The 117,668-nt window shown below is 45.1% G+C and overlaps 1 protein-coding gene, 1 long non-coding RNA gene and 1 other non-coding gene across 3 annotated transcripts; 1 reads left to right on the top strand and 2 right to left on the bottom strand.

The window, feature by feature from the left end:
• Positions 1-19,937: 19,937 nt before the first annotated feature.
• On the bottom strand, positions 19,938-30,653 carry LOC140640195 (uncharacterized). The gene is made up of 5 exons (XR_012036869.1): positions 30,540-30,653; positions 27,870-28,164; positions 24,832-24,941; positions 23,526-23,599; positions 19,938-20,116 (listed from the first exon to the last, which is right to left on the bottom strand). It is a non-coding gene; the product is annotated as an uncharacterized lncRNA (long non-coding RNA).
• Positions 26,762-26,868, bottom strand: LOC140640821 (U6 spliceosomal RNA). Its single transcript, XR_012037440.1, has one exon. It is a non-coding gene; the product is annotated as a U6 spliceosomal RNA (small nuclear RNA).
• An 11,434-nt stretch (positions 30,654-42,087) lies between the features above and the next one.
• On the top strand, positions 42,088-116,864 carry MAP3K9 (mitogen-activated protein kinase kinase kinase 9). Its single transcript, XM_072839122.1, has 12 exons — positions 42,088-42,658; positions 49,274-49,687; positions 86,058-86,238; positions 95,286-95,434; positions 96,356-96,531; positions 100,205-100,445; positions 101,826-101,948; positions 103,301-103,454; positions 105,884-105,952; positions 107,366-107,478; positions 108,451-109,254; positions 110,616-116,864. Exons 1-12 carry the CDS (start codon positions 42,253-42,255, stop codon positions 111,098-111,100), a joined length of 3,315 nt encoding a protein of 1,104 aa, XP_072695223.1. The 5' UTR covers positions 42,088-42,252; the 3' UTR covers positions 111,101-116,864.
• The last annotated feature ends 804 nt before the right edge of the window (positions 116,865-117,668 follow it).

The following is a 117,668-nucleotide window of genomic DNA, read 5'->3' as shown; positions in this document are numbered from 1 at the left end:
TTTTTTTTTACAGTAAAAGTCCCAAAGATAGACAAATATGCTGAGTTGACTCATATCCCTCAATATAGAGGAGTCATCTTGATGGTGACACTCATCCTGACGATACTAAGCAGGTGGCCTATTCAGTCAGCCCTGGGATTCAGAGCCAGTGGAACACAGTGTGTCTTATTATGTCATCTATGCAGGGAAAAAGTGGATGGAGGCTCCAAGATCCCCAGGGTTTTAGTTAAAAGGAAAATGTGATTCTACAGTAGTCACTAAACCAATAGAAGGGAAATAAGGAGTGGGCATGATAAGGGCAGGGAGCAGGTGCAAGTCAAGTCTCTGTTAGCTTGGAGTCTGAAATAGACTCTCAGCCCCAGACACAGAATCTGGGAGCTATCTCCACTGTCATTCTGATCATCCTGTCTTGTCAGGCAAACTCCAGTTCCGTTCTCTATGTTCTACTTTCTAAGTGCCCACTGGCTCTTCGCCTTGTGGCTTAGCCATTTCTGCCCGGGTGGGAACAGGATGAGGAAGTATCTCAGGATATTTCTTACCCTCTTCTCTCTACCCCCCATAAACATTTACCCCTCCCCCCCATGCCCAGAATCTGTTCTTCCTTGCTTAAAAAAATTCAAGCCATCCCTGAAAGCTCGCTTCTCCCATGAAAGCTTCTTTGACGTTTCTTTTTTCCTAACACATGCAACTTGTACACCTAGAGCTAATGGGCACACAGACATATTCTTTTCTATCTAATGTGCGCTCACCTTTTATCCCCAAATAGATTAGAAACTCCTGGAGGACAGAACCATATCTTAAACTTCTTGAAATCACATGTCTGATTCTTCTTCTTCTTCTTTTTTTTTTTTTTAAGATTTTATTTATTCATGAATGACACAGAGAGAGGCAGAGACACAGGCAGAGGGAGAAGCAGGCTTCATGCAGGGAGCCTGACGTGGGACTCAATCCCGTGTCTCTAGGATCAGGCCCTGGGCTGAAGGTGGCGCTAAACCGCTGAGCCACCCAGGCTGCCCTCCCCCCCCTTTTTTAAAGATTTTATTTATTTATTCATGAGAGAGACAGAGAGAGAGAGGCAGAGACATAGGCAGAGGGAGAAGCAGGGTCCCTACGGGACCCCGATGTGGGACTCTAGGATCATGCCCTGAGCTGAAGGATGCTCAACCGCTGAGCCACCCAAGCATCCCCTCACATACCAGATTCTATGACCTAGCAGTTAGTGCAGCTGGGTACAGCTGGGGTACTCAGTGTCTCTGCAGCCTGGGGAATTAAGGAGCCCAAAGCTGGTTTCTCAAGAGGATGGCATCAAATCAGCCTTGCTGTTGGGCCTCTACCAACCTTTCTGCTGATTCTAAGAGCCGACTGCATGCTTAGAAATCAAGTCCCTTTCCCGCAACCCATGCTGTATCCTATTTGTTCTGGATTGAGTGTGTGCTCTTCATCTGTCCATCCTCCCCCCACCCTCCCTGCCCAAGAACGCAAATCCCATCTCTGAACCACACATTCTGAGACTCAGTCCCTGCTACCCACTACCCAGAGCAACTAATTAGAATTTCAGACTGCCCAGACCTCTCTACCATGTGGGGTGTGCTCCACCCACCTGTAGCTCATCTCTCACCCTCCCTGGCATTAACCAGCTAGCCCGTCTCTCCATCTGACTCTTTCTGCCAAGACCTTCTGGAAACGCCGGTCTTGCTCCAGGGCTTCTGGCTGGTCTCTGAGTCCTTTCCACTCTGCCCTCAACTGAGCCATCATTCCGAGACTAAAAAAATACCTCAAAGTTTGAACCAAACACACATACACACCCATATTCACAAATTCATTTATCAGTTGAAAAGATTTCCACTACCTTCCTAAATTAATACTCTCCCTCTTCTGACATTTCTCATCACTGCTAAGTCTTCCAACATCCAGCTTGGAATTCTCTTTAAATCAAAGGAGATCATTCACTCCAACCCTCTTATTTTATCCACTGTCTCTATTTTACAACCCTACATTTATGCTTATTTAGAAGCCAGTGGCACAAGATTTTTGCTAATGATGACTTTAGGAAGGAATTCTCTTTGTCTGTTAGTAAATTACTATGGTACTAGAAGACTTTATAGTAGGTCTCAACTTGGTAATCAGTTACCACCAAAATGCATTGATTGCTAAAATGAGATAATTTCCTTCTCGGCCCCTGAAAGGAGACACATACAAATTCTTTCTCCCTCCCTCCCCCTCCCTTTACTCTCTCTCTCTCTCTCTCTCTCTCTCTCTCTTTCTTCCTCAATGAGATCAGCCAGCTTTCCGTCTGGAACAATCAAAATACCTCCCAGCTGGAATGACAGCATCATTTTATTGACACTGAAATAGGAGAGTGATAAAGCAAGTCGCAGCAGGCACAGCAGAAATGCACTGCTTTTATGATTCACATTTCAGAAATGATGCCATGAGACCCAAAATGCAAATCAGAGTTTGTTATGTGTTGTCAAAAATGTAGTTAAGGGCAGTCACCTCAACTGAACCTTTCACCCTCTGGAGGAAGCAATACCACTCCCGATCCCTGCCTCACTGCAAGTGGACAACAGATTTCCTACAACCATTCCCTCACTATTCTCTCTATGCTGGGATCTGGCTAAGAAAATTGCAGTTTTTCCTAGGTGATCTGGTGACAGCTTTGGAGGTACTAAGGAGAATTGCAGTGGAAGCAGCATCTTTAGGATTAGGTCTCATCCAGCCCCACGCCTTGACAAGGGGTTGCCTTTGTCCACATTCTCCAAACCCAGAATCCATGGGGGTAGGGGGTATTGCAGCTCTCCCTGCTTTCCCCACTGTAGGAAACCCTTATGAATTGCCTCCCCCTGCAGGTTCCTATAGCTTTCCCCCTCACTTCTTCCTTTGATTTGTCTTCTCTTAGACCCATGTAAGGAAAATGATGCTGGGTGAACATTTTATGAGCCCTGTAACTATAGGATAGTGCCATTGGCAGGGAAACAGGATAGACTCACAAAAGATGGGCAGGAGTCCTGGAACCTCAGTGAGATCTTTGCTGTCAGGGTGTTATAAACTCTCCTTAAAAATGTTTTTCAGCTCACGGCATCTACAGAGCAACTTAGACTTCCTTGGTGAGAAGCTGCTGCTTGCATGTAAACATCACCACATCTGAAGTCTTATTCCTGGACATCGGTTATGAGTCAGTGAAAAGCCCCAAATGATCTATGTATCACTTGCTCTCCTGCACTTTCAGTTTATGTCACAAACTAGAAAAAGGACTGAGCTCAATTTGCTGGAATCTCCCTCATGACAGTTCATTTTTATTTTGAAACAAGTGTTGGTAAATGTTAATGCTAGAGAAGAGGCTTACAATAAATAAGTAGAAATGAAAGCAGAAATAAGGCAGTTCACACAAGCTCAATTTCCATGACTCTAAAAATGTTGCTCAATCAACAGCACAGCCCGACCAGGAAAACCAGAACACTTTGTTATGGGCAGAATTCTAACATGGATGCCAAGATGTCTGGCCCCTGGCATGCTCAAGCCTTCTCCGAGCTGGTTGGTCAAACACTAACCTCACTCCTGCTGTGAAGAAATTTTGCAGATGTAATTAAGTTCCCAAATCAGTTGACCTTATGATAGGGAGTTTGGCTGGCTGGTCTTGACCTAATCACATGGCCCTTTATATCTGGATCTAGATGTCAGAGACAGAAAAAGTCCAAGATATTTGAAGTCTGAGAAGGATTCAACAAAAGGGAGACACTCCATTGTTGGCTTTGAAGATGGAAGGGCCAGGGAGCAAGAAGTGCAACAGCCTCTAGGACTGCTGAGAGCACATCCCCCCAGGTGACAGCCAGTCAGGAAACACAGACCTCAGTCCTCTAGCTGCAAGACACTGAATTTCATGACAACACAAATGTACTTGGACAAGAGCCCTGAGTTCAGATGAGAACACAGCCTGGATGACTCCTTGATCCAGCCTTGTGAGAATCTGAATGGAGAATCGTGCTTTTCCCAGACACCTGACCCATGGAATCTGTGAGGCAATACTGTCTGTTGTTTTAAGGTGTTGAATTTGTCATAATATGTTACTCAGTATAGAAAACAAATGCATACTCACAAATGGTTTTAAAGCTTTTTATCCAAGACCAAAATTAAACCTCCCCTGGCGAGAGACCTATCAGCCTGTCAACTACTGTGAATGACATCCATCATGCAAGCCCCTCGCTACTCAAAGTGTGATTCATGGACCAACAGCATACACATGGCCTGGGAGCTGATTACAAATGCAACATCTCAGGCTCCATCCAGATTTTCTGAGTCAATCTTCATTTTAACAAATCCCCTATGAGTCATATGCATTTTAAAGTGTGAGGCACTGGTTAGCATCCTAATTCAGAGCTGAAAACCTGGAATCAGCAAAACTTCGATTCTCCACATGGCCCCATAGTTTTACTGACTGTGGCCTTGAACAAGTTTCTTAACCTCTCTGAGTCTCTATTAATCTATAAAATGGAGCAAACAATAGTACCAACTTCACAGGGTCATGGTGCAGATTAAATGGAACAGTATGTAAAACACATTAGCCCAGTGCCTCCTGCCACACAATAAGGGCTTGATAAATGTTGGTCGTTATAGGATTGAGTGCCAAGAGTGGAGTGAGTTGAGTCTAAAGGGGCAAACCCTTTCAATTAGAAACATGCAGGATCACTGTGACGAACGTCCTCCTCTGAGGAAATATATTGTCACAGACTCCTCAGAGGCTGCAGAAGGTCATGACCTTGCTTTTCTACCTCAGTAAGCATCCCCTGACCCCAGGCAGAATCAGTCATGCCCTCCCATCACAAGCACTGACTCCTGTAACCACCTGTGTCTCCCAGCCTCCCACCCACCCCCCCACCCCTGAGAGGTCTCCCCTACCAGCATTAACCTATTAACCCCATTGGGCTCCACCTCACTTAGCTAATGATATCTGGCCAGAAACCATGGAGACGGGTGTTGGAAACCCCCGAGCAGGTGGTGTCCCTGGATATCAGTGACAGCTCACCCCACAGAAGAGATGAATGGATATGCCAGCAGCAGAGCTGCTGTGGCTGGTTTAAAAGAAATCTAAGGTTCTTTTCCTTTCTGCCGGAGGGAATGGTGACAATGACCTCAGCAGCGAGTATAAGGACAAATGAACATACTGGCAATTACAAATGGCCAGAACAGGAGAGAAGTCATCTGCCCTAGGCTCTGAGAGGTCCGAGAAGTCTGGCTCCTCCTCCTGGTTTCTCTGTTCTTGGCAAACACTCCTCTCCCTTGCTTTATCCTCTGAGCCTGAGCTGAAGAAATCTCTATGGTTCAATATAAATAATGAGGATGGTATTGATAATAATAATAGCCCTCATTTGTTGAGTGCTCCAAGTGCCAAGCACTTCTCATGAATTATTTATACTCCTTATAACAACTCTGTGGAGAAGACATTATTATGTTTCTTTCTAGTCAAGGAAATAGACTCAGAGAGGTTAAGTTGCTTGCCTAAGTTTACATAGCAGGTAAATGCTTGCCCTTGGATTGAAACCTGGGCATGCTTGGCTCAGAAGCCTATGGTCTCTTCACTTTGTCCACAACATAGCTGTTGTCCTGACTCCTTTAATAAGCTCCTGACCTTCTTCCTGAACCCCATCCTTGGATCTTTGATGCTACTGCCAGTAGACTCCTACAGTGCCTTTCTCTTGTCCTTCCCAGGTGTGTACCACCTTTGGATCCTGTCTTCTCTGCCCAGATGCCCACCTGTCTGGCCCCTGGACAAATATAGCATACACCTCTTTCTTGTTGTCCACGTGGTTGTGATCTATGGGGTTCCTCATCTCGCTGTTCATGGGTGTGCTGGCTGGGCCTGCCCAGTAAAGAACTAGATGTACACTCCTAGACTCTGGATAACTGTCCCTCCCCTGGGATCCCACCTCACAAGTAGAGTCTCCTATATCCTCTAGCCTGGCTTATGATTACAGAAGAGTGTTTCCAGGATGTTCCAGGTGTTAAAGTAATTAAATAAGGAGGCCATTAGATTGCGGTGGCTCTAATGCCTTGGCCACCTACATAAGGAAACCAAAATCTAAGCCAAAGCAGATGCACTCAAACCTGAGAAAAAGAAACTTATGAACAACCAATCCCAAACAGCCAACCAGGCTTTCCCAAATAAGGGAACTGCTTAAGCTATAGCTAACCAAATAGTATCCTTGCTTTGCTTCTTTATCCTCTCTATAAAAACCTTTCCCCTATCTTCTGTCAGTGGAGTGGCCCTGACCATCATTGGTTTGGCTCCCAATCGGAGAGGATGTATGCTCAAATAAACCCTTGAAAAAAAATTTTTTTTTTTAAAATTTTTATTTATTTACGATAGTTACAGAGAGAGAGAGAGAGGCAGAGACACAGGCAGAGGGAGAAGCAGGCTCCATGCACCAGGAGCCCGATGTGGGATTCAATCCCGGGTCTCCAGGATCGCGCCCTGGGCCAAAGGCAGGCGCCAAACCGCTGCGCCACCCAGGGATCCCGAAAAAAAATTTTTTAATGTGCCTCAGTTTACCTCTTAATACAGGGAAATCACTCTACTTAGGTTCTGGTTTCTGCTCCTGTTCTACCATGTCTTGAACATTCTTTCTCTCTTTCAAAACCACATTTTACGGTTCAGTTCATACCTGATTCAAAATCCACTCTACAGCTCACAGAATAACACCTTGATCTGGAATCATGTCCCTTCACAATCTGGCCTCAATGACACTTCCAAGTACCAGCCCTATTTTCCAGCCAACTGTTCCCTGTCCATTCTCTGCCATTTAATGCTGAGCCTTTGCTTCTCCACTCTGCCAGGAATGTTCATTTTCTTTGCACCATTTCTGTATTATCCGAGATCTAGCTCAAAATCCATCTTCAGCACAAAAATGGCTCTACTCCCCCCAGCTGGAAATAATCCTTTCCTTTGGGTGATCTGCTGTGGTACTTTATTTGTACTTCTCTGGTGACACAATAATTTTATACATTTCACCATAGGTAAGTATGTACATAATTTTTCTTCTCTTTTAGACTGATTTTTTCCTTTTGGGTAGCATTACAATGCCTAGGAAATGCCTTGATAAGTGCTTGCTATAAATCTATTGATCCATCGGCTGTATAGTAGATGAATGGGTGGATGGATGCATGGAAGGGAGGTTATAAGTATTGAAACTCTGGCTGGGGTTTTTCACCAGGCTGCTATGACAGGAGAAAGGCTGTGTCTGTCAGATAAACAGGCCATCACAATTATGGAAGAGGATGAAAAACTTAACCATGCTGGGGGTAACGTCAGACCGGCATGTTCACTCTTGTTGTTGTTGTTGTTGTTTTAATGTTTACTAGGCTGTATCAGTAGGATAATTTAAAATATGAGTAAAAGAAAACCCAACTCTTCAACCTAGCTTCCATGGCCAATACATTTATTGGAATGAATACAGGAAGTCAGAGATAAGGCGAGGGGTCAGGATTGGTGGCTTCAAAGCCTCTTTCCATTTCTCTACTGTCCTGTCCCCATCGGTAAGGTAAGTTGCCTGGTTTGGGGAAGTCTTCTAGTAGTTATTGGACTAATTGTCTCCCTTTTTATATTATGCTATTTTTTTTTTAGATTTTAAAAATGTATTTAATTGAGAGAGAGTGGGGGTGGGGAGAGAGAACAAGGGGAAGAGGAGCACACTCCTTTCTGAGCAGAGAGCCCAATTTATGGCTTGATCCCAGGACATTGAGATCATGACCTGAGCCTGAGCTGAAGCCAGACACTTAACTGACTGAGCCACCCAAGCACCCCTATATTCTGCTAACTTTCTATGGCTCTTTTTTAAGAATAAGGAAGCATATTCTCTGGAAGTGCCTAGAAAACTTCTCTTTGTGACTCTGGCCCAAATGGGCCTCAGCCAGCCTCATCCAGACCCATTTACTGGTAGTGGGGATAAGGATGGGGCTCAAACCACTGAGGGCCCACCTGGACTGTGGTAGAACCCACATTGGAGAGTCAATGCAAGACTTTTTACACAGCAGACAGTTTTATGGGGGCCACTCCCATTAAGGGTTTGTTCTTATGAACTTATCATTTTTATTTTTTTAGATTTTTAAAAATTTTTATTTATGAGAAACAGGGAGAGAGGCAGAGACACAGGCAGAGGGAGAAGCAAGCTCCATGCAGGGAGCCGGACGTGGGACTCCATCCATGTCCAGGGCTGAAGGTGGCGCTAAACCACTGAGCCACCAGGGCTGCCCTGAACTTACCATTTTAAACAAGCAGTATACAGTGGAAAATGTATCATCCAAAAGATCTCATTGCCCCAGATATTACAATGTATCTGCTGGTCTAAGGGTCCTTCAGTGCTTCCTGTGCAAATACATGATTAGTTAGTAGGGTTAATTGAACACATGCTGTCTGGATAGTATTATTCTAAGCACTGTGCAAAGTTAGAAAAAGGATGGAATGCAATGACTTTTTAAAAAAATAGAATGAAGGTTGAAAAAGTAGTTCTCTTTTAAAGGCAGCATTAATTCTACTCATTTACTTTCCAGAATGTAGAATCTACTTAAGTCTCTTCCTTTCTTTGTTCTCTCTTGTTTAACTGTCCCTTTTCTTTCCCTTTTAAGATTTTATTTATTTATTTGAGACAGAGTGAAAGAGAACAGGAGTGAAGGGGGAGAAGCAGACTCCCCACTGAACAGGGAGCCTGACTCAGGGCTCTATCCCAAGACTCTGGGATCATGACCTAAGCCCAAGGCAAACACTTAACCAACTGAGCCAGGCTTTTCTTGTTACTACTTTTGTTCTTTTATTCTTTGCTCATTTCAGGAAAGCAACATAGTAAAGATTAAGAGTGTAGAATCTGGAGTCAGGCTTCCAGGTTGGGAATTCTGACTTTGAGCCTGAGCTGTGACTTTCTAGCCAATTACATCATTGCTCCAAGCTTCCATGTTTCATTGGTGAATCATACCTAATAATTACACTTCCTTGGATGATGCACATGGAAAGTGGTTAATAAAGGTTAACTATTTTAATTTCCTTCTTCATTCATTCTTTTTTGATTGTGCCTTGTTTTTGTATCCTCTTCTTCCTTGCTATATCCTAGAGTGATAGATGGTTCAGAAATAGAGTCAAGGTTAGAGTCACAGAATCAATTTTCTAGGGAGGAATAGAATGGAATCATTTCATTTCTGTCTCTTCTCTTCATTATAATCAGGGTATTTAAAGAGTGAATATAATTAAGGCAAAGATGAACATGTGCAAAACCAGTTGAAAGGCATACATATGTGCTACATATGCGAGCAGAAGAATGTTCTAGTTCCTACAAGAATCTTCCAGCTGACAATTTCAAATTCAAAAAGTTCAAATTCAAAATCTAGGCCTAGTTTGCTCAACATGGCTTTACTTCCAGAATATGGTGACCTTCCTTTATCTATTTTATAGCTGCACACTGCTCCCCTGACCCTGGCCAGCCATCTGTAAATACATCCATTGTTTAGAAGATGATCAATTGGAAGAGTCCGATTAAAGCAGTACAGATCTATCATCTTGGTAGAAAGCAATAACCACAATTGAAAGCACATGCTATCATGGTGGCAGGTTAGTGTGATGATTGCACATGAAGAGAACACAGACCGTCATCATTGTAGAGGTTACAGAAGACCAATCAGTTTGAAGCTATAGATTCTAAAGCAGTTGAGAGCTCACAGCAAAGACCACTCCTGTGTCCCTTGTCTTCAATGTCCCAGCTCTGCCCAGAAACCATTTGGAGAATGATCATCTATCCCTCGAGACCAGAATGCTGTAGACTATTAACATTTCCTCTCCACAGCAGCCACAAATGCTTCTCCACTGATTGTTTCCACTGCCTAGAATATTCTTCCTCTAGATACCCATAGGGCTAGAACTATCACTTCTTTCAAGGCTTTACTCAAAAGTCACCTTCTCAGGGATGCTATCTAGCCATTCTATCTGAAATTTACCACCCTCCAACATTTAAAGATCCCCTTCCCTACTTTATTCTTTTCTCCTTGGGCTTTACAAGTATCTACTACACAATATAGTTTAGTATATGTGCTGCCGAAGCGAGCACCACAATATAGTTTACATATTTATCTTTTTTTTAAGATTTATTTATTTATTCATGAGAGACAGAGAGAGAGAGAGAGAGAGGCAGAGACACAGGCAGAGGGAGAAGCAGGCTCCATGCAGGGAGCCTGATGTGGGACTCAATCCCGGGTCTCCAGGATCAGGCCCTGGACTGAAGGCAGCGTTAAACCGCTGAGCCCCCCGGGCTGCCCACATATTTATCTTATTTATTTTCTATTTTCCCTAATAGAATATAAATGGCATGAAGGAGGGGTTTGAGTCTCTTTTGTTGATTATATTATCCCCAGTGCCTAGCATAATGCCTGGCACATACTTGGCTCTTAATGAATATTTGTTGAATGAATGATTTAATGAATTTGTGTGACTAATTGATCAGTATATCTGACTTCCCTCCTAGAATGTGAGTTTTGTGAGACCAGAGACCAAGCTTGTTTCTCCCACTGCTATATTCCTAGAGATGATCACAGGGCCTAGCAGGTAGTAGATACTAAGTACAGATTTTTAAAATAAATAATTGAAAAATACCAATAGTGCCAGAATTGACAGAAGGAATGTATTAGAGGGAACATGGTCATGCAGATGTCTTCATAGCTATGAGGCTTCCTAAACAGTCTCCAAATTAACCTGAAAGTAATATTGGGTATTGTCAGGAGTCACTTTCCTTGTATACTTAGGGTCCGACAACTTGAAATAACACACACTAGCATGTGGCTACCACCACTGCTTGGAGTTGGGGTTCTAAAATCATATATGGAAAAATTACATTAAAAATCTCTTTAATCACTCCTACGGTACAGATTACACTGCTCCATGCATTCTGTGCCATCTCTTAGTAAGTTCCACACAGCCAGTTTTCCCCCAGATTTAGAACAGATGGCCATGGCTGTTTCTTTGGTTAAGCACCAGATGAAGTAGTTGGCGTGGATTTAAGGGCCATATTGTTGGGGAGGAAATGACATATATGTATATATTCATCTGTATTTTTCTTTTATTGAACACATAGTCAACTTTGAACAACTTACATACTTGTGTACTTAACTCCATTGTACTATTTGGTCCTCGATGGTATCAGATGTCTTTATTGTTTATTGCGGAGATAAGTGTGTAAAGGAGGTGGGAAAAAAACCCTTTGGAGGTGTTGCAGTAGTTGGCATGACCAATAGAAGAATATCAACCATCATGATTTTCCAAATTAAAAAGAAAAAAGTCTTTTATCTAAATTGTATACAGAGTCTAAATCCCTACAAAAAATAATAAAGAGCAGGTATGAAGTTCTTCCTATGTGCTGGGTACTAGGTTCTTTATGTATATTGTCTCAATTGACCTGCCTCATAGCAACCCTTTAAAGAAGGTATTATAATCCCTGTGACCCTGCTATGATTCTTCGTAACAGCCAGGCAGGCACGCAGGCTTGGCCCATTCCCAAAAGAACACATTTAACTGTAGCCAGTGATGGAGACACTCTGAGCCCTGGATATGATACAAACAGTTGTATCCTTTTCTCTTGAATTGTCTTTCAGTCCACACCAAGGCTGCCTTATAGGGATGCTTAGATACCTCTTCCCCTACTCCATAAAAGTAACTGGGGTAGGGGCACCTGGGTGGCTCAGTTGGTTAAGCATCTGACTCTTAATTTCATCTCAGGTCTTGATCTCAAGGTTATAAATTCAAGCCCCGAGTCGTGTTCCTTTACTCTCAGTGTGGGAGCTGGGTATGGAGCCTACTTAAAAAAAAAAAAAAAAAAAAAGGGAACTGGGATATTATCTATTAAAAAATAATAATAATAAGAGTAAATCACCTTGTTCCAAAAGTCCTGCATTTTGGTGCTCAATTTATTGGTGGGATTAGAAAAAGAAAAAAAAATTCCATTTTGATCAGAACTTATCAGTTACTTCTAAACCAACTCACTTGAGGGGTGGAAAAAAATATGGTCACTTCCTATGTTCCTCTTTTGAACATGTTCTCTACTCAGTGCCCTATTTTATATATTGTATAAATTTATTCTTCAATCTGTGTTCAATGAAAAGACTACTAATATAGCAGCATTGCTTCAGACAGGCATAATTGGAATATTCCACCTTGCTCATTTTTTATCCCTCTTCTTATGTTTTTTCCTTAGCTTCAGTTTCTTCCACATCTCCCCAAAACATTTTCCATATTAATCATCCATATGGTCTATGTTGTCAATATATCTAAAATTTCTATCATTTTCCCTTTCTTTCTTTTCTATCCCCTCTTCCTCAGGAACCTGGCTTCATCCTACCACCAGACATTGTGCTCAAACCAGGGATGAAGAACTCTACTTGGCCACACTAGTGAAGATGGGAAAGGAGCAAGGGGGAGAAGGCAGAGATGTGGCAATGCTGCGTCTCAGATTTATAGAGGATGGCAGTGGTTCCCAGGGACTGTAAGTAGTTTTCCTCATGTTACTCAACTAGTAAGTAGCAGAGCCAAAAATTGAACCTGGGTCAGTAAGGCTTCAACTACCTACTGTTTCCATTATACCACATTACACAACACCTACTGTTTCCATTATACCACAGTTTTTAGAGGCAGCAAAATCCCATTAAATGCAAGTTTTGAGCAACAATGATGGCCAGTCTTTGTGTAAACAGATAGAATCTTATATGATTCACTAAATGGGTTTGGCAGTGTGACCTTGGAAATAGGGACCAGAGAAGTGAAGTCTTTCCTCAAATCATCAACGGCAGGAATGACCAATGTTTACTCTGTACACAGGACCAAGCTAGGTGTTTTGAAGGAGACACAGGGCATCCTATAAGGCTGCACTGAAGAGACAGTCTAGCTCCAAGAAAAAGTTATGCCTTGTAGTAGTCAGGGCACCTCCTGGAAACAGAGAACATATTCAAACTGTACAATTAAGAAGGGTTTAAGGGACTAATATATTTCTTATGGTACAGGTGAGGTTTAGGAAATTGGGGAAGGAACATGCAGTGAGTGCCCTGGGATCAGCAGTGGGATTCTGTTACCTACTCCCCCCCGCCCCCCGCCCCCCACACACACACATGCAAAGACAAGGTGACGGAGCAGAGCATAGCTGTGTGAAGAGGAAAAGCTATTCTCCTATCCCAGGAGCTGTGATCTCCAGGAGGGAGAAGCAGCCAACCTATGGAAATCCATCAGGGAGGGGGCCACATTAATAAATCTCTTCAGTATCCTGATGATGCTTCCCTTAGCCAACCCCCACTAGAGGCTAGAGGGCAGGCATTGATTCTACTCATAAAGACCAGTCGTCCAGGCACAGCAAAGAATGAGAAAAGGTAAACAGTGAATCTGAAAGGAGAAATGAAAGATAATTTCATAAACCGGCATACCATTTAAGTGTCTTAAAGAGGTTGCTAATTACAGAAGTATTACTGTAAATTATTTTGTGAAGTAATATATTCTTTATGCACCTTTATGTGCCATTTTTATATATCCTGTTGTTCTCCTGTTAGGTTAGTTTCAAATAAGAATGGCTCAAGTTAAATATTGAACTTAACTGACTTCCTGGCTCATCCCAAGTGTAAGGCAAGGTGAACCTAAGCCTTCTGAAGGAGCACATTTCAGTTGTGTTGCATGAACAATGTTTTTGCTCCATGCTTTTCCCATTGTACAACTTTCTTTCATTCACTCAGATTTTTCTCCATTATTTTAAAACTTTTTCTTTCCTACATTTTTGCCCTCTCTTTCCTCTAACAAAAAAGGCTGCTTGGCTCACACCTCTATCAACAGATGCTTGGAAATAATGCACCATGCCAGCTTTTCAAGGATTTTCCTCTTTCCTCCCTCCCTAGAGAAAAACAAAAGGGTAAGGATAGCTCGAAGGATTGGATCAGAATGTTGTTTTACTGGAATTTGCAGCTGTTTCTGGATTGCAGAAGTCACTGGAGGGGAACAATGTGCTTGGGGACTGGAGGAAATGCTTTGGCTCCAATCTGTCCCAAGTCTTCTGGGGAGGAGTTTTCTCATTGTTCCAGAGGTTGCTACTTAACGAAGATTTTGCATCTTTCAACAGAGAACTGTGTGGTGAGGGAAAGGAAAGAGTATGACAGGAGCAAAGAAGGCAAAGGCAAAAAAGTAACTGACCTTTGGTCAGTGTACAAACCATTCTCTAGGCTCTGGCTTAAATGTCTGGCTGATGAAAGCGTTGCTATTTCTTCCTTCCTTCTTTCCTTTCTTTCAAGATCTTGTTTATCCATTTGAGAGAGAGAGGGAGGGAGCACATGCATGCAGGATAATGAGGGCAGGGCAGGCGGACAGAATCTTCAAGCAGGTCCCCCCTCCCTGGATGAGTGGGGAGCCCCATACTGGACTCAATCCTGCAACCGGTGAAATCATGACCTGAGCAGAAAGCAAGAGTCCAAAGCTCAACTGACTGAGCCAGTTGAGGCTAACCTGATGGCTAACCTGATGGCTCAGGCACCCCTCACTATTTCTAAGAACTTAAGGGCTAGGGTAAGTCAATGAAATTTCCATTTTCACCCCACAGGAAAAATAAAGATGGAGTTTATATAGACAGGTGGATCTAGTTGATGAATGAATGAATGAAAATATTCCAGTGGCAGATTTTTGAATATTTACATAAGAGATTCATTGGCTTTTCATTGTGTGTGAAAGGCTAGACTGATATGTGTGTTACTGGTTCTATAGATATATAGGACAAATAAATCCATATATACCTTTGCACTCATATGTATGTATTTCTGGTATTATTTGAGGAAGCCTCTGAAACTGTATTTTCCTCCTGAGTACTATCGCTGCCATAGATCCTGTAATCTCTATGGAAGGAGTCTGTAAAATCTTTTTTAAGTTAGGCAAAGATCAGGCTAGGTGGACAGCAATGGAGACTTACCCCATCATTCATTCCGACTTCTCTTGGTAGATATTTCAGTTTACTTTTGGGTTTGCATATATTCTTCCTTACTGATTTTTTTTTAAAGTTAGTGCTATGTATTGAATGTATCTCCCTAAAAACACACGGAAGTCCTAATCCTCAGTACCTATGAATGTGACCTTATTGGAAATAGGATCTTTGCAAAGGATCATGTTAAGATGAGGTAATCCAATGTGTCTTGTGTCCTCCTTTCTGAAAAGGGCAAATTTGGACAGATAGACAGATTTAAAGGGAAGACAATGTGAAGATTCAGGGAGGAGAAAGCCATCTACAAGCCAAGGAACACCTGTATCTACCAGAAGCTAGAAGAGAGACAAGAGAGATTCTCCCTCAGAACCCCAGCCCTTCCAGCTCCTTGATAAGTCACCCATTTTGTGATGCTTCGTTGCAGCAGCCCGAGGAAATCAATACAGATTAGGTCTGATGAAATCTTCTGGCGCAATCTTTTGATTTCTTCAGATTTTATTTATTTATTCATGAGAGAGAGAGAGAGGCAGAGACACAGGCAGAAGGAGAAGCAGGCAGAGGGAGAAGCAGGCTCCATGCAGGGAGCCCAATGTGGAACTTGATCTGGCGCCCTGGGCCGAAGGCAGGTGCTAAACTGCTGAGCCACCCAGGGATCCCTCTTTTGATTTCTTCAAATAAGAAATTGAAATTTAAAAGGTAAAATGGCTTAGAGTCACAGAGCCAATCAGGGATAGAGCACTAAACTTCCACATCATTCCTCTACCCATTGCTATAACTGGGCTGATTTGTATAAATGACAACAGGCTTCCACTGCTGCTCAAGACAATGGAGAAATGACATCCCTATCTTCTAATATAGATGCTACTAGACTTGAACAGTTGAAACAAGACTTTGGCATCATTAACATGGAGTAGAAATGTTTACTCTGCGACTCTCAGTGTCAGTGGATTTCACTCAATGCTCACTGACTCGTCATTTAAAAAGCTACAGAAGCTTGAAGAGATTGTTAGTGGGCTATATATCCAGATTATGCCTCTATATGAAAAGAGGTAACTAGGGAGGCACTTCTTGGGAAAGTCAAGGACAATTTCACTTACATCTGGTGGCTTGTCTTATAAGAAGCTAAGGCTCTGGGGAAGCTGTTTGAGTTCCTGAGCCAGGCAAAGTTGTAAATGGTGAGACTCAGAGTAGGAAGGAGCACAGCGTGACTGCCCTATTCCCCTTCAGCTTCTCCTGGGCCACCAACATCCTGCCTGGTGCTGCTCTTCCTAGGTGGTGGGGGATGGGAGGCTCCATGAATCTCTCCACACTTGACTCTCTGATCCTTTACTCAGTGCTCTCAGCGCCCCATCCCCAAGTGCCCATCTGACAAGGGGAGTCAATCCTTTTGCTTTTTCACTCTCTGGATGCTGACACAGCATGATGCTATGAGCAAAGTGAGGCCTGCTGAACAAGAATTCACCTGAGGAAATTTGAGCATCTAAGCTGCCTTTATTCAACAATACCTGAACCCGGCAACATCTCATCTAGCAAATAGAGGGAGTTCCCAGCAGCTGTACAAAATGGAAAGATGTTGGGAGGAGGGATGGGTTAAATGGTGATGGGCATGTAGGAGAGCACTTGTGATGAGCATTGGGTGTTGTAGTGATGAATCACTAAATTCAACTCCTGAAACTAATATTACACTATTATGTTCTCTGACTGGAATTTAAATAAAAACTTGGGGGAAAAGGGGGAAAAAATAAAGTGGAAAGATTTTATAGGCGGAAATGGGGCAAGACAAGGAGGTTATTAGCAAGAGAAAAAATTGTTTCAGGTGAGGTCACCTTCCCTCAGAGTGGGGACAAGAGAGGGTCTTATGCCATGACTCAGTGGTGCTGATCAGAAAATTTCAGACTGATTGGTTAAAATTCCATTCCTAAACTGCAGTTAGGTATTTGGTGTTGATGGGACTTAGCAAAAGTGACTCCATTTGGGGCCAGTTGTTTCTTTTTAACAGGATTCCACCGAATTAAGGGTCATTTATTATCTTTTCCTAAGCTTCTGGCTTGAAGAAAGGCCTAATTCAAAGAGCAATTGGGGGAATCCTAGGTGGCTCAGTGGTTTGGTGCCTGCCTTCAGCCCAGGACATGATCCTGGAGTTCTAGGATCGAGTCCCATATTGGGCTCCCTGCATGAAGCCTGCTTCTCCCTCTGCCTGTGTCTCTGCCTCTCTCTGTGTGTCTCTCATGAATAAATAAATAAAATCTTAAAAAAAAAAAAAAGAGCAATTGGGATGTGAGAGAAGGGATAGGGGTAAACCTTAGCCCCAGTGAGCTGGATGGAGCCAAATGAATACGGATACGTCCATGGATGGACAGACCCACTGACGCCAGCCAACAGGAAGATTCCTCTCAAGGTGAAACAATAAGAACTTGTAGAGCTGAGGTTTTGTGTACAGTTATGACATTCGCCAGAAAAAAATAAAGGGAGGGAATAAAGAGAGAGAGGTGGAAGAGAATGAGAGAAGGTCTACAAGAGGCTTGTCAGGATACAGAGAAGACAAGTTTAGATCAGGAATTGGTCTGATTCATACAGATGTTATTTTAATTTTACTGAATGGGTTTGCTAGACAAGCTGACTCTCACATTTGCAATTTTCCTAATCTTTTATATGAGCACTTCCACTGCCTTTCAGGCTCTGATGGAAAATTAGCTTCAGTTACATTTCATTAGATGAACTAGCTTCAGCGAGCTCTGTGAAGTTGGCCTCATAAATCAGCTGCTTCTTTCTTTAATCATGTATCCTGCTCTTTCCTGGATTCTCTCTTGCTTATCTTTTCCGGGCGCAGAGGGAGCCAGGACCCAGCACAGTGTGCTTGAGCACGGCTCCGACTCTTATCACCAGTTCTCCCTCCTATCGTCCTTTCTCCTTGGCCCTTTCTCCTTGGCCCTCCTTTCCAAGGCCCTTGCTCTAGTGGAATGTGTTTGTGTGTCAGATGCTACTTTGTGATCAACTCTGCCCCCAGACAAGACTCCGGGCCAGATCTTATCTAGGTGCTTCTGTGGGTGTCTCTGTCTCTGCCTCCAGACTTGGCGTCTTCAGGCAAGAGTCACAGATGGTGCACTCCTGTGACAAGAAACTCCCACAGCAAGTGTCATGAAATTGGGGTTCTCAGATGATCCGGGGGCTGAAATTCAGTGCTCGCGGTGAGAAGGCTGGTAGGGAGGTCACAAGGCCAAACTCAGACAAAACTGTGAAGCTGGCAGAATTTATCCTCAGCCCTGTCACTCTCCTCACAGCCCTCACCCCCCTCTGCCAAGTTTCCAATGCCACATACTCTTCCTGGACATTCTGGTCTCCTTTCCCAGCCTGCCAACCTGGGCAGCTGGGAAGATTCAGAATTGAATATTCCATGCTTCTGCTTATTTGAATTTGCATTTAATTAGCTCTCAGTGATTAAGAGGGCAAAAGATCTGAAAAGATACTTCACTAAGGAAGATATAAGGGTGGCAAATAAGTACGTGAAAAAGGTGAGCTCCATTATTAGCCATTAGGGAGATACATACTGTATCCACAGTGAGCTACCAGTAGACATTCACCAGAATGGCAAATTAAATTGCCATCAAAAAATTGAATTTTTTAAAATTAAAAAGATTAAACATACTAAGTATTGGCAAGAATGTAGAGCAATTGGAAGTCCCATACGCTGCTGCTGGACATGCAAAATGATATAGCCACTGTGGAAAAGTGTTGACAGTTTCTTAAAAGCATAAATGTACATATTCCATGTGACCCAGATATTCCCCTTTTAGACATTCACCCAAGATAAATGAAAGCAGATGTCCACACAATGATGTACACGAACATTCATAGCAGCTTCATTACAACAGCCCCAAACTATAAACAACCTATATGAGTCTAATCCTATATGAGCTGCCATAACAAGATCCCACAGACTGCACTGCTTTAACAGCAGAAATTCATTTTCTCACAGTTCTGGAGGCTGGAAAGTCCAAGATCAGGGTTCCAGTAGTGTTGAGATTTTGGTAAGGGCTCTCTGTCTGGCCCACAGATGGCCACTCTGTCCTCATGGGGCCTTTCCTCTGAGGGCGCTTGGAAAGATAAAGAGCATAAGCAAGCAAGAGAGTTTGCTAGTATTTCTTCTTATAAGGACACTAATCCTCTCCAATCGGGGCCCCACCCTTCTGACTTCATTTTTCCTTGATTACTTCCTAAAGACCCTATTTCCAAATAGAGTCACATTGGGGGTTAGGGTCTCAACATATTAATTGGGGAAAGGAAGAGTCACATGTCAGTGCATAGCTTAACCCAAATATCCATCAACAGAGGAATGGCTAAACTAGTTATGCTGTGTCCACACAATGTATACTTCAGCAATTCAAAAGAATAAACTATCAATGTACTCAACACTATAGATAAAACTCAAAATAATCATGCAGAGTGAAAGAAGCTAGACAAAAAAGAGAATACATACTAGGTGATCTCATTTATATAAAATCTTAGGCCACTGGGTGGCTCAGTTGGTTAAGCATCTGACTCTTACTTTAGGCTCGGGTCACAATCTCAGGGTCATGAGATTAAGCCCTGCTTTGGGCTTCCCATTGAGTATGGATCCTGCTTAAGATTCTCTCTCTCCCTCTCTTTCTGCCCCTCTCCCTGCTTGGGTACATACTCTCTCTCTTAAAAAAAAAATCTTAGAAATGCAAAGCTATCAATAGCAACAGAAAGCAGAACTGTGATGATCTGGGGATGGGGAAAGGTGAGTGGAACAGGAGGGAGGGATTACAAAGTGGCACAAGAGCATCTGTAGAGTTGTATGTTCATTATCCTGATTGTACTGATGGCTTCATAGATAATGGTGTTATTATCATATTGTCTGCTTGAAACCCATGAAGCTTACCATTTCAGTCATACCTCATACCTTGGAGTTGTAAAACATACCTTGTAAAGCATACCTTGAAGCTGTAAAACAATTTGCATTTTATAAGCTCTCACTTGGGTGGGTTTAATTCATTTGTAGCAATGCTGACCTCTCTTACATACCCTGTACAGAACTATTTCTGGCTCTTCCCTCACTCTTGGCCTCCTTGTCTGAACCAGGATTTTCTTTTCTTTCTTTTCCACCAAATATTGAGAGGTCTGCCTACCTATAGAGACAAACAACAATTAAGGGTAGAAAAGAATTTTCTTCTAAAACATATTTTGAAATCTGAATAAAATTACTAAACACATTTAATATGGCTTTATTTATCACTGTGTATTAACTGGTCATTGGGGAAATGACGGGCCATGCCTGGGGATGCCAGGATATCACCTGAGAAATCACGTGCCCTTTGAATGTATGATGATGTCTGACCTGTGCACCTGTGGGTTGATGCATAGGCGGCAATTACCACTAATGCATCTACATAGTGATTGATAGTCTGCAACTTCATTGATCATTTCAATATATATTTGGAAGAACATCAATATGTTTGGGTATCATCCAAGGGCTAAGATTAAGTCCCCAAGCTCTGAAGCTCCAATGAATCTATCCTCTCCCATGGACAGCAGGGGCTGGTAGATGCTGGCCATGCCCTAGCAGTGACAATAAGAGCTGGGGTGTCTGGAGCAGAAGAAATGAGGCCCAGCTATCTCACAGTATGAAAAACATGGTCACAATACTTTGCAGCTTCTGCCATCAGGCGGTGGAGTCTGTGTGCCTGCTTCTTGACTTTGGGCTGGCCTTGTGACTTGCTTGAACTGATGGGATGTGGCAAAAATCACAATATGCAAGTTTCAGAACCTAGGCCTAAGAGTTCTTACAGCTCCCCAGTGGCCCTCTTGGCACACTCTTGCAGCCATGTAAGCTTGCATTAGGCTACTGAATGACATCAGGGGGACAGGAACGTCTGACAGCATCAAGCTGTCCCAGGCCGTAAGTGAGCTCATCTTAGATCGTTGTGTTCCAGTCAACCCACCAGAAGACTGCAAGCACATGAGTGACCCCATGTGAGCCTGGATAAGCCCAGCCCCAACTGCAGAATAATGAGCAAATAGATAATTGTCATTGTATGGTTAAATTTGGGGGTGGCTTGTTATGTAGTAATAAGATACCTACGATGCTCACCCAAGGGCCAGCCACACGTGAAATCTAAGGCCGTTGCCAGTAAGCTCCTAAGAACCACTTAGTAGTATTTTTTATCATAATAGTGGGCAAGTCACTCACCATCTACACCTCAATTATTTTGCTCTTCAAACAGGAACATCATTATGTATTAGAGAGAGTGTGTTGAAAAAATTTATTCTTGTAGCATGTTTCTGTATGTAGTTGTTGGGGAGTGAAAAGTTTAGCCACATATTTAGAAAGTGGGTCTGTTTTGATAGCTTTGGCTAATAAGACTTCTCTGTTGAGGCTGTCCTTAAATAGAATTAATGTCAGGCTATTCTGGTTTTACTAGCAGATAGTCTTCAGACTACTGATTACTGCCTCTTCCTTCTTATCTACCCACCCCTTCTCCCCACCCCATGTCCTTCTTCATCATCTTTGGGGCAGGAGATCCAGGGTGGATGCTGCAGCCTTTCATCCTTTTCTTTTAGGACAGACTGTATCTTTTTAAGACTTATTTATTTATTTGAGAAAGAGACAGAGTGTGTGATGTGCAAGCATGGGGGGGAGGGGCAGGGGAGAGGGAAAGAGAAGTGCAAGCACACTCTGCACTGAATGTGGAGTCCAACTCAGGGTTGGATTCCAGGACCCTGAGATCATAACCTGAACCAAAACCAAGGGTCGGATGCTTAACTAACAGTGCCACCCAGGTGCTCCTAGGACAGAATGTATCTTATTAGTACCCCTTGCTCCTAGCACAGTGCCCTAAATGTAATGGGCGCTCACTATATTTCGAATGATAACACTGTTAAACTGCCAATGCTTGGGTAGGAAGACCCAAAGAAGGTAAAAACTTCATTATTTTATTATAGAGGGAAGCTGCCTTTTAAAAGAGGCACCTACCAAAACCCATGTTTGGATGGATACAACAAAGGACTTGGGGCAGATCTTGGTATGCAAGAATTGTCTGAGTTGTCTTTTTTAGTTTCCTAAGACAAAGCCAGTGGAAGAAGGAATTGTCCTGGAGGAAGAAAGCAATCAAGATGAGTTTCCCAGCTAGAGCTGTGTCTCATCCCTTGTATGTGGTTGACTTTTGGGGACAGGTTGGAGAAGTAAGCATTGGAGGCCAGGGACCCTCCTTGAATGAAAGGGATCCAATATTCAGACAACATTTCTTTGGGGTTTAATATTATTCAACACTTTTGATGCCTCAGGTGAGTCCAGCTAAGGTCAACAGGCAGAAGGGGACACCAAGGCTCCCCAAAGGGTAACTTAAATCGGTGGTGGTGGGGGAACCTGGAATGGCAATTTGTACTCAGCACCAGCAGAGACTGTCATATTGGAAAGGCCCATGTGGGCAGTGAGGTGTATACACCTGAAAACCTTGCCTGACCTAGTCACCTGGGACTTTGAATAAGCTTCAGAAACAGTAACTACATGTACATGTGAGGCACACAGATGAAACTCTAGGAGCCCGGCCCTTTAGAGGTGTAGCAAGGCCATGATAACACCCAGAGGTTAAAGCTCTGGCCTGGCGGACCAGTGGGAGAAGAGACCTCTATTCCTTATACTCTGACAACTATTTTCTCTCTGATTAAGGGTGTCAGTGTGGGGTGTGGAGCTGAAGTCTCTGGGTTCAAGCCCCAGTCCTACCAATACTGCTTACAGAGTTCTTATAAGGATTAAATGAGAGATGGATGCATTTAACTTGCTTAGAATAATACTTGATGCAGGGTGAAAGGTCAATAAATGTTGGTTATGTGCTTTCATAGGTATAGGCAAAGATTGTATAGGGCTTTGCAAAATGTCTTTTTATCTTTTCTGTTTTTTTTGTGTGTGTGGTTTTTTCTTTGTTTTTGTTTTGTTTTGTTTTGTTTTTTGTTTTTGAGAGGAGGCAGGGGAGGGGAAGAGGCAAAAGGAGAAGGAGAGAAAGAATCTCCACACTGGGTGTGGAGCCCAACCCAGGGCTTGGGGCTCGATCTCATGACCCTGAGATGATGGCCTGTGCCAAAATCAAGAGTCTGGCACTTAACTGACTGAACCACCCAGGCACCCCCAAAATGTCCTTCTTTTAGTAGTGGTCCCACAGGCAGCAATGGCTAGATTCTCTTGCTTCTGTAAGTCACTGGCAGTGAGTGAGGACCAGCGTTCTGTCACAAGACCACCAATGGCTCTTTCTGTTGCCTGTGATGCTGTTTTCAGAGGGATATCATGTCCCAGGTGTGAGTTTGACACCACATCTCTGGCAGCTGATCCTAAAAAAACAGCAACTCGGAGCCCTCTAGGTGTCCTTCAGCCTCAAGGTGGTTCCCTTTGTCCCAACCTCAAGGTGAGCACAGAATGCATAGGATTTAGAGCTATCACCAAAGGTAGCTCGCATGGCAAAACTGGACTCAAGCTGTCTGATTGGACATTAAAGAGTAATGGGACCTTGTTCTGTATAGCTCAACTGCAGTGAAGTGGCTCACCTCCATTACTTTCAAATTCCTTCTCTCACAGTGTCTCTCAAAGTGTGGTCCTGGATGAGCAGCAGCAGTATTACCTGGGTACGGGGTAGAAATGCCAAATGTCAAGCTCCATCCCAGACTTCTTGAATCAAAAACTCTGGGGTGGGGCGCAGCAATTTCTGTTTAAAGAAGCTCTTGGAGAGCAGCCCAGGTGGCTCAGCAATTTAGCGCCGCCTTCAGCCAAGGGCCTGATCCTGGAGACCCGGGATCCAGTTCCACGTCGGGCTCCCCACATGGAGCCTGCTTCTCCTTCTGCCTGTGTCTCTGCCTCTCTCTCTCTCTGCCTCTCTCTCTCTCTTTCTCTGTCTCTCTCTCTCTGTCTCTCATGAATAAATAAATAAAATCTTAAAAAAAAAAAGTTCTTGGGAAGGTTCTGGTGCTTATGAAATTGTTGGAGTGCTCTATCCCTGACAAATGGTTGTTTGCCCAGTCTCTGCTGGACCTCCTGTGATGGAGAACTCACCACCACTGAGAAGTCCCTGTAAACACCTTCTGCCAATCAAACTCCTTGTCATTTTCTTTCCTTAGTTCTAAGTCTACCATGTAATTGAGTCACTTGGAGGAGTTTACATATATACATACATAGGTACCAGGTAACTTACTTTGTATACATTATATTTAATTAAGACTTGAACGTGTTTAAATTGTGTTATTTGGATTCTGTATCCTTACTGTCATAATTCGCATAATTTACAGATCTCAGGTGGTAATGGAAGCAAATTCTCTAGGGTTTCTGTAACCAGATTCTTTGTCAAGTATTTATTGCCCAATGAAACATTTATATAGAGAGATTAATAACATTCTTTTTTTTTTTTTAAGATTAAGAACAGTCTTATCCTTAAAGAAAAGAAAGTGAATTGCACTGTGGAAGAAGACATGAAGTGGTGGAAAAGACTCTGGTGTGGAGCTAATAAAACCTGAGTTCTCTCTGTGATCTGCTACTGTGCTGTTGAGTATGCCACTTACTTTCCCTGCACCCAAGCTTACCAATCTGTAAAATAACAGGGTTGGATTAATGATCTATTATTAGGGATTCTATGAGTCTTATTTTGGGAGACAACTTTATGAGATATGGAATGTATTTTCATAAGGGATCTGTGTTGACTGGAAAGAATACAGAATGTCCATTAAGAACACTTGTGACATGCCTGGTGGGCTTAGTCAGAAGAGCACACAACTCTTGATCTTGGGGTCTTGAGTGTGAACCCCACATTGGGAGTAGAGATTACTAAATAAATAAACTTTTAAAAAAAGGGAGGAGTGGAACCTGGGTGGCTTAGTCAGTTGAGCATCTGACTCTTGATCTCAGCTCAGGTCTTGATCTCAGGGTTGTGAGTCCAGGTCCTGTATTGGGCTCCATACTAGAAGTGCAGCCTACTAAAAAAAGAGCATTTATGACAAAAATCACAGACCTGTCTCTTCAAGTATCACTTGTATCCTACCCTGGAATCTGGGTCCTTATTCTTTGCTTTGGAAATGAGCAATAGGTGGCTTAGCAGAATGGGGAACAGGTGTGGAAGGAGCTAACAGGGACTTTGGAGAAATGACAGACTTGCTTTCCTGAAATAAGTTTGAGCCTTCAGCCAAACGACACGTGTATATTTCCATAAATAAAAAAAAAACTCATGGTAAATATAGATTCATTAAAGAGTCTTAAAAATTGGATCTAGGCTTGGGATATAGGCTTGGGTACAGGACACGATGCAACCGTCCTCTCTCTCCTGACCTTTCCTTGTCTTTTCTTCACTCACCCATGGGCTTTTTGTCCAAAAAGAAGATGTGTCAGGACTCTGGTTATAAATACCTGATCGGCTAATTTAGTTCAAAAGATTCTTATTTTTTGAGTGATGGGTACTGGAGAGGCTACAGCTTTAAAGGGACAACTGAACAATTGAGAGCAGGACACCGGCTGCCCTGAGCTCAGCAGGGTAGCTGGGGATCTTTTCTATGTGGTGCTGCTATGAGATGAGCCTCTGTATTTGTCTCAGCTCTAAATCCAGATTTTCCAGGAAGAGATTCTGATTGCCTAGCTTAGGTCCCATGTCCATCCTGTGATCAGAGGGAAGGATCCTGTGATTAGCAACCTCACCTGCAGAGCATGGGCCAGGATGGAAAAGCCCCCCAAAGGTGTGTGTGTGTGGCGGAGTGGGGTCTGACATGCTACCATAAGGGAGAGTGGGGAGGTGCAGACAAACATCATAGTGTCTAATGCTTCAAAACTTCTCAGGGATAATTGCAAAAACAGCAAGTTCAGTTAACACCAGTGTGTTCCCATGGCACACCTGGGTAATTTCAGGAGCTTTGAGGGCTGGCTGGTCAGAAGGCTGACATCCAGCAGTAGTTTATATCATAGAGGGTACAGCCAACTTTTTTTTTCTTCTTATGAGGCTTGTTATGGTTGACATTCAATAATATTCATTAACTGATTGGCTGAATGAATGAATGACACAACTCTTACATAGGCTAGGGGAGGACTTCTGTTCAACACTAGCCTGAGCTGAATTTGTTTAGAAACTGCTTAATTATGAACCTTTCAGCTGCAAGTGATTGAAGCCCATCAAAGCTATCTTTAATGAAAGATGGTCCTTGCTGGGCTATCATTCCGGTGGGCAGGGACAGATTTGAACCTCGTCCTGAATATCAGGGAGCCTCTGCCTCTTGTCTTCCCTCCTCTCCAAGCCTCTGCTCCACGCTTCCACCCAGATGTGGCAGCTTGGCATTCTTTAACTGTCAAGCTACCTTGTCAGAAGATAGTGGTCCATGCCTCCAGAATTTGTATCTCTTCTTCTCAAAGCCCCAGGTGACTGTGACCAACTGACCTTCAGTCCCATTCCAAACACAGAACAGGGACTCTACATGTCCTACCTGGGGCAAGGGGTCTGCTCCTAATTCAATCAAGTAAAATGGCTGGTGGTGCTTAGAGGAGGTGGGATGGGAAGGGAGCACCATTACATCATGAATTTGGCTCCAGGAGTTCTTGGAAAAGAAAGGATGTGAACAGACGACCCAACTGGTGTCTCCTACAGAAGCCAGATAGTGTAATATTTGCTTATATATGTATGATGCCTTTAGAATACTTGATTCTAGGCCTGTGTGAGGTAAGCACATCAGGTAATAGCCTTTCTTTCATATCTTACTTTATTTCACTCTGCTGTAGTGTCTGTTTTTCTTTTATTCTTTTTTTTTTTTTTTTTTTTTTTAGTATGGAATGCTTCACGAATTTGCGTGTCATCCTTGTGCAGGGGCCATGCTAATCTTCTCTGTATCGTTCCAATTTTAGTATATGTGCTGCTGAAGTGAGCACTGTGTTGTCTTTTTTTCAATTCTTGTCTTTCCCACTTGACTTTACATTTACTGAGGACAGAGACCATACCCTATGTATCCTTGCATCTCTATCCCCAGTACCTAGCTCTGGGCTCTGTACATGGTGGCATCTAAGTGATGCTTGTTCAGTTGAATTCCTATTTTTACAGGTGAGAAAACTGAGTTGCACAGTATTTCAATATAGACAAGCCCTCAAGAGCCCCCAGTTAGGCTGTGGCCTATACCAGGTTGCCGGCTGAGCAAGAGGGTCTGCGACACAGCTCATAAAGATCATACTTTAAGACAGAGGGCCCAGGCCCTGACATTAGATGCCTCCAGAAAGGGTCTTTGCCAGAGGAGGTAGACAAGCAAGTAAAGAAGGCAGGATATTACCACTTTCATTCCCTTGGGACTTGACTCAGCAGCTATCTTCATTGTCTGACACTTGAACTTGATGGGAAAGAAAGGAGAAAGAAGCTGAGGGGGACATTACTATTTTGGGAAGCTTTCTACTACATGACAAGAAGCAGTCAGGGACACCTACAAGGGTTTTATGGTTCCTGAACTGATCTAGATCTTCTAGCTCTGCCTCTCACCAAATGACCGGGGCAAGTCACTTCACCTCTTTGTGTCATCCTCCCAGGGCTGTGTGAGGGCTCAACAAGAATATGTAGGGGAAAGCCCTTTATAGATGGAAGGTCACTATATAAGTACTATTATGTCTCTCCATTCAAGGAGGACATACAGAAATTGCGCCCCACAAAGGTAAAGAGGCCAAGTCTTTCTGATGGTCCAGGATGGGCAGCAGATGGCAGTGCAAAGCACTGGGGGCTCCAAATGTGGGTCCGTCCTACGGGACCCAGAGAGAAAGCCTCCTGTGTCTTCAGGATATCTAGGAAAGGGTTCCTAGTGTGTGAAGCTTTGTGCTAGGTGTTAAAGGAATTTGCTAGGCAGAGGAAGTGATGTCTGCGGGAGGTGGTAGGATTATAGCAGGGTGATTACCTGGGATGGAATTACCAAAGGGCTCGAGGCTGATATTACTACTGTCAGACACTGTTAGGATCTCACATTTCTTCTGCAGATGCCACACTTGGCAATCTGCTTTCATGGGTACCAACCAAGAAGGCTCTTGGACACCACAGGCTCTTGATTCCTCTTGCCCAGCTTGCTGGTAGCTTCCACTCCTCTGTTCAGTTTTGTTTCATCAGAACTGGGAGAGATCTTGAGAAACAATCTGGTGTCATCCTCTGCACCAAGGCAGGTGTAGATTGCTATCCTCGTTTTTTGGAAGAGGCAGCTGTGGGCAAGAGGGGGCTCTAGTTGGTAACTAGGGACACAGAACTCAGGACAGTTTGTCCTAGAGTTCTTGGTCTCCTCTATCAAGATGCTTCTTTTCTTTGGTGACTTTCAAGTTTCAAACCCCCATTTTCAGGTAATATTTGCGGTATTCCTTATTTACATGTAATATTTCGACTCCTTTCTTGGCCACAGGTTATAAAAAGGAGAAGCTGATGGGAGGGAGCAAACTGAATGGGGCACTGGAAATCTCATAGACAAAAGCTAGCAATCCTACCCAGTGGAAAGGCTCCTTATCCAAACCTCTGACCTCGGGAGTGCTAAGAACCAGGACCACTATTTTCATAGCCAAGGACAGCAAGCCAAGGATAGCCCAGTGCTATAATTTTAAGGGTTTCAAGGTTTATCAGAATGAAGTGCTATTATTTTATTTTCCTCTTTCCTTTCCTTCTCACCTAGCCACATTAGTGACTTGGTGTCCTGGCGCCAGAAGAGAGGAAGGGAGACAAAGTGGACGGCATGCACAGGCTCAGCCACGGCTCACGAGGTACACGGATGGCTCAGCCTGTGCTTGCAGAGCTGCAGAGGGAGGCAGTGGAGAGAGGAGGGCACGGTTGCAGTAATTGGAGGAACAGGAGACAAGTGTGCTGACTGCGGGTTATTAATAGGCACCAAGACCTATATTTACAACTAGTGGCTTAAATTAGGAGCAGAACAGTCACACCTAGCCAAATCCATGCCCCACACCAAAGACACCTGAATTGTGCAAAGTGACCATTCTGAACCCAGCTCACCCAGTTTAGTAAGCAGGCGGCCTCAGGTCGGAGTAGCCAGATCTCTGAGATCTCTAGTGCTCACTTAGGATGTCTGTCGCAATTCTGCCCATGGGGAGCAGGCCGCAGAGCACAGAGCACCATTCTCTTTAAAGGCAGGGAGGGAGGAAGGGCAAAAAACAGGTAGGAGGGAGGGAGGGAGGAAGGGAGGAATGTAGGCAGGTAGGAAGGAAGGGAGGATTAAGAGAGAGAGGAAAAACAAGATGCCAGGTTGCTCAAGTCAAAACCTAAGCTCAGGCCAAGCCCCTGGGAGGTTTTCTGTTCCTCCACATCCAGCCCACTTCTCAATGGGGAAATTGTTCCATTTCACCCCCGGAGAGAGCTTCTACTCACGACGTGCCAGAGGCTCAGAAGCGGAGCATGGGAATTTAAATGTCTAGAGGCCAAGGATAACCCCCAGTGCTGGCGCAGAAAGGTGCCTCCCAAGGCTGCTAGTTCTCAGGCAGGTATGGGACTGAGTTGAAACCCGACTGTCTCTGCACTCTCCCTGGGGCCCAAACAGACGACCCCAGTCAGTCCTCCAGCTGGGTGAGAACCTCTGGACTAGGGATCCTCTGAGGTGGAGACTATGCTGCATCTCCAGTGGTGGCAGGGGTTCAGCCTGGCCCTGGGCTTGGACGCCTGGGCTCAGCCTCTGAGTTTGGGAAGAAGAAAGGGAAGGGGAGGGTGAAGGGTGAGTGGGCTGCCCCATGTGTCAACCCCTAAGGAATTAGATTTCTAGTGGGAAAGCTTGGGAATCCTCACGACTGGGTCTAGTGCTTGTGCTATGTCCTGCTGTATTACCACACGGAATAGCCTATCTGAGCCTCAGTTTCCTTATTAGTAAAGTTGGCTAAAAAGAATATCCACCTTATAGGATTTTTTTTTGAGGGCCCCAGGAGGTAATATCACTTCTGCCTTGATTAAGGGTTCCCTATGTCCCAGGCATTGATTTTAGTGCTGCCCATGTATCATCTCAATCCTTAAAATCACTTTAGACCTCAGAGGATTACAGACCTACATGATCATCAAATCGTACCTATCAAACATATCCAGTTCTTCATACATTAATTATACCTCAATGAAGCTCTTAAAACACTTTAGGGGTTACGATTTTTTTTATCCTGATTTTTTTTGCAGTCGAAACTGAGGCTTAACACATAGTTTAATTGTCTTAGACCAACAGCAAGTCATAGCAGAAGGGGGATTCGAACCCAAACAGTCTGGCTTCAGAGTCTATACTTTTAATCAGCGCACCAGTGCTCTTATGCAAAAGTGCCTTTGGAACTGTAAACCATTGTTTGAAGGTCAGTTGTTACAATCAGTGTCATAGTTGGTAGGTCGGTGGCATTGTCTTTGTATACTGGTTGAGGGCATATGGATCAGTTCCTAAACTCCGTAAGTGCTCAGTCACTCTGCCCTCCCTTGTCCTTGTCCCCAAGAGAGGACATGATGCAAAAGAAGGAATGTCAGTTTCATCATGTACAGAGCTATTGTGCAGGATGGCAAGTGCAGGTAATAAAATAATAAAGAGACCACACAGCTGCAAGCAATTGCACCTGACCTGGGTATCAATAAAATCCAAGAAGGCAAAGAAGAGAAAGCCTCAGGTTGGATCTCCTCTCCCTTTAGTAAGACAGAAAGCTTAGGATAGTTTCCCTGATGTTCTGCAGGCCTGGCAGGCTGCCCTCTGACCTCACACAGGCTCCATTCCATAACCTAGGAAACACTCATCCATCCTCCAAAAGGCCTAACCAGTGTCAGGAGACTCAAGTCTCATGTCTGTGAGCAAAAGGTTAATAGCTTCCTGTATGCAAGGCAGAGCTAATTTCAAAGGTTTCTTTGGGTAGAAGTTGGGAAAGCCCAATGCTAAAACAGGAAGTATTTATCATTTGGGCCTGGATGTTTTCTAGTCATTATGGTGCCCTTAGTCACCTTATGGAGGTGATGTTTTCACTGACTGTTACAACTTAATGGTCCTTGGCTGAACTCCAGACCTACATAATCAACCGCGGGCCTGACACCGTGGTGTGGGCTGGCAATCTCACACTTAGCGGGTCTAATAGTAAGCTGCTGAGGGGCTCCCTCCAATCTCCAGGAATGGTAACACTACGCTTCTAGTTGCTCAGGTCAAAAACCTCGGTGTCACCCCTGTCTCCTCTCTTTCATACTCCTGATCCATCAGCAAAGCTTCTTGCTCTACTGTGAAATATATTTTAAAATTGGGGCCACATTTTACCATATCCATTGTCACCTCCCTTGCCCGACCTACTGTTAGCTCTTACCACAGTCACCAGAGAGCCTCCTTGTCTGTCTCTACCCTTGTGTTCTGCAGCTCATTGTGAGCCTGGCAGCCCAAGAGTTTCCATCCTAAAGTCCAACCACACCACTCGCCTGATGAAAACTCCCAAGTGACTTCCATGTCACTCAAAGTAAAAGCCCAAATCCTTCTTTGACCCGAAAGCCCCACATGGTCTGTTCCCCCCCCCACTCCATGACCTCTCCTACCTCCTTCTTGCCTGGAACTCTCATTCCAGCTAGGTTGTCTCCTCTACCCGAATGTCCTCCCCCCATATCTGTAGGGCTGGTTTCCTCAATTCCTTCAGATCTTTATTCCAAAAGTCATCTTGGGAAAGAGCCCTGCTCTGGCCACTCTGAAATGTGACCTCTTCCAGTAGTTCACCTCTCTCTCCCCCTAAACAGCATTCTGCCTTTTTCTCATGTTAGCATTGAGCCCTTTTAAATATTATATTATGCATTTTATTTGCTTATCTTGTCTGTCTCCCTTGGTAGAGGATGTATGAAGGGATTTTTGTCTACTTTGCTCACTATTGTGTCTTCAGTGTCTTGAACAGAGCCTGACATATAGTAGACACATGTCTAAATATTTGGTGAGTAAATGAATGGAGGGACACAATATGAGCTGTGTGGATCCTCCAGCAAATCATTTAGCCCCTCTAAGTTTCGGTTTCCTTGGATGTAAAACCGAGTTTTTGCACGAAGCTTCCCCACAGCTGACAGGCAGACATCCCTGCGTTAATACCTAGAACTGGAAGCAGCTGTGAGGCAAGAAAGGGTCTGAAGAGGGCCTGAAGATTTGGATTCAAGCCCCGGGTTGATGGGAACCCTTGTCTGGGTCTCAGTTTCCACAACAAATAGAAAGAGCCCCACCCAGTGGCCACTAAAGTTACTTTCGGCACTTACAGTGTAAAACTAGGAAAGTCATAAAAAAAAAAAAAAAGAAAAGAAAAGAAAAGAAAAAGAAATGTGCCTCCATACCATACCCCTCGATACCACACGGTGGCGCAGTTGCCTACCAGTGTCTCTAAGAGGGCGTTGCCGAGTCTAGTCTGTGATCCAAACAGCAGCCTATTGTAAAAATCTATTTTTCGTGGACACCTGTGAGAGCTGCTCATTCATCACATCTCTCTGGTTTGTTGCAAAAACAAATAACAAAAATCATTACGTTGATTTTTTTTTTCAGATAAAAAGGCATAAATCTCAAAAGCAAAAACACTGAGTGGAAATTTCAGCTACATCTTTGTCACCAGCATGATTTAAAGACCAAGATGAAAAGCTGAAAAACAAAAAAGTCAGTGCCAGTGCTAGGTGAGACCCCAGCTATATACTACATTAGTTCTAAAGGTAAGTAGCCATATGTCTACTGGAATCTAGCCATATGTCTGTCTGCACGTAACCAAGAATGTTCCCTCCAGGAGGCAGGAAGGCTAGGGAAGAACTGGACTGTTTATCCTAGGTAGGACCTCTTAGTTTTTACTTGAAACAGCCATTAGAGGATCCCGCGGTGGCTCAGTGGTTTAGCACCTGCCTTTGGCCCAGGGCATGATCCTGGGAAACCAGGATCAAGTCCCACCTTGGGCTCCTGGCATGGAGCCTGCTTTTCCCTCTGCCTGTGTCTCTGCCCCTCTCTCTGTGTGTGTCTCTCATGAATAAATAAATAAAGTGTTTTTTTAAAAAAGCTGTTAAAGACTTTGACAAATAAAACAGATTGTGAACAGCGCATGACACATAGTCCTACATTCATAGTAGCCGTTGTCATTAATATCATTACATTCTAGTTTTTCCCCTCCTCTACCACCTCTCCAACTAACAATAATGCTTTTGGCTTGAAATTTACTTTTGGTGACAACAAATATGAATGATTTTGTGGTTCTTTATTCTAATTACAAATTACCCATGTTCCACCACTCAGCTCAGAAATAACTAAGGTTTTGATACTACCCAAGTGCACACGCACACACACATTTGTGATCATGTTGTGTTGTTAAAAAACACAATTCAACTGAGTAAATTTTAAAGATTTACTGGCTTTATCCAACAATTCCTGAACTGGGCAGCATCCCACCTAGCAGGTAGAAAAGAGCTCCGAGGAGCTGTACAAAATGAAAGACTCTTATAGGCAGAAGGAGCAGAAACAGGAAGTTAATTGGGCAACAAGTGGATTGGTTATGGCAAAATCACTTTCCTTTAGGGCATGGCAGGGGTCTAACGGGCAGATGAACCTCACTAGCACTGACTAGGTGATTCCTGATTGACCATATTGAGACTCCATTTCTGGGAGAGGCCAAAACTGTAAATAAATCTCAATTTGGTGACATGGGGCTTAGCATAAGTGACACCATTTGGGGTTTGTTATCTTGTTTTTTTCAATATTTTATTTATTTATTCATGAGAGACACAGAGAGAGAGAGAGAGAGAAGCAGAGACACAGGCAGAGGGAGAAGCAGGCTCCATGCAGGGAGCCCAATGCGGGACTCCATCCCAGGACTCTAGGATCACTCCCTGAGCCAAAGGCAGATGCTCAACTGCTGAGCCACCCAGGTGTCCCTGTTATCTTGTTTTTAACAGTATAAAGGGTTTTTTTTCCCACTAATTTTCATTTATCATTATACTAAGCACATTTCCACATCATTAAGATTTTTCATCATCATCATCAATAATAACACACTTCTTTGATTAGCAAATGAGTACATTTTAATGGTAGAAAATACCGAATACAGGACAAAGATTAAAAAAATCATTCCTAATCACATCATCCAGACTAGAGATAATTGTTCACATTTTGATGTATTTCTTTCAATAATTATGCAAATATATTTTCCATAAAATCGGGAATATATTATGTATATGATTCTTCCTCTTGATGAATTAATTTTAAAATTACTTCAAGATTACAACAGTTTTCTTTCTTTTTTTTTAACTTTATGTGATCATTTTCCCTGTCATCACATGTTCTTCAAAAACCCCAGTCATAGGGATGATTTTTCTCTTTAATTTTTCTCTTGTTTTGATTACTTGGGGCACTTGACTGAAATGCTTAAGTGGAGGGCACCTGAGTGGCTCAGTCAGTTAAGCATCTGCCTTTGGCTCAGGTCATGATCTCAGGTTCCTGGGATGGAGCCCACATAGGCTCCCTGCTCAGTGAGGAATCTGCTTCTCCCTCTGCACACCCCTCTCCCCATGCTTGCTCTCTCTCTCTCTCTAAAATAAAATAAAATAAAATAAAATAAAATAAAATAAAATAAAATAAAATAAAATAAAGAATACTTGAGTGGAATTCTTGCAGAGCCACAGCATAGTCGTGAGAGGTGTGATTTCACAGAGGGCTGTCCCACTAGGCTGAATGAAGCAGAATTCTGTTTGACCTTCATTCGTTGAGTCAAGGCTCTGATCATTGTTACACTACAACTCGCTCTCCAGAGGCGTGATGTTTTAAACAGCTGCCTTATTTAATAGAGTTGTCTTCTGAATCAAGATTTCATAGGAGAAAGGAGGATAATTTCTTACCATTTTCAAGTTTCAAGCCCCATTAACTCTCATCACAAGACAAGAATTATAATACTATTGACTGAGATAAAAACATTCACAATTTACTGAGTGTGCATTAGGTCCTGCTAGGAGTTGTTCTTCCTTCATTGGATCCTCACTTCCTACTCATTTTATATAACAAGGAATGAAACAGAGACTGAGAAATAAAACGCCTTGTCTGAAGTCACTGGTTGATCCCGGATAGGAACCTGAGTGTTGCTTTGAAATGTTTGTCCCAGCAGCCCCAGCACACACCTTTCCCAAAACACTGAAAATCATATCTAATGCAAATGGAGTTTAGGAGGCAGGAACTAGGGTTCCTCTCCTTGAATGGCAAGAAGTGAGGGGGGTAGGCTGACTCAGAAAAGCTCCATGTCTACCTGACGGATTTTAGCACTGAAGTACTGATATTAATATAAGAGTCCCTCCCTGGGCAGCCTGGGTGGCTCAGTGGTTTAGCATCGCCTTTGGCCTTGGGTGTGATCCTGGAGACCTGGGATCGAGTCCTGTGTTGGGCTCCCTGCATGGAGCCTGCTTCTCCCTCTGCCTGTGTCTCTGCCTCTCTCTGTGTGTGTGTGTCTCTCATGAATAAATAAAATTTTAAAATCTTAAAAAAAAATTAAAAAATAAAAAATAAATTAAAATAAATTAAAAACAAAACAAGAGTCCCTCCCTTTGTCTGCTGGGATATGCTACAGGATGCCATGGATGCCTGTATATACTATTTTTTTTCTATATGTACATACCTGTGATAAAGTTCAATGTATAAATTAGGCACAGTAAGATGTACAATAAGTAATAATAAAATAGAACCATTATAACAAGATACTGTAATAGAAGTTACATGAATACGCTCTCTCACTTTTTCAAAACATCTCATTTTACTGCACTCACCCTTCTGCTTCTTGCAATGACATGAGGTGATGAAACAGCCTCCTTGGTGAGACGAAGTGAGGTGACGGATGTCAGCGTTGTGATGGAGAATTTCGCTACTATTGACCTCCTAATGATACACCAGGAGGAGGATCACCTGCTCCTGTTGGCTATGGGTGGCTAAAACTGCAGAAGGTGAAATGCAGGATAAGGGGGGGATGGGACTACTGTATTTTCCAGAACTGGTGAAAGCAGGACATTCATTTACCAAATCACATTTTAGGCTCAAGTAATAATAATGATAACTACTCTTCAGTAGACTCTGTGCTGAGCCCGTAATAGACATTGTGTCATGTAATCATTCCAGGAGCCCAGTAAGATAAGTACTATTATCCTCAGTTTCCTAAGGAGGGATCTGGAACACTGGGGGAGGGGAGGTTGCCTTGCCTAACTGCAAACAGCAAGAATGGATTCCACGTCTGAGATTCCAAGGTCCCAGATTCGACCATCATTCTTTTTCTTTGTCCTTCTCTTTGCTTCCTCCTTGCCTCCATGCTAACTCCCTTCTTTTCTCCCTTGCTTCTTTCCTTTCCCTCCTTTCTCTTTTCTAGAGGGAAAACCATAGTTAACCCCCTGGTGAGGAAGCCTCTGCAGCTTTCTAGGGCTTGATGAAGGGTGTTTCTGACAGTGAGGAGCAGTGGAGAGAGGCAATATGTTGACTATTTAGTGGGTGCTATGCATCATGCTAAGAGCTTCTGGATGACTTATCTCATTGAACCTATAAAACTCTGGAAAAAGGAGTTTCTATTGCTATACCTATTCAACAGTGAGGAAACTGAGGTTCAGACAGGCACTTTGCCCAGAGTTGCACAGTTGAGTTGGTTTGGTTTTTTTTTTTTAGATTTATTAAAATTTTTAATATTTATTTATTTATTTATTTATTTATTTATTTACTTATCAGAGACACAGAGAGAGAGGCAGAGACACAGGCAGAGGGTGAAGCAGGCTCCATGGAGAGAGCCCGACGCGGGACTCGATTCCGGGTGTCCAGGATCACGCCCCGGGCCAAAGGCAGGCGCTAAACCGCTGAGCTACCCGGGCTGCCCTAGATTTATTAATTTTAGAGAAAGAACACAAACGGGAGAGGCAGAGGGAGAAAGAGAGAGAGTCTTTTTTTTTTTTTTTAAGATTTTTATCTATTTATTCATGAGACACACAGAGAGAGGCAGAGACAGGCAGAGGGAGAGGCAGGCTTCTTGCTGGGAGCCTGCCGCAGGACTTGATCCCAGGACTCCAGGATCATGCCCTGGGCCGAAGGCAGATGCTCAATCGCTGAGCCACCCAGGTGTCCCAAGGAGAGAGTCTTAAGCAGACTCTGTGCTGAGTGAGGAGCCCAATATGGAGCTCAACTCACGACCCAGAGATCCTGACCTGAGCTGAAACCAGGAGTCAGACACTCAAACGGCTACATCACCCAGGCGCCCCCAAAGTTGCAGAGATTTTATTTTATTTTATTTTTTAAAGATTTTATTTATTCATGAGAGACACAGAAAGGCAGAGACACAGGCAGAGGGGGAAGCAGGCTCCCTGTGGGGAGCACCATGTGGGACGCAATCCCAGGACCCCAGGATCATGACCTGAGCCAAAGGCAGATGCTCAACCACTGAGCTACCCAGGTGCCCTGCAGAGTTTTGAATGAATGAGCCAGGATAAATCATGATCTGGCACAAGTCTACTGCCAAGTGCACCACTGATGCTATACTCTTCAGTGTGGAGAACATGGTCATTTTTAGGGTGATATTTGTCAACCTCTGCTGGAAAATTTAATAGCAGTAAAATCTTGGTAATTCCATCAGCCTTTCAAAGTCTTTTTGCAATCTGGCCTTCTTTTATTTAGTCAATTTCATTTTCCACGACCCCCTTTCTGTACTCTCCTCTTTGCAGGCTGGTATTTCTGTCACTGCTGTCTATCATGTCAGTTTCCACATACACATTTTCTAGTCTCCACTCAGCAAGGGACCTACATCCTTTAATGACCAATGTAAGTAAGCACCTTCTACATTCCTCATCTCTTCTAGTCCTAGATTACAGAGACATCTCATCCCCTCACAGCCCTGTGCAAAACCTTTCCATGATAACCTTTTATCTGCTAAACAAAAGCCAGGATTCTTAGCTTGGTATTCAAGTTAGCCATTCAGTCACAAATGTGTACTGAGAGCCAGTTATGTGCTAGGCACTCTCTAGGTGCTGGGAGAATTGTAGAGAACCAGACAGGTTTCTACCCTTATAGTGAACAAACTCAGCATTAAATAATTACAAATAATCAACTAAATAACTATTAGTATGATATGATTCAAGCCGTTACAAGGCCCTTTAGCATCTGGTCTCAACCTATTTTCAATTCCACCTCTTGCTTCATTCCATTCAGATGAGCCTACTCATTCCATCCCAGCTTGGTGGCTGTGCCCATACTCTCCCTTTTTCCCTTGGTGCAGATTCTTCCCTTCTCTACCTGGAACCCCTCAGGGCAGGCTTTGGTTCTGTCTCCATGAAACCCTGCTAGACAACTTTAGCCCAAAGGATTTTCCCTCATTTGAATTCCTAGTACTTATCCATGGGACAAATATTTACTGAATGACTTCTTGAAATGTTTGATGAATTGGCTCTTCATAAGTCCTAAACACATGCTATGGTTATTAAAGATTTACATTATATGAGGAGTTAGACTTTTCCTACAAAGGGATCAAGGATATTTATTTTTCCTCTTCTTCTCTGGGTGGGAGAGGAGTGAAGATCAAAAAAGCTACAGAGAAACACACAGAATTACCAAGAAGCAAAGTGACAATAAAAATTGCATACTCATAATCCTACTACTTTTTGTTTTGTTTTTATTAAAAAAATTTTTTTTTATTGGAGTTCAGTTTGCCCAAATTTAGCATAACACCCAGTGCTCATCCCGCCAAATGCCCCCCGCCAGTGCCCATCACCCAGTCACCCCAAACCCCCACCCACCTCCCTTTCCACTACCCCTTGTTCATTTCCCAGAGATAGGGGTCTCTCATGTTTTGTCACCCTCACTGATATTTTCACTCATTTTCTCTCCTTTCCCGTTATTCCCTTTCACTAATTTTTATATTCCCCAAATGAATGATCCTACCACTTGAAAGAGAGCTACCATTGACAACTCTCTACCTTCCTAGTTTTTTGTTTCTGTTTGCTTCTTTTTTTTTTTTTAAGATTTTATTTATTTATTCATGAGAGACACAGAGAGAGAGGCAGAGATACAGGCAGAGGGAGAGGCAGGCTCCTCTCAGGGAGCCCGATGTGGGACTCGATCCTGGGACAGGGATCATTCCCTGAGCCAAAGGGAGACACTCACCCGCTGAGGCACTCAGGCGTCCCTTTGTTTCTGTTTCTATTTCTTCTGTGTGTGTATCTAGGAAAAATTTCTTTTTCCTCCAAATTAAAATTTTATGAAGAATATCTTTTTTTCCCCCACAGGGCACCTGGGTGGCTTAGTCAGTTAAGCATCAGCATTTGGCTCAGGTCATGATCCCAGGGTCCTGGGTTCCAGCTCAGTTGGCTTCCTGCCCAGGAGGGGGTCTATTTGTCCCTCTCCTCTCCCTCAGCGCCCCCTACTGCTAATGCTCTCCCTCTCAAATAAATAAATAAATACAATCTTTTTAAAAAAAATTTTTTTTATTTATTTATTCATGACACACACACACACACACACACACACACACACAGAGGCAGAGACACAGGCAGAGGGAGAAGCAGGCTCCATGCAGGGAGCCTAACGTGGGACTAGATTCCGGGTCTCCAGGAACATGCCCTGGGCTGAAGGTGGTGCTAAACCGCTGAGCCACCCAGGCTGCCCAATAAATAAAATCTTTAAAGAAAATCCTTTTTTAATGATCTTTTTTAAAACGGAGTACCTTGGGATCCCTGGGTGGCACAGCGGTTTGGCGCCTGCCTTTGGCCCAGGGCGCGATCCTGGAGACCCGGGATCGAACCCCACATCGGGCTCCCGGTGCATGGAGCCTGCTTCTCCCTCTGCCTGTGTCTCTGCCTCTCTCTCTCTCTGTGACTATCATAAATAAATAAAAATTTAAAAAACAAAACAAAACAAAACAAAAAACCGGAGTACCTTTACCCCACCTCCCTGCTCTTCTGCTTGGGGGTGGAATAGTTCTAGATTGAACAAAAAACCTAGAGAATCACTCAAAGACTCATCCATATATTTTCTAGTTCACTGATCATATGTACGGTAAGAATCTGAATTTAGTTTTAGGGCATTTACTCAGAAGTCTTTTCTCAAGACCTACACAGGATGCTCTTCAGAATAGTACTCTTACCTCCCCAAGACTCCAAATGTGTGGGATGCCTAGGTATACATTGTAGCCATACTTTTATGCAAATCACACAATATGGGGCCTTTAAGAACACAGATCTTCAGTCCACTCTCTGAGAGGAGAAGCAGATTGAACTACAGTGTAAGCACTTGCCCAAGATCAAGCAGCTGGTGGGGGCAGGATTGAAGATGCCAGCCCCTATTATCTTTACAAATTGCCTGTCCCCAGTTTGTCTAATGATCAACCTCAAACTAAAATTAAACAGAAAATACTCAGGAAAGCACTAACTCTTGCTAACCAAATCATATGTATTCCTACCACTAAAGGGGAAAAGGTCACACAGTTTGGTAGAGATTAGGCTAGATCTTTCAGCATTGACTTGTTTTGAAATGTCAGAAAACTTCCTCTTTGGAAATCTACATTACTATGACAGGATTAAGGCAAAGAAGAAATATTAGAGGCCACCTACTCATTCTTAAATGTTTGGGAAATGAGGATAACAAAAGGATGTAGGAAAAGATTGGCCCTTGATCACGAACCGTGGCATTGGCTCATATGTATATTCTACTTTGGTTCTTTTTTTTCTTCTTTAAGGAAATAGGTTTTATTTTTAACCTTATTTTATTTTTTAAAGATTTTATTTATTTATTCATGAGACACATAGGGAGAGAGGCAGAGGAAGAAGCAGGCTCCCTGATGCGGGACTCCATCTCAGGATCATGACCTGAGCCAAAGGCAGACACTTAACCACCGAGCCATCCAGGCATCCCTCTACTTCGGTTCTTAGTCTGATTTCTAGAGGTCACCATGATCTGAGGTGCAATTCATTCAAGCAAAAGAAACTCAAACTGTAGAAAACGGAGTCTGTTCAGAGGGACCAAGGCCCCTTCAACGACAGCTTTCAAACTGAGCTTTCCAGACTCAATTTGAAGCCTCAGTCAAGTGGTCTCTCCTTTCCTCCGAGTTCTGAAAAGTGACAGTATGGGAATCTCCTATAAAAAGAGATTTATAGGAGCCCAGCAACGGGCGAACTATCTGGAAAGGCGACAACTGTAGTTTTAAGAGTGCTTCTAAAGAACATTCCAATGGGCCTAAAGGTCTTATGGAGATGAAGGACTTCCTGGGTGGGAGTGGGGCTGGGAGCAGGAGCCGATCCACCTGCGTGGACTGGAGCAGAGGCACGTCCAAGAGCGCGGAGAATCCAACTGTAAGAGGGAGCTGGAGAAGAAAGGGCTCTGGGCGGGGCGGTACAAGCCAGCTCGCTTTTCCTCTGCTCCCTATCAAAAGCTCACTTCAGGGTCCGGAGCACAGGTGCTGTCCAAGCGGGCCCGGCCCTACCGCGGCAAACAAAGGGCGCGGCCTCCTCCAGCCTTTTCGGTGTGAACGGAGGCTCGGCCTTACCTTTTAGGATCCACCCATCCCTTCCCCGGCACCCAATGAGGCCGCAGCCTCCCCCTGCCAGGAGGTGTTGAACTCTCGCAGGAAACGGACAGGTACCACGGACCAATGGTCGGAGCTGCCAGGAGCCAATGGGAGAGAGAAATGGGTCGACCTGGGGGCGAGAATGGGAGCCCGCAAAAGGGGCGGGCCCGGGGGGGGGGGACCCAGACACGTAGGCGCGCGGGGCGGAGGGGGCGGGGCAGCCCCCGCCGCGGCGCGAGGAACCTGCGGACGGCGGCGGCGGCCAATGGGCGGGCGGCAGGGCGGGCGGCCCCGCCCCTCGGGTCCGCAGGGCTGGGGCGGAGCCAGGCCCGCGTCAGGTGGTCCCGGGCGTGCGGGCGGCGCTGGGGGCGGGGCGCGGCGGGCGCGGGGCGCGGGGCGCGGGGCGCGGCGGGCTGCGGGCGGCGGGCGCTGGCTGCGCGAGCAGGTGCCCGGGCGGAGGTGGCCGGGCCGCCCCCAGGGGGCGAGCGCGAGGGCGGGGGCTCCGGGCCGCCGCGCCCCCATGCCGCGGTGAGCTCTCCCGCCGGGTGCGCTCGCCGCCGCGCCAGCCCCAGCGCCAGCCCCAGCGCCAGCCCCGGCCCCGGCCCCGGCCCCAGCGCCAGCGCCAGCGCCAGTCCCAGCCCCCGCGAGCCGGCTCTGCCCGCCCCGCCAGCCCGGGCCCTACCTGCGGCCGCCGTCGGGGGAGGGGGGTCCCCCCAGCTCTGCGGAGCCGCATGAACAATAGGCAGCGGCGGCTCCTGCGGGCGGCGGCAGCCCCGCACCCTATGGATCGGCCGCTCCATGGAGCCCTCCAGCGCGCTTCTCGGCTGCCTGGCGAGCGCCGCCGCTGCCGCCCCGCCGGGGGAGGACGGAGCGGGGGCCGCGGCCGAGGAGGAGGAGGAGGAGGAGGAGGAGGCGGCGGCGGCGGCGGCCCCGGGGGAGCTGGGTTCCGAGGCCCCGCTGCCCTACTGGACGGCCGTGTTCGAGTACGAGGCGGCGGGCGAGGACGAGCTGACCCTGCGGCTGGGCGACGTGGTGGAGGTGCTGTCCAAGGACTCGCAGGTGTCCGGCGACGAGGGCTGGTGGACCGGGCAGCTGAACCAGCGGGTGGGCATCTTCCCCAGCAACTACGTGACCCCGCGCAGCGCCTTCTCCGGCCGCTGCCAGCACGGCGGCGAGGACCCCAGTTGCTACCCGCCCATTCAGTGTGAGCGAAGGCGCGGCCGCGGGGCGGGGAGGGCGGGGAGGGCAGGGCGGGGGGGGAGGGGGCCGGAGGCCCGGGGCGATCGGGAGCGGGTGGGGAGAGCTCCCCCGAGGGTGGGGGTGCGCGCGCTCGGGCTGCCGGCGCTGCCGGGTGGGTGCGCGGGGCACGATAGAGACGCCGCAGGCCTCGCTGGAGCCTCGGGCGCTTGGGCTCCTAACCTTCGTCCGACCACCTCGGCCGCGGCTTCTGCCGTACACATCCTGAAGCTCCAGGGTAAGAATCGCCCCATTGCGCCCTCCCGGCCTCCCCACATCTGGAAGGGTTTCAGGCAAGCTGGTAGTCCCTGTCATAACCCTAGTCCCCAGATCGGAGACCTTCCCGACCTCTTCTCCGCCTGTCCCCGCCCCTTCAAGGCATTTGCTTTGAGGCCGCTGGGGGTGTCTTCCGCAGGGCTGGCTGGGCTGGCCCTCGAGCCCCGGAAGCCCGTGTGAATTCAAGGCTCAGGTGTCTTTGCAATGTCGTGTCGATGCCCTGGATCGCAGTCTTGTATCTCAGAAGTTGTACCTTTAGGAGTCTCACTGAATGATGTGCTGAGAAGGGTGCGAATGTGTGCAGAAGCAGGTGATGAGTGGAGAAATGATCCGAGAGGCAAAAGTATGTCTTTCCCCCATGAGAGATCAGGAGCACAAGGTACAGTGGCTAAATCCCAGTCCCTTGACACCCAGGCTGTTCAGATAATACATTTTCTCCTCTCTTCTCACCCTAGATCCTTGCCTATATTTGGTGTTTGCCAAATCTCAGGGGGACCATACCCACGGGTCCCTCCTAGAGCCTTTCTTCCAGTGTCCTGGTTTTCACCAATTTCCCAGGAGCCCCCTGTTCTACACCCTGCAATGAAATTTCCTTTTTTTTTTTTTTTTTTCTCCAAAGGAGTTATATTGCCATTGGAATGCCTTAATCAGTTCTGCTAGGTGGTTTTAGAAGATGTAAATGTCTTCTTGTGTAGTTTACACTGTTTTATATTTAATGATTTCCATAATTTCTTCCTTGCTAAAAGTTGTTAATACATATTGTTGTTTATTCCATATTTTGCATACTTTGCATTTTAGTTAGTTTAAAAGAATTGTTACCAGGGGCCAACTTCAGGCATTTAGTTTAAATTTCATTTGTAACACTTATCTTTTGGTCCTATAACTTAGTTTCACCTGAACAATTCTTTTACTTTATTTAAGATGTTTCTTTAAATACCATCACATAGTGGGACTATCATAGCCTCTTTCCTTATTTTTCTATTCTCCTTTTTTATTGGTGTTTGGACTATCAAACTGATGTTCAGATCCTTAGTTCCCCTTTGTTTCTGTCTCCCTCTCATTCACTGTAAAAGTTCCTGTTTCTACATTGGGATCTTTATAATGCCTGGAGGAGACAGATGATTTTAAATGGTTTTTGGGCATCAAATCTTTTTGGCTCTAGTACTGGAAAGATGAAGGCTAAGTAAGGGTCCTAAGGTAGTGTCTGAAATAGTGCTGAATGAAGATGAACTTGGTCTTATATATTGAAAGAGATATTGGAAGAATGGCTTGGCCTATTAGACACAGTGCATTTTTTTTTTTTTTTTACACATAGGTTAGAGGTTTGAGGTTCTTTATGGGTGCCGTTCTGTGATTGATTGATTGATTGATTGATTGATTTTTACAGCTAATGTCAAAGTAGGAGAGCTATGTGAGGTTCATGAGCAGGAATTCTGTTTCTTCCATCTTTGTGCCCCCAGCTGTCAGACAGTCAGGAGTGAATATGACTTGGGCTGGACAAACTCATCTGCAGAACACCAGACTTTTCCACAGTGTGCTACATTAGCAGCTCCTTCTCTAGATAGACTAGTTTCCTGTATCTAGAACTCAGACAGTGAGAAGGTAGGAAGTACTTTGTGCTTATTAAAAGAATTGACTTGAAGAACATGACATTTGAAGGCCCTGGTAAGTTATTTTATTTGGTCTCATCAGGAGTTCTAAACTTGAATGGAATTAACTCTTAGTAATTCAGAAAATTTAATTCCATTCAAAAGCCAACGTGAGTGCCTAGCAAAAGATAGATACTGTATGAAATACCAGGAGATAGGGGTGCCTAGATAGGGGTGTCAGCTGGTAGAGCCTGTGACTCTTGAGCTCAGGGTCATGAGTTCAAGCCCTACATGGGATGTAGAGATTATTTAAATAAATAAAACTTTAAAAAATCAGGTGATAAAGAAATGATAAGATAAGGAGTTACTTAAAAGTCACCCCTAGGGGAGATTAGTGATGTAAATACCAATTGTAATGGGTACAATGCTTTGATAAAGATGAACGGGGGAAATGCTAACAGGTGCTCTGATGAGTAGCCTGTGTCCACCAGTTCAGTTAGTGTCCCTCGGAAAATAAAATGATTGACAACCTTGTCTCCAAAGACCTAGAATGAAATCGAGCCCACTGACAGCTTTTCCTTAGTTAGCCTTTTGAACTTCTCTGAAGGCATGAATTGTGACATAGATTATGAATAGCAGACACTCAGTTAAGTAAGAATGTACAGTTTTAGTTTTAAATATTGCTTTTCAAATAGAAAATTTTGTTTCAAACTTTACTCAAAACAGAAGAGGGGGAAATTACCAAATCTAGTGACAAAAATATAATAGATTTATTAGAAATCATCTATTATTTATGCCTTTATCCCCTCCAATGTAGATATGAAAGTTTAGCTCTCTTCAGCTCCATTTGGGCTGACAAATATAAATAACCTAGGAGCTCACTCATCTTTTTTTTAGTGAAAGAGAAAAAACGTCCAGTTCCAAATTTATCATCTTGGGAGATAGTCCTAGGCATTAAAAAAAAAAAAGTTTCTCTTATAGGAGAATTGTATCTATTTTAAAGCAGGGCATAGATTAAGATTATTACTAATTTTCATTTTTTTTTTCCTTGCATCCACTAGAAATATAAGAATGGATTTTCAGGTGTACTTGGGATTTTTTAATTTTTTTATTTTATTTTATTTTTTTTTTACTTGGGATTTTTTAAATGAGTGAGGTGTGTACCATTCACTTGCCCCAAAGCCATCAGAGCATGCCTATATGTTTAGTTTTCAAGAATACAATTGAGAGAGAGTAACATCTTGATTGCAAAAATGAAAGAAATAAGGTTCTGTTCCTGATATTCTTGGAAATATCCATCCACAGAAACTGAAAAGTGTGTTAAATATGACTTGGCCTGATTCTTATTTAAAACCAGGTCTGGACTGGAATGCGAAAGGAGGAGGGCCCCACATTCTCTCTGAAGAGAGAACTGAAGGTGTAGTTCCTACCCAAAAGGACTTCTTCACAGGGAAGGGAAAAGGAAGTACCCTCCCTCTAGGTCCCACTATTCTGTCTTCTATCTGCTTGCAAGCTGTGTTCTATATTTTTCTTGAAGGTTGGTCGTAATATTTCCATACCTAGTTAGCAAGAACCTGAGAGTTTCTTTCTACCCAGAGAGAGATTAATGCTTTCCCTTCCACACAGAGGTTTTCTGTCTTCTCTGAAATGCCGTCTGAGGAGCTGTCCCTTCAGCACCCAGGTTCAGAAACACTTCTTTTAAATCCTTCTACATTTAAATATTTAACACGTCCTGTGTGTTCACAACTATGCTTCAGACCAGAGGAATGAAGGAAGGGTGTAAGAGAAAATACAACAGTTAATTCCCTTAAGGAAAATTCAGATCTTCAGTTGGGTATTTCCCCTGTGAATGGAAACTTGTTAAAGAGACAGATATCTTTTCATCAGGGTAAAAAGCTGTTAGAAAAAGTGAATGTTTCTTCCTCTTATGACCAAGGAGACTCTTAACATAACTTACATATTTCCTCAGGGGGTTTCTTATCGCTCTTTAATATCCACATTGTTTTTCTCATTCATATAGATAAGACAAGAATTAGTAATCTGGATTTGTTTTAGGACCCAGAAACACTTAAGCTATTTTAAGCAAAAAGTGATTTAGCACAGGAAATTAGGTGCTTACAGAATTGTTGGAAGGGCAGGAAGAAGGGGTTCTTAGCCGGACCTACGGGAACAACTCCCAGAACATTGCAGATCTGGCCCATGTAGCAAGCTACTACTTCTCTAATTGGGAACGTGCAGAATCAGGAGTTGACATTGAAGCTGTCGATTTCAAGAACATCCTGGTGTAGTTGCTGTCCAGAGATTAGGTAACCACTTGGCCCTGCAGCATTCCTTTCTACATCTGCCCAGAGCTAATGATTGGACACTGATATGCAGAAAAATCCCACTTCTCCACAGCCATGCTTGCCAGGAGAAGCAGCAAGAAAATGGTGTCCATCTCACTTCTTTCTTCCATATCATGTGCATGTAGTTGGCAGAAGCAGACCTATAGCAGTCAGGGAGTCTGGGAAATGTAGTTCTTAGCTTTCTAGCCTCTGTAGTGAAAGATATGCTGGAAGGTTTTAGATGGATGTTGATTGTTAGTCTGGAGGGACCAGCCATAACATTTATTCTTTACGAGGAGTGCCAGATGAGGTGAAAAGCTTGAACAATTGGAACTTTGGGGGTATATCTTTTTGTATTCTTTTGTGCAGACTGCCAGTTCCATTGTAAAATACAAATGAATATGAGCTCTAGATAGGACAGAAATACTCAAGTTAAGCAAGAATAGAGTTTTGAGCACTGTCAGCATGTCAGTGGAAGTTGGAGGCATCCTGTAGCTGGCTGAGGAAGGAAGAGAACAGCCAGCAGTGGGCAGTTCCTCTTTTGGTCTTGCCAAAAGTTCAGAAATATATCTTTGTTTTCTTAGTTTTTTTTTTTTTTTTTTTTTTAAAGCAAACTGACTATTTTCTGTTTCTGAGTTTGTTTTTTTTCCTACTGAGATAGGTCCTCCCCCCCTCCCCGCCCATTTTACTTGACTGTTGTTTACCTGCTGAATGTTCGGTAGGATGAGTACAGTGGTGAATAAAGCAGGAAGAATCTGCTCTTGTGGATCACACAATCTAGCAGGAAGGCAGGCACTGAACAAGTAATTAAACCTTGTTGGGTCTTGCCAGGCAGAGACTGTTATGGACGTGTTTGATGGGGGCCTGACCTCATTTAGGCAGGGGTTAGGAAAAGGTCCTCTAGGAGATTTTGTTTAAGCTGAGACCTGAGGGTTGAGTATGAGTCAGCCAGGTAAAGACAAAGAGACTGAGAAGACAGAGCCCAGGGTTTTCGTGAGAGAAACATAAAATAACACTTTACTCATTTAGCAACACCTTATCTAGCCCGAGATTTATAATCACTGGTAGCTATTATTATCTTTCCATGGAAGCCTTTCCAAACAGAGCCGAAGATATAATCAGGTACCCTAGGTTCATACTCTGCATTGGAAAGGAGATGAGTGGTTGGGTGTGGTCCTTGGGAACATCAGGGATGGAGCTGTGGAGCAGGTGACTTCTAGAGTAAGATGTCCCCAGGGAGGCTTCTTTCCTGTACATCTTAGTCACCAGGCCCGTTTTGAAAATATCCTCCCAATTTACTCCATACTGTCCGTCTTCACTGCTACTGATATTCAGACCCTGGTGCCTGCATGCCTGAGTTACTCAAATGGCCTCCTTAGTAGTTCCTTTTGCAGTAGGCTCCCTGTCCTCCAGGTTAGATGGCTGCCAGAATGGATGTCCTTTCTAAATCAGTCTAATAACACTCCCCTATTTAAAAATACATGAGTCCTAACATTCAAAGTGTGAAGTTCAAGCCACTCAGAATGACTTCAAAAACATTTCACAACCTAGCTGACCCCAACAAGACCTTGAGTTTCATTTCCTATCCTAGTGCATACGATCTAGCCACCCTGGACTCTGTGAAGTTCTTAATATGCCAGATACTTTCATGCCCCGTGTTCCTGCTCATGACCTTCCCTTTGCCTGGATTGTCCTTCTCCACCTTGCTCTTTGCTGCCTGATAAGATTCCTCCCACTCATTCTTTTTTTTTTTTTTTTTTAGACTTTATTTTTAAGTAATCTCTACACCCAACACGGGGCTGGAACTCACAACCCTGAGATCCAGAGTTTCATGCTTTACCACCTGAGCCAGCAGGGCACTCTCCCTGTGTTCTTTAGGGCACATTCCCAGTGTTGCCTTCCCTGAGAATCCCTTCCCACTCACCCTCTTAATCCTGTCCTGCAGTGGGAGTTGGTGGTTTTCCTAATCTGATCATACAGCTACGAAGGCTCTTTTCACACTATGGTTTGGTTGTTAGGTGTCTGCCTTGACACTGGATTGTATGCTTCTCACCATCTAGTACACAGTAAAATGAATAAATCTCCTAAAAATTATCTTCCTCTATGTTCCCTTTAGTTAAAATGGTTTGTCATGGTACAACATTCTGTATGATGGTCCAAGTAGAAATTATTACATGAATGTTTATTGAATACCCACTTATGTGCTAGTCATTAAGAATAATGCAACATAAAATAGGTTAAACACATTTCTTGCCTTGATGGACCTTACCTTATAGGGGAAGACAAAAAAGCCAAGTGAACAGATAACTTGTTGTGTTTACCCATCCAGGTAAATGGGTGATTCAGTGGTGTTTTCAGAATGTTTTTGACTTCTTTTTTTCTTCTCTTTCTCAGTGTTAGAGATTGATTTTGCGGAGCTAACCCTGGAAGAGATTATTGGCATCGGGGGCTTTGGGAAGGTCTATCGTGCTTTCTGGATAGGGGATGAGGTTGCCGTGAAAGCAGCTCGCCATGACCCCGATGAGGACATCAGCCAGACTATAGAGAATGTTCGCCAGGAGGCCAAGCTCTTCGCCATGCTGAAGCACCCCAACATCATTGCCCTTAGGGGGGTGTGTCTGAAGGAACCCAACCTCTGCTTGGTCATGGAGTTTGCACGTGGAGGGCCCTTGAATAGAGTGTTATCTGGGAAAAGGATTCCCCCAGACATCCTGGTGAACTGGGCTGTGCAGATTGCCAGAGGCATGAACTACTTACATGATGAGGCAATTGTCCCCATCATCCACCGCGACCTTAAGTCCAGTAACAGTGAGTATGAAGAGATGGGGCTGGAGGGCTCAAGAGCACTTTTATACCCAGCCCATGGCTACAGTGGGAGTGGATTCCTAATGGAATCACAGTGGGCAGTAAGACTCCTTGCTTAAAACCATTCCATCCTTGAGTTGAGAGGTATGGGTGGAATGAATGCCAGGAAAAATTGGTTTAGAAAGAGAAGAATGAGGCAGCTGTGGGGTTTGCAATAATTCTGAGCTCATATTAACAGGCAAGGTTGGCAGTGTATAATTCTGCTATGCTGTGCAATATATATCCACATATATATAGGCAGATATGTTTTTCCACTTTAGGGAAGTGTGTCTGTGATTACAAAAGGGGTTTTCCTCTTTGCTGGAACAACAGGTAGCTCTAATACCTGTTTGCATTCTACCTGACTACTCCAACTTGAGGTACCTGCCAGAGAAGGGGCTCTAAGGAAGAGGAGGAGGCATGTGGTTTAAGCTGTGGGACTGATTCAGGTAACAGTGTCCACTGGGAGAGCATGACCTGGCTGGTCATATTATAGATTCCTGGTAGCCTATGGGTGTTATTAATTGTGGTAACTACTTAGTGTTTAATAGCAGGGAACTGAGAAGTAACTGCTTATTAAACATCCAGAATCCATAAACTAGATTGTAAAGCAAGTGTTAGGCATAATTACATAGTGAGTTGGTGGAAACCAGTCTCTTTCCTTGGAGGACTCTGCAGGTGCTGTACTGTGCGGCTTTTGTGTGGTCATTTGTGCTCTCTCTTGCCTGCACTGTGTGGTAGAGGATAGCATTTGTTAAATAGGGTATACTTAAAATCACTTTAAGCATCCTGTGTGGAGAAGAGGGCATTAGGGTTTTGGGAGATGGTGTTGGTTGCAGGAACTTTGCTCTCTGTCTCCTTCAGCGTTGAGCCCAGAAATCCTTCAGACTTTGTTTTGTTTTGAGCTGTTCCAGATGTGGTTTATTTTTCTGTCGATACTACTGTGAATCTGCTTACTTTAAAAAATATGTTTTAAAATTATTTAGATGTTTTTGTGGAGTAGATGTTTTTGTGGTACAAAAATTAGGAAGCGCAGATAAACAAAAAAGAGAAAGGTAACCGATAATGTTCTCCTTCGGAGAGTGTAACTATTACATTTGGCATATCCTTCCAGACATTTTTTTTTTTTTAAAGATTTTATTCATCCATTCATGAAAGACACACACAGAGAGAGGCAGAGACACAGGCAGAGGGAGAAACAGGCTCCATGCAGGGAGCCTGACATGGGACTCGATCCCAGGTCTCCAGGGTCACGCCACAGGCCGAAGGCAAGCACTAAACCACTGAGCCACCTGGGCAGCCCTTTCCAGACATTTTTAAAGTAAATATTTATCTATGTATATAAATGTGGGTGTATATATACACTATACAGACACACACACACACACACACACAAAATATACTTTCCAAGTTACTTTAAAATGGCCTTTCTTACTTATCTCTTCTACTTGAGCCCTCTTCTCCCTTAATAAAAGTTCATCTTTGCAAAAGATGGAACGTTATATATATAATGCATATGATGGATTTAAGTTCCATAAAATATGATTATTCTCCTCCTTCCTCCCAGATTCTGTTCTTCAAACATATTAAATTAAAACTTTTGGTGGCCCTTTCACGTTTCTGCCTAGATATTGCTTTGGATGATGGAGTAAGAATAAGTAGATGTATTGGTAGAAAATGTGACGTAGGAGCTGAATTTTCTTATATCCTTATCATGTTGGAAGAAGGAGACAAAGTGCTCTCATCTTACCTATTGAGCCCTTTTAAGAACTTGAGCTAGGATGATGGAATTGTAAAAAGCAATCATTTCTTCCAGGAAATTTCAAATTTGAATGTAATTTCAAGCTGTCAACACAAGGTTTTACCTTCTGTGAGATTTGCATTTGGAAGTCTAGGCTCTTGTGAAGGAAAAGTTAACTTGTCAAAGTTCTCCTGGCTGCAGGAGATGACAAGAGACCTCAGTGTCATTCTGTCATTCAGGAGACAAAACTCTGTTCTTTCTTTGTATTTGGTGGGCTTTAGGATCGCCGGGGAGGAGCCCCCTGGTGCATTGTGTTATGGCGGGAGTCAGACTTAACACAGGGTACAGAATGACCCTTGACCCTATCAGGGTAATGTATGCTCAGAAATGTGCATAGTCCATTGGGCCGTGTGGTTGGTGCTGATATTGATGCCTGCTATAAATCTCACATGGGAGCTGGGATAGTGCCTTGACATTTGTCTATAGTGGCTTTTTGCCTGGGATTGTATGAGTCCAATATGAGTCTTGATAACACTGTCGTTTTTACCCCTTTGCTCTGTGCACATGACTGGGAAAATCATTTTAGAAATGTGCTAGTTTTTACCCGCCAGTTGGAGAGTCACGGCTTCTCTGTGTTTTGCAGACCTGGGGATGCTGGTCTGTTTCTCTTGTTGTTGTTGTTGTTGTTGTTTTTTAAGGGTTCCAGAGAGTTGGATTTTGGTCTCTGTCACATGAGGGCAGATTTTGTGAATCATATGTATTAGTTGACTTAGACCTACTAGGGAGAAGAGTATGTATGTGTGGGGGCTGTCGTTGTGGAAAAAAAAGAAAGTAGTTGGTGATAAAAATCTAACTGTTATGAAAGGCTCGATGGAAAGGTGATTAATTAAAATGCTTTGTTATCCTGGTCACCTAGTTAAAAAAGTCACATGCTGTTAACTGGCAGTGGAACCCCTACAGCGTCCGATGTTGATATATAGTCCTCAATAAGTTTAGGTTTGACTGCACCTAACCTAAAAACCAAAATAACAGTGGCTAAAACAAGGTGTACGTTCATTTGTCTTTGAAAAGAAGTCTGCCGGGTTTAGGACATCACAGTGTCATCAGGGATCCAGGCTCCTATTTTTCACTCCATCCCGGTACATGGCTTGCATCCTCAGGCTTGCCTTATGGTCTAAGATGGCTGCTGAAATGCCAGTTACTTGGTCCAAGTAACAGGCCTGAAGGAGGAGGAAAAGCAGAAGCACAAAAGCAGAAGCACAGTGCTCCTGGAGCTGAATTGGCTCCCATGATCCTCCCAGAAGTCCAGCGAAACACATCTGCTTGCATTAATTGGCCAGAAGGTAATCATATAGCCATGGCTGGCACGGAGGAGGCTGGGAGATGCAGGACTTTAAAATGGGTGGCAGTGAGCCCAGCTAATAATCAGGGTCTATTACCAAGGAAGAGGGAGAGCAGGGCTGGTGAGGGAAGCAGCTGGCAGTCTTACCATGCGGGACATGCACTGGGAAGAACTGTTTATTTCAGATGTTTGGCATCATACAGCCAAATAAGGTTAGCCAGGCCTTGGGACGTGTGGCTCAGACCTCCGATTTAGCTAATGGTTCATACTACTTTACCACATTGCATCATTAACTCAAACGTCACTTTAAAAACTACTTACAAAAAGCCCTGGTTCTAAAAATGGATTTATGTCTGTCATTTGGAGAGAAGCCAGCTACTTGATTGTTAGCAAAGGTGTCAATGAAAGATGGTCTCTTAGTGGAAAGATTGTCCTTTTGGGGGGGTAGGTAGATGGATTTCAGGATTTTGGCTTAAAGACATTTGGAAGAATAATAGTTCGATAATGGTCGTTAAAAGTTAAATTAGTATAAAAACGAGGTCATATGAAAAAGCTTTGGAAAATGAAAAGCCTTGCCTAGAGTGAAGGTTGTGTTATTGCTTTTATTACTAAATAACTTCTTTCCTTTACTTAGAAAACGTAGAAAAAACATAGAGGTTAAAGCAGCCTGTTTCTCCAGTTTTTGCATTTATCGATATTTGTTTTTACCCAGAACTGTGCACAGGAAATCATAATAACCATGTTGCTTGTAGCATGCTTTGTGCTCCCCAACTTATCAGCATATTGTGACTCGCTGTGTGAATAAATATTCCTCCACCACAAGATATTTAAAAGTTGCACAGTATTCCACTAATTAGATATGCTCCATTAACTAAACCAAACCCATATGTAGCAACAATAATGGTAATACTACTACTACTACTACTAATACAACTGATGCTTATTGAGTGCTTTCTTTAGGTTAGGCACAAAGCATTTTTTTTTTTTAAAGATTTCATTTATTTATTCATGAGAGACACAGAGAGGCAGAGACATAGGCAGAGGGAGAAGTGGGCTCCCCACAGGGAGCCCCATGAGGGACTTGATCCCAGCACCTCAGGATCCTGACCCGAGCCAAAGGCAGATGCTCAACCACTGAGCCACCCAGGTACCACAGGCACAAAGTATTTCTTTATTTTTTTATTTTTTATTTTTATTTTTGGCACAAAGTATTTCATGTAGATTTTCTTTTCATTTCCACAGCAACCGTTTAGACTGTGTCTTTTTTATTTTATTTTATTTTATTTTATTTTATTTTATTTTATTTTATTTTATATTTATTTTACAAATGAGGAGACTGAGGCTCAGAAGGGGTCAGGCATTTCTCTAGGGGCTCGCTGCTGGGGTCCTAAGAGCAGACTTTGTGGCCAGGTCTGACCCCTCAATACGTGTTGCTGATCACCAGTGTTGCCAGCACACTGCCATTGCGCGGCTGGGGCCTTTCGTGGCATTATTTCCTGTGGCCCTGTAGTGCTTTGGTTTTATAGAATTAGAAATAATATTCCCCTACTCGCAGAGCCATAGCATCCACATTTCGTTAAGGTGTGATTGACTCACTCTTAGTTTCATAGCTGAACACCAGAGGTGAGTGGTAAATTGGCCACACCAGGAATGCTCTTGCCTCGTCTCTCTGCCCATCCAGACCTGACCCATTTTCCTGTGCTCAGTTCAAACCTGGCTGCTTCCTCCCAACAGCCCATCACCGTGGTCATTGCTAAGTAGTCACCTGGTGCCTCCAAATAGATTTGGTGTCTTCAGCTTCCAGGTACGTGAATGAACATGTAAATGAGTGAATAGAGAAAGTATCCCTTGAACTGGTCTGCTGTATTACAGGATCTCAAAATGTGAAACCTCCCCTTCTCTTGTCAGAGGATGTCCCACATTCTCTGGGACTTTGCCTGGACATGGCTTTTCGTCCCCTGTACAATCTCCAGGACCCTTGCCCCCTTCCTGATGTCTGAGTTCACCAATGTTTTGGGTGCCAAGGATGGTATTTTCACAGTGTACTTGTTACCAACCTCCAGTGCCTCTGCCCTCTTCTCTGCACCCTCCTCAGATGCCAGCCCCAAGGAACTCACTGGCAGTGTGTCCACCACAGCCAGCTGTGGGCTGCCAGGTGCTGCTGGAGCAGGCCACCGCCCCTGCTGCCTACACTCACTGCCAGTCTGCTCCACCCAACCTCAGGGCTCCTGGTGTTCCCACCTTGTGAATTCCCCACCATGCTCCTCACAATCCCCCTTCTAGCATTGTTGATTTGTTTGATTTGCTGCCCCTCTTGCCAACTAGAGGCTGAAGAGTATCCCTCCCTCCTTTGTGCCCTTCGCAACCTTTTCTCAAGAATTCACAAGATAAAGAAGCGGAAGATGTGCTTTCTTGGAAGTGTAAGGAGGACACAGCTTCCATCTTGCCCTTGATCTCAGGCTGGTGATAACATTCTAAGCCCTGGGTTATACCTGGACTGGACACTGGCCACAGACCCTGATTGTGGTCCCTGGGTAGGAGTTCTCCAGGCTGTGAATGTGCTGTGGAATGTTGTGACCCACCGGATTCCACTCTCTGGCGTACTTCTTCCTATACACTGATGTGGAGCACATTCCTATGTGCAAGAATGAATTAATAGAAGAAGCATGTAGGACACAGGGATCCCGGCCAAGACAATATGGTAGGAAGGGCTTTCCTAGAAAAGGATGAAGAGTAGCCATAGCAGCAGTTTTTCCTATAGGACAATAAAATAAACTAAGAAACATTCCCAGGGTGGATCTGGGAAGCAGCAAAGTATTGGATAGAGAACCCAGTTCCTAGGCCTTTTTAAGAAGTGCGTAAAATACCTTTTTATGTCTCAGGAATGTATCCCCAAATGAGATACTTCCAACAGAACCTGGCTTAGGTACTGCTGGATCTCTCTCCCCATTTTCCTTCCCATTTTTGGTCTTTGTGGTTCTTTGCTACAGGTTCGTTCTTTCGGAGTTGGAGGGTAATGGACATGTTTTGAGGATTTTTCCTGGCAGAAACATACAAGCGCTCAATGAATTGGATCATTTTGATTGGAGGAGGCAATCCCTAAGGTTAGCCGGCAGCCTCCAGGCATGTACTCCAGACAATTCTGTTCAGTTGTTGGGTAGCATTTTGCATGAACACAGAGGCATGTTCTGCAAATCAAAATAAATACATAAGTAAATAAAGCTGAAATGAAGCAAACAATCAAACCTGGTGAGGCCAGGAGGTCTGACCTGGAGGTCAAGTTGCAGCTCTCAGTTCTTCAACTTTGCCCAGGAACCTTGCTTTCCCCTTTTCCCTTGGGCATGGCCATCTCCTGCACAGAGATGGTTCTTCGTTAATTTGAGTGGTTGGTGTTGAGAATACAATAGTAGGCAATAACAGAGACTTGCCTTGCCCTTAAGGAGCTCCCCATTGGGTCATAGGGAATGACCTAAGTGAGGACTGAGTGCATGTTGTGGAGGGGAGGTGTTGGCACCATGAGAATGACAATATAGGGACATGCCTAAGAACCTCCTGAGGGAGCAAAAGGGAACGAAACAAAGCGGTGAGGGGAGGTAGGGCCAGGACGGTCCAGGCGGGTAGACCAGCAGACTCAAATGTTCAGTGAGCACATGGCTCCCTCCAGGAGGCAGATGATACCCTTGACATTCCCAAGGTCCTTTCCTGTGGTTGCTGGGGCTGAGGGGCCACTGAGAAGGATCAGGAGGGAAATTGTTCTCTTTGTGGAAGATTTGCCATCCTTTCCCCGGGCTTGCTTTGGGGTGCTTTCATCTGTGGTGGCTCTGGGGGCTTCTCTGCAGCTTAGTGGTGTAGGAGGTGGCATGGGGCACTGGGCAACATTTAGACACCTGTAAAGCCTGTGTTGCAGTTGATGCAGAAAATGAAGGATCTTGGTCTGGACTTTGAGCTATTATCTTGGAGAAAACAGCCTCCATGAGGTGGCAGGTTCAGGGCAAGAAGGGCTTCTATAGTCAAATACTCTGCCCCTAAGTTATAACCCCACAACGAGGGTTTCTAAAGCTGGGTGAGCTCTGATTCCAGATGATTCCTTTGTGTCTTCCCCTTTATCCGTTTCCTCTGATTTGAGCCGCTGTTGCCTTGAATGTCAAATTATGAGGTCTTCTTTTTTCCACATCTCTCCCTAGGCAACAACCCAGTAGTGACCTCCACCTTCTGCAGCTGGTCTATGGCACTGTCATTGCTCAGGGTCAAGGCTTGTGTTGTAGGACCTCTAAGGAGACAATAACCTGCCTGTCTCTCCTTTTTTCCCTGTCTCTTAGAAAAATTTCAATTCCTAACTTGGTGTTTTATTTCATTCCTGTGAGGTAGCTCAAGGTTAGATGTGGCTGGAGAAAGGGAGATGCAAGCAGGTGACATGAGTGGTCTTGAGTCAGGAAGGAAACGTAGCTTCTTCCCCAGGTTGCCCATCCCTTTACCTTGGAATCCCCTGCAATTCCCCCATCAGCTCCATGTAGAGCCATACTCGTTTCTCTTATTAGGGAAGGGCTATTAACATAGTGCCCTTGAAACCCTTGGAATCTATACAGAATGTATGTAGGTTTATTTTGGGAGACAGGGTTGTTACCTTGAGTAATCTAAGACTCTGAGAAGGTTATGGATCAACACCGTTATAGAGAACTTCTATAAACTGGGCATCTGGGGAGGAGGAGAATTGGTGCAGTAGAAGGAACACTGGCCCACGTGCCGCCCTTGGCACTGACAGGCGTTGCCCTGGGCACATCTTGTACTCCCTGATCCTCAGATTCCTTGTATGTGAAATAAAAGGTTTGGGTGAGATGATCTCTGAGGTCCTTTCCAGGACTGACATTCTGTGACTTAAAAGGCAAATGTGTGTGTCTGGGGGGGGTGACTCTGTGGTCCGTCTGTGTGTCAGGCTACCATGTGCCCGGGGTTCCCTGCTTTGTAGCTGCTTGTTGCAGGGGCGAAGCTCCCGATGGCAGGAATATTCTCCAAGTGGCTTAGGAAGAAAACAGTTGATGGGAGCTCACAGGTGCACCCCTCCCCCTTTGCTGCCCAGAGCATGACAGATGGCTTTGCTGAGACAAGATGCTCCGGTCACATGAATCATGAGGGAGACTCACGAGTAACCAAGGGCAGCCTTCATCATGGAGGCAGGACACTGTTAGTCAAATGCCATTTCTGTCTTTGGGGATGAATGAGGGGCATCCTGCTGGCTCAGAACTTTGCTATTGTCTTACCCACTTCTCTGAATCAGGGTAAGGCCTTTTCAGAGGGGGCTCAGGCCCACTTAGTGTTTGAGTGCCTCTGTGCCCCTCCCCAACAGAGTTGCAGGTGCAGCTGCTGGAGCGCCGCAGTGAGGCCTAGAAATGAGACATGTTAAGGCTGAGTCTTGCTCATCCCTAGGATTTGTGCTCTTTGTAGGAAACTTGGAAATTTTGATCTGAGAAGAAAGCATTTCCCCTTAAGCTTAGTTTTGGGAATCACTGTGGGCTAATGGAAGGAACACTGGCTTGAGAGTCAGAGAGACTTAGATTAAAGCTACTTCTTGAGCCCTGACATTCAGCTTGTGGCTAGCATCTTGGAGCTTCAGGATCCTCATCTGTGCAATGTGGGCAATACAGAAAAGAGCAGTGTCTCTTTAAGATGGCATGAAACAGCGTGTGTCGTGTGTCACACAGGGACCACATTCTGTAACGGGGCTGCACTTTTTTCCTCTTTCCAAGGATAGGAGAAACTTCCTTCTCTTCCTTGTTATTTTAGGTTATTTTAGGTGCACACAGCATATAGTGGGTTTCCCTTTTTAAAGTAGCATGAGGATTTTAGGCAACCCGGAGCAGCCCTTTCCTCAGGTCAGCCAGGGGGAGTTTTACTGCTCCAACTCATCAAGGCAGATTCATTTCAGCTGAAGCCACAGAAGGGGATCGATACCTCTCAGCCCCTTCCAACTGTGTCTGGGCTTCTGGTGGAAAAGGCCGGTGTCTCTCCCTCCCTCTGGAACCTGCCTTAACTCAGGGCTTTGGCCCCCTGAGAAATGCTGCCTTGTCTTGTTATGGCCTTTGGCCTGATTGAATGGGACAGCTGGCCAGTTTTATGGCTCTGCTGGCCTCTCAGCTGATAATTAAAATGCTTTTGCCCCAGGAGGAAGGCAATATATTTCCCTTTTCTCCACTGCACCAGTCTACAGCCGAGGTCAAAGGGAATGGTTTCTGTACACCCCCTCCTGGCTTCCCCAAACCAACTTAGCATTCTTGTTGCTAAAGACTGGAATATTCAGGGTGGGCTGAAGAGACCATTTTTTGGTGTGGTCTTCCTTTGGCAGGAGAACGGAGCATAATTGTCCTTTTACCATCTCGGTGCAGTAGCTTAATTGCTTATAGCTGTTCCACATCTGGTTGGGCACAGCACTTAGTAGGTACTCAGGAAATGTTTGGGGGTGTGGTCATCACAGATTCCAGCACTGTGCCGGTTCCCATGCATTAACCTCTCCCCGCTACCCAGGATGTTATCTAAACAATGCCCAAACTCTACTTTAGAGCCCATGTTTAGCATGGAAACCCTCTCTTTGTTTGGAGATGAGCCCATGTGAGCTCTGGGTGAGACATGGTTTGTGTCTTGGCTCTATTACTTGCTAGCTGGGACCTTGCACAAATGATTAACAAAAACTAAAGCACAAAGAGTTTATGTTAAATGGGAATAATTATAACTCCACCCATCTCATTTTGTAGGGTAGAGGTGAGGATTCAGTGAAATAATCTAGATGAAGCTCTTAGCACCGTCTAGCACATGGTAACTGCTCTGTATATTGATCATAATTATTGTAATTCCAGAGGCTGCATTTATTCCCTTAGTCTTTATATCAACAGCTTGTGATCTTGTACCTTTGACTATAAATTGTCTTGTTCTTGCATTGTCAGTGTTTTCACTGACAATTCTCTCCAGTTGCTCTATAGATATTTAAAATTCAAAATGGGATATATACAGAAGGTAAAAATTAGTTCAACATTGAAATACAAAGAAAAGTCAATCTCCTTCTTACCCTAAACTCTACTTTTACTTCTTAGAAGCAAGTGAAATTAAGGCATGGGGTTGTTGTTTCTCCTTTGATAATTTTTTTCTATAGAAACACAGGAATCCCAGTAGAATTCTGGACAACAGAGGTAGTTTGTTTCTCTTTCATCCATCTTCTTCTGCTCTCTTCTTCCCCTCTCTCACAAATCACACACAAATGGGACTTTGCCTATAGAAGTCCCAATGTTTGGCAGCAATTCCATTGTTGCTATGAAATCTTGTTTCTTCTTCTTCTTCTTCTTCTTCTTCTTCTTCTTCTTCTTCTTCTTCTTCTTCTTCTTTTAGAGAGGAGGGGTGGGGCAGAGGGAAAGGGAGAGAGAAAATCTTAAGCAGGCTCCACACTCAGTGTGGAGCCCAAGCCAGGGCTCTATCTCACCACCCTGAGATCATGGCCTAAGCTGAAATCAAGAGTCAGATGCTTAACTGACAGCCACCCCGGTGCCCTGAAATCTTGCCTTTTCTATCCCTAGTCCCTTTCTGGGTAGACTCAAACTCCTCTACGGAACAAGCTGGAAGGTGTTCCTTGGAGCTCAGATAGAAGCCTAACATTTGCCTCTGGAATTGCCCAGCTGTGGAGGTTCTGACTCTGTACCTATCTGTCTACCATAGGACCTGAGCCATACCGATGGGGCTGTGGGGCCCTGGCAGTGACGGATCTTGTAACTCAGACCTTTCTCTCAAGATCCTTGTGACTGTTTACAACCTGATATCCCTGATAAGGCAATGTAACAGGAAAAAGTATTATTGAAAAGAGAAAAAGAGTTACCCCAGATTGCACAGTGCAGATGCAACTGCTCTTTCTTTCTATGCGATTTGCCTATTCCTGTCTGTATACCTCATCTCCTGCCACTTCAGTCTTTGAGTACAGGCCATCTGGATATATTTTATTTTTGTTTGTTTCTGCATTCTGTTAACCTTCAGAATCCAAGAAGAAGGAGAAAAGGACTTAGCTGAGAGTCTTCAGTTTCCAGTCATTCATAACTCCCTTTTGTGTTTATTGATAAGATTAGAGCTTAAAGGAATCTTAGAGCTGTGACCAGGGGACAGTGAGTAATTTGCCTTAAGTCAGGCTGTTGGGAATGCCTGGTTATCGTGACCATGTGTCCTTTCCTTCAGGCACCCATGGCCCCTGACAGTGGGGCCTGTTATCCTGCCACGTTTTCCAGCTGGGTCCCAAGTATTGTGGAGGACAGCGGGATAAGAATTTCCACACCTTCCGGGGAATCGAGGATGCTTTGCTTATAGCCCCAGAGGTCACTGCTGAGCAGCCCAGTCTGCATCTTTCCTGCCCACTCACATGAACTCAATCATTTCTTCCCTGGGTTCTGTAGAAGAGACCAGTGTTTAGGCTCTGCCAGGTGTTTCAGTTTTCAGGAAGAAAAAACTGTGAAGACTCCCCACCCTTCCCCTCACTTGCAATGAGATATAATTGAACATGTAACATTGTGTAAGTTTAAGGTATACAGTGTGATGATTTCATCTGCATATATATTGCGAAATAGTTACCACAGTAGGCTTGGTTAACACATCCATCACCTCACATAATTACTATTTTTTGGTGTGGCGAGAACATTTAAGATTTACTCTTCTTAGCAGTTTTTAAGTGTATAATACAGTATTTTTTAAAAAGATTTTTAAAATTTATTTGTTTATTTTAAAGATTTTATTTATTTATTCATAAGAGACACACACAGAGAGAGGCAGAGACCTAGGGAGAGGCAGAAGGAGGCTCCCCATGGGAAGCCTGATGTGAGACTCAGTCCCAGTACCCCAAGATCATGACCTGAGCCAAAGGCAAGATGCTCAACCGCTGAGCTACCCAGTGCCCTTAAGATTTTATTTTATTTTATTTATTATTTTAAAAATTTATTTATTTATTCATGAGAGACGCAGAGAGGGAGAGGCAGAGACACAGGCAGAGGGAGAAGCAGGGAGCCTGATGTGGGACCCGATCCTGGGACTTCAGGATCACTCCCTGGGCTGAAGATAGGTGCTAAACTGCTGAGCCACCCAGGTCTCCCTAAGATTTTATTTTTAAGAAATCTCTACACCCAACATAGGGCTCAAACTCACAACCCCAAGATCAAGAGTCACATGCTCCACTGAATGGGCCAGCCAGGCTCCCCAATAGGGTATTGCTCACCATTGTCACCATGCTGTACGTTAGATACCCAGAACTTATTCATCTTCTAACAGGAAGTTTGTACCCTTTGGCCAGCATCTCTCCATTTCCCCTACACTTTAACCCCTCGCAGCCATCATTCTGCTCTGTTTCTATGAGTTTGCCTTTTTTTTAGATTCCCCACATAAGTGAGATCATATAGTTTGTATCTTTCTCTGACTTATTTCATTTTGTATAATGCCCTCAAGGTCCATCCATGTTGTCACAAATGGCAGGATTTTCTTTCTTTTTTTTTTTTTTTTTATGACTAATACTCCATTATATGTGTGTATGTGGCACATCCTCTTTATCCATTTGGCTATGGATAGACACTTGGATTGTTACTATATCTTGGTTTTTGTGGATAAGACAGCAGTGAACATGGGGGGTGCAGATACCTCTTGGAAATAGTGATTTCATTTCCTTTGGATATGTACCCAGAAGTAGGGCTGCTTTTCATTTTTTTGAGGAACCTCCATTCTGTTCCCCATAGTGGCTGCAGCAATTTACATTTCTACCAAGAGCACACAAAGATTCCCTTTTCTTTACATCCTCACCAATAGCTATCCTAGCAGATGTGAGGTAATGCCTTATCGTGGTTTTTATTTGCATTTCTCTGACGATTAGTGATATTGAGCTTCTTTTCATGGGTTTGTTGGGTATTTGTCTTCTTTGGGAAAGAGGGTCTTCTGCCCATTTTTAAATCAGATTGAAAAACCTTTTTTTTTCTTAAGTAATCACCTCCTGGCTTGGCTCTCTGTGCTTAGGAATAGGAATCCCATGGAGGATCAGTAACAATCTCTGTCATTGTCAGTTCCCCTCTCTTGTTCAAAATCATAAAATTAATCATAAATTAGCCTGTCTTTTGCAAGTGCATGGCAGCTGATGACATCAAGTCCCATGGATGGTAGTGAAAAATCAACTAAAATTTTTCCAAAATAAGCTTTTCTCCAATGACTTAAGATTCTTAGTGACATCTGATTTTTCCCTTAGCTTATTATTCATGCTGACAGCAATAAATGGCCCTCCACTCCCCTGCACCAGCAGTAGTCCTAGAAATGGGATGAAGAATAATCATATTTTGTGTTTGGTGCTATAGAATTTATTTGGAGCAGTATCTATCTAAGGCATTCCAGGTAGAGGTGGTGATAGCCCCATTTTGCAGTAGAGGAAACTGAGGCTCAGATGAGTTTAATGCATTGCCCAAGAACACATAGCTAGAGAATAGCGGCCCTGACCTCAAGTCCAGGCTCTCCAGCACTCGTGTGGTGGTCTGTCTTCTCTGTTCTTTCAGAGCAGATTGCAGAATAGGAGACCCACTTCTAGTAGCTTGTTCTATAGGATGGACCCTGTGACTCACCAGAGTCCAGGTGTGCTGGGGCTGGACCTGGCTTTAAACCTGGTCTTGGGGCCTTTGTGAGGCAGATCATCCCCATATCTGGAATTGCAGGGAGGGGATCCTTTACTGTTCCAACCCAGGGGCCTGGCACCCCTGAACCTAGTGGTCCTCAAATGCACAGGAGCTGCGGGCTACTATCTCATTTCCTCTTTCCCCAGGGCCCCCCCAGAAGCACAATGTGAATCTTATCCATCATTTGGTAGCCTCAGCTTTGCTTTTGTTAGTGTTCCTTGTCGACCAAAATTAGGCTTATATACAGCTGTCCAAAAATTGGACTGTAACAGAAGTTTCCACATTATTTGACTCTTGTTTTTGCTTATGTTAGTATTGTGGTTTTGCTTTCGTTTAAACAACAGAAATATAGATAGATTTCAGATAAATTCACAGATGCTTATTTATGGAATTTAAAAAAAAATTTTAATTTTATTTTAGAGAGTGCACAGGAGTATGGCAAGGGGCAGAGGGAGAGGAGAGAGAGAGAGAATCCCAAGCAGACTCTGCACTGAACTTGGAACACAGAGCCTGGAGCTTGGTGTAGGCTGAGACCACGACCCCTGAGACCACGACCCCAACAGAAACCAAGAGTCAGATGCCCAACCAACTGAGCCACCCAGGCACCCCTTGGAATTTAAAAATTTTTAGAAAAGTAATGTAAATGTTCAAAAAGGGTTTGGCCATATTTGTTGATATTAGAGCCTTGTGTGGTTTTTTGGGGATGCTTTGGCTTTTAGTCCCCTGTCCTCTTGGAGGTGAGCAGGCCCTCCTGGGGTGTTGCTTCTACAGCCGAGTTTGTAACCAGGTGGACTGTGTTGGACCAGCATGGCAATTGCATTCCCCGTGGAGGACAGCTAGGCATGCTAGTAGTGCCTGCTTCTATTTTTAGATTAGTATCGTGAAGGAGAAATTTAACTTTCCATCCTTCATCCCTTAATGCTCTGAGTTGAATTGATTGCTTGTGGAACAGCACCCAAACATGAGTGAAGCTTCCCAGCTGTTCCCTTCTCCAGTCTCATAAAGAGTTTTGACTTTGTTGTCACCAGTATTTTCGAGGTATTGTGATGGGAGGATAGTGGAGGGAGCTGGACTGGAATTGTGTAAATTCATTCTGACAGAAATGCTTTTTAGAAAGGCATTTTAAGGAGGAAATTGATGAATTTCCTTATGTAAGGGCAATGGATGGGAGGGCACAGGTGTTTCTGTGGAGCATATGAACCCTCTGATGCCTGACAAATTAACTAGAGTCCAACTAATTTTGATTTACTTTTGGATGCTGCCACTCCTCCGCCCCCATTGGACACCTTTCTGCCCTGTGATCATTACATACAAGGCTGGCTTTGTATGCAAGGTTCCAGGTCATAGGGACCATGAATTTGGCAAATTTCAGGTTCCTCGTTAGCTTTTTTGGTGCTTGATTTTATATGTAGTATGTTGGAATAGCGGCTGGGAACGGGAAAGTCACTGATAATGACCTTGTAGGAAGAGTAAGAATGTCCCTGCCCAGGAAAAGGGATGTATTCCAGGACCTTTCCTCATGGGAGGTTTCGAGAGGGCAGGAAAGAAGCATTCGAGCTTTTTCCCAACAGTTTCTGGTTATGCCCATTATGCCTACTGGATGTAGTTTTGGAATGTTGGTGAGGTCCAGAGCCAACGGCAAGAAAGAATTCTTGAGACATCTTTGGTTCAGGAAGGGTGATTTGATTAAAGCACAAGGACAGGACCCATGGGCAGAAAGAGCTGCTGCCCCAGAGATTGTGAGGAATGGCTGATTATATACTTGAGAGCTGGGGGGAGGTAAGGACAAAGGGAGGTGTCCAAAAGGATTTCCATCTACTGAGGAAGATTTACAGGATACTGGAGGCCTGGCTATTGTAAGTTCAGGTATTTTTCCTCCTAGTAAGGCACTAACATTAAGACAGTTGGGAGCTTCTTGGAGGAATGTTATATTCCACCTGCCTTAGGTCCTTGTCCTGCAGGTCATAAAGGAATGTAATTTTGATTACTCTCCCTTCAGCCTCTGGTTCCCACATCACTCATGGAGGGGGGGTGATGTTAAGCCTCCAGGAAATTGAATTATGAGTCTCTGAAAGTTAGGCTACTGATAAGAATGCTTTTCCCCTGTAAATCACTAAGACATTGGTACACTGGATGGAGACTCCTGTCTTGGAGGACTGTGACCTGTATCAGTTAACCATTTGTTTTTCCCTTCCCTTAATTTTAAGGGAGCCAGGAGTGCTTGAGGAATGTCACACATATCCCATGGGGCAGAGGAGGATTTGTGAGGTATCAGCTTGTGCTTTGTCCTCAGTGTGCCTCCTGTTCCCTCTGGTCATACCTTTCCAGGTAGCAGGGAAGGAAACAAAACACTGGTTCTCCTCTAGAAGGTGAGGTGTACCACGTTGAAACTCTGTGTGGTTTTGAGTTTACTGACCATAGTAAGATCCTCAACTCCATCACATGGTGGATAGGATTTATAGAGTCATCTTTGGAGGTAGGCCAGGAAGGTACAGGCACAAAACTCATCTCACCCATCCTAGTGGGCATGGAGGTGGAAGGAAGGTACTCAGAAAGGTAGCTGTAGCCTAGACAGGAAGACCATGAGTCAGAACAAAGCCAGCCTTAGCCCGAGGCATTCCTTGGGATTGGCCTCTCCCTCCTCCTAGATGAGAGGTTGGGGAGTGACTCATAGGAAACTTTAATGTGTGTTTCTTAGCTTTCCAGGACTATTAAGGACTTGGGGTTCAAAATGGCAACTCCCATTGTTTTGAGCTTTTGTGGTTGGACTTCCTTACCTTTAAGGTGATGGCAACGGGTATCTGTGGTGGGTCCTGCTGCTTCTTCTTCCATCCTAAAATCGTTTCTCCTCTGTAGTGCCCTGGGTGAAGCACAGGCTACAGAGCCTAGGGTGTTTGCACTGTGTGTGGGTGATGATTCTCAACCTACAGGTCCTCATGAGAAACTGACGTGCCCATGATGACGCACATGCCATAGGAAATACAGCACATCACTTTATTACATACGTAACATAGACGTCACTTCCACCATTCTTTCCATCCTCTGGAGCCATACTGTGTAAACACGCCCAAACAACCAGAACAGCATGATGCAGTATGGAATAGTGTGCCAAGGTGTGACATGAGATGGTGTCCAGAGAAGGCAGTTTTCTGGCAGGTGTTGATGGTGGAGTTAGTCTTAAAGAAGGAGTGGAGTTCAAGGGGAATTGGTAATAGGGTGGCGGGCCATGGCAGTGACTTTCTAGGGGAGGGGACTGCCCCAGTTTAGCCATGGTTAAGTGTTTATCAGTGCTGTGCCTCTGTCACCTGGGTTCTTTTTCTTTTCTTTTATGATTTTACTGATTTATTTGAGAGAGAAAGAGAGACAGCAGAAGCAAAGGGAAAGGCAGAGGGAGAGAGAGAAGCAAACTCCCCACTGAGCGGAGAACCCAACATGGGGCTTAATCCCAGGACCCTGAGATCATGACCTGAGCCAAAGGCAGGTAGTTAGTACCTGACTAAGCCACCTGGGCACCCCCATCACCTGGGTTCTTTAGGAATTTCCCACTCCGGGACGATTGAACAGGAAAGCCGTGCCCCTAAGTATCTGAGTCTTCCACATAGAAACAACTCCTGTCTCCAAGCAGCTGGGGAGCAGAGCTCCAAATCAGGTAGATCTGGCTTTGGGCAAGGAACTTGACCTCTGAGCCCATTTCCTCTTCTGTAAAATGAGGATAATCCTTGTTTTTACTCATAGCATTGTAATGAGCGTGAAATGAAATTATGCACATAAGCCCTTAGCATAATGCCTGGTACAAAGTAAATGCTCAATAAAAGGGAGCTTTTCTTTTTTTAAGAATACTGTTTCCAAGAACAGCTGCTTCTCTGCTAGCAGCAGATATGAGAATAGACTCACAAGTGTGCCACCAACTGTTTCCATTACTGTTGCTTCAGAACAAACCATCCGTAACAAGAACCATTTCATTACTCTCCTGGAAACAGGGTTGGGAATTTGGAAAAGGCTTAGCAGGAATAGCTTGTTCCTGCTTCTCAGTGTCTGGAGCCTCAGCTGGGACAATTTGGAGGCTCTAGGTGAGGCCACAGATGGAGGCAGGCATCATCAGGAAGTCTCGTTCACACATGAGTCTGGTGCTTGGGCTGGGAGGACTCGAAGGCTAATGCCGCTGGTGGTGGTGTAACCCCTCCAAGTTGGCCTTCATACACAGTGGCTCAGGGCTTCAAGCACAGATGTTGCAGTGAACAAGGCAGAGGCTGCACCATCTTTTCTGGCTTAGATGTCACACAGTGTCACTTACACTGCGTTCTAGTAGTTACCGTGAGTCTCAGACCCGCAGAGATGCAGAGGGGACAGAGACCTGCCTTTTCCTGGGAGGAGTGTCCAGATCCCGTTGGAGGAAAGCATGTAAAATAGGAGGTGGTGTGCCATTTTGAAAATGCAACCTGCCCCACCTGCCAGGGGAACTCTGGAGGCAGAGCTTGGGGACACCGGGTCGTGGAGAAGTGAGGCAGTAGCAACACCCCGGGCCCACGTGCCAAGAAAGAAGAGCGACTTTTCGTTGACAGGTTCATCAAAGGCCTGATGTGCTGCTGCTCTTTGGATTCTTTTTTATCCAGTTTGTGGCCGGGTGTTTCTGAGTCACGACAGAGACCCGCAGCCCTACCCAGTCCGCGTGGGCCCCGCATGGGCCGTTTGCAGAGAGGTTCTCTAATGAGGAGAACGGCCGCGCAAACTCTCTGCCTCTGCCTGTCGGATTCCTGCTGGTGACATCTGTGTCTGGACGAGCTTGGGGCCAGAGTCCCAGCTGTGTTATCTGAGCTTACTTTGCATCTGATGGCAACTGCCAGAGGTGCCCAAGTTGAGACTGTCGGATTTGGGGATGTTGGAGAGAGCGAGGAATCCTGCAAACACACCAGTTTGTCTGTTTTAATCACAAGAAGCTTGGCTGTAGGAAGACCTTTCCTCAGCAGCAAGGGGAGAGGTGGGAAGGGCAGCCTGCATCCAAAGAAGAGATGAAAGTGGGCTTCCCGTGGAAAGCTGGGGCTGATTAAAGGGGTCACTGAAAAATAGCTTGAAACAGGCTGATGAATTGTACTGTGTCTCTTGAGACCAAGCCACTGTCCGTCTATAAATATGAGTTCTCTATCATGTCCCCTCTATCCTCTGGCCCGACAGAGCAGCAGACATCCCGCCCTCACACTGTCAATTCCTGTCGCAGGCACAGATGTGGGCACAGCATGGGAAAGGCCAGTGCTTCCAGTTGCTGCCCCGGTGCTGGTTTCTGCATATGCATCTTTCCCCTCTTCCCTGTGGCACGGGTTCCCAGAAGGCCAGCCAGAGTGGGGTGCGGCCCGGAGCCCTGGATGTTCTCCAGGTTTGAATCAAGGCCCCACTTGGGGCCACAGCCCTGCTAACCAGCCTGTCTCAATGCTGTGCTTAGAGTCCGGGCACCTGAGGACTGGCCCTCCAGAGCAACACACTAGCCGGCCCCGGGAATCCCACTGACCGATGCCGTCCTCTCTGGCCTCGTTCTTAGCCCGAGTCATTCCCTAACCTCTCTGCTGCATGCCCTTGGCTGAGATCGTGGAGCTTAGTGCACTGATATCTAGGACTTGTCCGTTGTCCCAGATGAATGCAGGACCAGGCTGCTTTGGCAGATGGTGTCTGGTCTCAGCACGTCAGGACTGTGGATCTGCATGTGGTCCAGACAGTGGCAGTTGGTAATATGTGAGTTGGTGGCTATAACAAGGTGAAGGAATTTTGTTCCCAGGTGGTTATGGGGAGCTGGAAGGGGATGAGAAAGCTTTGGTTCTTCCTGGAAGCCAGGAGTTGGTGGGTGTATGATGGCACAGAGGTAGGGGGAAATGGCACCTCTGAAGGCCCCTGTACTTCCTGAATGCTCGCTCGTACCTTCCCGGGAGAGTAATGACATACAGGTACCCAGCAGAGCAAATGAGTGATGTGAAGCCAGGGAGATTTCCCAGAGCTCATTGGCTGCTCCTTCTCCCTGTTCATGGGATTAATGACTCCATCTTGCTGCCCCATCTTCCCCATCCCAATACCGTGCTTCATTCTTCACCACCTCCCCTGGGGAATCATAAAGGTTACTCTTGTGTCACTGCTGCCTGTCTCTTGCTTTCTGGCCTGCCGTTTCCAGTCCAGCCCCAGCCCTTCACTGACATTCCATCTTCTCCCTTCTCCCTTCATGAAGTTTCTGCTCCAGCTGCAAGGGACTATTCGCTCTTTCCTAGATGTGTCAGGGCTTTTTCCCTTTGGTCTGAAACCCCATGATTCACTTCTACTGAGAATGGTCTTCTCCTGATCCTTTCCTTTGGACCTACCCTGTCTCTTTATAGCTTACAGCTCAGGTAGCCTTATGTATTCTGTGAACCTTTCCAAGGAGTTTTTTCCTCTCTTGTTTCTGTAATTCTCTACAGTAGATGCTTGAGCAAGATGGGCATGTGGGATAGACTAAGATCATCATTAAGAGCATGGGAGTGAGGGGCACCTGGGTAACCCAGTTGGCTGTGTTCAACTCTTGATTTAAGTTCTAGTTATGATCTCAGGGTCCTGGGATCAAGTTCCATGTCAGGCTTTGTATTCAGTGTGGAGTCTGCTTGAGGATTTCTCTCCCTCTCCTTCTGCCCCTCTGCCTGTTTGTGTGCTCTCCCTCCCTCCCCTAAGGTAAGTAAATAAATCTTAAAAAAAAAAAAAAAAAAAAGCATGGGTGTGGAAGCTAATCATTCCAGCTGTGCCACTTCCTGGCTGTGTAACTCTGAGGAATATCCTCACTTCACCTGGCGGCAGTGTCTTCATCTGTGAAAGTGATGAAACACTACCCATTTTGTGAGGCTTTGATTGAGATAGTACATGTAAAATGCTTAGCACAGTGCCTGGTGTGTAGTTAGTGCTCCATAGATACCAGCAGTGATGGTGACAGTAGTGGTTGGAAGGGTAGACTTATGGCCAGAGTGGGGATGTGAAAATGAGAGAAGTTCCATCCTGGTTTCCTTTATAGGAGCATCTCTTTATCCTTCCTTCTCCCTCCCACTCCCTCTCCTTCCCCTACCCACCTTCTCCCTCTCCCTCTCTCTCCCTGTCCCTCTCACCTGTCTAGCAGACTGCTGACCTTTTCCTGTAACCAGAGCAGCTGATATCTTTAACTGGTACAAGTCAGTAGATTCTCAGGCAGCAATGTTAACAGGGAGGAGTCTTGCTCTCTTAAGTAACAACCTGCATTCTCTCCTGGTGACAATTCTGATCCTGGATGTTAGTTGTATTTGAGAGACTTTAACTAACCCCTGATCCTTTTCCACCCATGATGGAGTGCCTTCTTCCCAGAGAGGAAGGTGGGTGCTACAGTCAGGCAGGGTGGGGCCTCGTGGTTTGTGGGCCAAGCCCAGCATTGTAAGAGTTGACCTGCTGGGGCATGGGACCCTCTGGTGAAGGGCTGACCCTTGTTCCTCAGAACTCTACCTGGCATCGTGACAGCTGTTAATAGTACCAGGCTAGTCTTACAGGGTAGACTTTCTGGCCCCTGGGCTATGATGGAACAAGGAGAATGCTCCTCTCTAAAATAACCCTTCCCTCCAATTTGGGATACAGAGAATGGTCCTTCCTATGGGTAAATTGGCAGTGAGCAACATTTCTCCCATGGTTGACTGTGGTTCTTGGTGAATGGGGGAGCTGAGGTATAGAGCTTTTGAAGTTGAGCATTTCTGATCTATGAACCTCGACCTTTCTTCTCTCTCGCTGGATGCCCTTTATACTAGCCTGGTAAGGCACACATTTTAGAAAAGGAAAAAGAGGGGCATCTGGATGGCTCAGTTGGTTAAGCATCTGCCTTCAGATCAGGTCATGGTCACGGGGTCCTGGGATTGAGCCTCGCATCAGACTCCCTGCTCAGCGAGGAGTCTGCTTCTCCTTCCCCCTCTGCTGCCTACCCCCCCCCCCCCCGGCTTGTGCTCTCTCACTCACTGTCTCAAATAAATAAAATCTTTTTTTTTCTTTTTTTTTTCTTTTTTTTAAAAAAAGGAAAAAGAGATGAGGATGGTGATGTGGTATGGGTGGGAACAGGAACGGAACAGATTCCACTGTGGAAGGGAAGGGGTAGGACATAGGCACTGGACCAACTGATGGGGCCCCGGTGATGGATGGGAGATTGGAGATGGTCAGTCTAGGGTATTTCATGGTTCTTACGGCCTAGTGTCTGAAGGGCCAGTGGGAGGGTTCTGTAAGTCAAAGCAGAGACCCTGGATTAAGAACATTCTGTGTTGGGCTCCACTGAACAGCTGGATTGGACCTTCTTGCTACTGCTCAGCACCAAATACATACCTGTTTTGTGGGTAAAGGTTCAGTGGAAACAGTGGGACTTAAGGTCCCAGGATTCCTCTGCTTTATTAGTTCTTATCCTCATGTTTGGACATTCATTCATTCATTCATTTAGATTTTATTTATTTATTTATTCACTCATTCATTCATTCATTCATTCATTCATGAGAGACACAAAGAGAGGCAGAGACATAGATAGAGGGAGACACAGGCTTCTTGTGGGGAGCCTGATATGAGACTCGATCCCAGGACCCCAGGATCATGACCTGAGCAGACACTCAACCACTGAGCCACCCAGATGCCCCATGTTTGAACATTTAACATGAAGTCAGCTTTCCCCACTGACTTCACTGATGTATCACATGGGGTGGTGTGACTTGAAGGGGACCAATGCTATACCGAGTTTGAAGAGTCCAGCCTGCACCACTCAGAGCAAAACTTAACAACTTCTAAAGTGGTTTCGGACCTGGTATAGGAGGGTTACTTGTACTGCCCACCAACATCTTCCTGCCTACCCCCAAGCTAATGCACTTCCTCAGCAATGGTGCTTTTAACACACATTGGGCCTAAATTATGTCTGGTGAGATGCTGCCCATCAGCAAGCTTTTGCCGCCACTCCTTGCCAAAGCTGCCTTGGTTTGAGTGTCTGCAAGCTTCCCAGATCTATAGTCTTCTAAAGCACTCTTATTTAAATATAAAAAGCTTGTTCTCTTCCCTAGAAGGATGTTAGAGCACTACTCAGGTGGTCTGGCTTGAGTCTGAGACCCCAGGGTTCTAGTGGTTCTAGTTGGTTACTTACAGGTAGAATTAGATTTGACTCCTACTTTGATGGCTTCTCTGCCAGTTCTCTCTTGTTCTCAATGCAGGTGTCCCTCCTCCTCTCTCCCTGCCACTAAGACATAGCCATCAACTTAACAGTGCTATGAGAAAACCACTCAGTGGCTCTTTCTTTATACAAGACACAGGATTAGGTGAGATTTCCTGCCCAATTAATTTATGATATGAGACTGCCCCAAAACAAATAAAATGAAGATGCAGGTTCTACACGGTGGCATAAGAGAGAGCAGCATTGTAGAGATGTAATTACTAGACGTTTGAGCCCCGAGTGCAGGAGGCAGCATGGTGTAGTGGAGCATGGGCACAGAAGCTAGAGCAGGACTCAGATCCTGGCTGTTTCTCTTCCTACATGTGGAAAAGACCCCTTCGAGTCTCACCTTTCTCATCTGTGAAATGAGCATGCTACCCACCTTGCAGGGTTGCTGTGACAGTAGATGAAGTGACACAGGTGACATTCCCAGTATCATGCCTGGGATTCCATAATAATGCAAGGAATCCTAGCTACTGCTTTTATGTTTTTAATGACTTAATTTTTAAAATACTAACAAGAAATACCTGTTTAATGTAGACAATTTTGACAATATAGATGAATGAGTATAAGAGAAACTTATCACCTCAAATCCCAGATATCACCACAGTTAGCATTTAGATATATATCCTTTGGGTATTTTTCTATGTGATAAACAGCACATTCTTAAAAAAAATCTGATCAAACTATATTAAAATACAGTCATGTGTTATTAAATTGCCTACTACATCTTTTATATATATATATATTTCAAAGTACATGTACAGTATCAATTAAAAAGCCAAATCATATCACAAGGTTCGTAATAGAAAACAAAGGTCTTCTGCTCTATCTTTTCTTACGCCCCGAGTCTTCCTCCTGGCTAGTGATCTTCTTGAGGAGAGGTGCTAGTTTAATTTATATTTGAACACTCTGTACTTAGCACAGTGCATATGGGCTCTCTTTACAGAGGGCTCTTTAAAAAAAAAAAAAAAGATTTAAGTCAACACTTATTATAGAACATGACATACTCTTTAAAAAACATGCAGCTGAAACGTGTCAAGTCGATTCATTTTATAGAAGCTTGGAGAGGCTGTCCAAATCTTTGGCTGTGTCATATGGAAATTTTATTGACTGGAATGTCGCTTTTGGTTTAGATTTTCAATTTTAATATGTCTGTTTCCCTAAGAGATTTTGTAATAGTGGAATTAAACTTTGTGTCTGTTAGGTTAGGTAAACTAATGAGAAAAAAGATACCCAAAGTCACAGTGGCTGAAATGAGAAGTCTTTTTTTTCTTGTACGTCAAAGTCTGGCGGGAGACAGTCCATGGTTAGCATGATCTCTCTGTTCCACAAGCTCCAGACTCCTTCCCATTCACAACTCTGCCAACTTTGGGGTATGGTATTATCCTCAGGGTCCAAGATGGTAGCTAGATCTGCAGCTGTTAGATCTATGTTCCAGGCAGCACAATGTAGGGAGTGGTGAAGAAGGGCCAGAGGCCCTGAGCTGAGAACTTTTAAGACAGGTTACAGAAGACAGCTACTTGATACTTCTGAGCCACCTGGCTGTGCTTTCGAACAGGGAGAATGGGAAGTATAGTTAATGTTACATGTGGCCAGGTGCCCACTGTGCACTTGAGGGTTCTGTTACTATGAGGGAGGATAGCCACTGGAAGGGCGACTAGCAGTCTGGGTCACAGCTTTCAGGCCCCTTTCCTATCATTAATCCCTTGTTAGTCCTTCCATGATATGTTGCCAGGATTGCTAATGTAGCAGTTCTTTTCTGCTGTGTTTTCAATTTGTTTTCTCTTTCTCATGGAATGCTGCTGACTCTGTCCTTCTGTTTTAACCCTTCCTTGGAGACTTGTCTTCCCTTCACTCCTCTGGAGTTGGAGGTTCTTGGGACACCTGCTTGAATATGAGATGGTGGCCGACAGGTGGATCTTTTCCTTAAGGGCGGTAGCCTTCTGCTTTCTGCATAGGGGGCTTCCGGTCATATCATTGAGATCACTGGTTCCCAGGGGTGGGCTGCAGACATCTGGGGAGGGCGCTGCTGCAAGGTCTTTTTGAATCTAAGTGTGTTTGCAGAGAGTATAAATATGCATATCTCTGTTTTTCAAATGTAGTTGCTGTCATGTTGATATAGTACAGATTGGATTAAAAGTGTTTTTCTCGGTGGGTGTTTTAACAGGGTGGGGTGGTCGGGGCACTGGATGTAATTTCATTCAGACCTGGGCTGTGTCCTGGCTCTGCCTCTTACCATCTGTGGACCAGCCTCTCTGAATTTCAATTTCCACATCTGAAAGTACTTTTCTGATTTACTGAGAAAATTAAGATTGTGGATGTAAATCACTTAGCCCAGTGCACAGCACACATTCAAGCCCCCATAAACTTAGCTCTGATTAGTGTTTTCTTAATCAACGCTAAAAGTCCATCTACCATCATAATAGCATTTGCTTTAAAGCCTAAGGGACCTATTTCAAGAGGTTGAGAATCACTGCTATAGCTCTTTTGGTGATCCTGATGTAGCCAGCCCTCAAACAGGTTTGCAGAGCATTGTCTAAACGGATTCGATCAGAAACCTTTGGGGATGATTTGTATTCATTTATTGATTCAATCAAGAAAAATACTTACCAAGTACCTATTATGCCTCCTCGGGTTAGAGGCATAGAAAGAGAGGCTACCATGGTTTGGTTGTGTTCTAGCTCCAGGTCACAGGAAGAGGTCACGGTGCCAAGCGTTCTTTGGCTGCACCAGGAGAGCTTTCATACATCCAGTGGTTTCCTCTTCTGTTTCCGTTGGTTTCCTCTTCCATACCAAGAGAGGGTAGATCCTTAATCCCGAGGACTCCGTTCTCTCAGCTTCTTCTGATGGAGACTTCTAGCTGCCTGTGTGGAGTGTTGCCGGGAAGCATAGCTTAGCTGGTTGTACCAGTGGAACTCGATGGAACTCTGCTGACATTGCTGAACTGGCTGGGGCCTCGGCTGCTGCATCTCCTGGCTGTCTCCAGGCTGCACCGCACCTGCTGAGGCGGGGAGTCGGGGAGTCTAGATGGTGAATCATTTGCCTTGGTAAGCAAGTCTGGCCTCCCTTGGCCCTGCCTGGAGGGACCGAGTGGGCTGAGGGACAAGGGGCCAGGAAAGGCCAGGAGATGCATGTTGGCCATGCTCCTACTGCATGGTAGTGGTCCATGAAGCAAGCTCTTTCAGGTGGCTCTTGCTGCGCCTGCGTGACAGTGAGGCTGCCCTGCTTAGCCACCGACCTGTTGGCACTCTGGGCTGCTGGGTGGGGCTGGAGCCTGAAATCTTCTTCCTTCCTCCACTGGAGACAACGGGCTTCAGGAAGTAAATGTCTCTAGTGCTGACTCAGGTGCCCTAGGGCCTGGCTATGTCTAGTGAATGGGGCTTTTCTCTGGGGCAGAGTCATCCTGGCTGGCTCCTCTTTGCCCTTGAGCTTAGCTGTTATTCAACTCGGATGGGTGGTAGAGCTTGGCTGGCCCCAGAAAAGCCTGACACTGCCTTTCAGGGTATTACAGACTCAGAGAATGTCGGAAGTAGGGGAACGGCCCTAGTGCAGATCGCAATGTGGTAGAGCCAGAACTGTGAGACATTCTGGGTACTCGACCATTGCTGCCTTGTTGCAGCTCAGAGATTGTTCTTGCTAAGGTGGGAGAGAGGGGATGCCGTGGCGTAGATCTGGTGGTTGGCCTGAGCTTTGGCAGGAACAAACAGGAGTCCAGAGTTTTGCATAACGGGAGAGCTGGAAGAGTGAAGCCAAAGGCGTGTGCCTTGCAGGGTACCTTTGGGTACGGACTCTACAAGATTCCTTCTCCCTATACCAAGAAAACAAACAAGACCAAAGGCGGGATCCTAGTCGAGGATGGCAGATCGAACACATCCATGTACTGCGCGTGCTGGTACTCATGCTCAAAACTTGGTGAAAACTGCAGGAACTCGCAAGGTCAACAGGAGAGGAGGCACAGCAGCCACATTTGGGAAGCTGGAGAACAGATAGATGAACGGTAACTCGCTGCCTTAGGACATTTGAGAAAGATCATTTTAAGCTGACAGCAAGGAAAGCAAAGTACCAATCAATCCATGTATATCACAGACTCCTCAAATGTCTAGCAAGTGGCAGCACCGGGCACCTCTGGAGCTGGGGTGAAGTGGAATCCTCAAATAAAAAAGATTGGGTGGCAATGATATGAAGTGCATTTGAGCCCCATGGACCTTTCTTCTTCGCTCGGTGCAGCTGCCTGACCACCTTGCCTTTTGGGAAGGGGTAGACAGTTTCTGGACAGGGCCACCAAGCACAATGGAGGGTATGGGTGCTTTATACAGAAAAGGAGGGATGACGTGTGTGTTTATAGACTGAAAGCTACATTCCAAGACCCCTTGGGCCCCCCCACTCGTGACTGGCTCCCCAGCACACCGAGGGAGCACCCAGGACTCCCCTTTCCTAGGCTGTTCAGAGGAGGAACACCCTGAGAGCACACGGCCAGCTCAAGAGAAGTGACCTTTAGATATTCCTGCCTAGAGTTACCTGGATCTCCCACAGTGAAGTTTGAAGCTGGTGGATCCCTCCTATGTGCTGAGAGGTCTGGTCAGCTTTGGGTTCTTCATACCTTTCCCTGCCTGCTTACAATGGAAGACTTAGAAGCAAGGAGAATCAGTAACAACCGCCCATGCACTCAGCAATTTCCATACTGGCCAACTTGTGGGAAACCGTCTTTTTTTCTGTCATCCCACTCATTCCTCAGCCTTGATTGTTTTGAAGGAAATCTATGGCATTGTTTCATATTTTTAGTAAGTATTTCAGTACATACTGTAAAAGATAAGGACTTCTTAAAACCAAAGCACTATATGGTTCTCAGTCATGGACAGACAACCAAGGGTTGCTGTAAGTCTGAGCAAAAGAGCATCAGAGGCCAAAGCACACAAAGGAGAAGCAGCTGAAGCAAACGGCACTAGGAGAAGAAAAAAGAATTAAAAAAGAACCATCACTGATACACTCAGAAGAAGAGATATTGTACCCGTATTACAAAAAAATGGCTGTTACACAGATGTCTTTGTGCTAGCCACTCACACAAAAAATAAATAAAATTCAGAGAGGGAAAAGAGCTCCCTTAGCAATTAAGACTGTGATAAGGAAATGAAAAACCCAATAGAAGGGTTTAAAGAGGGATCCCTGGGTGGCGCAGCGGTTTAGCGCCTGCCTTTGGCCCAGGGCGCGATCCTGGAGACCCGGGATCGAATCCCACATCGGGCTCCCGGTGCATGGAGCCTGCTTCTCCCTCTGCCTGTGTCTCTGCCTCTCTCTCTCTCTGTGTGGCTATCATAAATAAATAAAAATTTAAAAAAAAAAAAAAAGAAGGGTTTAAAGGTAAAGTGATAACATCTCCAATAGAAGAGCAAAAAGAAAAAAAGATGGGAAAAATAGAGGAGAAAAGATCGAAAATTGGAGGACCAGTCTAGGAAGCCCAATATCTGAATAACAGAGGTTCTGCAGAGAGAAAACAGAGAGATATAGACAAGGACATTAACAGTAAAATACTTCAAGAAAATTCGCTTTAACTGAAAGACATGAATGTATAGATTTCAGAGTACCTACTAAGTTCCCATCTCAAGCCACATCCCTCAGATTTCAGACCATAAGGGATTAAGAAGAGAGTAGCTATTTTCCAGAGGAGAAAGACATTATCACTACTTTGCATCAGGAAGCAAAATGGCTTTAGGCTTCTTAACAGCAGTGTTGGAAACAAGAAAATGATGCATCATGGCTTCAAAATCATGGAGAGAAATCTCTAATAATTTTTATACCAAGTATAGGGATAGGAAATAGACACTTTCCAACAACAGCATAAAAAAACCTTCCATGCATTCTCTCTAAGGCGCTACTGGAGAATGCATGCCAGCAGAACAAGAGAAGAAGCCAGCAAAGAGAGAGAGTGGGGTGCAGGCCACAGAGATTAACACAGGAGAGGGATGAGGGGATACCCCTGTGGACTGCAGAAGGGGACTCCAGGAGAGTGTACTGCGCAGCAGACCTAGAGGTTGGGCAGTTGACACCTCCCAAGTGTGACTCAGGGCTGTCACTGTTGACCTGCCTGCTGGTGGTGTTACTAAGCACTGACTGCCTGGGGAAGCCTGGTCCAGATTCTTATCTACACTTGGCTGTCTTGCTCATGTGCTGATGAAGCTCCTATGCCCTCCTCCTTGCCCTGCTTACCAGATAGGCGGGTGTTTTCTTTGCCCAACCCGAGAATCAGAGGTCGGCCAAAGTGAATTTAGAACCAGAAGATACAGAGGAGCTTATGCCTGTGTAGGTGACCTTATTTGGAAGTTGAGCCTTTGTAGATGTATGTAGTCAAGATGAGGCCACGCTAGAGGAAGGCTGGCTCTAATCCAATGACATGTTTCTGTATATGAAGAGGGAAATTTGGATACAGACACACAGAGATGAGAAGGCCATGGGAAGACACAGAGACAGACGCAGGGAAGGCACACAGCCAGATGAAGACGTTGGATTTAATGCTGCACTAAGCCAAGGACACCAAGAATTGCTGGCAGCCACCAGCAGCTAGAAGAGGCAGGAGAGGATTCTTCTTTCCCTCAAGCCTTTGGAGGGAGCATAGCCCTGCTGACACCTTGGTTTTGGACTCGAATTCTAGCCTCTGGAACTGAGAGAGAATATATTTCTGTTGTTTTAAGCCACCAAATTTGTGGTAGTCATTTGATGGTAGCTCTAGAAAACTAGTACACATGCTCTGTTTGTACTTGCCACTCACTTTTTCAAAACTAAACAATGTCTTATTTGGGGGTATATACATAGGTGGTAAAATTATAAAACGAAATAAAGGAATGAATGACAGAAGTCGGAAAAGGGAGATGGTGGGGAGGACACACGAAGCTTCTAAGGGACTGGATTGGGTCACAGGAGTTTTCATCTCCTTTTCTTTAAACCATGCCTACGTGTTCTGTACGCTCTTCTATGTGTATACACATTTGACAATAAATTGGAAAAAAAAAAAAGACTAAACGAAGCAAAACGCAACCCCCAGAACAGAGTTAGACCAATTGCTTAATTTGGGAGAGATGGTACTGATTCATTCAAACCAAATGAAGGTCTGGGGACGGGATTCTTGGCACCAAGATGAACGTTTAGCAAATCAGAGCCCCTTGTGCTAATGGAGATGAATAATAAATAAGAAATCTCAAAATGATAAGTCATCAACCAAAGCTAAATTTACCATTACGACATATGGGAGTGTCTCCTCAGTTATGCCAAGTTTTGAGAGCCTGGCCTCCAGCTAAATGATATTAGGTCAGACTCTGAGCCCTCTGTGGCCACCCGCGCCTGACTCATTTCTCCCTCTGATAACCTAACAGGAGCTGGCCTTTATGGTGGTCTGTATGAAATATGCACTGAATCCCTGAATCCTGTAGAAGTCACCCCACCTTTCTATATTCGTGAAGGTTTGACCTTCATTTCGGTGCTAGTTTTCCTTTATTCCTCTCAACATTTCTAATTGTTTCTCTGTAATAGACAGAAGGCCTAAGGCTGAGAGTTTGACCTCTAACAGGATATACTGAAACTTAGTAACAGCTATTTCTTGCATTTTATTTATTTGTACAGGTCAACTGATATTAGAATATTTGTTTTTCATTTATAATAATATACAATTTCTTGTAGTAATTTTTAAAAAATGAACATAAAGAAAAGTAGTAAGTAAGCGGCATTTAGGTGGTCTCCTGATCTGAAAATAATTGTGAATAATATCCGTAGGTTACTGAGGTTTGGAAAACTGCTTATCCTCCTGATTGCAGCAAAACATAGGCCCTTATTGATGTACACTTTGTCTTGACCTAATATTCAGTTTTGTCTTGTATCTTTCCATGCAGTATGTCCCGAAGGCCCTTATGGGCAGAATCACTAGCTTATCTTACCTGGTCTTCCCCACCCAACTTGGCAGCATCTCCGTGTGTTATTTGCCAGCAGACCCCAGCCGCGGCATCCCTCTTCGCCAATCTAATTACCTTGCTTGGTACACTCTGGCTCCCCTTCATGTCTCAGGGATGGATGGTACACTGGTGGGGCGAGGGGGATGCCCTCCCTACCCTTCACCTCCGGCACCCAAAGGATGGGGAAGTGGGTAGTCTGAGAAGATGCACAAGATACTTCTTCAGTGAAATAAGTGACCAGTGAGAGGTCTGTCCTTTCAGAGAGGCTAGTTCTGTGCTGGTTGCTGGAGGGAGAACAGCATGGGTTCCAGAAGGAGAATGGGTTTTTTTGCCCTTGAGGAGTCCTGTCCCTCCGAGTAGATGATGAGACACATAGGCGTGCAGCTCTTGGGAATGACGTAAAAGAAGTAGTAGATAGTGTTAAATTGTGTAGTAGTGGTTTTAGGTGCTGAACGATTAATTCAGGAGAAGGGGGAGCAGTGAAGACTGGTTAACCAGTGACTATCTAGGAATCTGGCTGAAGTTGAAATAAGCCTGAAAGACTATAGGATTCTTTTTTGTCTCTGGATGGCACAGCACATGAAGAAGGGTCTGGCTTTGGAGCCCATCTCCATCCCTCTCTGACTGTGGGCGGCTGACTTAACCGTGCTGTATCTGTTTCAGCATGGGCAAGCTAGGGAGAAAATATTTGCGCCTACATCATGGGGTTGATTTAAGGATTAACTAAGGTGATGTACGTAAAGCTCTTTACATACGTTATACAAACAGCACCATGTGATCAATAATGGATAGCTAGCATTATTAATTTATCAACCATACCATTGATTTATAAAGCAGAAAATTATTGCATGGTTATCGTTTGTCAGGAACTCCCAGGCCTCCCAATGGTGTCCTCAGCACCTTAATGCTGAGTCCCATGGCTTCTGCTTCCATAGGAGATACTTAATCATCGCAATAATAATAATAGCTATAGTGTTCTGAGTCCCTGTTTCTGTGTCAAGCACTCTGCTAGGGGCTTTGTTACTACATTGCTTTTAATCTTTATCCCATTTTATAGAAGTGCAGAGTTTATGAACCTTGTTCAGGGTCACATGTAGAGTGTCAAGGCTGGGATTTAAATTGTCTGCTTTTTTTTTTTTTCTGATTCATGCTGACTCTAGTTACTGTCACCCTAGACCCATTATGTCCCAAATTGAACTTGGCTTCCTCAAAGGGCGTTGCCTCCCAGCTTCAATCAGGGGTGCCACCATTCTCCTTGTCTCCTATGTCTGGACGACTGGGAACCTCCTGCTTCTCCTTCAAGCCTCTATATCCGGTTAGTCACCAGGCTTTTCGTTCAGATGCATCCATTCCTCTCTGTCTCCCTTACCTGGCCAGCCCCCCATTGACTGGGGCTTGGACTTGTTGCCAGCATGTGTTCCACTGCACTAGCCACGAGAGGTGAGGTTTTCACAATACACTTGGACGGGCTTCATTAGATTTTGATAAAGCATTGTGAAGTTTTCTAAGAAGTAAAGCACAATAGTTTGTTTTTGCTGTAGTTGTTTGTCAGTGGTAGAAGCTCAGAATGGTCTAACTGCAGTGGTGCAGGACTGTAAGCTGCTGTGATGATAACCTCTCTCTCCCTGGGGAAAGTGTACCAGGAGGGAACTACTCTATCCTGTTTTTAAGGGTAAAACCCGTTTTCTTTAGCAAATGGGACAATTGGATATATTCACATGCAAACAAATGAAGCTGAATACCCCTTTTGTGGTACACAAAAATGAACTAAGAATGGGTCAATGAGCTGAACCCGTAAAACTCTGAAAACTGAGAGGTAAATCTTAATGAACTTCGATTTGGCAGTGGAATCCTTGCTGTTACACTAAAAGCATGACCAACAACATAAAAAGCAGATAAGGTGGACTTCCTCTAAGTTAAAAGCTTTTACGGACACTGTCAGGTAAGTGAAAAGACAGCCTATAGAAAGGGGAAAAATATTTGCAAATCATATATTTGATTAAGGGTTTGGTACCCAGAATGTATATAAAAAAGTCTTATAAGTCAAAACAAAATTCATTTCTTGAAAGAAGATATACAAATGACAAACAAGCACATGAAAGGAGGCTCAGCATCATTAGTCATTAGGGAAATGCAAGTCAAAACCACAGTGAGATACTTCTCCACATCCGCTAGGATGGTTATAATTTAAAAAAAATAAAAAGGAAAATAAGTGTGTTGAGGATGTGGTGAAATTGGAGCCCTACATTGCTGATGGGGATGCAAAATGGTGCAGCTGCTGTGGAAAACAGCAAACATAGAATTACCATAATAACCTAGTAATTCCACTCCTAGGTACATATCCCAAACCTGAAAACAGGCCCTGAAACAAATAGATGTACCTATGTGTGCATAGTGGCACTACATCATAGTAATCAAAAGGTGAAAACAGCTCAAAAGTCTGTCGAGGACTGATAGATAAACAAATTGTGGTATATCTATATATATATATAGATATATATATATATATAGATATACCTATGTATAGGTATACCTATATACATATGTATATATGGAATATATACATATGTATATAGGTGGAATATACAATGGAATATTAGTCAGCTATAGGAAGGAGTACCGTGCGGGTACAAGCTATAATCTGGATGAATCTTTTTTTAAATTTTTATTTATTTATTAAAGATTTTATTTATTTATGAGAGACACACACAGAGAGAGGCAGAGACACAGGCAGAGGGAGAGGCAGGCTCCCTGCAGGGAGCCCGATGTGGGACTTGATCCCAGGACTCTGGGATCACGACCTGAGCCAAAGGCAGGCGCTCAACCACTGAGCCACCCAGGCACCCCAATCTGGATGAATCTTGAGAACATTACACTAACGAAATAACTAGGTGTGTCATCTGTCACATAATTCCATTCACATAGAATATCCACCATAGGTAAATCCATGGAGATAGCACATTGGAGGCTGCTAGGGGCTGGGTGGACGGGAGATGGGGAATGTTTGCTTATGAGTATGGATTTCCTTTTGGGGGTGAGGAGAAATGTTTTGGAACTAGAAATAGAGAGAAGTAGGCAGGATTGCTAGCTGGCTTCCTTCCTATTACAGCCTCTCCTCTTTGCTGAGGTCAGGACCTCAATGCCAGGGGTTTCTAACTTCGATGCCTCCCGGGGTCCACCATATGAGGATGCTTTTTTGAAGTCTGCTGGATGTAAGGCAGCAGGGTTGGTGGGGATTAGGTGGAACTGGGCTGGATCTGCCCAAACGCCGTTCGTATTCAGGCATATCTTTCCTGGGCTGATTCTTGCCCCATCTCCATCATTCTGCCGCCCTCTTACCCATCAGACAGACTCATATATTTAAAACATTATCTTCATGGTGCCGTTCATTTTCTAAAAATCCATTTCCTATAATAGAGCCTAAACTTCTTTGCTTCCCCTTCCAGAACCTGTGGAAGCTCAGCTGGTTCCATACGTATCATGAAACTGTTATCCGTCCTCCCACTCACCTGGTCCCAGCACCTGGAGTCAGGGGTGACAAGACCAGACCCCATGGGCTGTATAAGGGGATGGGCTCGCTCTGAGTCTTTGGGTGGCTTACAAATGGTCAGCAGCTGGTGGTTGCCTCTTTACAGGGAATAAATGGTGGGTTTCCGTAGTGCCACTGGCCCAGCAATTTGCATGCGTACTTGTGTGTTGTCTCTGCTGAGATGGGGAGAGGGGCACAGAAGAATCTGGAAAGATTTTTGTTATTCAATGAGATGGCTTTTTTTTTTTTTTTTTTAGATCCGGTCAGCTCAGAGCAGGGAGGGGTGCATCAGGGGAGTCGAAGAGGGTGTGGAGGAAGGAGACCAAGTCCATTAGATCTAGGGAGTGGCTGGCATTTTCTTTTGAGCTTCCAGCTCTATAGCTCCTTGTAATCCCTCTTTACTGCTGATTTTCTGAGAAGCACGTAGGACACGGAGATCTTTGGTCTACATCCTTCCAATGTGTAACAGTTCAGCGGATATTTACAGACTGGGGGCAGGAGGAGAAATGTACAGTGTGTGACTTGAGGGACCTGTGTGTGTAAGGCCATTGCCCTAAAAGGCACCCCCAAGCTCCTCCTTGGTACCCAAAGTACCACCATCACAGTTCCTTTCTTTAAATATTGGAAGAGTTTGAGCTCTCCGAGAATCTTAAATTGCAAACACCTCTCAGAGAGGTAAAGGTAAAGCCGTAAGAGCCCCTCAGTGGGAGTCAGGGGAGAATCAACCCAGGAAGGGTGTAACCTAGGACACGTAGGGCTCAGAACTAATTTTTTTCATTGTTTACCTAGACAGAGTGGCTGGAGGAACTGAGTCAACCTTTTTTTTAGTTGTTATTCTATATTCAGTGGATTCCTTTCCCCGCCCTCCCCATTTGGACTTGAACAGCAGGGGTGGGGAGAGACTGCTTCTTCCTTCTCTGAAATCCTGAGTATAGAGCTCTGAATTCCAGGCAGTTCAGTGTCCAGCCCATAAGAGGTTGTGCTTGCATGACACCTTCAGAACCATCCTAGGATTGCACACGTCCACTGTCTGCTCACAGTTCCTTGGCTTTGCTTACGGCACATTGATCAGTTAGCATTTTTGCTCCTTTTAAGAAGGCTGGCTCCTGCAAGGGGACCAGTCGCTGGAACCGTCCTGTAGGGGGGGTGGCTGCCTCAGCTACCGTCCTGGAGAGCCAAGATGGCTCCACAATGTGGTGCTTCAGCGTTAGAACTTGGGAGACAGCCCCAGAGGATAACTGGCTCAGCGCACCAGTTCTTTCCTCTTGGGCCATATCCACAGAGAGACTCATGGGTGTGAACATGTGTGTACCCTCTGACTTCTCCAACTTGACAACCAGTTCTCAATGACTGGGAGCAAGTTCCCAAATTAAGGAGAAATCTCTGTGCCCAAAAGACATGTTTTCCTATAGGCTTAAGTAAAGTGGAAACTATCCAGGCACTGTCTGAAACCTTGAAAATCCACCATTCCTTGTGGTCTGAGAGTGGTGGGCCAGGGGTGCCCAGGCAGACAGGAAGCCCAAGTAGCCTCTCCTCGGAAGGGTCAGCTGTGACCTCACGGCTCCTTCCATAGGCGTGAATGGCTCATACGCTGTGAGGGTTAGGAGAGCAGGCTCTTCAGTCCGGCTGCTGTGTTCATGGGTGCTTTATCTCAGTTTTCTCGTCTTGTAAAAAGGATATGGCAATGGTACCTACCTCATAAGGTTGCTGTGAGTTAAAGATAATACCTATCAAAAAGACTTGGCACAAAAATGGATGCATTGTAGGTGCCTCTTACCAGAAATGATGGTTGCTACCTTCAGACTACTGTAGCTGCACGGGCAGCCTGAGGGAGAGGACGGGAGTCTTGCAGGAGGGCTCTGTATTCAGTGGTCTTCTTGTGATTGATGCAGACTTTCCTGTCTCTTCTGTGTCCTTTCCTTGCCCAGTATTGATCCTCCAGAAGGTGGAGAATGGAGACCTGAGCAACAAGATTCTGAAGATCACTGATTTTGGCCTGGCTCGAGAATGGCACCGGACCACAAAGATGAGCGCTGCAGGGACATATGCTTGGATGGCACCCGAGGTCATTCGTGCCTCCATGTTTTCCAAAGGCAGTGATGTGTGGAGGTAAGGTGCAGAGGTGCAGGGGCAGTGCTCCTCAGGTCTGTTTTGGCTGCACACACGTTTCAGGACTCGGAGAATTGAGGATGGGTAGACTCCCAGGCACCCCACACTGGTCTAAGTGCCACCTTCAGAACAGTCTATAGTAATTCCCAGGTTGCCATGGGACCGTTTCTTTTTTTTTTTAATTATTCTTTTTTTCATTTGTTTTTATTGAAGTTCGATTTGCCAACATATAGTATAATACCCAATGCTCATCCCATCAAGTGCCCTCTTCGTTGCCCATCACCCAGTTACCCCAACCCCCTGCCCACCTCCCCTTCCTCTTGTTTCCCAGAGTTAGGAGTCTCTCATGGTTTGTCTCCTTCTCTAATTGTTCCCCTCCTTTCCCTTATAATCCCTTTCATTATTTCTTATATTCCCCATATGAGTGAAACTGTACGATTCTTTTTTTTAATATGTAAATTTATTTTTTTATTGGTGTTCAATTTGCCAACATATAGAATAACAACCAGTGCTCATCCCATCAAGTGCCCCACTCAGTGCCCATCACCCAGTCACCCCCACTCCCCGCCCACCTCCCCTTCCACCACCCCTAGTTTGTTTCCCAGAGTTAGGAGTCTCTCATGTTCTGTCTCCCTTTCTGATATTTCATGGGACCGTTTCTAATGCCTTCATCTACCTAATGTCCCTTTAGTGCTGTGGCTGGTACCACCCCTGTGTGTTGGCAATTGCTGTGTAGTAAAGACCAGCAGATCCCACGAGCAATGTGCATTCCTGTCTCTGCCTGTAGGGTGGTGAGGGCATCCAGTCATTCCTGGGAACGTTCCCCAAGGTCATCCTGGCTGCCTTAGCAACTGTGGCTGTTACTGCTGGACTTGTTCTCACTGTAAGCTCTTTAGCTGATGAGTATTATTTGTCCTATCTCTTGTTTTGGTGGGTTGGAAGTGATCTTTTCTCGTTGTCTGGTTAACCTTCTAGTCAGGACTCTTCTGTTGAATATTGATACAGAAATTGGAAAAGATGGGTCTCAAGCATGTACCAGAGCTGCAGAGACACAGATTAAATGAACCACACCCCTAGTAAATGTCAGCACCATAGGTCATAAGGACACGGTTCTAAAAATCTTGTCCATAAATAGATAGATAGTAGATAGATAGAAAGAAATCTTGTCCTTGCTGATGGGAGGATGAGCTTCTACAGGGTATGCATCCCCTTGGCCATGACATCACCATGGTATACCAAAAGAAAGGACTGTAGGTTGTCATTGTACTTAGTCTATGAAGTTGTTTCTTCCTGATGAGTTATAAAGTGAGCTTGTGTGTGTATATGATGAGAGTATGTATTTTATTTTTTTAAATATTTTATTTATTTATTTATTTATTTGAGAGAGAGAGGGAGCATGAGTGGAGGGAATAGCAGAGGGAGAGGGAGAGGAAGGTGGAAAGAATCCCAAGTGGACTCTGTGCTGAGTGTGGAGCCTGACACAGGGCTCAATCTCACCACCCTGAGATGATGACCTGAGCTGAAATCAAGAGTCAGGTGCTTACCTGACTGAGCCACCCAGGCATCCCAAGTGTGTGTATTTCAAATAATGGCTTTCTTGAGATATTATACCATATTACAAAGTTTGCCCTTTAAAATGTTTAAGTCAGTGGTTTTTAGTAAGTTTAGCAAATTTGTACCAATCACCATTGTTATTAGTTTGCTAGAGTTGCTGTAACAAATTACCACAGACCTGGTGGCTTTCAACAATAGACATTTGTAATCTGGAGGCCAGAAGCCTGAAATTGGTATCAGCAGGGCTACACTCGCTCCAAAGACTATAGGGGAGATTCTGTTCCATATAAGGATTCTGAATATTAGGACATGGGCGTATCATTTTAGAGCTACCATTCAAACCACCACAACTGCTATCAATTTCCAGAATATTTTTATCACACCAAAAAGAAACTCAATGCCTATTAGCAGTCACTCCCCCTTCCCTCGGCAATTACTAATTTACTGTCTATCTCTGTTTTTGCTTATTATAGAAATTTCATACACATGTAATCATACAGTATGTCGTCTTTGTGACTGGCTACTGTTATCGTGTTTTCAAGGTTTATCCATGTTGTAGCATGAGTCAGAACTGCATGGAAATTTGTTTATTCATTCATAAGTTGCTGGACATTTGAGTTGTTTCCACTTTTTGGCAATTGTGAATAATGCTGTTGTGATCATTTTTTTTTTAAGATTTTATTTATTTATTCATGAGAAACAGAGAGAGAGAGAGAGAGAGAGAGAGAGAGAGAGAGAGAGGGGCAGAGACACTCCATGGGAGTGAGAGAGAGGGAGAAGGAGGCTCCATGCAGGAAACCTGATGTGGGACTTGATCCTGGGTCTCCAGGATCACGCCCTGGGCTGAAGGCGACACTAAACCGCTGAGCCACCTGGGCTGCCCAGTTGTGATCATTTTTGTACAAGTTTTTGTCAACATACTTTCAGTTCTCTTGAGTGTATACGTAGGAGTGGATTTGCCAAGTCATAGGATATTTAACTTTTTGGGGAACCACCAAACTATTTTTTACCATAGTTCTATCATTTCCCACTTTCATTAGCAACGTAGGAAGGTTCCAGTCTCTCTGTATCCTCTCAACACTTATTGTATGTCTTTTTAATTATTACTATCCTGTTAAATATGAAGTGGCTTTCTCATTATAGTTTTGGGAGTTTTGGTTTTATTTCCCTAATGATTACTGATGTTGAGCATCTTTTCATGTGCTTATTGGCCATTTGTATATCTTTTTCTGTATAAATGTCTATTCAAATCCTTTTCCAATTTTAAAATTGGGATATTTGTCTTATTTTTAAGTTGAAAGAGTTCTTTATATATCCTTAATACAAGTCCCTTACCATATACATGATCTGTAAATATTTTCTCCCTTTCTGTGGGTTTCTTTTTACTTTCTTGATGTTATTCTTTGAAACACAAACATTTTTAATTTTGATGAGGTCTGATTTATCTATTTTTTTTCCTCTGGTTGCTTGTGCTTTTGGTGTCATATTTAAGAAACCATGCCCAACATTATGAATATTTATACCTATGTTATCTTCTAAGTGTTATAAAACTCTTAGCTTTACATTTAGGTCTGTGTTCTATTTTGAGTTAATTTTTGTGTGTGGTGTGATGTAAGGGGTTTAACTTCATTCTTTTGCCTGTGACTGCAGTAGTCCCTCCTTATATTAGAGGTTTCGCTTTTTTATGGTTTCCTTTACTCATGGTCAATCATGGTCTGGAAAGCCAGACCTATCATCAGAATACCTTATGCTGTGTCACAATGTCTGTATCATTCACTTCACTTCATCTCATTATGTAGGTCGTTTTATCATCTCACATCATTACAAGAAGAAGGGTGAGTATAGAACAATAAAATTTTGAGAGAGAGAGAGCATATTTATATAACTTTCATTATAGTAGATCATTATAATTATTCCATTTTATTTTTGTTATTGTTCATCCCTTACTATACTTAATTTATAAATTATACTTTATCATACATATGTATATATAGGAAAAAACACAAAAAAAAAAAAAAAAAAAAAAAAAAAAAAAAAAAAAAAACACATATAGGGCTCCGTGCTACTTGCAGTTTCAGGCATCCACTGAGGGTCTTGAAATGTATCTCCCATGGATAAGACTCCTGTATCTAGTCTCAGTATCATTTGTTGAAAAGGCTATTCTTTCTTAATTGAATTGTCACTGTTGTCAAAAAGTAATTTACCACAAATGTAAGGGTTTATTTCTGGATTCTGAATTATACTCCGTTGGTCTATGTGTCTATCCTTAGGCCAGTACCATTCTGTTTTAATTACTGTAGCTTTGTAGTAAGTTTTGTAAATAGATGTAGGAGTCCTCCAACTCTGTTGTTGTTCTTCAAGATTATTTTGGCCATTCTGGATGCCTTGCATTTCCCAAATTAATTTTAGGAGCATTTTGTCCATTTTTCCAAAATAGGCAGCTGAGATTTTGATAAGAATTGTTTTAAATCTGTAGATCACTTTGGGAGGTATTGCCGTTTTAACACTATTAAGTCTTCTAATCCAAGAACATGGGATATCTTCCTATTTATTTAGGCCTTTTTCGATTTCTTTTAGTGATGTTTTGTAGCTTTTGTATATTGTGTCTTATTTTCCTACACATTACTTACAGGGTGAAATAGCTAATATGAGGGAAAGAGTTTTCTTGCCTTAAAATATCTGACCAGATTTCATTAGGTTGAACTGTGTAATGATATTCCAGTGTTTTTGACCAACAGAAATAGCAGGTTCATATGCTTCAATCTAACACTTTCATTACTTGACTATAGGCTAATGAGAATAGTTAATATATTAATTAAGCTAAGCTACTTTGACAAAGAGACCTACAAATTCAGTGGCTTAAATAAGGTAAAAGTGTATTTCTTTTTCCAAGAGTAGTCCAGGCTTTGGGGTAGCTGTACCCCATGAGATCATTTAGAAACCCAGGTTCTTGGGGCGTCTGGGTGGCTCAGTCTGGGTAGCTCAGTCTGTTAAGCATCCGACTCTTGGTTTATGCTTAGGTCATGATTTCAGGTCATGATTTTTGTGAGATCGAGCCCGGCATTAGGCTCTGCACTCAGTGTGGAGCCTGTGTAGGATTCTCTCTCTCTCCCTCTCCCTCTGCTCCTCCCCCTCCTTATGCACACACTCTCTCTCTCTCTCTCTCTCTCTCTCAAGATAGAGAAAAAGAAACCCAGGTTCTTTCTGGGTCTCTCAGTACATTGTTCTTGTCTGAATGGTTACATCTGAGTGACTGTTACTTCAGCATTATATTATGCAGAAGGGAAGAAAAAGAGTTTATCCATGGCAAGTAGCATGTATTTAATTTGGAGACAACCCAGAAGTTGTGCACATCTCTTACTGTACACACCCCACTGCATGCTCTTGGTGATGTGGACACACCTAGCTCCAAAGAAGAGAGACAAATGTAGGCTCTAGCTGGATAACTATGTATCCAGCTAAAACTCTTAGTATGGAAGGAGGGCTCAAGCATGCCTAGGAAGTTGGAAAAAACTCAGTCCCAAATTGACTTATAATTAATTAATTAATTGATTTAGGAAATGTTTGTTGAATTCTAACTCTGTGCCAGGTACTAGGCTGAGCCTGTGTCCATCTCCCACCCCTGCTGCAACTCCTCGGGGACTGGGGCCTCTGGGCCTCTGCTTTTGCTGGGCTCCCAAGGCCAGCTGAATTTGTCTTACTGCTTTTTGAGTGTAGTTCTCTGGGCCTTTTCCACATGCTGTGATGGAAGATATGATGGTAAGGCCCAGATCTTCAACTTCATACATTTTCTAATCTGCTTGGATTTAGACCATTTCAGGAAGAATAGTTGACAAAACTTTTCCCTTTGGTTGTGCTGTGTAGGGAACACAGTGGTTAGTGGTCTCCTGTAATGACTTCTTGCCTGGTATGTGGGATGAAGTGGAGGCATTTTAAGTTTGTAAAATTATAGAAGTAGAATATGTTCACCATAGAAAAAATTAGAAAATATGGATAAACAAAAAGGAAAAAAAAAAGGGAAAAAGAAATCACACATTACCCACTTCTAAAGATAACTTCTATTAATATTTTGGTGCATTTATTTCTGTTCATCCCTTAAAATGGGATCATTCTGTTTCATAAGCTGCTTTTGGAATATAATATAGCATTGCATATTACTATATTGATAAATATTTATTGTGTCAATATATTCATGTATGTATTATATATATTGGTAAATAGATCATCATTTCGAATGAGGTCTAGTTAACAAGAAAAAGAGTTTTATGTTACTTTACAATTTACAGAGTGTTTTCTCATGTGGTAGTTCAACTGTCTTTGCCAAAGATTTTTTTTTTTAAGATTTATTTATTTATTTTAGAGAGAGAGTGCGGGGAGAAGAAGCAGAGGAAGAAGGAGATAGAGTCTTAAGCAGACTCCATGCTGAGCATGGGGCTCCATCTCAGGAACCAAAATGAAGAGTCAGATGTTCAACCCACCATGCCACTCAGGCGCCCCTTTGCTAAAGATTATTAAACAGTCAGTGTGCCTTTGGTCAGGCTGCTATCCACTTTGATGCTTTTCCTCACTTTGAAAACATAGAACACCTCTTTCCAACCTGTGACCCCACCAAATGGTGGAAAGGATTTTCATATCCCTGGAGGTGGTTAATTATTGACACAGGGTATGCCCAGGGTTCAGGGTGAGGTTGCAAGGACTCCTGGGAAATCACTGACAGCACTGTGGGGGAGGTGGTGGCCCTCTGCGGGGAGCGGGGGAGGGTCCTGAGGCAGAATTTCAGCTGAGCTGGTGCTTCCAGGCTGCTTGTACATGGTCTTGAAAGGGCCTCTTGACCTTCTCTCAACCCTGGGAGGGCATCAGAGTGGACCAAATCCGTGGTAAATCACGTGGACTTCTTCTGCCCACCTCTCCCTGAGGCGCAGACCCATCCAACACGTAATTCTTTATTTCCTTTCTTGGACTGTATTCCTGCCAAAGGAATGCCAGGGATTCATTTATATTACCACCTTCGGTTACAGAAATAAAGAGGAACATTGGCAGAGGAAAACTAACTGGTTCACTCGTTCTCAGAAAGCCTCCTTGCCTGAATGCTGGCGTCCCTCAGCAAGGCTCTCAGCCGACACTGTGGACTTTCCCTGAAGCCCACCCGAGGCATTCCTGTTTCAGGCCCTTCCCAAGGGGAAGCACACAGTGGTGGTCACTAACCCTATATGGAAGCTTCTGGAGAAGTAGTAGTCATGTTATTTATCCCTTGCCATTATTTTGTGAGGTAGAAGTGCTGTCTTTGTTGTGTAGGTGAAGAAAGCAGAGGAGCTTCCTTACGCAGAGATGTACCACCATAAGTGGTAAAGCAGACATTTAATTCAAGTCTGTCTGAATCTTTCTTGAGCAGCATTTGACCTGGTTCTCTTAGTTGTGGGGCTTTTCAGATGGAATGAAATGCAGATGAACCAGAAGCCAGCCAGGTGGGAGCAGAGCTGCCCTCCTTGAAACTGAGAGGGGTGGGCTCCCTGACTCCTCCCTCTTCCAGGGCCTGAGACATCTCTGTAGACACCATCAGCCGAGCAGATGCAAGGACACAAACAGGACACCTGTTTAGATTTTTGAAACATTCTACTGTCTTTCCAGGTAGTTAGGGCGCAGACACCAGTCATCTTCACATAGGTGGAAGAGAGGTCTTTGGGACCTTGGGTTTTTGTGGCCAGAGTGGAGGTTGGTAGTAATGCCAGGAGCAGACAACTAAAAATGAGAGTCCTGGGGGTACATCTGTAGGAATCTTCTGGGATGCCCTGGTGCATTGGTTGGCACGTGGCTCTTCTTTGGAGCCATGCCAGGCCACTTGGGAGTCTTTGAGGGCAAGGCATACCTCATACCTGCTGACTCCTGTCTCTAGATCCCTGTATCCCTTTACCTAGCAGGCAGGGTTTAGCTGTCTCCTGCCTTCATCCTGGTCTGGTGTAGGTGGCCAGGAGCCCATCCCGGTCTCTTTGTACACTCTTTGTATCTGTGGTGTGACTCATCTCTGTATTCTAATTGACCTCTTTTCTATTCCTCTCACTGGTCTCTTCATGGACAAGGTCTTATCCTGTATCCCAATGCCCAGCATTGAGCTTGATGCATAGTAAATTTTTAGTAGATGTGTAAAATGAATGAATAATGAATAATGAATGGCGATGCATTTGAATTTGATCTTGAAAGGTGATTGGAGTTTACCAAGCAGAGTAATGATAGAAGGGGATTCTAGAGAGAAGGAATTGAGACCTGGACCATGGTGGTTCAGGGTCCACCATGACTTATTCCATGTCTGCCCCTAAATACATGCTGCTGCTAAACTTAGCTGAAACTTTCTTTCATCATCTGCAAAATGGTGATAATATTTATCTTGCAGGTTTATGGTAGGGTTTTAAGATGATGTTTATAAGTGTCTTAGCACCTTGTGCATACAAAGCAGCATGATGAAATAGATACTGGGCTTACTTTTTTTAAAAATTAATTTCTGTGCCTAACATGGTACTCAAACTCATGACCCCGAGATTAAGAGTTTCATGTTTCACCAACTGAGCCATGTTTTTTAAAATAGCATGACTTGGTTTGTTGTAAGCCACTGATGAGTATTTTTAAAAAGTCGAGGTTTGTGTTGAAAAAATAATGAGAGGGACTCTTCTGACTGTTCATGACTTTATGGTTGCTTATCCTGGGATACTCTTATTCCTGGAAGGATTGAACATGACATGATTTTGCCTTATTCTGATTGTGAATTCATAGAATAATTATTCTAAGCTTTGTGCTCCATTCTCTGACTCACAGGACATGTGAAAGGAAATTCTTCATGTGGATTTGAAAGTTGGGAGGAAACTTAGGTCCTCACAGCTGACATACTGCTCTGCTCTTCCCATGTAGGCAAGCCTTGTGTGACTTGCCCCTCTGAATTAGGCAGAGGTCTCTGTTAACCAACCAGCAGCAGGAATCCAAACTAGTGAGCATTTAAAGAAACCTGTTACAGGAGCAAAACCTGTTTGTTTTAGGTGGTCAGCTCTCTGCTGTTCAAAAGCTGAGAAAGTGTACCTGTGACTAACATGGAAATTTCCTTAAAACAGGAAAAAATGTATTCTTGGGAAGCTGCTCCTTCTTCCAGAGTATTATGTTAGCAATAACAACAACAGAATAGCTATGGCTGGCGAGCGCTGATTTAAACCCTTAGAGTAGCTCAGTGAATTTCATGGCATCCTTGTGAGACTGGTGGTGTTATTTGCACTTTATAGATGAGGAATTTGAGGAACAAGACTTTGAAACTAAATGTGCCTGACTCCAGAGCTTTTGCTTTTAGTGGATAGGCCTCATGGCTTCCTGTCTATATTCCATTAGTGTGTCTACTTTGTTGGTCTCCCTCCATGCCAGAGAGAGTGTGGGTAGCTCAGAAAGGCCTCATGAGCTCCATCATTAAGATCATCTGTGGCAATCTGAGATTGCTTCTGTCTTCTTTCTCTCCTCAGCTATGGAGTGCTGCTTTGGGAACTCTTGACTGGTGAGGTGCCCTTCCGAGGAATCGATGGCTTAGCCGTGGCTTATGGAGTGGCCATGAACAAGCTCGCCCTTCCCATTCCTTCTACATGCCCAGAACCTTTTGCCAAACTCATGGAAGGTAAGTGACCCCTGACTGGAACAAAACCAGAGAAAGTTTGCCTTCTTAGCAGCACTTGGGTAGATTTCAGACAGTTCTGTTGGGTTAGTTCCAGAAAGAGGAGATGAAGTATTAGTCACTCAAGGAGGAATCCTGTGGGTGGTTGGAAGAGTTACTTTAGGTTGATGTCACCACCCTGCTACATTGATATCACAGACACCCCTTCTGTCCATCTCCAGTGACTTGTAGAACTTAACTGAAATATTTTATTATTTAATACATAATGAGAATATATAGCAGCTTTTATTTTCAGGACCTCTGAGTATATTACATATATAAATGAAGAACGTCCAAGAAGAAAGGAACTCTAGAAGACATCTGGTCAAACCCTATAATTTCCTAAGTGAGAAATCCAACCTGAGAGAGGCAAAGTGCACTCCACTAGCTATTGTCTGAGCTGAGAATAAAGTTCACTTTTCCTGCCCAGTCCAGTCCAGGGCTTTTTATCCTTGCCTTCTCATCATCCCATTGAGGTGGGGAAGGCTGGCTCATTTATTTGTAGGAAGGTGAGATCCGGAGTCTAGTCACCTACTGTCACTTCTGGAATCGTGTAGGAACGTGATAAATCATGGTTGTTGAGCCTCATGCCAGCAAATTCTTTGGAGTTGCTTTTCTGATGCTAAATCAGTAGGCAGAGGCGGATGGGGGCAGAACTGATGCATTTTATTTCCACATTTTATTTCCACATTTTTTATGATTGGGAGGTTGGGCAATTTGCTTTACTTCCCAAGCCCTATGTGCAGTTACCTAAATCCCAGTGTTTCTGTTCCTGGAGGGAAAAATAAGAGGCAGTTTTCTGGTAAAGGAGGTCATGTACTATTCTAAGTCTTACGCTTGTCTCTGTCCACTCATGTTTTCTTTCTATTCACTTGTTCCACGCAGACTGCTGGAATCCTGACCCTCATTCGCGACCATCTTTCACAAATATCCTGGACCAGCTAACTACCATAGAGGAGTCTGGCTTCTTTGAGATGCCCAAGGACTCCTTCCACTGCCTGCAGGATGACTGGAAACATGAGATTCAGGAGATGTTTGACCAACTCAGGGCCAAAGAGAAGGTAAACAAAACAGGAAAAGAATGTGAGTTGAATCACTGGGCCTTCCCCCCTGGGGCCTCTGGACAGAGTCTGACACAACCACTTCCCTGCTTATTTTGAGGTAACAGAGCAGCTTTTTCTTCCCGACTTTACATGGAAGGTGTTCTCCAGGCCTCAGGTATGACCAGAAGAAGTAGAGACTTTTTCTTTCTTTCTGGGATTTGGCAGGACCAAGTAGGGGTGTCATGAGTCCAGAGTTCTCCATACAGATTATCTACAGGGAGTCTGCTTGTTCCTCTCCCTCTGCCCCCTCCCTGCTAATGTGCATGTGCAGTAAGTAAGTAAGTAAGTAAGTAAATAAATAAATAAATAAATAAATATCTAAAAAAAAAAAAGAAGAAGAAGAGAGTGTTCCTGTTACTAATGCTATTCCCACTAGAAGAAACCTAGAGTTGCTGGTCCTTTAGATTGTTGAATCACTTGATTCTTGGTTTTCTTTCTTTTGATCAACGAAATTATAAGGATACCTGACAGTAAGAAAAATGAAAGTTGGATTTTGTCAGTAGGTAGTTACTAGGAAAAGCCAAATCCATCCTCATAATAGCTAACATTCATAGAGCATGTACTATGTGCCATGCTCTGTTATAGAGCAATTTATATGAATTTTTATATAATCTTACATAAGATAATAATTTTCTTATGTAATACAACCATGTGATTGTCAGTGCTATTAACTCCATGTTACATGTGATTCCCATGTTAACTTTCCCCAGTTCATGATTCAGGCAGTTTGTTTCAGAGATCTTGCCCTCAACCGCTGTGCTATGATGCCTGTCCATTAGAAGACTCCTAGTTGGGCAAGATGAACTTTCTCTCTGGGGAAAGTTCATTAAGTTCAAAGTCCTATTAAATCATTATATGCAGGTGATGTGATTTGTGCACTAGGAAGCTAATCCCCAAATGGGTGTTTTACTAAGAAGGAGGCTCATGTTTGAGAGTCTTGCAGATACATAGTGCCATTGGCGAGTACTCCATAAACATCCTGATTTCCCATATGATTCAGCTCATTCTCAGCTTGTTGAATTCATTGCTTCCAGGTATAGTGACGATGGATTTGTCCCTAGACTGGGGACTGAGTTCCCTCAAAGGAAGGGGCTATAATGCAGACTTTCCCTAGATAAGAGCATGCAGGAGAGGAAGACTTAGGAAGTCTGAAATTAGCTTGAGCTCTTTAATTTCCCCACCTAGCAGCATAATCAACCAGCTAGGAATGATTTTCAAGCATGTTTTTGTTCTCCTAATGGTGAAAACAATGTAGTGGGACAAGGAAAGCCAAGGGAGTGTAGGGGCATACAGCAGTGAATCTGTTTGGGGCTTATTTCATCAAAGAAGGAGAAGTTCAAAAGTTCAGGTTCATCTCTCAGACATGTATGATGAATCTGGGTTCCCATAAAGGATTGCATTTATAAAATTGACTTCTATCTCCCCCTCCTTCTTTCTCTTTCATTCATACATTGACACTGAGCACCCATCATGTATAAGACAATTTTTCTTTTCTTTTCTTGTTTTTTTAGAGAGGAGAGGGAGAGAGAATCCCAAGCAGGTACTATAGTGCAGAGCCTGTGGCAGGGCTCAGTCTCACAACCCTGAGATTATGACCTGAGCCAAAACCAAGGGTCAGACACTTAACCAACTGAGGCACCAGGCACTCCCAAGACCATTTTCAAGGTGCCAGTCCTTTTCTCACTTTTCCCCTTTCTATCACTTTTTATTATCAATTATTTTTCTATTTTTTTAAAGATTTTATTTATTCTTGAAATCGAGAGAGAGAGAAGCAGAGACACAGGCAGAGGGAGAAGCAGGCTCCATGAGGGAGCCCAATGTAGGACTCAATCCCGGGACTTCAGGATCACACCCTGAGCCAAAGGCAGGTGCTAAACCTCTGAGCCACCCGGGCTGCCCTCTAATTTTAAATTCTTATCAATTTTGATATGTTGGTATTCTCTTGAGAATAGAGGGCAAGTTGAATGAGAAGTTCCTAATATCAGAATATTTTATTCCCCACTTGTCTCTGTTGTCTTTTCTGTTCTCTACCCACTACTCAACTTCCCTAATATGTTCTCACATATTTTTTCTAGCCCTAAGCTCACATTCTACAGTGTTTTGTTTCAGTCCAGAATGACTTCTTTTTTCTTTTTTTTTAAAGATTTTATTTATTTATTCATGAGAGACACAGAGAGAGAGAGAGAGAGGCAGAGACGCAGGCAGAGGGAGAAGCAGGCCCCATGCAGGGAGCCCGACGTGGGACTCGATCCCGGGTCTCCGGGATCAAACCCTGGGCTGAAGGCGGTGCTAAACCGCTGAACCATCCGGGCTGCCCCAGAATGACTCTTATGGTGGAGCATTCCATGCAGAAATTTTAAGTTTCTTTTTTTTAAAAAAAAATTTATTCATTTATTCATGAGAGACAGAGAGAGAGAGAGGCAGAGACACAGGCAGAGGGAGAAGCAGGCTCCATGCAGGGAGCCCAAAGTGGGACTCAATCCTGGGTCTCCAGAATGACGCCCTGGGCTGAAGGCGGCGCTAAACCACTGAGCCACCCAGACTGCCCAAATTTTAAGTTTCAACCATAGAAGTGTTGCTCTGGCTACTTTATTGAAGAAATACCCCACTTTTTAAAGTTTTAGTGCTTTATCTCATCCCACTTCTGTCTTACGCCCTGGGTAACCAGTGCTGATGGTTTAGATTCCAGATTTGACAACTGTATGCACATATTCTGTTCTCCTTCCTATTTCCTGATTCCATATGCTTCCCCCTTCCCCGGCCTCATCTCAGGAACTCAGTGCTGGGTACATATATAAATTCATGCTGAAGGAAAAAGGGGAGGCAGGGAAGAGGTCCTGCCCATCTGATATAGCAGCAGTACTAGAGCAAGCACCTGGCAAAGACTTGGGGAAATGTTTTCTCTTCCCTTTGCTATGCTATCATGATCCTTCCAGAGCACGTGGTTTTCCTTCAAGATGAGAATTCAAATCACATGCCTCAGTGGATTCTATTCACCAACTGAACAGAGGTTGAGAGGACATGCCACACTACCTTTTGAATAATCACTTTGGAAATATATCTTTATTTGAATGTTAGGTGATAGCTGGAGGGCAAGTCATTTAGAGTGGGCACATTTTAAGCTAGATCTCATTAAGTTGGCTCTGGTTTATTTATTTTATTTTATTTGTTTTATTTTTTTATTTCATTTTATTTTATTTTATTTTATTTTATTTTATTTTATTTTATTTCATTTTTTAAGTTGGCTCTGGTTTAAAAAACATCCTTTATATAATGGAAAAAATCAAAATAGAACCAAGTCTGTAAAATTTAAATACACGGTTATATTTTCTACCCAAACTCCCATTTTTTCCCATCACAGGCAGTTTTAATCCTTAATTAAAGAGCAACTAGCCCATCAGCCCCTGTGTCCAGGGCCTCCATAGCTACGTCCTCAGGGTGGCTGTGCTGAGCCTGCCCCTGCCCAGCATCCGGGGTGGTCAGGTGTTCGTTGAGCAGCTGTGAGGCCCGCACGTCTGCCTGGGACCGAGAGTATGGGGCATTATGGGAGACTGGCTCTCGGGGGCCCTTAGCCTCCTCACCCGCCTGTGCTGAGCACCCACTCTTCCCTCCGATGCTCCTGCCCCTGCAGGAGCTCCGCACCTGGGAGGAGGAACTGACACGGGCCGCGCTCCAGCAGAAGACCCAGGAGGAGCTGCTGCGGCGCCGCGAGCAGGAGCTGGCTGAGCGGGAGATCGACATCCTGGAGCGAGAGCTCAACATCATCATCCACCAGCTGTGCCAGGAGAAGCCCCGGGTGAAGAAGCGCAAGGGCAAGTTCAGGAAGAGCCGGCTGAAGCTCAAGGATGGGAACCGCATCAGCCTCCCTTCCGGTCAGTGGCTGGGGACCTGCTGGGAGGTGGGAACAGGGCAGGGTTGTGTAGCGGGGGACCTGGGGGGAATGGGTTCAAAGTGGGCCGTTCCATCCAGGGAGACTGGCCTGTGGCAAAGCCTCCCCGCTCCAGGTGACCAAGCACAGAATGGGAAGGAAGACAGAGCGGCGACTGGTGGACCTGACAGGCCGGCACGGTCTTGAGCGCTGGTGGCGTGGTGACTCACACAGAGAACTCAGGGCGCTGCAGAATAACTCATCTCTGGGTTTCTTTAATAATTAGTTTTCGGTGTGCAGTTGAGTTTAGGATTCACTTGTAAGAATGTGATTTATACACAACCCTTCAGAAGCACATTGGGTGAATAAAGATACATTTGTAGTATGTTTCAGCCTTGGGAAAATGCAAAGTAATAGGAAACTCTGAATTAGAATCTTTGTGGGATGTCACGGGCCCATGGAGGGCAGTGAGTGCTCGAGTGTGTGTTTATTGTGTCCTAAGTCTATTAGGTCCTGGGAAGTAAACTCAGTAGAAATGTAAGGAAACCAAGGGAAAACAGTATCATAGGGACAACAGGATGTTTTTAAGCACTGGGATGGATGATGGCTTCAGTACAGACAGGGGAATTCATTCAGTAAAATTGAGCGAATGAATTTGTGGGACATGTTTACTAGTGTCCTTGTTGCACATTTTTCCTGGCCAGGCAACACAGTCTTTGAGCCCCTGTGGAGCATGTTGTGTGTGGTGGCATGCTGCTGTGCTCTGGGGAAGCCCATAGGGAAACAGTAGCTGCCACATTAGGGAGATCACGTCTCATTGGGAGACCTAGGTACCAACACTCAGCTGTTTATTTTACCTCTTAATAGTTGAGGACCCGGGAGCTTAGAGACCATAAATGCTTTTGGAAAACATCACAGTTTGGACTATTCGCCCCATCACGCTCACTTCCCAAGGTTCCCACCAAGGATTTGTCGTTGTTAACTCTGCTCTGCCTGCCCTGAGTGAGAAGCATCTATCTCCCTACTTTAGTCCCTGAGCATATCCGAATAGATTGTAAGAAATAGAGTCTTAAGTTGGATTTCCTAGAATAATCAGCAAGTCTCATGACCTTAAAAAAAAAAACTATTGTAAGTCTGTAATTGCTACACCTACATACACGATAGATGAGGTTCACTCAGTGAATTTTCCTTCTCTTTGTATGTTCATCTTGCTGTCCTGTCATCGTTGGGGAGAAAGAGAGGATTCTGAAAGAGAATATTTCCTAGGCGAACTTAGGAAACTGGGGCCTGTCCCTCAAGCTCACTAGGAAATGACCCTTTTCTCATGGGAATTAGATTATGGGAAAATTCTGACACATGCACGTATCTGTCTCTCCCCGAGCAGATTTCCAGCACAAGTTCACGATTCAGGCCTCCCCCACCATGGATAAAAGGAAGAGTCTCATCAACAGCCGCTCCAGTCCTCCTGCGAGCCCCACCATCATTCCTCGCCTTCGAGCCATCCAGTGTGAGACTGTTTCCCAAATTACTTGGGGCCAGAACACACCAGGGGCATCTGTCCCCTGCTCTGTCCAGCCACCGACTGGCCCAGGCTTGCTCCATCCATAACTACTGCCACCTCTCCTCGACAATGTGTATATACATGCACATATGTACGCAAACCCTTAGCCCTCCTCCTTGTCTCTCCCCATGAGCTTTGTACTACCGCCTCCTCTACTTTCTACTCTTAGATACCAGCAGAGGGGATTGTGGGTATTGACAGGATCTTTTGTCACCTACAAAGCAATATGGAAACTGGTGTGCGATGTCGATGCCCTGGTGCCTGGCCTGGGTTGGTTGGTACCCTGGCCTGGAGACCTTGTATGCTCTCTGCCATATTTGGGGCATCATTGTTTTTCTTTTGTTCCTGCTTCCCAGGGAAGGATGTTTTCAAAGTGTAGGTCCTAAGGAAACTTGATAAATACTTTGTGGGAGGCCAAGTCTGGACCAATTTTATTTTTACCACAGTGTTTATTAAAAAGAATTTACATACACACACACGTGTGTGTGTGTGTGTGTGTGTGTGTGTGTGTATGCATTTATCTAACTTAGAGAGATTTTATTTAAATACAGAAACTGGCTATCCTAGAAAAGTCCATTCATATCAGTGGATTCCCATTTCTCATGTGGCCGCAGTTGGCTGAAAGCAATGGCAGCCTCCATGTGCTCTGTATTTTCCCTCAGTCCCCTCAGCTCCCTGATTTTTGGTGTCTGGAACCATCTGCTCATTCACGAAGTAAGGATAGCCTCTGAAGCATTTGGTTTCAGTGTTTGTTGTAAGGTACCAATGTCAGAAGGATGTTCCTCCTCTCTTACCTGTTATATTTCTCTAGGCCTGTTCCTTCCCCTTCTCCTCCTACTCCTGACTTCCCTCTCCATAGTCTTGAGCTCCTCATTGTCTTCCTTTCTCACCAAAATTCCTGTCTGCACTTCCAAGTCTCCCTTACCTAACCCTTATCTCTTTTCTCTCCGACCTACCTCCTTACCTACCCACCCCCAATCCAGTTCCACCCAACAAAACGAATTCCTTAAGTCAGGTGTGTTTGGAACTCTGATGTCTGGCTGGCCTAAGCTCCAGCTTTGCACTGGTCTTATGAGACTCTGAGAAGTTTTTCCGTGTTTGGTACTTTGAGAGTGCTAAGTGATTGGTGGCTGAGGAGTTGAAGGCTCCACGTGGGCACAGAGTTTTTGAGGAGGCATGACTTCTTCCCTGCAACTCCATATGTGTGTGTCTATGTCTGTCTGATAAGGTGGAGGCTAGTTTTGGGGGGACTCTGTCTATCTTTTTTCCAGATCCCATCCAACTTTTGTTATTCACAGTGACACCAGGTGAAAGCAGCAAAACCTGGGGCCGGAGCTCAGTCATCCCGAAAGAGGAAGGGGAGGAGGAGGAGAAGAGGGCCCCCAAGAAGAAAGGACGGACATGGGGGCCAAGTACACTTGGTCAGAAGGAGCTTGCCTCAGGCGATGAAGGGTAAGAGCCAGAATGGGGGAGATTCTTTCCACTTAAAGATGGGTATACCCCTTTAAAACTACGATGTGACATCCTTTTCTTCTGTGGTGTGTTTCATTGCTTTCTGAGAAATGACAGACTTCTTGATCTTTGCAACAGTTTTCCAGTCCTCATTCCCTGGAACCTTCTCCAACAAGGCTCAGCATACTTTTTCTATAAAGGTCCAGATAACAAATATTTTAGGCTTTCGGGTCATAGTATCTCTTGCAGCTCCTCCGCTCGAAAAGCAGCCGTAGACTGCGGGCAATCCCTAAATGAAGAGCATGGCTATGTTCATTCAGTAAAACTCTGTAAACACAAGTGGTGGACAGGAGTTAGCCCCTCGGTTATAGTTTGCCAACCCCTAGAGGCGTCTGACCCAGAGTAGCAAGTAGGCCAAACAGTAACCAATGTTAAGAGTTCTGCTGGGTGTTCTACTTAGACGTGGCTCTTCTGACACATCCGCTCTGAGCAAAGAGAAGCAAGAGCAGGGGGTTCAGGACTCTCTTGACTTGGAAGCTTATTCCGAAGCAGGGGTAGATGATAATCTGATAGTGAGTGTCCTCAGATGTAACCCAGGGCCACCAGGACTTCTTTTAGGCCCCTCCCTCATAGCCACACTGAGTTGAGGTGTGAGCACCCCCTCTGGGCAAAGCACAAGACCCAGCTTTGTGTCTTAGATATGCTTGCATTATTCCTGTGGCTCACAAGTTAAATTTTTCTCAAGTCTCGGTTCTTTGGAGGCCAGTCCCTTGCAGTGTCGTTAGTAGTGGCGATGGTCATCACTGACCCAGACGGCCCGGGTGTGAATCCTGGCCCCACCAAGCCTCGCCATATGGATTTAGGTCTTCTTATCTATAAAATGGGGGCTCATATCAGCACCCACCCAGTGGAGTTGATGTGAGGATTAATTAAGTTCATCTTCGGGAAGTGCGTACCGGACTAACTGGCTCCTAGGAAGCGTGTGTACCTATCTGCTCTGATGCTTCTTCCATGCTTCTCATGCAGTCTCTGTTTCATACCGGAAGGTATGAGCGTAGTAGTTTATAATTCTTATTCTTGGTCTTAGAATCTAGAATCGTGTTTCTTGACTGTTCTAAGTGTGAAAGTAAGCATCAACCGCTCTCTCCCTTTTCAGTCATTATCCTGAACTTGTGTCTGAACCTGTACCTGGTTCTGGTTATTCCTTTGAATGCTAAGAAGATTTCCTGTCCAAAATCTGTTTTCTCATGTCAGATCTGAGCTGAGGTGAAAATATGTTTAGTGCTTAAGAGGTTGACTCTTTGAAGCCAGGCTTTAGAAATAACTAGATGCCTTGGAATAGGGGGAAAAAAAGGAGGGAGGGAAGGAAGGAAAGAAGGCAGACAGAAAGGAAGGAAGACAGAAAGAGGAAAGAACAAAAGAGAAAGGAAGGAAGAGAGAAAGAGGAAGGAAAGGAAAAGGAAGGAAGAGAGAGAGAGACAAAGAAAGAAAAGAACGAGAAAGAAAAAGAAAGAAATTAGGAAATTTAGATATGTAGGGCAAGCTGCCTAAGCTCTACAAGAGTTCAGTGACTGAGCCCTCTGGGGATGGTCAACTGCTCTGCTGTAGTGGGTTCTGTAGGGAAAAGAGCTCCTCAGTTTGAATTCCTCTGAGCCCTGGGGTGGGTCTGAGAAACTCAGTTACCCTGAATCTCTTGATATTTCTGATGTTCGTATGATTCCTGATAGGACTGGCCAGGTTGGCTGTGGGTCCCAGTAGTTTCTATGGTTCTGTTTCATTTATAGATATTTTTTGTCTTGCTAGTAAATTAACTTTATTTCATGCTCCAGAATACTAACTTTGGCATTTTCTTCCCCCTTGCATAGATTTGTCCTCAAAACTGTTGAAGCAGTTCAAAATATGACTTAATTTTTTATGATTCCTAATTCCTATTGAAGAGATGAAGTATATTCTATTCATTCTCGAGTGAAGACCTCTTTAACATCAGAAAGTTTTGAGAATCTCTGTATAATATTTCTAATTTTAGTCACTCTCAATGGAAGAAAATATGTAACAACAAAAAGCCATATTGAACTCAATAATGTTAAGTGGATTTGGCATCTCCATCCTTTTAAAAAATAGCATATATCTTATAGGAAACATACGTGCTGGCTCGTAGACAGCTTGGGCATCTGTGGATCTACGCGGCCTCTGCAGTTATGCTGTGGCTGCTCAGGGACCTTCATCCCACAGATGGGCAGGTCCTGGGCCTGCGGTAGCTCACGCAGGGCCACCTCATTAAGATTCCTTCATGGTATGGGCTTTGCTGACCAGGCAAGAGGAGGGCAGCTGGTGGCAGAGCTGGACCAGCATTGAGGGCTCCCATGTGGGAGAGGCTGAGTTGGATGTGCCCACTGTTGCCTCCTACTGATTTTCTTTATCCATTGAAGATCCCCTCAGAGACGCGAGAAAGCTAATGGTTTAAGTACCCCATCAGAATCTCCACATTTCCACCTGGGGTGAGTCTAATCTTCACCCTTCCATCGAATGTGTTTGTAATAAGTCTCCTTTCCATTTCCTTGTTCTCACAGCACTCCCTGTAGAATCGAGCCTCATTAGTGCCAAGGCTGTGCTGACTTGTTTTTCTTCAAAGCAGTACCATTGTGCACCCTGGGAACTTCCTGTGTTGATCTGACTTTCCCTTTCCTCATTTCCCTGACCACCCCTGTTGTTGGGATTCTCCTGGCACCCTTAGTTATAGGGAGACGATACAGGGCTATTTATCCTTTGATCTGCAGCACTGGCTTTGATTTTGCTAATCTGGATTCCCATGAACCCAGAGCTGGAAGTGATAAGATTATCAGTTAGAAGTCCCAGGCTGTGGGTTCCAGTAGCATGCTTATCTCAGGCTGTGTATTTTGGTTGAACCACTGGTGCTGGAATGTACTTGAATTAGCTGGCATTTCCGATAGCACTTGAAACGACGATCTGAAGTGAGAGGAAAAGTTGGTCCTTCTCTCTCCCTCAGGATGGACTGGGAAGAGTGGGCTTTGTTCGAATAGCTTTTTCTGGCCCTAAAATGAAAGCCACCTCTGATTATAATCCTGGTATTTCCAAGGCAACCATAACCCACAGATTCCTCAGTCTTCCCTCGTTATTGTCCATTAAAGAAAAGACCAGTGCTTCTGGGCCTCTGATTCTCCCATTTGTATGAGGGGATTGGGGGGTACCCCGTCAGGATCCTTAGAGTTACTGGCTTGGGGGTGTGAGCTCATCACAGGGATTTGAAAGCAAGCTCCTTGAATTTTCCTCTTCATTCCCAGACAAACCAAAGGCTCGAGTATAGCCTATGTACTCCCCACATAGGTCTGTCCCAAAGTGCACTGGGTTGATGCAGCTTTGTTGGCTGGTTTTTGTTTTCAAAAAGTGGCTTTGAAAGTTGGCTGAGCATGCCATGAGCTTAGAAGGAGTTGAGAAACGGTGTGACTGGAATAGCCTGGCCCATCTCTGCTAGCTTGTCTGCCCAGGGTTTGCCTGGCATTACAGGGTCCCTGATGTCAGCAGTGTGCTGTATACAGTGTCCTGGAATGATGACCTCTCCTGTAAGATGGGCTTGGGCAAGACCCTGGCCAGTGCTGGGCAGTCCTCATTTTTTCCCCTCCTCTTGCCAGCCTGCCTGCTAGATCTTTCCACAGCTCCATAGCAGCATGTGAAGGGGTGGGTTCATGGCACTGCTTTTGTTTTCCTAGAGCATGTGCACTTCTGTTTATCATGCGAGGGGACTCAGTAATGTTCATTGCTGGTACCCCAAGGCTCTTGGGCTTTGGTAGAATTAAGCACACAGGGGGAAACATTTCCACAGCCCTGTAGAAGTAAGGGTAGAGTAAGGGAAGTGACCTGTTCTAACAGTTTCCTCATTTACTCCTATTCAGCCTCAAGTCCCTGGTAGATGGATACAAACAGTGGTCGTCCAGTGCCCCCAACCTGGGGAAGGGCCCCAGGAGTAGCCCAGCACTGCCGGGGTTCACCAGCCTTATGGAGATAGGTAAGCACTGCCTCTGTCCTGACTCTCTCCGTTCCCTTAGGGAAATTTTGGCCAAGCTTCTGGGATTCTTTGAGGACCCCTACTACCACTTCATGGAGGTTGTCTCCTTTTTTACCCAACTCCCAGGCCCCCACCCTATTTCCTCTTTGGTCTCTCTGCTCCCATTTTTTTTAACCTTCCCTAATCATAGTTTCTTCTTCCTGCTGCCATGGGGCCTGCCCTTGGCCTCCTCTCACAGGGAGCCATTTATAGTCTGTAGGACAATGGGGACAGTGAAACCTTGAATCAGGCACTTCCCTTTGCTGGGGCTCTTTCCTTTGTATCTTAATGTGGGGAGTCTGCAAAACAGGACATGGTGGTAGAAGACACTATGTCTTTCTCTAAGGAAGCTTTCCAGTCGCCTGTGATTGCTGAATGGGTAAGGTCTTCTCCAGGCTCTCTCTCAGCAAGCAAGTCCTCTTCTCTCTGAAGATTTCCAACATCATAGTAGGTCAGTTTATGGAGTAGATGCACCTTCACCTATGGAGGAGATTCCAGTCCATTGCAAGACACTGGTCCTGAGACAGGTCTCTAGGCCATCATTCTAGAAATTCAAGGTCCCCTCCAATGTGATGGTACAAACAAATTAGGAATGTTTTTGTTCTACCCATTATTCCAGGACATTCATACTGTACCTCTTATGTTGAGGATCCCTATGAAAAAAAGTAGAAAAGTAGCAGATTTCCTTTTCTGAAAACAGGACGAGAGGCTCTGGAATGGAGAGTGATTTCCTCATGTCAGTCACAGTTGAGTGTGGAGGAGGAAAGCCCTGTGGGTTCAATGCCCGATCCCCTATCCCACCCGTGCGTCTGTTTGACCTTGTGTTCCTGACAATCTGCCAGGAGGCCCAGAGTTGAGGAGAAGGATGAGATTCTTACCTAGGTTGCTTCATCTCCATTTCCTGTTTCCCCTCCCTACCTCTCATCTTCACAGAGGATGAGGACAGCGAAGGCCCAAGGAGTGGGGATTGTCGTCTACAGCATTCACCCAACCAGTCCTACCTCTGTATCCCATTCCCTCGTGGAGAGGATGGGGAGGGCCCCTCCAGCGATGGAGTCCACGAGGAGCCCACCCCAGTCAACTCAGCCACCAGTACCCCTCAGCTGACGCCAACCAACAGCCTCAAGCGGGGCGGCACCCACCACCGCCGTTGTGAGGTGGCTCTGCTTGGCTGCGGGGCCGTTCTCGCAGCCACAGGCCTAGGGTTTGACCTGCTGGAAGCTGGCAAGTGCCAGCTGCTTCCCCCGGAGGAGCCTGAGCCACCAGCCCGGGAGGAGAAGAAGAGGCGCGAGGGTCTTTTTCAGAGGGCCAGCCGTCCTCGTCGGAGCACCAGCCCCCCATCCCGGAAGCTCTTCAAGAAGGAGGAGCCCATGCTGTTGCTAGGAGACCCCTCTGCCTCCCTCACGCTGCTCTCTCTCTCCTCCATCTCTGAGTGCAACTCCACCCGCTCCCTGCTGCGTTCTGACAGCGACGAGATCGTGGTGTACGAGATGCCTGTCAGTCCGGTCGAGGCCCCGCCCCTGACCCCTTGCACCCACAACCCCCTGGTCAACGTCCGAGTGGAACGCTTCAAGCGAGACCCCAACCAGTCCCTGACCCCTACCCACGTCACCCTTACAGCCCCCACGCAGCCCAGCGGTCACCGGAGGACTCCCTCGGATGGGGCCCTCAAGCCAGCGGCTCTCCTAGCCAGCAGGAGCCCCTCCAGCAATGGGTTGAGCCCCAGCCCTGGAGCAGGTGGGTGCTGTCCTCCTCCTCTTTTCTCTTTCATGCCCTTGTGCCTCCCCCTGGAGTGGCAATATCAGACTGGATGCCATTCGTCCTCTGACTCGGCCCCCCCGGGAGGACGTGCTGCTGTGTGGTTGGAGAGGTGGCCAGGCTGGCTGCCTTCTCTCTGTCCTGTGCCTCACGGGGCCTTTGCTGAGGAGTGAAGGAAGACAAGCAGGCAGGTTCTAGGAAGAATGGGACCCAGGGCGCCTGGGGGATGTTCAGGCCCTGGGTCTTACAGTACACGGTGCAAGTGCTTTCAGGGTACAGGAGGGGCAGGAGCCTGGCTTGGGCTGTTCCCTGAAGTGGAGACTGAACTTACTAGAAGGAATGCTATACTGCACCTAGGAGGGGTATTTGGTGCCACGTGGCTGGGCGCCCTTGCCTGTCATTACAGTGTTAGTACACACATACTCACGGGCACGCTTCCCCTTGTGCATCCTGCCCTGCATCTCTCATCCCTTACTCATGCCTGGCTCCCCGGACGTGGAGAGGTGTCCAGCTACAAGGCTGTGCCTGGGCATAGGCTTGCCTTCTCCATCTGACACGGAGCCACCTGGGCATACATGTCCTAGGTCTTTCCACCACCAGACCTTGCTCCCTAGAGACCTAAATCTGACTCTGAAACCCCTCTCACCCAGTAGAAGACAACGAGATGGCAATTGAGATTTCAGTGATATTTGAGTATAAATGACATTGTATTTTTCCTTCCAGCATGCTCCGCCCCTCTTTAGATTTTTGTTGTTGTCCTGAGATATGTGTCCTCTTTGGGAAGAGACCTTATAAGTCATCTTCATATTTGTGATACTTAGATTTGTTCTTGCCTTACATGTTTATTCCCTGAATAAACTGGGAATGAACAGACCCTTCCTTAAGTCATGTGTCAGCAAACTTTCTTGGTAAAGGGCCAGATAGTAAATATTTTAGGCTTTGTGGGTCGTCTGGTCTCTATGGTAACTACTCCACACTGCTGCTCTAGTGGGAGAGCAGGCAATAGGTGTGGCTGTGTTACCATAAAACTTTATTTACAAACACAGGGTGGCCTGTGGGTCGTAGCTGTGCCTTAAGTTTTTTTCACTATAGATGTGACCCCCATATGTCACATTATTATTTTATTATCAGATACAGTGCTCATGGCCTTCTAGTTCACTACTGTATCCCCAGGGCCTGACAGCACACTACACTGCACATAGTAGGTGCTCATTAAATATTTGTCACTCAGTTTAGCCCAATGAACAGGGGTGTGGCAAATGTGGGGAGGGGGCAGCGTATATCTGGCTCAGCAATGTGGTGCCGTCATCTGATGCCTCTCTCTTTGTCTCTTTGACCAGGAACGTTGAAAACCCCCAGCCCCAGCCGAGACCCAGGTGAATTCCCCCGTCTGCCTGACCCCAATGTGGTCTTTCCCCCAACCCCAAGGCGCTGGAACACACAGCAGGACTCCACCTTGGAGAGACCCAAGACCCTAGAGTTTCTGCCTCGGCCACGTCCCTCTGCCAACCGGCAACGGCTGGACCCTTGGTGGTTCGTGTCTCCCAGCCACGCCCGCAGCGCCTCCCCGGCCAACAGCTCCAGCACCGAAACACCCAGCAACCTGGACTCGTGCTTTGCTAGCAGCAGCAGCACTGTGGAGGAACGGCCTGGACTTCCAGCCCTGCTCCCATTCCAGGCAGGACCGCTGCCCCCTGCCGAGCGGACGCTTCTGGATCTGGACGCAGAAGGCCAGAGTCAGGACAGCACTGTTCCGCTGTGCAGAGCTGAACTGAACACACACAGGCCTGCCCCTTATGAGATTCAGCAAGAGTTCTGGTCCTAGCGTGAAAAGGGTCGGGGGCGGGCAAGGGGGAAAGCAGGAGTTAGGGGGAGCTGGCTGGCACAGCCCTTTCTCAGAGTTGGACCCCCTGAAATCCAGCCCTACTTCTTGCACTGATAATGCACTTTGAAGATGGGAGGGGTGGAAGCAGGACCGCTTTAGAGGGTCCCCTGCCCTGCAGGGCCTTTCCACCCATGTGCCCCGGAAGGGGCTGTGGCCACCGGCTCTGGCTGTGTAGGGGAGGGTGGGGTGCGTGCATGTCCCCCACCCTCCACAGTCTTCCTCGCCTTTAGGGTGACTCTGCAGGGTCACTCAGCCAAATCTGTCTGCTGCTCCCTCTCCTCAGCCCCCTGGGTAAGCCCAGAGCCTGTCCTGGAGTCCTTTCGTTAGCCCTGCGTTCAGCCTTCCCAAACACCAGTATTGGATGTCCCGTGATTGATTTTGCTCCTCTTCCACGTTCTTCCCCAACACCCATGAATTAGAATCCCATTCATGGGAGATAGGAGCTTTTCTGTGTCCTAAGCCCTTACATGCCAGCTGGAGGACAGAAGGCAAGGTGCCCCGGTGTGGGATGCATCTGTTGCTGGACCTGGCACATCCCTGCTTGCACTTCCAGGTGCCCCGCCCCCCCCCCCTTTATTTATTTGAGCCTCATGGGGACCTGCCTCAGTGAGAGCTGGGGAGGGGGAGAAGGGGTTAGGAAAAACAGTCAAGTTGCAGCCAAGAGGGTAACAGAGTCTGTCCTGGTTCCTTTTGGAAACATGCAAATAAAGGCAGAAACCAGCACCCGTTGGTGGCACCCATCTCCTACCTGGGGTCTGGACACGGCCAGACCAGTTTCTGCTACCAACGTGCTCATCCCAGGGATCGTTTCTTGGGAGACTCACTTACTGGTGCCAGTTCTGAAGCCAGAGACGAAGTCCCTGTGTTTGTCCATTTTGTTACCCGATCTTTATGTGTTATGCCCTCCCCTTGGTCTTTCCCCTCCAATCCCTACAATTGGTGGACTTTGGGTTATGTATTTGGTTGCTAGAGACTTTGCACTGCACCAAAATAGCATACTGGTGGTGTTGGGGTGGGCAGCTCCCGGACACTGGGAGCTAGAACTGTGGGGATTTCTCAGCCAGGCCATCCATTGTGGGATGCCCTTGAGGCAAAACGGAGCCTTAGTGGTACCTGCCGCAAATGGATATGGTGAGGCGATGATGTTTGTAAGCCCCTGACATGTAAGGTTTGAGCCCTGGGCACTGCCTACTGACCATGGCCTCTTGCCTCTTGCCTCTGTGTGCAGGTGGCCCCTGATGCTGGGCTCTGGACCCTCAGCAGGGTAGGAAGGAGAGCAGAGGCCAATCCTGAGTTTTCTGGAATTTGTTTCTTTAACTTGAATGTTGAATTGCTTCTGCAGCTTTCTCCTGTGTACCTTCACTCTTCCACTTACCCTGAGGCCTCCTCAGTCTTTGTGTGGGACACACATAAACTTGATTGGGAGCAGAGCCTTAGGTCATGCTCCTCTAGCCTACAAACTCTCCAAATGTTGCTTCAGTGTCCTGTATTGTGGAGTATTTCCCTGGGGATGTTGTAGGACCCTTGCAGGCTCCCTGTGTTTGCTGCCTGGATGCTGGAATGGGGAGAGCAATAGAGCTGGCTCCGGTGATACGTATGGTCACTGCTCGCTCTCTCTCTCTCTCTCTGTAACTGATAAAGTCCCAACCTGGGAATGAATAAAGGGGTGACCTTGGTTTCCAATTGCTCCTTGTTTTATGAGCTCACTGGCACTTTGGTTCAAGCATCCCCTCGCCCATCTTGGGTGGGAGGCACTCTTAGTTTGTCGTTGCCTGGGACTTTGCTGTTGTGTCTCATCTCTCCTTTGCTTTGTTCAGTGAAGACTGTAAGAGATGATTTTTGCCTTCATCCCCTCACCCCTTGGCTAGAAGGGGAAACAATGTGAATCCTATCCACAGTTCCAGCCAACCAAGTGACTCCCTTTCACTCTTGATGGGGAGAGGGCCGCAGATGGTCTGTTCTGTGCCCTTCCCTGGCCTCTCCATAGCCCCAGTTCCTAAGTCACTAACACATCTGAAAACCGTTGGCTCCACTGAATGGCTCCACATTCAGCCCAATCCAAACTGTGCTGGCTCTGGACGGTGCTCTGTGCTCTGATGCAGTTGACCGTTTTCTACTTTTTGTTATTTTTTTTAGGCTGCGGCCTTTTTTTGGAAGCGGTAGTATAACTGTCGTAGTGTGTGCTGAATCGTGGCCACTTGGCATTGAGAGGTTGAACCCATTTCTTACTCTTCCATCCAGAGGGAAGACAAGGGAAGCCTGGGTCGGCTAAGGGTAAAATTGCACCTGCAAGAGGCAGAACGGGGTTAGTGAAGCTGCTTCTGTGAGCTCGCATGAAAACAAGAGATCTTCCTCAGCTGCCCCAAACCCCGTCTCTGGTGGGCCCCTGCCTGCCACACTCTCTGCCTCTGTGAAGTGAGGCTTGGTTGGATAAGGATCCTGTATGGTAATGGCTTTGAGTTGCTTCCTATGCACTTCTGCTCCCTGGTCTCTGTGGTCATGATCAGGAGCAAGTCTTGAAGCTGGGATCAGGTCCTACATTGGTGTCAGCCAGCATTTCTCTCCTGGTCTCTTCCCTCCTCTTCCCTTGGGAACACTGCCCTTTCCTCTCGGCAGGTGCTCACTACCTGGAAGATACTGCTCTCTGCTCTTCCTCCTGGAACCTTCATCTCCTTCTACTGATTCTAAACAGGATTATCCTCTGTTTACCCCCTTGGGGATCCAGGCCACTGCCAGGGGTTGAGTGGATATCCCCATCATCCCCGTGCGTTATTTCTAAGAGGCTTTGGTGGATGCTCTTCACTCCACATCCTTTAGAAATCTAAGGGTCTGGTAGTAATGATGAAGGTGGCAGTGATGATACCTTACAATTTGTCAACTCAGAATAGTGTGACCTTTACAAAATGGCATCATTGTCCTTCTGATATACTTGCTGGTGGAGAAAAGGAAATGCTTAAAGAAGAAATTCAAGGGAAGAGAAATTGAAAAGCTGCTTGGACTGGCTGCTGAGGCGGGCACCAAGCTCTTGAGACCTGAACAGGACGGCCCTATTCCACCTTCTGCTTTGCTCTCTGGCCTCGGACTCCTCTTTTAGCTCCTCTCAGGTTTCTTTCCTGTAAAAGCAACCATAACCTGCTTCCCTGTCAAGGGCAACGAGAACATGTATCAGAGCGGGTCAGTGAAGCACGCGGCTCCCTGCTGGCCATTTGGATGAATTGCTGAATTAACAGTGTGGTTCTCACCACTTTTGCCTCTAAGAGATTTGCCTACCGTTTCTTCCTTTGGTTTCTGGAAGAGTAGTGATTTGGGGTTGGCTTAGCAGGACTCATGGGGGCTGTGGTCAGGCACATGCATTTCTGCATTTATGTAGCACCTGGTGTTCATAAGCATCCTTTCCCCCACCTACCTTGTCAGGCTGGTCCTCACCACTAGTGTCTTAGGAAGGAAGAACCAGGAGATGGGGAAGTGTGGAGGCGGCACCAGGATGACATTTTGGGGTCTCACATTTTTTAGGAGTCATTCCCAGAGTCTGCTTTGTTTAGAGTCTGGAATCAGGCCAATTCCTGGAAGAATTTTGGTGAGAAGGTCTGCTGGCCCTTGAGACCTATGTCCTGGTGTGAGGTTCCTGACAAGGGCCCCTTTCCCTCAGACCACGGATGCTCAGGGACACCATAAGACACCCCAAGGGCACCTAGGTGTGGCTTGTGTCAACACTCTTGTTCTTCAGTCCCCACACTGGAGGGCACCTCCCCACCGCCTGTCCCCCCACAAGGAGGGAGACACCTCCTGAGCATCAGTGACTCTTCAAGCTCGCTTTTAACAAAAGCACAGAACAGCGGACTCTGAATGCCGGATGGCTGTGAGTGGTACGTTTCAGGGAGCTTTGACCTCTTCCTCGTGAGTTCAAATCAAGCCTATGCTTTTGACCCAGGTATGTGAGGGCCCACCCTCAGGCAGGTTAGAAACACTCCATTGCCTCTTGAAGGATCGGGGGAAGCAGCAGATGTTGCCCTTTCTGAGTGCCAGGCTTTTCCTGAAAGTTTTGCCAGAGACTGTGGACCTGGGTCAGAGGTGAGAGCAGCTTGAAGCACATTGTGACCATAAGCGACCATGGTGGTGGGAGTGGCAGGAAAGTGGTGACCTGAGCTGCCTACGTACTAGTTGTATGAAGTTACAAATGTTTCTTCCCCTCTCTGAACCTCTGAGCCCAACCAGGAACTGAGGATGCTATCTTCCCTACCTGAAGCACGAAGCCCTTTAACTTTAAAATGTATGATGATCCTGGAACCCAAGGTCCAGCACTGATGAGCCTCACCTTGCTAGATGGCTTCCCTTTGTGGAGAAAAGTGTGTGTGTGTGTGTGTGTGTGTGTGTGTGTGTGTGGTTAAGTCAAAACCAGTTGAATATTGGCAGTTTCCTATGGTTCAACCTACAAGGCCACCTGCCTCTCTCCTTGACTTCAGGCATGAGGATGACTTCTTGTCAAGCTGCATTTATTCCTAGGAACACATTCCCAATGCTCTCTTCTTTCAGACAAACCATCGCTTTCTTAGATTAGGAATCCTAATTAGTGAAAATCCACATTAGAAAGGAAAACCCACTGCTGCTTCTGGGAGTCCTCAGGCCCTAGCACCTTCCTGGCTTCACCTGGACATTCGCCATCTCAAGCACTGGCGTTTGAAGGCAGGATGCAGAGACTGGAGTCCTGGCTAAGTAACAGGATTCAGGTGCCTAATTAACCTGACCCAGCTCTGGGCTCCTTCCTGGTTGGCTGTGCAGGCCAGGTGAGCCTCTCCTCAACTCCTTAGACTGTTAACTATTTTCCATTTATCCTGATGAGATACTAACAGCAGCCCCCTCCTTTGTTCGTTTCTGGTCTTGGGCCCTGGAAGCACCCTGGCCTCCCTAGGCTGCTCAGGGAGCCCTAGCATTCGTTGTTCTGAAGGTTTCCTTACTTTGGAGCCAGGAGGACTGGTCATCCTGATTCTTACTGCCTGTGGCTCCCCATGCAACCCCTGCCTGTAGCCTTGCCCTGGGTCTTTAGCTCACCACTGCAGCTGGGGTAGAGAAGAGCCATTGTATTGAGTTGCATGCCCTTGGCACCCATTTGGAGCAAAGAAGGGAGGTGATGAACTCGTCAACTTTCTCTAGTTTTCCTCACTGTCCATCCTAAACACACACACAGACGCGCACGCCCACTCGCTCACACACTCACATGCTTGCACACAGATTTAAACTATCTTCTGGAGGTTTAAGGAAAAAGGTTTTACTTGGTTTGCAGAAATGCTTTCTTTGGGATTTTTTCTCCTTGTTAGAGCCTTTGAGTCCAGGTAAAGTGAAAGTTCACATATGTGTTCGTTTTTGTTCTCTGTAATGAGCTACTGGTCTTTATCCCTAGGCCTTCCCTGCCCCAGTGTCTTGTCCATATGTCCTGACCCTGTGTCCTTGAATTCCCATTTTGCTTTGGGATTTAAGTTATTGTAATTTGTCAACAATATTTAAAAATAGAAAAGTCCTGAAGAAAACTTACCAGGTTCTTTTCTTTGGCTTTTTTTTTTCAAGGTACTGTAAATTGTTAACTAGGGATGCCAAGCAGGCTTGGTTCAATGGCTAAACCTCTTACCGTATTACAGTGTAATGCTGATTCAGCCTGGTCCCACCACCAGAGCACACACAGACTTGAATAAAACTGTTACAACAATGACTTCTGGTTTGTTGAGTGCTTTGAAAGCATACCCTTTCCCCTCTTTCTCATTAAACACAATGTCCAAGTAACTGGCTCTTCCTGGGGGATTTCCATACGTAGAGAAAAATAAAAAACTATGGTGCAGGGCAGCCTGGGTGACTCAGTGGTTTAGTGCTGCCTTCAGCCCAGGGTGTGACCCTGGAGGCCTGGGATCAAGTCCCATGTCGGGCTCCCTGCATGGAGCCTGCTTCTTCCTCTGCCTGTGTCTCTGCCTCTCTCTCTCTCTCTCTTTCTCATGAATGAATAAATAAATAAAATCTTAAAAAGAAAAAAACTATGGTGCAGAAAAGGGAGGAGCCTCCCTTCAGGCCCTGGAGCCCCCAGCTGGACCACAGGAGCCCTTCTGGCCCATGGCACCAAACGTCACCTGCCCAGATGGTCCCGTCTCTTCTCACAACTGACTTTTGCACAGGCTACAGATTTGGGCTTTCAGAACCCCCAGCAAGCCTGTGCTGTCTTCTACTCCTATCATCATCCACCCTGATGTTCCTGGTGAAGTTGTAAGTGGAGCTAAGAGGGCAAACACAAATGGAGCTGTACACTTGTAGACAAGATTTGCTGACTGTGAGGAGAATCTTAGGTTTCCGTGTAGTCTTGATGCTCTCAGTGGCACTTGCCAGTTGTGTGCCCTTGGGCAAGCCACTTCACTGCTCTGAACCTCTTCTGGAGCAAGTTGACCACCAAGCAGCTTTTGTGCCTTCACTTCTGGGAGTATATGTTAGATGGAGCTGAGGGTGAAAGCAGATGGGAAGACGCCTGTTG

This window comes from Canis lupus, chromosome 9 (genome assembly GCF_048164855.1).
Source record: "Canis lupus baileyi chromosome 9, mCanLup2.hap1, whole genome shotgun sequence".
Lineage (NCBI taxonomy): Eukaryota > Metazoa > Chordata > Mammalia > Carnivora > Canidae > Canis > Canis lupus.
This window is presented reverse-complemented; position numbering and strand designations above follow the sequence as displayed.

Bases quoted from the DNA above. Each gene is read 5' to 3' on its own strand.
- MAP3K9 (XM_072839122.1), top strand. From the start codon at position 42,253: ATGGAGCCCTCCAGCGCGCTTCTCGGCTGCCTGGCGAGCGCCGCCGCT. The intron at 42,659-49,273 runs GTGAGCGAAGGC...TCTCTTTCTCAG, and splicing joins TTGCTACCCGCCCATTCAGT to TGTTAGAGATTGATTTTGCG. The intron at 86,239-95,285 runs GTAAGGTGCAGA...TTCTCTCCTCAG, and splicing joins AAAGGCAGTGATGTGTGGAG to CTATGGAGTGCTGCTTTGGG.